Source organism: Plectropomus leopardus, chromosome 8 (genome assembly GCF_026936395.1).
Source record: "Plectropomus leopardus strain MGB_pleo_1.0 chromosome 8, ASM2693639v1, whole genome shotgun sequence".
In the NCBI taxonomy this organism is placed as follows: Eukaryota; Metazoa; Chordata; class Actinopteri; order Perciformes; family Serranidae; genus Plectropomus; species Plectropomus leopardus.
In genome coordinates this window covers 27725136-27869314 of record NC_142183.1, presented here as the reverse complement: position 1 = coordinate 27869314, position 144179 = coordinate 27725136, and the positions used below count along the sequence as shown (strand labels likewise).

Here is a 144179-nt window from a genome sequence, read left to right as displayed (position 1 = left end):
TCCTATCCGAGCACCAGTCCATTAACAACCAATTAACTTCCTATTAATATTTTACCAGACAGGGCCTCTCTTCCTGACGTGTTTTAAGGAGCTTTTCCCAGGAGTGTTTGAACATGAGCAGCTTTTAGCGCAGCATAAAGAGGCCTGTGTAATGGGCTGAAGGAGAAGGAAAGGCAACCTGATAGCACTGAGAGCAGAGGAGGGGAGAGAGAACGTAGAGGAGACAGACTTCTGCAGCTGGCCTGGCTGCCCGGAGCCGGGACCCGAGCACACACACACATAGGGTTAGAAAATCCATGATTTTATGGCGGCGACACAAGATCAGACATGAGTAATGACCTTGCGCCATGCGTTTGTGTAATTGTGTTTTGATAGCCAAAGATGAGTTTGCTTAAGCAGTTTTGCCCTGGGGACTTCACTTCCCTGCAACTTGGGAGTTAAAGTAAGTCTTAAAACAGGAATATCCACCTTGCTCCTGATGTGCCCTGAGCTAGTTTTGTGCTGTGTAAGGCTGATTTTTTTTTGGGTGGACATTTAAAACTAGTTCAGGGAAACTCCCCGCTTTGAGACAAAAAGAAAGAAAGCATGATAGAGAGAAGGGGAGGCAGAAAAAGGAGGGAGAGTGAGGCCATTATGACTACAGCCTGAGGCTACTCCCAAAGGATAAGGCATTTGTCTTCACTTGAAAGTATGATTTATTTTTCCACCAGTCAGAAGGGTTATGTTTGTCACCGCACACTGAAAGGACTTTTGGAAATAGCAGCAGAAGCAGAAATGGAAAAAGAATGTCCACTTCTAATGCACTCTCCATGGTTTCGGAGACTTCCCTTCTATGGTTACCGTGTTTGAGATCACTTTCAGTCTTCATTAACTTTAGTTAATCATACTGAACCTTGCGTCTAATTTATCAGCAGCAGTGTGTGCGTGTGTGTCTGTGTGTGTGTGTGTGTGTTGATGATTAAGAAAAAGAGGGGAATGTGGGAAGGGGGGGAAAGATGTGGTTGTATCAGGTTCCCTCCACTGGGTGTAGATGTGGTCTTAGATTTCTCTCTGGGCTGCTGATTAACCATGTGTGTGTGTGTGTGTGTGTGTGTGTGTGTGTGTGTGTGTGTGTGTGTGTGTGTGTGTGTGTGTGTGTGTGTGTGTGTGTGTGTGTGTGTGTGTGTGTGTGTGAGAGAGAGAGCTGGGAGTGCACTGAGGAGGAGAGGAACTTCAGCTTTAATTTCCCCCAGCTCCAGATATTACACCCCCGCGCTCTCTGTTTTTATTGGAACAGAGACCAAAAAACACCAAGTGTTTATGATGCATTAAAACATGGTGGGGGGGAACTCGAGTGTGGAATTGTAAATCTATACATTTGGCTCTGTCTCTCCAAAGCTGAATTAATTTTTTTATAGAGGATTTGGTGTGTTTTACGAAGACAGATGATTGTAACGCGCCATGAAATCATGTTTATCATCTTGATGTGGAGGACAGAGAAAATTCTCGCCGGCGAGGGGAAAGAGAGGGAAATGGAGGCAGGACTTTTTGCAAAAAAAAAAAAAAGGGTGCACATGGGAGATGGGAGGAGTCATTTTGGGCTGAAGCACAGAAGGAAGGAATTATTCTGCATTACCCTAATGACCATTTGAACAAACGGATGGGTGAGGAGACCACATTACATTCTATTAACTCTGCTTTTGTTGTCAGTGAACTGTTAATGATGTACAAAGGGAGCTCTGCAGCGCTCTCCTGGACAATACATGCTCTGTGCTTCTAATTATTCTCAGGAAAGTGCCGACAGCCTTTATACCTGGAGACACATTAGCTGGCTCTAATTAGAGTAAATATTCTTCTGGTATAACACTGGTATTGCCTCACCAATCCAACAGCGATTAGTGTTTTTCTTGCGGGGCTGCTTATGCATTCCTCGGCCCTTCTCTGTCTCTCATTCTCCTTCTGTTTTTCTGCCTTGATCATTGCCTTTGCCTCTTCCTCACTCCTCTTCTCTGCACTCAATTAACTTTCCCTCCTTCTTTCCTCTTGTCTTTTTTTCAGCTGCAGTGTAACACCGCTAGCTGTGACAGAATCACAGTCTGCCCATGCTCCAGCCATCTCCCAGGTTCATTATATCAGTACACAGTGTCCATGCCCTCCGCCCCACGCAGCCCCTCTCAGCCCCTCGTAGCTCCGCCGTCCCAGCCAAACGCAATGTGACAGCGCCGCCACAGCCCTCATTTACGGCCATCACAGGGCAGATTTCCCCTTCCAAGGCTCCCCGTCTGCAGCCTGATAGATGGCACCCGTGCTTTTTTCCTTGCACGTGCATGTGAGTGTGTTGTTATTTAGTGTGCATTCACATCTCCCCATTCATCTGCGTCTTTGTGTCGGAGCAGGCCAAAGTTGCAACATTTACCCTGTCAGTACTGATCCCTCAAACAATGCATTATGACATTACTGACTTTGTTTCCACTCTCTCACACGCTGTCTTTTATATTTAATGCACTCTGCATACTCTGATTTTCTTCTTCCAGAGTGCTGCTTGGTTTTTTAAGTGCACAGTTTGTGTAAAGGCCTTTCCATTTCTGTGCCGCGCTTATTGGAGCACCCTTGGGGGGGCCAGGCACATCTTCAGTTTCGGGGAAAAAAATGCTGCAGCACACTTCAGCAGCACACTTTCTGATATCTTGTCTCTCCTCTCCTTTCCTCTAAATATTATACTTGTAGTTGTAGCCTCAGGCATCGGCTCTGTGTCATACTGGGGAAGGTCAAAACAGACATACACGCATACACCACACACACATCCATAGATTTCAAATATCTCTATCAGGCCTCAGAGGATCAGATTGTTTTACGGGAAATCATGTCATGGGTCAAATGATTGAATTATTAATGGAAGTGCGGTGCAATAACAATCGGCCCTTGTCTATTGTGATTCCAACGTGCTATTCACAGGCCCTTCTCCTCCTAACTTGATACTACCATGTTACGATCCAAATCCAATAATGCAGACTCTGCAAAAGAATGCCCCCTCCCCACCTCCTCTTCTATTGTTTCATCAGTCGAAAAGCGTCTTTAGTCTGTAGCCTTCACAGTGGAGAGTATTACCGAGTCTGTAGAACCATATCGACTGCTGTGCCACATTTCCAAGGACAAGGCAATACATTTTCATCAAAACAGTCATGGTAAAGTAACTCACAATCATAGGACTCTTTCACAACACACTGGTCTATGAAAGATGTGTGTTTCTGTGCATATATGTGTGTCTGCTGCACTATAAGTGTGTGTGGAATCTGGCATTCCTGACAAAACTCTAATCTTTGCTCCCTTTCTTGCCGCCAAATATGGATTTTTGTTTCCGAGCGCAACTGGAAATCAACCGAGCAAATCTAAAGCGCATTCACAATTCACGTTATGGAAATGAAAGCAGACAATTCCGTATTCCTGCATTTGCATATGTAAAGAGCCACACTCAGAGAGGTACAAGTATTTTAACCTTATTTAACACACGAGGGATTCAATTCAATGTAATGTGTTGCCTTATGATGTTTTGAAAGAGAGACCAGAGGCAGCTCTTCTACACTCCCCGGGGCCTTTTATTTCTCACAAAGCCGGTATGGAAATATTATTGTTAAAAAAACCCCGGTGATGGATTCTTGACCTGAGGACTTCTCGGCCTGTTTTGAGAATGACCGTAGAGCAACACAGGGGAACGACACGTAAGGTCACCCTTTTAGCATTTATTACAGGCCAGTGCCAGAAAACACAAATTTTTTTAGACATCCTAAACATAGAGTGCTGGACACATGGGCTGACAACTTCACTTAGGAGAAGGAAATCAAACAGGCTTGTTAATGCAGCTGCTGAAAACAGTCCCATTAGGAGCAGTCACTCCTATTCTTTGTTTTTCTATCATTTGTACTTGCCTTTTTCATCGTCCCTCCCTGTTGGGCATGACTAGGGGGAAAAATAGAAAATAAAAAAGAAATGTTCCCCTTAAACATTTAATGAAGACATTTCTCCTCCACTTAAAGCTCGGAACGGATATCATAGAAAGTTAAAAAAAAGGTAATTTTTTTAGGTTTCATATTTCTGAATGAAGGCGCTGCCATGTCTAGCTCCATCAAGCTTGTTTGCGTCATTATGCATTCTCATTACAGCTTAACAGAAGTTTCCCATCTGGAGAAGCAAAGTCGCTCTTAACGGTCCATTCCCCCCCTCTTCTCCTCCTCTTCTCCCATTTCAAAACCCGTAGTCGTTCTCTGAGGCCTAAGTGAGCTTGAAGACAAAAAGCACAGTGTAGTATCTTTTTTTTTTTTTTGTAATTTGCTTTTTCCCTCATTATGTTCCCCACTTTATGGGGGACAGAAAACAAAAGACGACATATGTAATTACTGCATGACTAAAGCGTAAACATACCTTATAGGATGGGGCTACGCTCTCGGCAGCGGGCTAATTGTAACTTTCCCCTTCTCCTTCAGTGAGTTATACGATAGCTCACAGTCAGACACGTGAACATGCATATGCGCTTACATGCAAGCGCACATCCCACACAGATGCACACATGCTGTGTGTGCAATGCGGCCACTTCAGTTTCACTTTCTCTCTCTCTCAAAAACAGCATGTTTCTCCATGCTTTTTATGGTCTTTATTGCTTTATAGAGTGTGATGCTTGCAGTGATATTGCTGCTATTCTCTTAAGCACATGACAGTCATATAGTTATATTCTCTGTACTTTGTTCAGGTAAAAAAAGACACTGAGGCTAGTCTTTTTTTAATACCAAACAGCACTTTAGATTGCAGCAGGGTGTGTGTGTTAACACTACTGTATAGAACTCGCCAGCCACAGCCTTAAAGTCTCCTCCGGCACTTAAAACCACAACACTACAACCATGAATGGCATCCCGGCCTTGGTCTACACACACATCATTCCACACATTACTCCCCTTAGCTCTCCTTTTGATGTGTCAGAGAGAGAACTAGCCACTGTTCCACTGTTTTTTATTGCTCACACAGCAATGTGTGAGTATATATATGAGTGTGTGCGCGAGTGAGAGAGTGTTTGCTCTTCAAAGGCAGCAAAGGGGGTGCGCTACTTAAGGCCTATTAAACCTGGAGCTCTGTTCATTGTGGCCGGGAGAGAGAGCGCTGCGTGCTGAGGCAGACAAAACGGCGAAGGCATACCTTTGAACTGGAATCATGTGGGAGCTCACATTTTCACAAGTGCTGCAGAACTGAAAACAATGTTTTGGCGAGTCCCCTGATATGTGTTTTTTTTTCTGCTAAGGGCCAGCTAACAGAGAATCTGTTAGGGCTTTGCCCTGACGGTGTGATATTACAAGCCCACAGTACATAATCCAACATACTGTGAGTTATTAAAATATGACCATAGCAGCTCCCCGGGGCTATATAACTCACACATACACTGTCTCTCACGCACACACACTTTGATGCACATTCCTGTGGCACACACTGCATGCACACTGTCCATACCTCTCTCTCATTCTCACCCCCTTTCCAATACGCCTAGACATGAACACGCAGTTTTTATTTAAAGCTGCGCACCAGCTCTTATTCCACAGTAGAGGAGGTAAACTTCACCCACAAATCAATACTTTAATGGAGTTTCAAACCTTCATTACACACCTCACACTGCAGCCGGTTGCACTGCAAGGTGAAGGAAAGCATGTCTCGGGAAAAAGACTACCAGTGTATATGTTACTCTATATCATCCAGCAGATAAGCGCGGCAGACAGAGTTCTCTGAGGAAGCAGGCAGGAAGCGAGGGAGACACACAGAACCTGATCAATGCCACAGACTGCAGTTTATGTACAGGGATTTCTGGAAACAGAAAGGAATTATCATAACCTGCAGGGTGGTTTGTGCAAAGCAGAGTACGCCTGGATTGATTTCCAAAAAACTTGTTCCAAATAAAAAAGAAGCAAGCTGAGTGCAAGTCCTGTGGTAATGATAGATATGCCAGTATTGGATTCATTTATAGAGTGGGAGTGGAACACTATTGTTAGATCATAATTCAAACAACCTGCTTCTTTCAACTATGGTAGATGAGACTCCCAGGAGGATGCTGCTATAGTCATCTGCATTACGTGTGTGTCCGTATGCACGCACACACACATGTTCTGTAGATTCAGGCAGACTCGCACAGTTTTGGTGTTTGTGTAGTCCCCAGAGCGCAGAGCAGGACAGGAGATTTATGTTCTCTGTCGTCCAGACACGGTTATCCCAGCTAGCTCGCCGCTCATTAGGGCTCCTACATGGTCATACGTGTGACTCTAACAAGCTGTACAGAGCCCCCCTCTGAAGCCTGATAGATTCTCGGGGTGGACTGAGTCCCCCTCCTCTGCAAGAACCCGAAGGAGACGTCACAATGCATGAAGCATTGCGGAAACAACTTATCTCCATTGAGGCAGGAAGACGACTATGAAGTTGTTCAGTCATCTATCATGGTTAGCTGCATTTATTAGGCCTCGCTTTAATGGTCTTCTCCCAGACATGAAGATGCACTGGAATTGAAATGTTTGGTCTTGCGCCTTGTTTGTGCAGAGCTGAGGCACTGTTATCAGCACTGTGATGGCAACCGAAGCGGGAGAGCACGTTTGCTAATCTCTATAGTTACCTGATATGAAATGAGTGTCATTCTCATTCTCTGTTGGTTACAGAGACTGGAGCAAACATGAAGGCCAAATGAACAAACAGATGAGTTGTTTGTGAGCTGCTCTGCTTACAGGGTTTATCAGTTATGCTCCTAATCCGCTTGATAATGCATCCAGAGTCTATTTTGCAACTCGTGTCTGACTGATCATGATGTGTGCACGTGTGTGTTGTTTACAGCTGAGCTACCGACTCGCAGCTCCGTGCTTGTCATGGAAATTGACAGCGATGGTAAAAAAGGAGCTTTGTTAGACTACAATTTCTTGTGAAAGCTCAGGCAATAAATGGTAATATCACTGCCAATGAAGCTCATTTCATCTGAGTCTGCACCTTGGGATTTAATCAAAAATCCTGTAGCTGTTCACTTACAGCCGGAGCGATCGGACTCTCTACTACTGAGGAATACATTATAATGATTTCTGTAATGGAGACATATTGCACAGACTAAGCGTCAAGGCTCTGATCAGACAAATAACTGACCTAAGCACGGCTAATGATCTCCCACTGGCCTTGTTCGATTATTTTTATGGCGACAAAGTTACGCACAGGTGAAGGTTGCAATGAAGTAGCCTAACGGTGGGTGAAGAGAGACGGGAGACAAGTGTTATTTACAACCCAGATAAGCCCACGTTGGAGAGCCAGATAGATGCGCCTACATGCTCCATACTGCCCATATTTCAAGCATCGCTATCGAGAAGTGGCAAATAAAATGTCTGCAGTCAAATTTTACAGACCAGTAAAGTGTAACTTAATAAAGGCAGTGAAATGCCTGCTGTATTGACTGCTTGTGCAACAACATAGTGATTCCAGAATGATGGAGGATGCCATTAACGGCATCATTAATGAGCCAACTCAATGCCTTTGTGATCAAATGGTTTCTGCCCAGCTGTCTAACTTATTCTAACAAACGGTGGGAAGTGAAAACAGTGGTGATAGCACAGGCACAGCCAGCAGCACGCTCCTCCCTGAGCCTCTCTTGATTAATCACACTACAATTTTTGCGCGTTAGGTCATTCACCTCGGCAGCTTTGGCAACGGCAAGGAGTTTGACGGTTCTTGGAAAGTGCCATTTTATCATCGCACCAAGTACAGGCATTTTAAATGTAGGACAGGTCAATTCATTCAATCTAAAGCTGTTTGAGTTGGCATGCTGTATAGGTTTTTAAAAAGATATTTGGGGCGATCTGGAGAGGGTTTCACTTTTCTAACACAACATCCAAAGTAAACCATTTCCTTTCCAATGATACATAACCAGGCAGAGACAGAGAGTGGTGCCATTGTAAATTAATCAGCCTTGTGGAGGAGAAACAGGAAAAGGCATTCCTCAAATTAGACAAACCCCAGCCCCAGCTTGATGCGGGCAAGCCCTGGCTGTGATATGGCCAGCTTCCACGCTTCATACAGAGCCAAGGCAAATTTAGAGCTGATAAAGTTGGCCAGGTCCGTTACAGTTCACCTCCATGTTATCAGTGCTCTGGCCAATTATCTTTCCAGCCTCCACTTGTGCATTGTCGATCACTGCAATGCACAGATGAGAGGGGATGAGAGCCGATGAGTGGAATCACAAAGCACTGTTCATTTGGGGGACTAACAGCAGAGTCAAGCTGTGTCTTTGGGTTTTTATCCAGACACATTTCCACTGCTGAGTTGCTGTCAGATTTGTGCCTTTTCCTCTGATCCGCGAACACAGTGAAGGGAGACTGTGGTGTAGTCAGTCCCCAAATCCAAGCTGCTCTGTCTGGGGGACACCAGACCAGCCTGGCCCCCTTCATGGAGACAGTGCTGGGTTTAATTATCCCCAGCTGTGCTTCATCTCCCTCCCCAGCTGGGCTCTGTGTCCCAGTGTCCTCTGCGAGTACGCCGCATTCACACTGAAGTCAAGGTGAGACACACAGACGAGTGTGCACACTGACTGACTGTGCAGCCACACATAGAGGATGTGCATGTGTAGAATGCAGGCAATGGACACAATAATATGAACACCTGTAAGACACATCAGTTTAACTGAATCACCCTGGAGAAAATAAATCAACTGAGACTGTGTCCAAAATAGTTTACTTATTCACTACTCCCTCCTCAATTTTTTCAGGCTATTCTGCACAACGTGCTATGACTTTTTTTTTAAATTGATTTTGGACACCATACTTTACTAATGATTTTTTAATTTGCTATTTTTTATGCATATTCCTGGCATTTTTTCATGCTATTTTGGACAACATGTTATACTACGACCTTTTTCCTTTTTGGACAACATTCTTTACCATTACTTAATTATGCTATTTTGGACAACATACACAACTACACTCAACTACGATAATCTTGTTGACACACAATATGCTCTTATGATATGTTTTTTATGATAACCTGTACTCAGACTTTTCAACTTTTTTTTGATACACTGTGCTATTTACTATGTACTTTTTAAATTATATATTTTTAAAGGATACTAAGTTATCATGTTTTAAACATGTTTTTTTTTTAACTCAGTAGATTACTCTGACTTTTAAAATGGTAGTTTTTGATGTAACATACTATGAATTTTTTGTGCTTTTTGGACAACATACAATACTAAGCCTTTTTATTGCTATTTTGACAACATACTATGCTACGATTCTTTTCTATAGCTTTTTTGGTAGAAAAACTATACTAAGACCTTTAAAATGCTATTTTGAGCTGCATGCTATACTATGATTTTTTTTAATGACATTTTGAATAACATCCTTCACTATGATCGTTTTATGCTATTTTAGATGACATGCTGACTTTTTTGGTTGCTATCGTGAACAGCATAATATACTATGACTTTTATGATACTTTGGATGACATGCTATACTATGGCTTTCTTACGCTGTTTATAAAGAGAATATAACGTGCTATACTTATGTAATTTGTAATGATTTTTGGACGACATATTATATATTAACTATTTATTGATTACTTTATTGATACTACAAACTATACTAAGATGTTTTTTTAAACCATTTTTAGACAACATACTATACTATGATTTTTTTAATGATTTTTGGACAACATACTGTACTATGACATTTTGTGTGATTTTCGGTTGACATACTATACTATGACGTTTATGTAATTTCTGGACGACATACTATACTATGACCCTTTTTTAAATGATTTTAGGACTGCATACTAAACTGAAATTTTTTCAATGTTTTTTTGGAGGATGTACTATACTATGGTTTTTTTTAATGATTTTTAGACAACATACTATACTATGACGTTTATATAATTTTTGGACGACATACTATACTATGACAATGTTTTAATGATTTTTGGACTACATGCTATATTCTGATGGTTTTATTTAATGATTTTTGGATGACATACTATACAATGACGTTTTTTATGATTTTTGGATGACATATTATAATAAGACGTTTTTAGGATTTTTGGAAGATGTGTTATACTATGATGTTTCTCATGATTTTGGAGGACATACCAGCTATGAAATTTTTCTGATTTTTGGATGACAAACTATAGTATGATGTTTATGATTTTTGGACAATAAACTATACTTTGTCGTTTTTTATGATTTCCAGTCGACATACTATACTATAAGTTTTTATTTTGGTTTTTGGACCACATACTTTACTATGTTTTTTTTTTTAGTGATTTTTGGATGACATACTATACTATGAATTTTCTTTAATGATTTTTGGACTACATACACATACTATACATACTATACTATGACATTTTTTAAATGATTTTTACACATACTTTACTATGATGTCTTGATCATTTTTGAACATCATATGTTAATATGATATTTTGATTGTCTTTTGAATGACAAACTGTACTATGATGTTTTTGTCATATTTTGAACAACATAGTATACAATGATGTTTTGATAACTTCTTCACAGGAATAATTTACTATGACGTTTTGATCATTTTTGACAGACATACTAGACTATGATGCTTTTATTGTTTTTTGAACACTATACTAATGTATAAGGTTTTTTTAACAACATACTATACTGTGTCAAAAAATGGCTGAGAACGAAATATAGCATGTTGTGATATGTCATATTATACCAATGTCCAAAATATGTCAGAAAACAACATAGTTTAGTCAAAAAATGTCAAATTTTCATGTCAAAAATGTGGCTGAAAATGACATATTGCCTGAGGAGACACGTAATAGTATAGTATGTCAAAAAAAAAACTATGCTATGATGTTTTGATCATTATTTTTAACAACATACCATACTATGATGCTTTGGTCATTTTTTGAATGACATACTACAGTATGATGTTTTTATCATTTTATGGATGACATACTATCCTATGACGTTTTTTTTCCCTGGTAAGGTCTATTCAGGGGTACTCGAGAGGAGGGTCTGCCGGATAGTCGAACCTCGGATTCAGGAGGAACAATGCGGTTTTCTTCCTGGTCGTGGAACTGTGGACCAGCTCTGGACTCTTGGCAGGATCCTTGAGGGTGCATGGGAGTTTGCCAAACCAGTCCACATGTGCTTTGTGTACTTGGAGAAGGCATTCGACCGTGTCCCTCGGGGAGACCTGTGGGGGGAGTATGGGGTATTCGACCCCCTGATACGGGCTGTCCGTTCCCTGTACAACTGCTGCTGGAGCTTGGTCCGCATTGCCAGCAGTAAGTTGGACTTGTTTCCAGTGAGGGTTGGACTTCGCCAGGGCTGCCCTTTGTCACTGATTCTATTCATAACTTTTACGGACAGAATTTCTAGGCGCAGCCAGGGCGTTAAGGGGGTCCGGTTTGGTAACCTCAATATTGGGTCGTTCCTTTTTGCAGATGATATGGTCCTGTTGGCTTCATCAGGCCGTGACCTTCAGCTCCCAGTGGATCAGTTCGCAGCTGAGTGTGAAATGGCTGGGGTGAGAATCAGCACCTCCAAATCCGAGGCCATGCTTCTCAGCCGGAAAAAAAGGGTGTAGTGCCCTCTCCAGAATGGGCAGGGGATCCTGCCCCAAGTGGAGGAGTTTAAGTACTCGGGTCTTGTTTACAAGTAAGGGAAGGCTAGAGTGGAAGATGGACAGGCGGATTGGTGCAGCGCCCACAGTAATGCGGACTCTGCACCTATCTGTCGTGGTGAAGAGGGAGCTGAGCCGAAAGGCAAAGCTCTTGAATTACTGGTCGATCTTTGTTCCTACCTTCATCTATGGTCACAGGCTTTGGGTAGTGACGTAAAGAACAAGATCGCGGGTACAAACGGCTGAAATTAGCTTCCTCCGTAGGGTGGCTGGGCTCTCCCTTAGAGTTAGGGTGAGAAGCTCTGTCATCCGGGAGGCCGCTGCCGCTTTTCCTCCGTGTTGAGAAAAGCCAGATGAGTTGGCTTGGGCATCTAATTAGGATGTCTCCAGGACGCCTTCCTGGTGAGGTGTTGAGGGCACGTCCCACCGGTAGGAGACCCCGGGGAAGACTCATGACACGCTGGAGAGACTATGTCTCTCAGCTGGTCAGTGAACGCCTCGGGATCCCCTGGGAAGAGCTGAACGAAGTGGAAGGGGAGAGGGAAGTCTGGGCTTCCCTGCTTAGGCTGCTGCCCCAGCAGCAATATGACGTGTCCCAAAAAAAAAGATAAAAGCACCTCAAAACAGCATGAAATAGCGTGGCAAGAAGCACCATAGCATATAATATTGCAAAAATTGCCAAAAACGCCATTACATAGCATGATGAAGAAAAGGTTGAAAAGGCAAGGCAATAGTTTGGCTAAAAATGTAAAAATATGACATATCCCCAAAACAAATGGAAACACCTCAAAAAAGCATAAAATAGCATGCCAAGACACTAACCATAGCATAGAATGTTGCAAAAACAGCGAAAGCATCGTCATGATGCATGTTGAAAATATGACCGACAAGGCAAGGCTATAGTATGGCTAAAAATATGACATGTCCCAAAAACAGCTGAAAACACCTCAAAACAGCATGCAATAGCTTGCAGAAACATGCCATGGCATAGAATGTTGCCAAACCGGCCAAAAACTCCATAATAATGAATGTTGAAAAAATGGCCGATGGGCAAGACTATAGTATGGCTAAAAATATCAACATACGACATGTCCCAAAAACAGCTGAAAACACCTCAAAACAGCACAAAACAGTATACCAAGAAAAACCATGGCATAGAATTTCACAAAACCGTCCCAAAACACCATTTCATAGGATGTTTAAAAAATGACCAAAAAGACAAGGCTATAGTATGGCTTCAAATGACAAAATATGACATGTCCCAAAAACAGCTGAAAACACATCAAAACAGAAAAAACTATCGTGCCAAGACACGCAATAGCATAGAATGTTGCAAAAACGTCCAAAAACACCATAATAATGCATGTTGGAAAAAATGGCCGAAAAGGCAAGTCTATACATAAGTCATAAGTGGAAAAATCTCAAAATATGGCATGTCCCAAAACCAGCTGAAAACACTTTAAAACAGCATAAAAAAGTGTGCCGAGACACGCAATAGCATGGAATGTTGCAAAAACGGCAAAAAAGACCATGATAATGAATGTTGACGTAATGATCGAAAAGGCAAGACTATAGTATGGCTAAAAATATCAACATACGACATGTCCCAAAAACAGCTGAAAACACCTCAAAACAGCATAAAACAGCGTGCCGAAACATGCCATTGCATAGAATGTTGCAAAATCGGCAAGAAACACCATAATAATGCATGTTGAAAAAATGGCAGAAAAGGTAAGGCTATAGTAAGGCTAAAAATGTCAAAATATAACATGTCCCAAAAACAGCTGAAAACACCTCAAAACAGCATATAATAGCGTGCTAAGACATGCAATAGCATAGAATGTTGCAAAAACGTCCAAAAATACCATAATATTGCATGTTGAAAAAATGGACGAAAAGGCAAGGCTATAGTTTGGTTAAATATGTCAAAATATGTCATGTCCCAAAAACAGCTGAAAACACCTCAAAACAGCATAAAATAGCGTGTACAAACACGCCATATCATAGAATATTGCAAAAACTGCAAGAAACACCATAATAATGCATGTTGAAAAAATGGCAAAAAAGGCAAGGCTATAGTAAGGCTAAAAATGTCAAAATATAACATGTCCCAAAAACAGCTGAAAACACCTCAAAACAGAATAAAATAGCGTGTACAAACACGCCATAGCATAGAATGTTGTAAAAACGTCCAAAAACACCATAATAATGCATGTTGAAAAAATGGACGAAAAGGCAAGGCTATAGTAAGGCTAAAAATGTCAAAATATGTCATGTCCCAAAAACAGCTGAAAACACCTCAAAACAGCATAAAATAGCATGTACAAACACGCCATATCATAGAATGTTGCAAAAACTGCAAGAAACACCATAATAATGCATGTTGAAAAAATGGCAGAAAAGGCAAGGCTATAGTAAGGCTAAAAATGTCAAAATATGCTGTGTCCCAAAAACAGCTGAAAACACCTCAAAACAGCATAAAACAGCATGCAGAAGAATGCCATAACACAGAATGTTGCAAAACGTCCAAAATACCACAATAATGCATGTTGAAAAAATGGCCGAAAAGGCAAGGCTATAGTAAGGCTCAAAATTTCAATATGCCGTGTCCCAAAAACAGCTGCAAACGCCTCAAAACAGCATAAAACAGCGTGCAGAAGAATGCCATAACACAGAATGTTGCAAAAACTGCAAGAAACACCATAATAATGCATGTTGAAAAAAATGGCTGAAAAGGCAAGGCTATAGTATGGCTCAAAATGTCAAAATATGGCATGTCCCAAAAACAGCTGCAAACGCCTCAAAACAGCATAAAACAGCGTGCAGAAGCATGCCATAACACAGAATGCTGCAAAACTGCAAGAAACACCATAATAATGCATGTTGAAAAAAATGGCTGAAAAGGCAAGGCTATAGTAAGGCTAAAAATGTCAAAATATGCCGTGTCCCAAAAACAGCTGAAAACACCTCAAAACAGCATATAATAGCGTGCTAATACATGCAATAGCATAGAATGTTGCAAAAACGTCCAAAAACACCATAATATTGCATGTTGAAAAAATGGACGAAAAGGCAAGGCTATAGTATGGCTCAAAATGTCAAAATATGGCATGTCCCAAAAACAGCTGAAAACACCTCAAAACAGCATATAATAGCGTGCTAAGACATGCAAGAGCATAAAATGTTGCAAAACTGCAAAAAACACCATAATAATCCATGTTGAAAAAATGGATGAAAAGGCAAGGCTATAGTATGGCTAAAAATGTCAAAATATAACATGTCCCAAAAACAGCTGAAAATAGCATAAAATAGCATGTACAAACACGCCATATCATAGAATGTTGCAAAAACTGCAAGAAACACCATAATAATACATGTTGAAAAAATGGCAGAAAAGGCAAGGCTATAGTAAGGCTCAAAATGTCAAAATATGCTGTGTCCCAAAAATAGCTGCAAACGCCTCAAAACAGCATAAAACAGCGTGCAGAAGCATGCCATAACACAGAATGTTGCAAAAACGTCCAAAAATACCACAATAATGCATGTTGAAAAAATGGCCGAAAAGGCAAGGCTATAGTAAGGCTCAAAATTTCAATATGCCGTGTCCCAAAAACAGCTGCAAACGCCTCAAAACAGCATAAAACAGCGTGCAGAAGAATGCCATAACACAGAATGTTGCAAAAACTGCAAGAAACACCATAATAATGCATGTTGAAAAAAATGGCTGAAAAGGCAAGGCTATAGTATGGCTCAAAATGTCAAAATATGGCATGTCCCAAAACAGCTGAAAACACCTCAAAACAGCATAAAACAGCGTGCTAATACATGCCATAACACAGAATGCTGCAAAACTGCAAGAAACACCATAATAATGCATGTTGAAAAAAATGGCTGAAAAGGCAAGGCTATAGTAAGGCTAAAAATGTCAAAATATGCCGTGTCCCAAAAACAGCTGAATACACCTCAAAACAGCATATAATAGCGTGCTAATACATGCCATAGCATAGAATGTTGCAAAAACGTCCAAAAACACCATAATATTACATGTTGAAAAAATGGACGAAAAGGAAAGGCTATAGTATGGCTCAAAATGTCAAAATATGGCATGTCCCAAAAACAGCTGAAAACACCTCAAAACAGCATATAATAGCGTGCTAAGACATGCAAGAGCATAAAATGTTGCAAAAACTGCAAAAACACCATAATATTGCATGTTGAAAAAATGGACGAAAAGGCAAGGCTATAGTATGGCTAAAAATGTCAAAATATAACATGTCCCAAAAACAGCTGAAAACACCTCAAAACAGCATAAAATAGCATGTACAAACACGCCATATCATAGAATGTTGCAAAAACTGCAAGAAACACCATAATAATACATGTTGAAAAAATGGCAGAAAAGGCAAGGCTATAGTAAGGCTCAAAATGTCAAAATATGCTGTGTCCCAAAAATAGCTGCAAACGCCTCAAAACAGCATAAAACAGCGTGCAGAAGCATGCCATAACACAGAATGTTGCAAAAACGTCCAAAAATACCACAATAATGCATGTTGAAAAAATGGCCGAAAAGGCAAGGCTATAGTAAGGCTCAAAATTTCAATATGCCGTGTCCCAAAAACAGCTGCAAACGCCTCAAAACAGCATAAAACAGCGTGCAGAAGAATGCCATAACACAGAATGTTGCAAAAACTGCAAGAAACACCATAATAATGCATGTTGAAAAAATGGCTGAAAAGGCAAGGCTATAGTATGGCTAAAAATGTCAAAATATAACATGTCCCAAAAACGGCTGAAAACAGCTGAAAACACCATAAAACAGCGTGCAGAAGCATGCCATAACACAGGATGTTGCAAATACTGCAAGAAACACCATAATAATGCATGTTGAAAAAATGGCCGAAAAGGCAAGGCTATAGTAAGGCTAAAAATGTCAAAATATAACATGTCCCAAAAACAGCTGAAAACACCTCAAAACAGCATATAATAGCGTGCTAATACATGCAATAGCATAGAATGTTGCAAAAACGTCCAAAAACACCATAATATTACATGTTGAAAAAATGGACGAAAAGGAAAGGCTATAGTATGGCTCAAAATGTCAAAATATGGCATGTCCCAAAAACAGCTGAAAACACCTCAAAACAGCATATAATAGCGTGCTAAGACATGCAAGAGCATAAAATGTTGCAAAAACTGCAAAAAACACCATAATAATGCATGTTGAAAAAATGGATGAAAAGGCAAGGCTATAGTATGGCTAAAAATGTCAAAATATAACATGTCCCAAAAACAGCTGAAAATAGCATAAAATAGCATGTACAAACACGCCATATCATAGAATGTTGCAAAAACTGCAAGAAACACCATAATAATGCATGTTGAAAAATGGCAGAAAAGGCAAGGCTATAGTAAGGCTCAAAATGTCAAAATATGCTGTGTCCCAAAAATAGCTGCAAACGCCTCAAAACAGCATAAAACAGCGTGCAGAAACATGCCATAACACAGAATGTTGCAAAACGTCCAAAAATACCATAATAATGCATGTTGAAAAAAAGGCCGAAAAGGCAAGGCTATAGTAAGGCTAAAAATGTCAAAATATAACATGTCCCAAAAACAGCTGAAAACACCTAAAAACAGAATAAAATAGCGTGTAGAAGAATGCCATAACACAGAATGTTGCAAAAACTTCAAGAAACACCATAATAATTCATGTTGAAAAAAATGGCTGAAAAGGCAAGGCTATAGTATGGCTCAAAATGTCAAAATATGGCATGTCCCAAAAACAGCTGCAAACGCCTCAAAACAGCATAAAACAGCGTGCAGAAGCATGCCATAACACAGAATGCTGCAAAACTACAAGAAACACCATAATAATGCATGTTGAAAAAAATGGCTGAAAAGGCAAGGCTATAGTAAGGCTAAAAATGTCAAAATATGCCGTGTCCCAAAAACAGCTGAATACACCTCAAAACAGCATATAATAGCGTGCTAATACATGCCATAGCATAGAATGTTGCAAAACGTCCAAAAACACCATAATATTGCATGTTGAAAAAATGGACGAAAAGGCAAGGCTATAGTATGGCTCAAAATGTCAAAATATGGCATGTCCCAAAAACAGCTGAAAACACCTCAAAACAGCATATAATAGCGTGCTAAGACATGCAAGAGCATAAAATGTTGCAAAAACTGCAAAAAACGCCATAATAATGCATGTTGAAAAAATGGCCGAAAAGGCAAGGCTATAGTAAGGCTCAAAATGTCAAAATATAACATGTCCCAAAAACAGCTGAAAACACCTCAAAAAAGCATAAAATAGCATGTACAAACACGCCATAGCATAGAATGTTGCAAAAACTGCAAGAAACACCATAATAATGCATGTTGAAAAAATGGACGAAAAGGCAAGGCTATAGTATGGCTAAAAATGTCAAAATATAACATGTCCCAAAAACAGCTGCAAATGCCTCAAAACAGCATAAAACAGCGTGCAGAAGCATGCCATAACACAGAATATTGCAAAACCTGCAAGAAACACCATAATAATGCATGTTGAAAAAATGGCAGAAAAGGCAAGGCTATAGTAAGGCTAAAAATGTCAAAATATAACATGTCCCAAAAACAGCTGAAAACACCTCAAAACAGAATAAAATAGCGTGCTAAGACATGCAATAGCATAGAATGTTGCAAAACTGCAAAAACACCATAATATTGCATGTTGAAAAAATGACGGAAAAGGCAAGGTTATAGTAAGGCTAAAAATGTCATAATATGGCATGTCCCCAAAACAGCTTAAATCACCTTAAAAGAGCATAAAATAGCGTACCAAGACATGCTATTGCATGCAATGTTGCAAAAACGTCCAAAAACACCATAATATTGCATGTTGAAAAAATGGACGAAAAGGCAAGGCTATAGTAAGGCTAAAAATGTCAAAATATAACATGTCCCAAAAACAGCTGAAAACACCTCAAAACAGAATAAAATAGCGTGCTAAGACATGCAATAGCATAGAATGTTGCAAAAACGTCCAAAAACACCATAATATTGCATGTTGAAAAAATGGACGAAAAGGCAAGGCTATAGTTTGGTTAAATATGTCAAAATATGTCATGTCCCAAAAACAGCTGAAAACACCTCAAAACAGCATAAAATAGCGTGTACAAACACGCCATATCATAGAATATTGCAAAAACTGCAAGAAACACCATAATAATGCATGTTGAAAAAATGGCAAAAAAGGCAAGGCTATAGTAAGGCTAAAAATGTCAAAATATAACATGTCCCAAAAACAGCTGAAAACAGCATAAAATAGCATGTACAAACACGACATATCACAGAATGTTGCAAAAACTGCAAAAAAACACCATAATAATGCATGTTGAAAAAAAGGACGAAAAAACAAGGCTATAGTATGGCTAAAAATGTCAAAATATAACATGTCCCAAAAACAGCTGAAAACACCTCAAAACAGAATAAAATAGCATGTACAAACACGCCATATCATAGAATGTTGCAAAAACTGCAAGAAACACCATAATAATGCATGTTGAAAAAATGGCCGAAAAGGCAAGGCTATAGTAAGGCTAAAAATGTCAAAATATAACATGTCCCAAAAACAGCTGAAAACACCTCAAAACAGCATAAAACAGAATGCAGAAACATGCCATAGCATAGAATGTTGCAAAAACGTCCAAAAATACCATAATAATGCATGTTGAAAAAATGGCAGAAAAGGCAAGGCTAAAGATGTCAAAATATGCTGTGTCCCAAAAACAGCTGAAAACACATCAAAACAGCATATACTAGCGTGCTAAGACATGCCATAACACAGAATGTTGCAAATACTGCAAGAAACACCATAATAATGCATGTTGAAAAAATGGCCGAAAAGGCAAGGCTATAGTATGGCTAAAAATGTCAAAATATGCCGTGTCCCAAAAACAGCTGAAAACACCTCAAAACAGCATAAAATAGCATGTACAAACACGCCATATCATAGAATGTTGCAAAAACTGCAAGAAACACCATAATAATGCATGTTAAAAAAATGGCCGAAAAGGCAAGGCTATAGTAAGGCTCAAAATGTCAAAATATGCCATGTCCCAAAAACAGCTGAAAACACCTCAAAACAGCATAAAACAGAATGCAGAAACATGCCATAGCATAGAATGTTGCAAAATCGGCAAGAAACACCATAATAATGCATGTTGAAAAAATGGCAGAAAAGGTAAGGCTATAGTAAGGCTAAAAATGTCAAAATATAACATGTCCCAAAAACAGCTGAAAACACCTCAAAACAGCATATAATAGCGTGCTAAGACATGCAAGAGCATAAAATGTTGCAAAAACTGCAAAAAACACCATAATAATGCATGTTGAAAAAATGGACGAAAAGGCAAGGCTATAGTATGGCTAAAAATGTCAAAATATAACATGTCCCAAAAACAGCTGAAAACAGCATAAAATAGCATGTACAAACACGCCATATCATAGAATGTTGCAAAAACTGCAAGAAACACCATAATAATGCATGTTGAAAAAAAGGACGAAAAAACAAGGCTATAGTAAGACTCAAAATTTCAAATTATGGCATGTCCCAAAAACAGCTGCAAATGCCTCAAAACAGCATAAAACAGCGTGCAGAAGCATGCCATAACACAGAATATTGCAAAACCTGCAAGAAACACCATAATAATGCATGTTGAAAAAATGGCAGAAAAGGCAAGGCTATAGTAAGGCTAAAAATGTCAAAATATGCCGTGTCCCAAAAACAGCTGAAAACACCTCAAAACAGCATATAATAGCGTGCTAAGACATGCAATAGCATAGAATGTTGCAAAAACGTCCAAAAACACCATAATATTGCATGTTGAAAAAATGGACGAAAAGGCAAGGCTATAGTATGGCTCAAAATGTCAAAATATGGCATGTCCCAAAAACAGCTGCAAACGCCTCAAAACAGCATAAAACAGCGTGCAGAAACATGCCATTGCATAGAATGTTGCAAAATCGGCAAGAAACACCATAATAATGCATGTTGAAAAAATGGCAGAAAAGGTAAGGCTATAGTAAGGCTAAAAATGTCAAAATATAACATGTCCCAAAAACAGCTGAAAACACCTCAAAACAGCATATAATAGCGTGCTAAGACATGCAATAGCATAGAATGTTGCAAAAACGTCCAAAACCACCATAATTTTGCATGTTGAAAAAATGGACGAAATGGCAAGGCTATAGTTTGGTTAAATATGTCAAAATATGTCATGTCCCAAAAACAGCTGAAAACACCTCAAAACAGCATAAAATAGCGTGTACAAACACGCCATATCATAGAATATTGCAAAAACTGCAAGAAACACCATAATAATGCATGTTGAAAAAATGGCCGAAAAGGCAAGGCTATAGTAAGGCTAAAAATGTCAAAATATAACATGTCCCAAAAACAGCTGAAAACACCTCAAAACAGAATAAAATAGCGTGTACAAACACGCCATATCATAGAATGTTGCAAAAACTGCAAAAAAACACCATAATAATGCATGTTGAAAAAAAGGACGAAAAAACAAGGCTATAGTATGGCTCAAAATGTCAAAATATGGCATGTCCCAAAAACAGCTGCAAACGCCTCAAAACAGCATAAAATAGCATGTACAAACACGCCATATCATAGAATGTTGCAAAAACTGCAAGAAACACCATAATAATGCATGTTGAAAAAAATGGCCGAAAAGGCAAGGCTATAGTAAGGCTCAAAATGTCAAAATATGGCATGTCCCAAAAACAGCTGCAAACACCTCAAAACAGCATAAAACAGAATGCAGAAACATGCCATAGCATAGAATGTTGCAAAAACGTCCAAAAATACCATAATAATGCATGTTGAAAAAATGGCAGAAAAGGCAAGGCTAAAGATGTCAAAATATGCTGTGTCCCAAAAACAGCTGAAAACACATCAAAACAGCATATACTAGCGTGCTAAGACATGCCATAACACAGAATGTTGCAAATACTGCAAGAAACACCATAATAATGCATGTTGAAAAAATGGACGAAAAGGCAAGGCTATAGTAAGGCTAAAAATGTCAAAATATGCTGTGTCCCAAAAACAGCTGAAAACACCTCAAAACAGCATAAAACAGAGTGCAGAAACATGCAATAGCATAGAATGTTGCAAAAAACGTCCAAAAATACCATAATAATGCATGTTGAAAAAATGGCCGAAAAGGCAAGGCTATAGTATGGCTAAAAATGTCAAAATATGCCGTGTCCCAAAAACAGCTGAAAACACCTCAAAACAGCATAAAATAGCATGTACAAACACGCCATATCATAGAATGTTGCAAAAACTGCAAGAAACACCATAATAATGCACGTTGAAAAAATGGCAAAAAAGGCAAGGCTATAGCATGGCTCAAAATGTCAAAACATGGCATGTCCCAAAAACAACTCCAAACACCTCAAAACAGCATAAAACAGAGTGCAGAAACATGCCATAGCATAGAATGTTGTAAAAACGTCCAAAAATACCATAATAATGCATGTTGAAAAAATGGCCGAAAAGGCAAGGCTATAGTAAGGCTAAAAATGTCAAAATATGCCGTGTCCCAAAAACAGCTGAAAACACCTCAAAACAGCATATAATAGCGTGCTAAGACATGCAATAGCATAGAATGTTGCAAAAACGTCCAAAAACACCACAATAATGCATGTTGCAAAAATGGACGAAAAGGCAAGGCTATAGTATGACTAAAAATGTTGTGATGTCCCCTGCCGTTTCTTAGTCCTGCCTGCAGGGTCTTCTAGTGTTTATCTATTATGAGTGGTTAATCAGTGCTTTCTTGGAGCACCTTGTCCCAGTACTCTAGTATAAAAGACGAGTTAACAATTGTCTCTCTCTCTTCTCCAGCAGGCACCCCTCCCTGGTGATGTGGCCCTTCTGTTGCTTTTTGGTTTCATTCATATAATTTATGCACCATACAACACCCTACACATCACATTCCCTCTCACACAACACATCTGACATTCCTGATATACTGATAATCACATCCCATTCAATCTGTTTTCAATAATGCTGTATTTAAACGTAATTTGTTAAATAAATTGCTTGGATTATTAAGTTGTTGTTTTGGTGCGTCTTTCTGATTTGTCATGGCCCAAGAGCCGGGTTATGACAATGTCATAATATGACATGTCCCATAAACAGCTGAAAACACCTCAAACCAGCATAAAATAGCATGCCAAGACACATTGTTCAACACACAGTTACAACACACACGCCATATCATAGAATGTTGCAAAAACTGCAAGAAACACCATAATAATGCATGTTGAAAAAATGGCCGAAAAGGCAAGGCTATAGTAAGGCTAAAAATGTCAAAATATGCCGTGTCCCAAAAACAGCTGAAAACACCTCAAAACAGCATATAATAGCGTGCTAAGACATGCAATAGCATAGAATGTTGCAAAACTGCAAGAAACACCATAATATTGCATGTTGAAAAAATGGACGAAAAGGCAAGGCTATAGTATGGCTCAAAATGTAAAATATAACATGTCCCAAAAACAGCTGAAAACACCTCAAAACAGAATAAAATAAGCGTACAAACACGCCATAGCATAGAATGTTGTAAAAACGTCCAAAAACACCATAATAATGCATGTTGAAAAAATGGACGAAAAGGCAAGGCTATAGTAAGGCTAAAAATGTCAAAATATGTCATGTCCCAAAAACAGCTGAAAACACCTCAAAACAGCATAAAATAGCATGTAAAAACACGCCATATCATAGAATGTTGCAAAAACTGCAAGAAACACCATAATAATACATGTTGAAAAAATGGCAGAAAAGGCAAGGCTATAGTAAGGCTCAAAATGTCAAAATATGCTGTGTCCCAAAAATAGCTGCAAACGCCTCAAAACAGCATAAAACAGCGTGCAGAAGCATGCCATAACACAGAATGTTGCAAAAACGTCCAAAAATACCACAATAATGCATGTTGAAAAAATGGCCGAAAAGGCAAGGCTATAGTATGGCTCAAAATGTCAAAATATGGCATGTCCCAAAAACAGCTGAAAACACCTCAAAACAGCATAAAACAGCGTGCACAAGCATGCCATAACAAAGAATGTTGCAAAAACTGCAAGAAACACCATAATAATGCATGTTGAAAAAATGGCCGAAAAGGCAAGGCTATAGTAAGGCTGAAAATGTCAAAATATGCCGTGTCCCAAAAACAGCTGAAAACACCTCAAAACAGCACATAATAGCGTGCTAAGATATGCAATAGCATAGAATGTTGCAAAAACATCCAAAAATACCTTAATAATGCATGTTGAAAAAATGGCCGAAAAGGCAAGGCTATAGTAAGGCTAAAAATGTCAAAATATGGCATGTCCCAAAAACAGCTGAAAACACCTCAAAACAGCATAAAACAGCGTGTACAAACACGCCATAGCATAGAATGTTGCAAAACGGCAAGAAACACCATAATAATGCATGTTGAAAAAATGGCAGAAAAGGCAAGGCTATAGTAAGGCTGAAAATGTCAAAAAATGCCGTGTCCCAAAAACAGCTGAAAACACCTCAAAACAGCACATAATAGCGTGCTAAGACATGCAATAGCATAGAATGTTGCAAAAACATCCAAAATACCTTAATAATGCATGTTGAAAAAATGGCGAAAAGGCAAGGCTATAGTAAGGCTCAAAATGTCAAAATATAACATGTCCCAAAAACAGCTGTAAACACCTCAAAACAGCATAAAACAGCGTGTACAAACACGCCATAGCATAGAATGTTGCAAAAACTGCAAGAAACACCATAATAATGCATGTTGAAAAAATGGCAGAAAAGGCAAGGCTATAGTAAGGCTCAAAATGTCAAAATATGGCATGTCCCAAAAACAGCTGCAAACGCCTCAAAACAGCATAAAACAGCGTGCAGAAGCATGCCATAACACAGAATGTTGCAAAAACTGCAAGAAACACCATAATAATGCATGTTGAAAAAATTGACGAAAAAGGCAAGGCTATAGTAAGGCTGAAAATGTCAAAATATGCCGTGTCCCAAAAACAGCTGAAACACCTCAAAACAGCATATAATAGCGTGCTAAGACATGCAATAGCATATAATGTTGCAAAAACTGCAAGAAACACCATAATAATGCATGTTGAAAAAATGGCCGAAAAGGCAAGGCTATAGTAAGGCTAAAAATGTCAAAATATAACATGTCCCAAAAACAGCTGAAAACACCTCAAAACAGCATAAAACAGCGTGTACAAACACGCCATAGCATAGAATGTTTCAAATACTGCAAGAAACACCATAATAATGCATGTTGAAAAAATGGCAGAAAAGGCAAGGCTATAGTAAGGCTGAAAATGTCAAAATATGCCGTGTCCCAAAAACAGCTGAAAACACCTCAAAACAGCACATAATAGCGTGCTAAGACATGCAATAGCATAGAATGTTGCAAAAACATCCAAAAATACCTTAATAATGCATGTTGAAAAAATGGCCGAAAAGGCAAGGCTATAGTAAGGCTAAAAATGTCAAAATATAACATGTCCCAAAAACAGCTGAAAACACCTCAAAACAGAATAAAATAGCGTGTACAAACACGCCATAGCATAGAATGTTGTAAAAACTGCAAGAAACACCATAATAATGCATGTTGAAAAAATGGCAGAAAAGGCAAGGCTATAGTATGGCTCAAAATGTCAAAATATGGCATGTCCCAAAAACAGCTGCAAACGCCTCAAAACAGCATAAAACAGCGTGCAGAAGCATGCCATAACACAGGATGTTGCAAATACTGCAAGAAACACCATAATAATGCATGTTGAAAAAATGGCCGAAAAGGCAAGGCTATAGTAAGGCTCAAAATGTCAAAATATGCTGTGTCCCAAAAACAGCTGAAAACACCTCAAAACAGCACATAATAGCGTGCTAAGATATGCAATAGCATAGAATGTTGCAAAAACATCCAAAAATACCTTAATAATGCATGTTGAAAAAATGGCCGAAAAGGCAAGGCTATAGTAAGGCTAAAAATGTCAAAATATGGCATGTCCCAAAAACAGCTGCAAACGCCTCAAAACAGCATAAAACAGCGTGCAGAAGCATGCCATAACACAGAATGTTGCAAAAACTGCAAGAAACACCATAATAATGCATGTTGAAAAAATGGCCGAAAAGGCAAGGCTATAGTAAGGCTAAAAATGTCAAAATAAAACATGTCCCAAAAACAGCTGAAAACACCTCAAAACAGCACATAATAGCGTGCTAAGATATGCAATAGCATAGAATGTTGCAAAAACATCCAAAAATACCTTAATAATGCATGTTGAAAAAATGGCCGAAAAGGCAAGGCTATAGTAAGGCTAAAAATGTCAAAATATGGCATGTCCCAAAAACAGCTGAAAACACCTCAAAACAGCATAAAACAGCGTGTACAAACACGCCATAGCATAGAATGTTGCAAAAACTGCAAGAAACACCATAATAATGCATGTTGAAAAAATGGCAGAAAAGGCAAGGCTATAGTAAGGCTGAAAATGTCAAAAAATGCCGTGTCCCAAAAACAGCTGAAAACACCTCAAAACAGCACATAATAGCGTGCTAAGACATGCAATAGCATAGAATGTTGCAAAAACATCCAAAAATACCTTAATAATGCATGTTGAAAAAATGGCCGAAAAGGCAAGGCTATAGTAAGGCTAAAAATGTCAAAATATAACATGTCCCAAAAACAGCTGAAAACACCTCAAAACAGCATAAAACAGCGTGTACAAACACGCCATAGCATAGAATGTTTCAAAAACTGCAAGAAACACCATAATAATGCATATTGAAAATTGGCCGAAAAGGCAAGGCTATAGTAAGGCTAAAAATGTCAAAATATGCCGTGTCCCAAAAACAGCTGCAAACGCCTCAAAACAGCATAAAACAGCGTGCAGAAGCATGCCATAACACAGAATGTTGCAAAAACTGCAAGAAACACCATAATAATGCATGTTGAAAAAATTGACGAAAAGGCAAGGCTATAGTAAGGCTGAAAATGTCAAAATATGCCGTGTCCCAAAAACAGCTGAAACACCTCAAAACAGCATATAATAGCGTGCTAAGACATGCAATAGCATATAATGTTGCAAAAACTGCAAGAAACACCATAATAATGCATGTTGAAAAAATGGACGAAAAGGCAAGGCTATAGTAAGGCTAAAAATGTCAAAATATAACATGTACCAAAAACAGCTGAAAACACCTCAAAACAGCATAAAACAGTGTGTACAAACACGCCATAGCATAGAATGTTGCAAATACTGCAAGAAACACCATAATAATGCATGTTGAAAAAATGGCAGAAAAGGCAAGGCTATAGTAAGGCTGAAAATGTCAAAATATGCCGTGTCCCAAAAACAGCTGAAAACACCTCAAAACAGCACATAATAGCGTGCTAAGACATGCAATAGCATAGAATGTTGCAAAAACATCCAAAAATACCTTAATAATGCATGTTGAAAAAATGGCCGAAAAGGCAAGGCTATAGTAAGGCTAAAAATGTCAAAATATAACATGTCCCAAAAACAGCTGAAAACACCTCAAAACAGCATAAAACAGCGTGTACAAACACGCCATAGCATAGAATGTTGCAAAAACTGCAAGAAACACCATAATAATGCATGTTGAAAAAATGGCAGAAAAGGCAAGGCTATAGTATGGCTCAAAATGTCAAAATATGGCATGTCCCAAAAACAGCTGCAAACGCCTCAAAACAGCATAAAACAGCGTGCAGAAGCATGCCATAACACAGAATGTTTCAAAAACTGCAAGAAACACCATAATAATGCATATTGAAAATTGGCCGAAAAGGCAAGGCTATAGTAAGGCTAAAAATGTCAAAATATGCTGTGTCCCAAAAACAGCTGAAAACACCTCAAAACAGCACATAATAGCGTGCTAAGATATGCAATAGCATAGAATGTTGCAAAAACATCCAAAAATACCTTAATAATGCATGTTGAAAAAATGGCCGAAAAGGCAAGGCTATAGTAAGGCTCAAAATGTCAAAATATGCTGTGTCCCAAAAACAGCTGAAAACACCTCAAAACAGCATAAAACAGAGTGCAGAAACATGCAATAGCATAGAATGTTGCAAAAACGTCCAAAAATACCATAATATTGCATGTTGAAAAAATGGACGAAAAGGCAAGGCTATAGTATGGCTAAAAATGTCAAAATATAACATGTCCCAAAAGCAGCTGAAAACACCTCAAAACAGCATAAAATAGCATGTACAAACACGCCATATCATAGAATGTTGCAAAAACTGCAAGAAACACCATAATAATGCATGTTGAAAAAATGGCCGAAAAGGCAAGGCTATAGTAAGGCTAAAAATGTCAAAATATGCCATGTCCCAAAAACAGCTGAAAACACCTCAAAACAGCATAAAACAGAGTGCAGAAACATGCAATAGCATAGAATGTTGCAAAAACGTCCAAAAATACCATAATAATGCATGTTGAAAAAATGGCCGAAAAGGCAAGGCTATAGTATGGCTAAAAATGTCAAAATATGCCGTGTCCCAAAAACAGCTGAAAACACCTCAAAACAGCATAAAATAGCATGTACAAACACGCCATATCATAGAATGTTGCAAAAACTGCAAGAAACACCATAATAATGCATGTTAAAAAAATGGCCGAAAAGGCAAGGCTATAGTAAGGCTCAAAATGTCAAAATATGCCATGTCCCAAAAACAGCTGAAAACACCTCAAAACAGCATAAAACAGAATGCAGAAACATGCCATAGCATAGAATGTTGCAAAAACGTCCAAAAATACCATAATAATGCATGTTGAAAAAATGGCAGAAAAGGCAAGGCTATAGTAAGGCTAAAGATGTCAAAATATGCTGTGTCCCAAAAACAGCTGAAAACACATCAAAACAGCATATACTAGCGTGCTAAGACATGCAATGGCATAGAATGTTGCAAAAACGTCCAAAAACACCACAATAATGCATGTTGCAAAAATGGAAGAAAAGACAAGGCTATAGTATGACTAAAAATGTTGTGATGTCCCCTGCCGTTTCTTAGTCCTGCCTGCAGGGTCTTCTAGTGTTTATCTATTATGAGTGGTTAATCAGTGCTTTCTTGGAGCACCTTGTCCAAGTACTCTAGTATATAAGACGAGTTAACAATTGTCTCTCTCTCTTCTCCAGCAGGCACCCCTCCCTGGTGATGTGGCCCTTCTGTTGCTTTTTGGTTTCATTCATATAATTTATGCACCATACAACCCCCTAAACATCACATTCCCTCTCACACAACACATCTGACATTCCTGATATACTGATAATCACATCCCATTCAATCTGTTTTCAATAATGCTGTATTTAAACGTAATTTGTGAAATAAATTGCTTGGATTATTAAGTTGTTGTTTTGGTGCGTCTTTCTGATTTGTCATGGCCCAAGAACCGGGTTATGACAATGTCATAATATGACATGTCCCATAAACAGCTGAAAACACCTCAAACCAGCATAAAATAGCATGCCAAGACACATTGTTCAACACACAGTTACAACACAAACGCCATATCATAGAATGTTGCAAAAACTGCAAGAAACACCATAATATTGCATGTTGAAAAAATGGCCGAAAAGGCAAGGCTATAGTAAGGCTAAAAATGTCAAAATATGCCGTGTCCCAAAAACAGTTGAAAACACCTCAAAACAGCATATAATAGCGTGCTAAGACATGCAATAGCATAGAATGTTGCAAAAACTGCAAAAAAAACACCAAAATAATGCATGTTGAAAAAATGGACGAAAAGGCAAGGCTATAGTAAGGCTCAAAATGTAAAAATATAACATGTCCCAAAAACAGCTGAAAACACCTCAAAACAGAATAAAATAGCGTGTACAAACACGCCATAGCATAGAATGTTGTAAAAACGTCCAAAAACACCATAATAATGCATGTTGAAAAAATGGACGAAAAGGCAAGGCTATAGTAAGGCTAAAAATGTCAAAATATAACATGTCCCAAAAACAGCTGAAAACACCTCAAAACAGCATAAAATAGCATGTAAAAACACGCCATATCATAGAATGTTGCAAAAACTGCAAGAAACACCATAATAATACATGTTGAAAAAATGGCAGAAAAGGCAAGGCTATAGTAAGGCTCAAAATGTCAAAATATGCTGTGTCCCAAAAATAGCTGCAAACGCCTCAAAACAGCATAAAACAGCGTGCAGAAGCATGCCATAACACAGAATGTTGCAAAAACGTCCAAAAATACCATAATATTGCATGTTGAAAAAATGGACGAAAAGGCAAGGCTATAGTATGGCTCAAAATGTCAAAATATGGCATGTCCCAAAAACAGCTGCAAACGCCTCAAAACAGCATAAAACAGCGTGCAGAAGCATGCCATAACACAGAATGTTGCAAAAACTGCAAGAAACACCATAATAATGCATGTTGAAAAAATGGCCGAAAAGGCAAGGCTATAGTAAGGCTGAAAATGTCAAAATATGCCGTGTCCCAAAAACAGCTGAAAACACCTCAAAACAGCACATAATAGCGTGCTAAGATATGCAATAGCATAGAATGTTGCAAAAACATCCAAAAATACCTTAATAATGCATGTTGAAAAAATGGACGAAAAGGCAAGGCTATAGTAAGGCTAAAAATGTCAAAATATGGCATGTCCCAAAAACAGCTGAAAACACCTCAAAACAGCATAAAACAGCGTGTACAAACACGCCATAGCATAGAATGTTGCAAAAACTGCAAGAAACACCATAATAATGCATGTTGAAAAAATGGCAGAAAAGGCAAGGCTATAGTAAGGCTGAAAATGTCAAAAAATGCCGTGTCCCAAAAACAGCTGAAAACACCTCAAAACAGCACATAATAGCGTGCTAAGACATGCAATAGCATAGAATGTTGCAAAAACATCCAAAAATACCTTAATAATGCATGTTGAAAAAATGGCCGAAAAGGCAAGGCTATAGTAAGGCTAAAAATGTCAAAATATAACATGTCCCAAAAACAGCTGAAAACACCTCAAAACAGAATAAAATAGCGTGTACAAACACGCCATAGCATAGAATGTTGCAAAAACTGCAAGAAACACCATAATAATGCATGTTGAAAAAATGGCAGAAAAGGCAAGGCTATAGTAAGGCTCAAAATGTCAAAATATGGCATGTCCCAAAAACAGCTGCAAACGCCTCAAAACAGCATAAAACAGCGTGCAGAAGCATGCCATAACACAGAATGTTGCAAATACTGCAAGAAACACCATAATAATGCATGTTGAAAAAATGGCAGAAAAGGCAAGGCTATAGTATGGCTCAAAATGTCAAAATATGGCATGTCCCAAAAACAGCTGCAAACGCCTCAAAACAGCATAAAACAGCGTGCAGAAGAATGCCATAACACAGAATGTTGCAAATACTGCAAGAAACACCATAATAATGCATGTTGAAAAAATTGACGAAAAGGCAAGGCTATAGTAAGGCTGAAAATGTCAAAATATGCCGTGTCCCAAAAACAGCTGAAACACCTCAAAACAGCATATAATAGCGTGCTAAGACATGCAATAGCATATAATGTTGCAAAAACTGCAAGAAACACCATAATAATGCATGTTGAAAAAATGGCCGAAAAGGCAAGGCTATAGTAAGGCTAAAAATGTCAAAATATAACATGTCCCAAAAACAGCTGAAAACACCTCAAAACAGCATAAAATAGCATGTACAAACACGCCATAGCATAGAATGTTGCAAATACTGCAAGAAACACCATAATAATGCATGTTGAAAAAATGGCAGAAAAGGCAAGGCTATAGTAAGGCTGAAAATGTCAAAATATGCCGTGTCCCAAAAACAGCTGAAAACACCTCAAAACAGCACATAATAGCGTGCTAAGACATGCAATAGCATAGAATGTTGCAAAAACATCCAAAAATACCTTAATAATGCATGTTGAAAAAATGGCCGAAAAGGCAAGGCTATAGTAAGGCTAAAAATGTCAAAATATAACATGTCCCAAAAACAGCTGAAAACACCTCAAAACAGAATAAAATAGCATGTACAAACACGCCATATAGCATAGAATGTTGCAAAACTGCAAGAAACACCATAATATTGCATGTTGAAAAAATGGACGAAAAGGCAAGGCTATAGTATGGCTCAAAATGTCAAAATATGGCATGTCCCAAAAACAGCTGCAAACGCCTCAAAACAGCATAAAACAGCGTGCAGAAGCATGCCATAACACAGAATGTTGCAAATACTGCAAGAAACACCATAATAATGCATGTTGAAAAAATGGCAAAAAAGGCAAGGCTATAGCATGGCTCAAAATGTCAAAACATGGCATGTCCCAAAAACAACTCCAAACACCTCAAAACAGCATAAAATAGCGTGCTAAGATATGCAATAGCATAGAATGTTGCAAAAACATCCAAAAATACCTTAATAATGCATGTTGAAAAAATGGCCGAAAAGGCAAGGCTATAGTAAGGCTAAAAATGTCAAAATATAACATGTCCCAAAAACAGCTGAAAACACCTCAAAACAGCATAAAACAGCGTGTACAAACACGCCATAGCATAGAATGTTGCAAAAACTGCAAGAAACACCATAATAATGCATGTTGAAAAAATGGCCGAAAAGGCAAGGCTATAGTAAGGCTCAAAATGTCAAAATATGGCATGTCCCAAAAACAGCTGCAAACGCCTCAAAACAGCATAAAACAGCGCGCAGAAGCATGCCATAACACAGAATGTTGCAAATACTGCAAGAAACACCATAATAATGCATGTTGAAAAAATGGCAGAAAAGGCAAGGCTATAGTATGGCTCAAAATGTCAAAATATGGCATGTCCCAAAAACAGCTGCAAACGCCTCAAAACAGCATAAAACAGCGTGCAGAAGCATGCCATAACACAGGATGTTGCAAATACTGCAAGAAACACCATAATAATGCATGTTGAAAAAATGGACGAAAAGGCAAGGCTATAGTAAGGCTAAAAATGTCAAAATATAACATGTCCCAAAAACAGCTGAAAACACCTCAAAACAGCATATAATAGCGTGCTAAGACATGCAATAGCATAGAATGTTGCAAAAACTGCAAGAAACACCATAATAATGCATGTTGAAAAAATGGCCGAAAAGGCAAGGCAATAGTAAGGCTAAAAATGTCAAAATATGCTGTGTCCCAAAAACAGCTGAAAACACCTCAAAACAGCATATAATAGCATGCTAAGACATGCAATAGCATAGAATGTTGCAAAAACTGCAAGAAACACCATAATAATGCATGTTGAAAAAATGGCCGAAAAGGCAAGGCTATAGTAAGGCTCAAAATGTCAAAATATGGCATGTCCCAAAAACAGCTGCAAACGCCTCAAAACAGCATAAAACAGCGTGCAGAAGCATGCCATAACACAGAATGTTGTAAAAACTGCAAGAAACACCATAATAATGCATGTTGAAAAAATGGACGAAAAGGCAAGGCTATAGTATGGCTCAAAATGTCAAAATATAACATGTCCCAAAAACAGCTGAAAACACCTCAAAACAGCATAAAATAGCGTGTACAAACACGCCATAGCATAGAATGTTGCAAAAACTGCAAGAAACACCATAATAATGCATGTTGAAAAAATGGCCGAAAAGGCAAGGCTATAGTAAGGCTAAAAATGTCAAAATATGCCGTGTCCCAAAAACAGCTGAAAACACCTCAAAACAGCATATAATAGCGTGCTAAGACATGCAATAGCATAGAATGTTGCAAAAACGTCCAAAAATACCATAATAATGCATGTTGAAAAAATGGCCGAAAAGGCAAGGCTATAGTAAGGCTAAAAATGTCAAAATATAACATGTCCCAAAAACAGCTGAAAACACCTCAAAACAGCATAAAACAGCGTGTACAAACACGCCATAGCATAGAATGTTGCAAAAACTGCAAGAAACACCATAATAATGCATGTTGAAAAAATGGCAGAAAAGGCAAGGCTATAGTAAGGCTCAAAATGTCAAAATATGGCATGTCCCAAAAACAGCTGCAAACGCCTCAAAACAGCATAAAACAGTGTGCAGAAGCATGCCATAACACAGAATGTTGCAAATACTGCAAGAAACACCATAATAATGCATGTTGAAAAAATGGCAGAAAAGGCAAGGCTATAGTATGGCTCAAAATGTCAAAATATGGCATGTCCCAAAAACAGCTGCAAACGCCTCAAAACAGCATAAAACAGTGTGCAGAAGCATGCCATAACACAGAATGTTGCAAAAACTGCAAGAAACACCATAATAATGCATGTTGAAAAAATTGACGAAAAGGCAAGGCTATAGTAAGGCTGAAAATGTCAAAATATGCCGTGTCCCAAAAACAGCTGAAACACCTCAAAACAGCATATAATAGCGTGCTAAGACATGCAATAGCATATAATGTTGCAAAAACTGCAAGAAACACCATAATAATGCATGTTGAAAAAATGGGCGAAAAGGCAAGGCAATAGTAAGGCTAAAAATGTCAAAATATGCTGTGTCCCAAAAACAGCTGAAAACACCTCAAAACAGCATATAATAGCATGCTAAGACATGCAATAGCATAGAATGTTGCAAAAACTGCAAGAAACACTATAATATTGCATGTTGAAAAAAATGGCAGAAAAGGCAAGTCTATAGTATGGCTCAAAATGTCAAAATATGGCATGTCCCAAAAACAGCTGCAAACGCCTCAAAACAGCATATAATAGCGTGCTAAGACATGCAATAGCATATAATGTTGCAAAAACTGCAAGAAACACCATAATAATGCATGTTGAAAAAATGGGCGAAAAGGCAAGGCAATAGTAAGGCTCAAAATGTCAAAATATAACATGTCTCAAAACAGCTGAAAAGACCTCAAAACAGCATATAATATCGTGCTAAGACATGCAATAGCATAGAATGTTGCAAAAATGTCCAAAAACACCATAATATTGCATGTTGAAAAAATGGACGAAAAGGCAAGTCTATAGTATGGCTCAAAATGTCAAAATATGGCATGTCCCAAAAACAGCTGCAAACGCCTCAAAACAGCATATAATAGCGTGTACAAACACGCCATAGAATAGAATGTTGCAAAAACTGCAAGAAACACCATAATAATGCATGTTGAAAAAATGGCCGAAAAGGCAAGGCTATAGTAAGAATAAAAATGTCAAAATATGCCGTGTCCCAAAACCAGCTGAAAACACCTCAAAAGAGCATATAATAGCGTGCTAAGACATGCAATAGCATAGAATGTTACAAAAACGTCCAAAAATACCATAATATTGCATGTTGAAAAAATGGACGAAACGGCAAGGCAATAGTATGGCTCAAAATGTCAAAATATGGCATGTCCCAAAAACAGCTGCAAACGCCTCAAAACAGCATAAAACAGCGTGCAGAAGCATGCCATAACACAGAATGTTGCAAATACTGCAAGAAACACCATAATAATGCATGTTGAAAAAATGGCTGAAAAGGCAAGGCTATAGTAAGGCTAAAAATGTCAAAATATAACATGTTCCAAAAACAGCTGAAAACACCTCAAAACAGCATATAATAGCGTGTACAAACACACCATATCATAGAATGTTGCAAAAACTGCAAGAAACACCATAATAATGCATGTTGAAAAAATGGACGAAAAGGCAAGGCTATAGTAAGGCTAAAAATGTCAAAATATGCCGTGTCCCAAAAACAGCTGAAAACACCTCAAAACAGCATATAATAGCATGCTAAGACATGCCATAAAAACAGAATGATGCAAAAACTGCAAGAAACACCATAATAATGCATGTTGAAAAAATGGCCGAAAAGGCAAGGTTATAGTAAGGCTCAAAATGTCAAAATATAACATGTCCCAAAAACAGCTGTAAACACCTCAAAACAGCATAAAATAGCATGCCAAGACACATTGTTCAACACACAGTTACAACACACACGCCATAGCATAGAATGTTGCAAAAACTGCAAGAAACACCATAATAATGCATGTTGAAAAAATGGCAGAAAAGGCAAGGCTATAGTAAGGCTAAAAATGTCAAAATATGCCGTGTCCCAAAAACAGCTGAAAACACCTCAAAACAGCATATAATAGCGTGCTAAGACATGCAATAGCATAGAATCTTGCAAAAATGGCAAGAAACACCATAATAATGCATGTTGAAAAAATGACCGAAAAGCCAAGGCTATAGTATGGCTAGAATTGTCAAAATATGGCATGTCCCAAAAACAGTGCAAACGCCTCAAAACAGCATAAAACAGCGTGCAGAAGCATGCCATAACACAGAATGTTGCAAAAACTGCAAGAAACACCATAATAATGCATGTTGAAAAAATGGCTGAAAAGGCAAGGCTATAGTAAAGCTAAAAATGTCAAAATTTAACATGTCCCAAAAACAGCTGAAAACACCTCAAAACAGCATAAAACAGAGTGCAGAAACATGCCATAGCATAGAATCTTGCAAAAATGGCCAAAAACACCATAATAATGCATGTTGAAACAATGGCGAAAAAGGCAAGACTAAAAATGTCAAAATATGACATGTCCCAAAAACAGCTGAAAACACCTCAAAACAGCTTAAAATAGCGTACCAAGACACGCAATAGCATAGAACGTTGCAAAAACGTCCAAAAATACCATAATAAAACATGTTGAAAAAATGGACGAAAAAGGCAAGGCTAAAAATGTCAAAATATAGCATGTCCCAAAAACAGCTGCAAACACCTCAAAACAGCATATAATAGCATGTACAAACACGCCATAGCCTAGAATGTTGCAAAAACTGCAAGAAACACCATAATAATGCACGTTGAACAAATGGCCGAAAAGGCAAGGCTATAGTAAGGCTAAAAATGACAAAATATTACATGTCCCAAAAACAGCTGAAAACACGTCAAAACAGCTTAAAATAGTGTACCAAGACACGCAATAGCATAGAATGTTGCAAAAACGTCCAAAAACACCATAATAAAACATGTTGAAAAAATGGCAAAAAAGGCAAGGCTAAAAATGTCAAAATATGGCATGTCCCAAAAACAACTCCAAACACCTCAAAACAGCATAAAACAGCATGCAGAAGCACATGCCATAGCATAGAATGTTGCAAAAACGTCCAAAAATACCATAATAATGTTGAAAAAACGGCAGAAAAGGCAAGGCTATAGTAAGGCTAAAAATGTCAAAATATGCCATGTCCCAAAAAGAGCTTAAAACAATTCAAAACAGCATAACCTGGCGTGTACAAACACGCCATGGCATAGAATCTTGCAAAAATGGCCAAAAACACCAGAATAATGCATGTTGAAAAAATGGCAGATGGTCAAGGCTATAGTATGGCTAAAAATATCAACATACGACATGTCCCAAAAAACAGCTGAAAACACCTCAAAACAGCATAAAATAGCATGTACAAACACGCCATATCATAGAATGTTGCAAAAACTGCAAGAAACACCATAATATTGCATGTTGAAAAAATGGCAGAAAAGGCAAGGCTCAAAATGTCAAATTGTGGCATGTCCCAAAAACAACTCCAAACACCTCAAAACAGCATGAAACAGTGTGCAGAAACATGCCATAGCATAGAATCTTGCAAAAATGGCCAAAAACACCATAATAATGCATGTTGAAAAAATGACCGAAAAGCCAAGGCTATAGTATGGCTAGAATTGTCAAAATATGACATGTCCCAAAAAAGCTTAAAACACCTCCAAACAGCATAAAATAGCGTGTAAAAACATGCCGTAGCATATAATGTTGCAAAGACTTCTCAAAACACCTTAATAGTGCATGTTGAAATAATGACCAAAAAGCTAAGGCTATAGTATGGCTAAAAATGTCAAAATATGACATGTTCCACAGACAGCTGCAAACACCTCAAAACAGCATAAACAGCGTGCAGAAACATGTCATAGCATAGAATGTTGCAAATACGGCAAGAAACACAATAATTCATGTTGAAAAAATGACCGAAAAGCCAAGGCTAAAAATGTCAAAATATGACATGTCCCAACAACAGCTGAAAACTTCTCAAAACAGCATAAAATAGCATGCCAAGATACACCATAACATAGAATGTTGCAAAAACTTCCAAAAACACCATAATAATGCATGTTGAAAAAATGACCGAAAAGGCAAGGCTATAGTATGGCTAAAAATGTCAACATTTGGCATGTCCCAAAAACAGCTGAAAACACCTCAAAACAGCATAAAACAGCATGCTGAAATATGACATAGCACAGAATGTAGCAAAAACGGCCAAAAACACCATAATAATGCATGTTGAAAAAATGGCCGAAAAGGCAAGGTTATAGTATGACTAAAAATGTCAAAATATAACATGTCCAAGTTGCGGTGTTGAAAACACTTGAAAACACCTCATAACAGCATAAAATAGCATGGCAAGAGTGTTGAAAAAACCACCCAAAAATGCCATACTGCAAATGTCAAAATATGATATGATATAGAAAAAAAACAGCTGAAAATTGGTGAAATAAAATAGCGTGCTGAGACATGCCATGGCATAGAATGTTGTAAAAACTGCCAAAAACACCATAATATTTTAATATTTAAAGTGCCAGGCAAAAATAACACCCCAAATGACTCACTATAGTATGGCGAGAAATGTCAAAATATGACATGACAAAAAAATAGCTGAAAACAGCATAAAATAGCATGTCGAGACACATCATAGTATAGAATATTGAAAAAAAATGTCCAAAAACATCATAATATAGCATATCAAATAATCAACTGAAAACACCATACTATAGTATAAACATCACACGTCCATAAACATCATGTAGGTGTTGTTTTCTACACCCTTAATGTGACCAGTGCTGGTAATGAAGAGTTGCAGGGCATTTGTCTTAAAATACATTAAACCACAGGAAACACCACAGGATGACAGGTTTTGATCAGAGAGGAAATAAACTAATTAACAAGCTACAGATTAATATAATACATAGAATATAAAAAAAACTATACTATGACAAGGATCTTTTTAGACGACATACTATAGTTTGAGGTTTTGATCATTTTTTGCACGACATACTATAGTGTGACTATATGATCATTTTTTGAACGTGTTAACTACAGTATGATGCTTTGATCACATTTTGAATGTCAGAACTATAGTACAATGATTCATTTTTTGAACAACATACTGTAGTACGATGTAGTACCATGACATTTTTTATGATTTTTGGGCAACGTACTATACTATGACCTCTTTTATAATTTTTGCACTACAGACTATTCTATGATGTTTATCATGAGTTTTCGACAACATACTATACTATGACTTTTTTATGATTTTTGGACGAAAAACTACCATCAGGTTTTTTTTTATGATTTTTTGGATAACATCCTTTAAAATGACATTTTTTATGATTTTTGGATGACATACAATAGTATGATGTTTTTTATGATTTTTGACGAAAAACTATACCACTATTTTTTAAATGATTTTTGGGTAAAATACTATACTATAACGTTTTTCATGATTTTTTGACAACATACTATACTATGACCTTTTTTATTATTTTTGGATGTGACATACTATATCATAACGTTTTTTTTTAACGATTTTTGTACAACATACTATACTATATAATAACATCTTTTATGTTCTTCTAAACTATTATGTTTTTTATGATTTTTGGACGACATACCTTTGACCTTTTTTATGATTTTTGCACATCAAAATGCAGAATAAACAAAAAGGGAGCCAGAAGTACAATCTAAAAGCGAGCATTAATGCTGAAGATTATCCACCCACACAAAAAAAACAGGTGAACAAAAATACAAAATATAAATAAAACATGAACAAAAACTGAACTAAAACAAACTGGGTGACAACACAGGGAAACACGGACGATCAAGGAAAAGACAAAGGGAAACACAGGTATGTATATATAGAGAAACTAATCAAGACAATGACACACAGCTGGGTAGGTGGACATAGGAGCAGGAGGGAAACACAGGTATTGGTTGAGTAAAGAAGTGTGACTGGGAACACTTTTTTTCATTTTATTTATTTATCAAGTGACAGTGTGAAATGACATTAATCATTTATACATAGAAAAATGAGAAGATGGTTACACCAGATTTAGAGAGTTCCTAATTTCCATCTGTAGTCCCACACAAAACAGACACAAGACCCACAACAAAACATCAAGACATCAAGGACAACACAACTGACAATACAGGGCACATAAACTACACTATAAAATTCAATCAACACTATAAAACAGTAGATATATCCAACACAATGCAAAGTGTAAAAGTCATCTAAAATATACAATAAATACATTTTTAAATTGATCAGTTACAGGTGCTAAGGAATCGATAAATAAGAAAACTATAGTTAACAATATATTACATTAGTTACAATCGGGAATACGCAATGATTATTTCATGAAATGACCATGATAAAGTAGCACACTTTATAATTAAAGGGACAAAAATATAATAGTTAAATCATAAGGTGGATATGTCGGAAGGCAGCATTATAAAGTGACAGAGGTGCATTAGTCACATTATGAAGAGAACATTGTATTTAGCAGCATCATAAAGTGACCTGAATAGTGTTATAGCATTGTAGAGTACCAAAGATACAATAGCTACACTGTAAAGTGACCAGAATACTTGAATATTATCAAGTGACCAGGGCACAATACAGATAAACACATCAAAGTTGGCCAAGAAACGAGTGCAGGTTCCCTACTTTAGAAACTAGACACACACTGCACAGGTAAAAGATGCTATATAAAACATATTGCAGCTAAGGAATGGATGGAGTTAAGTTTACCCGTAATTCCTATTCATGGTCAGCGCTGGCAAGACTGATTGCTCAAAATCCAATTTTTTACATTGAGGGAAAAGCTGTGATGATTTGTGATACTCTTTAGGTTATGGTGGAGGTTATTCCATTCTTTAATGGCCTTATATGAAAAGACTGACTGAGAAAAGGCAGAGTTTCATATTGGTACGCTTCAGTTACCTCTAGAGATGGACTGTAAGGCTCTGACCTGTGATTCTGACTGAAGCTGTATAAAGGGCTTTAATGGGGGGGGGGGTCAGCATTACTGATAATGTTATGTACTAACCGGATATCAGGGAACACAATGAAGTTATCAAAGCTAAGCAATTTGCATTTCACTAGTAGACTTATGTTTCACCAGTGCTGATATTTTCATGGTTTCTTATCAAAGACTTTTAGAGTCATACTATACTATGACGTTTTTTACGATTTTTGGACGACATACTATACTATGTTGGTTTTTTTTTTAATCATTTTTGGACTACATACTATACAATGATGTTTTCAATGATGTTTCATTTTTCATTTTTGGATGACATTATTGTTGTTTCTATTATTGCTGTGCCTCTCTTCCCCTCTCTCCCCCTCTCTCTTTCGCTTTCCTTTTTTGCCATGATTGTATTTCATTTGCTATTCACGACATCTATTGCTTGTCTGTCCGTCCTGGAAGAGGGATCCCTCATTATCCTCTACCGCTCTTCCTGAGGTTTCTTCCTTTTTTTTCCCCCGTTACAGGGGTTCTTTTTCGGGAGTTTTTCCTTGGGTGATGTGAGGGTCTAAGGGCAGAGGGATGTCGTACACTGTAAAGCCCTCTGAGGCAAACCATGTTTTGTGATAATGGGCTCTATAAATAAAACTGACTTGACTTGACTTGACTTGACTTGACTTGACTTGACATACATTACTATGACATTTTTTTATGATTTTTGGATGACATACTATAGAATTACAATTTTTATGATTTCTGGACAACATACTATATTAAGATGTTTTCTATGATTTTTGGATACTATAAAATTCCATTCCATAAAAGTCAATTAGGTACAGGCTGTGAAACAAGAAGCAGCTTCTCAGCACTTATACCTGCCAGGGAGCTCCTCTTGTCCTCATAATTGTTGTTGCGGCTATTGTGCTAAAAACACTCAGTGGGGACAGAGGAGGGTGGAGGAGTCTTCTGTTTGAGTTATAGTGGAACTATAGAGTGGAACATTCCCCAAAATGTCAGGAAGCACCACAGCTACAGAACAGTCCCTAAGTAGACCTACCAGCTTTGTTGTGATCTATGCATATTTACATGTTGTTCTGCTTGTTGGGAGTTGGAAGGAATCAAACATTAGATATCAGTTAATTATTTCAACATAACCGAGCTGGAAACTCACTACACCTGAAATCAGATCGCAAGCAATGTGTCCTGTCATCCGTCTGTCACCTTCACACATATGCCTGGCACAGGAGGACAGAGAGGGGAGAGATGGTGGCCTGTCGACTGCATATAGCGATGTTCCACAGTTACTGAGTGTGGCAAGCATGGGAATAAATAACTTGTTCTCTGATTAACTAAATAAGTCGCTAAATGTGTCTCTTGTTGCTTTTTAAATATAACACCGCTGAGAGGGTCCGAAAAGCCGCTAAATAGCGATAAAGTCGGCACGTTAGTTGTCCTCTCCTCCTGTCACCCTGCAACCTTAGATTGTCTTGTTCGTTTGCAAAATGATCAGACCATTGTTTATTAACTTAACATTTATATTTGGCTTACCGTGAAAACTATCATGACTGACTGCTCCACCGTAAGAGTGCTGAAAATAGTGTAAACAATGGAGTCGGAGCACACTCTGCTGGACTAAGTATATAATGAAACCATTTCTAAACCACCCAAGCATCGTTTTCTACGTTATATGGTCTATAAAAAAACAGATTTCTTATCGGCACATATCCATAAAATAAAAGTCAATACCAATATGCTCTGATATGCTCCAATATGTCTGTGAAAGGCTAATATCGGCCGATAATATTGGTAAACTGATATATCAGTTGGGCTCTAACATATATACACACACACACACATTTTAATTGAACAGTTAGCATATAGCACTGTACCATGTAACATTCACGCACAATCATAATTAATCTCCACTTACTCTGCCCCGCTGTTCAGTCTTTCCCTCAGCGTGATGGAGAGATGACACCCAACATGTTTTGCAATCTACAAAAATTGTCAGAAATACAAATTCATCAACTTCATTTAATCTGCTGGCGCTCCTTACTATTTTTGCTTCAAATAGTATTTACAGGTACATTTTCTCCTTTATTGACAAAGTTACACACCTCCATGGTCCCACATTTTGCAATTGTTTTGCTTTTTTTTTTCTCACTTCTGTGTGTCTAGTCTCGTGGGGACCCTGCATTCTCGCAGGTCTACCTCTGCGCTGCTCTTTAAGTGACAGTATAACCTCAGCAGGAAGAAGCAGCTCTTGCATTAATAATGCCTTAAGTCCATCATATAGGTTTATCAAAACCATATGCAAACAATGTTTAGTTCACCTGGCTACATTCTCCCCTGCCACAAGTCAACATCCTCTGTGATTTCCTGTTTATCTACTAACCCTTTAAAGGTGCGATGTAGGACCGTTCCTGCTCACATCTGGGAGATCCCATCTGGGCTAAGTGACACAGCATTGCATGCTGATGTAGGTAGGTGAAATGGGTTCTTGTGTTTCCCTGCTGTCTCTCTCTGACTTTTGCTTGGGGAGGAAGTATGTGTGCCTGCCTTGACATTTCCCTTCTTTCTCTGCCTCGGGGCAGTGGGTACAGGGTACAGTTCCTCCTCCGGTAATCTGATACTCTCTAATGAGGAATGAGGGTAGGGCAATAGGTCTGCCCCCAGGTCACTATCACTTGTGTCACTTATCTCTCACTCAGGTACCTGACTTTCTCCACCAATGCAAACTCAGGATCCACCTCTGTCTCTGACTCCAAATCAAACATACCTTTGCTGATGGGTGGGCATGGACAGTGGCGTCCCCTTGGCACTGGCGCAGGCGCCACACATGGCCTGATATTGTACCTATGCACCCTCTTTGCCAACCATTGTTCCAGGGGCTCCACTGTGTACATGGTCCCTTGAATATCAACAACCTTGTACACAGTAGGTGCCCATGCATCATGAATCGTGTTCCTGGGCAGCCGATAACAGAGGTACACCATCTGTCCCACTTCAACAGGCGGACAGTATACCCTCTCCTTTTGCTGTGCGACTCTTTCTGCAGCCTTTCATTCAGCACACTCCCTTGCTCTAGCATGAGCATCTTGCAGGCTCCCTTGGTGTGCGACCAACCAGTCAGGCTTATCATCCTTCGCTTGCTCCAGGCCTAACAGACCATCAACTGGGATGTGTGGTTGGACCCTGATTAGCAGATAGTAGGGTCGACATTGTGGTTGAGTGTGATGTGACATTATATGCATAATCGAGTTCTGTCCAGGCCAACTCCGCTTCTTTTCAGGGAGAAGCATGCACAGAAGGTCTTGTAGGGTTCTGCTGAACCTTTCACAGTGTGGATTCCCTTGGGGGTGGTGGGGCGCTGTTCTAGTCTTCTTTACTCGTTGAACTTGCATAACTCTACAATAACTGCACTTCCAAAATTTCTGCCTTGGTCTGAGTGCAGGCGCTCTGGTACTCCATACCTTAGAAACCACTCTCTGAGGAGAATTTTTGCTGTAGTATCCACCCTCTGGTCTTGTGTGGCAACAGCTTGACGCAACTTTGTGATAACTTTTGTTATCACAAGCACATTCTAATGCCCATCGGTGGCACATTTGAGTGTGGTGTAGTCCACCGCAACCACCTTGAGCGGGCAAGTAGCCAAGAATGGGGTTTGGGGTGCCTGTATCTTTGGCTGTGGTGTTTTTGTCAAAACACACCTCTGACATTTTTTTACCCACTGTTCAACATCTTAATGCGCATCACCCCAGAGGCATCTCTGTCTCAACAGTCTGAGTGTACACTCGATACTCTGATGCCCTATCTGATCATGTACACATTGAACAACTTGCTCCTCAAGGTAGCCAGGCAACAGCAGTTGGTAGTATTCTCCAAGATGAACATCTTCGATTGCTCTGTACAAAACACCATCTTTTCTCTGAGTCAGGGCACGGAGCGCACTGGTTTGGATAGGCCTGCTCTCTTGTGATGGGTCAGTTTTCTCTGCCATCTCCAGAACTCTGCCAGCACTCCAAGTGTTGGATCTGATGTTTGAAAGTTTTGGAGTTCTGCTTTGGAATATCCTGGCAATGGGGGGTATTTTTATGAACCCCCTCACTGCCCATCATCTCACTTGCCTCAGATGCCTGTAACTGCCTAACCCTGCAGGGCTCAACCTCTGCAGCTACTAAATCTGGGCTTAAAACTGTCCCTGTCTTCAGTGAGTTGTATATGGCTACACAACCATCATATTCTGCATCTTCGCTGTCTGGTTCTGGCTCGTCAGCTGGTGGTCGCCGAGAGAGCGCATCAGCTGCATTATTACATCAGTCAGGGTGGTACTTCACATGAAAGTTGAATACAGCCAGCTGAGCGACCCATCACTGTTGACTAGACCCGAAACTGGCAGTGGAGAGATGGCACAGGGGTTGTTATGTGTGATAATGGTGAACTTGGACCCCAGAAGATAACTCCTAAACCTTTCTGTAACCGCCCACTTTAGTGCTAATAGGTAAAGCTTCATGTTGCTGTACGTTTTATCATTCTTCTCAGCCCTGTTGAGCCTCCGACTTGCACAGACTATCCACTTTCTTCCCACCCACCTGCTCCTGATACTAGCCTAGATTGCTAACATCTGTCTCAAGAATGAAAGGTAGGGTTAATACTGCATAGCCTAGTGTGGGAGCACTGGTTAGCCTCTCTTTTAATAGTTCAAAGGCCCGTTTACACCCTGGTGTCCAGGATGACCTAAAAGAGCTGATAGGCCCTCATCTGACTACTTGTGAAGGGATCCTGCAATCTGGGAAAAACCCTCAACGAACCTCCTATAGGAGCTGCAAAATCCCCAAAAAGACCTGCGCTCCTATACAGTGCTTGGAAAGGGCCACTGTTTCACTGCTCTTACCTTGTCAGGATCCGTACCTATGCCTTGGGTGGAGACTTGATGACCAAAGAACTTGACCTCAGGTGGGAGAAGATGACACTTCTACATTTTGAACTTTAACCCTGTCTCTCTCAACCTCTTCAGTACTGTCTCCAGCCGCACCAAGTGGCCGTGGAATGTTGGCGAGAAGACAAGCAAATTGTCCAAATATATATACACACAATTAAAACACCAAGTCACTCATTGTAGCTTGTATGAGGTGCTGGAATGTGGTGGGCATGTTACACAATCCAAACAGCATCCTCAGACACTCATACAAGCCAAATGGTGTGGTGAATGCTGTTTCGTGCCTGTCTCTCTCATGTACTGCAACTTCGGTTTCCGAAGGTATCCGCTTGCAAGGTCGATCGTGGAGAAGAACTTGGCGCCACTCAGCGCAACCAGACTTTCATCTATGCATGGGAGTGGAAACGTATCCCGCCTGGTCTTCAAGTTGAGCCTCCTGTAGTCAACGCAATCAGACTTGCGGACCAGGACAACTGGTGAAGTCAGAACTTTAACTCTCCTGGATCACTTCTTTTCTCAGCAGCTCAGAAATCGGCTCCCGAACCTCCTGATACTGATTAGGTGGCATGCAGCTGTAAGGTTGGGAGACGGGTGTCTCATCCACCACAGGGATTTCATGTTTCACCTGATCAGTAAACCCAAGCTCCTCGTCATGCATTTAATACCATCCAAACTTGAACTGTCGATTTGAATCATGCAGTGGGTTCTGCAAGTTGTGAAAATTTCTTGTATGCTTGTGATTTCCTTTTTTCTTTATTTTTTATCATAGTTTTATAGTTATTCTTATTTATTTATTTGTTTACATATGTAAAGCTTGCACTTTAATGTTTTTTTGATGGGGATTGCATCCAATTTCATTTTACATGTACAATGACAATAAAGATATTATATTCTATGCACTGCAAAGACATCTGCATACTTCTTACGGAGTGGCCCTAGCTCTGCATGCTGCTCTGGTGTGCCACCAAGCAGTGAAAGAATGAAGTCGACTTGTTCCTCTCCATGTACGCCCCTCGCTCTTACTACCCGTTCCAACTCTTCTATACTCATCTACGGTGTTAGCATCTTTCCCAGTTTCACCACAAAAAGGTACAATGTGTTTTTCTCTTGGAATGAAAAATGGACCTTGTTTGAACATCACCTAGATTAGCAATACTAGACATTACTGCATCATGTTTTCTGCTCAGTTCCAAAATCTGTGACTGCATTTGTGCCAATGGGTTACCTCCATCATCAGATAGAGAAGCTGCATCATCCTCATGGTTGAGTACTGCCATGGGAGCAGCTGCCCCCTGGTCCTCTTCTGGCATATCCGAGTCTCTGTTTCAGTGTCTTTTTCACAGTAGAATAACACAGTCACCTCCAGTTGCTATGCTTGTCACAGGGAGGCTTTCCCCTTCTCCAGCAGTCCCCAGTGATGATGCAGACATCTCTCGCCTCCAAGAATGCCATCCACAGGTCACACGCCACTCCAGGAACGCCACACCCCAACCGTCACCCTTTCTAGCTCCAAGACTGGACCACTTCTTGCCACTACTGTTGTCCATATATACTCACTCTCCCTATTAAGACTACAATCACAAAACTTAAAGGGAAATGACCTCTGACACCAAATTGTGTGGCCTGGTCATAGAATGACAAGACCGGACACAGACTAGAATTTTACGTGGGTCTTTATTCCCCGAGTGAACTGATAAAAAAAAAAAATGTATAAGAACAGCATTAATACTTTAAGTTGAGAACTGCAGACAATCCCAGTGGAATTGTGCAAGATGCTGTACTTTTCCTTCTAGTTTCAAAATAACTACTCAACAACAGTGCATTAACACCTCTCTCTGACAAAAATACACCTTTAAAATGACTTTAGAGCTCACTTTCTAAATAGATGAGACTTTCAAACTATCCAAAAATAAACAAAATGGACTAAGTAGTCCACGGACTAAATTCTATAGACAAACGTGCCAAAGATAACAGTAGTGGCTTGCTCCTAAGCAAAGGAAACAACAACACAGTACAAATCAGTAAATGTCTTAACCCACGAAACATACATTTAAGAACAAAATAATGCAGACTCTAAACTCCAAACAATTTTACATGAGTCAAAAAATGAAGGCGCCAAATTATATACCCACTTTACACCCCAGTGTGCACCCTGCGCGCAAAGACACACACACTTGGAACCCAACACGGCATATCTCCCTTTCAATTGAACAGTTAGCATATAGCACTGTACCCTCTAACTTTCACGCGCAATCATAATTAACCCCCACTTACCCTGCCCCTCTGCTCAGTCTTTCCCTCAGCGTGGTGGAGCGAGGACACCCAACACTTTTTTGCAATCTACAAAAATCGTCAGAAATACAAACTGATCATTCATCAGCATGGCTCAGCAAACTTCAACTTCATTTGATCTGCTGGCGCTTCTTACTACTTTTGCATTACGTTAGTGTTTACAGGTATACTTTCTCCTTTATTGACAAAGATACACACCTCCGTGGTCCGACGTTTCGTAGTTCTTTTGGGTTTTTTTTTACTTCCGTGTGTCTACAGTCTCGTGGGGACCCTGGGGACCCTGCGTTCTCGCGGGTCTACCTCTGCGATTCTCTTAAAGTGACAGCGCTACCTCAGCAGGAAGAAGCAGCTCTTGTATTATTAATGCCATAAGTCACTATATTACAACCATGCCATAAGTCCATCATATAGGTTTTTTGAAGACCACATACAAATAATCTTTAGTTCACCTGGTTGTTATTATATCTATCTATCTATCTATACATATATATATATATCTATATATATATATATATATATATATATATATATATATATATATATATATATATATATATATATATATATATATGTGTGTGTGTGTGTGTGTGTGTGTCTGTGTGTCTGTGTGTGTGTGTATCTCTGGGAGTGCTGCAAAGGCTTTGAAACTCATCTAGATCTTCATGTTTGGGAAACAAATTTATATAATTGGACAATTAACTGAATAAACACAAAAAAATAAGACAAAATAATTCAATGTAGACATCACTTTTGGTGTCAAAATTTTCCTTTGGTGACCTCTGACTCTTGACTCCAGCACATCCTGGATGTGGTCCTGCTTATAAGACATGATAAAATATACTGCATATGTTGTTTAATTGTTTAAGCTGTCATGCTTAATGTCAGTATACATTATGTATATAGACACACATATGCATAACACACACATACTCTGGCTTAAAACAGATGTGACTGTTGAGATAACCGAGCACCACCGCCCCATACTGCTTTCTGAACGAGACAAATGCTTATGAAAGCCATCCCTGCGTGAAGCTTTTGCATGACCACTGCTGTGGCAGTTTTGATTGAATCCCAATCTGACTGGCTTTGACTTGGTCCATCTGTGCGACTGTCCTTGGCCTCGGTTTAGGGTCTGGGGGTAGAGGGGGCCGTGGAGCTATCACACTGAGAAGGCTGTTAGGGTCATTACAACCCTCTGCTTCGATATTTCCACTTTTTTGATGGGAGCCAAATGTTGTGCTGGAATCCCTGTGTCTGTCTGTCTTTGTTCCCGTCTCTCACCATCCTGTCCAGGCCTATGCCAGCACAGCTGTGAGCGGCAGCGTGTAATAAAAGTCTAATGCGAGCAGCTGCTGGGGGTTTAAACTGTAATGAGATGGTGTGTGAGATTACCACACTTCGCTAGTCGCTGAGAGAAAGCTTGGCACCCCGACAACACTGCCCCCCCTCCCCAACGGTACAATTACACTTTAGATATGGCTAATAGAATATCCACACAACGCCTGTAAGCAAGAAGCATAATGAGCTTTAGCTTAGCCTCTTCCTTCTCTTTTCCCCTGTCTCTCCATCTCTCTCTCTCTCACATGCCCACAGCTGCACGGAGTGTCCACCCTAAGGAGTTGCTGTAAACTGCAAGGAGCTGATGTAGGAAACAGAGACAGTGTTTCTGAAATCAAAGGCACGCCTAGTCAGAAGATTCCCACAGAGGGGGACAGCGTTCTTTTTTGTTTTGTTTTTTTTCTTTCAGAGCCTGATCGCTGGAAACACAGCTTGCCTGCTTACATCAACCCAACAAATAATTCAGGCCTTGAGTCATGAATAGTTGAAAGCCCTGTGTCAACTTCATTAGTCATCATGGGGGAGTGTGTGGTACAGGATGTATGCAGACCCACATGGTGCCCATACATTCAGTAGCAGGGTTACAATGGAAAGGACGCTTACTATGCAGTTGCTTTAGGCCTGCTGTGGAGCTTTTGTCATGCACCACTTTATCATGCAAAATCTTTTTTCTCTTCTTCCTTATTGTCTTGCTTTTTTTAGGATCTAGTTTTTTTGCCCCCAGGCCGAGTCATTTGATATTGAGGATCTGCCAATACCAAGTCCCAATACAATACTTGTATTTACCTGGATAATACAGCTGCACAATGCACACCTTGGGCACTTTTATTAAAATCAATCCAGTGTTAATGCTTGATAGTTTAATAGCTCTGTAATGCAACACAAGACAAAATTCCTGCATCCAAACATTTCCTAGGGGTTTCTTTTGTTTTTACAAAATAAAGTAAAGAAACCAAAAATATTTTCATATGGCTCTTTTTGACGCAGCTTTTTTCTTTTTCATTTTTTAAAAATAAAATAACCAAGTAGAAAACAAAATATCTTTAGAAATTGCTCTCAAATTCACTTAGTGCAGCATTTTAAAAAATAAAATAACCAAGTAAATACACAAAATGGCCGTTTCTACATACCAAAGTTTCTAGGCCTCTTAGTCCACGATGCACGTTGAAGAAATTGTTCTCAAATTGTTCTCAAATTCACTCAACGAAATAACAAAGTAAACAAGGTAAAATGTGTCTTCAAAAACTGGTCTCAAGTCCACCTAGTGTAGCATTGTAATAAAAGTATACAACACGATAAGTAATACAATCACAGTTCTACTTCAAAGTAGTGTTACAACTGAACATTAATATTCCCAGTCACGATAAATAAAAATTGGAAATGAAAATTTTGAGTGAACTAGTTTCTCTTAAAGTGGTGTAGCAGCTTAAGTTGAGCATGAAAAAAAAACAGTTTCTACTTATTGGAGTCACAGCATTACAATAAAACTTGACTATCTGCTGCAAATCATGCTCTCCATTGGCAACGCCTGTGTGACGGCAGATGTAAACAAAGGATTGAGCAGGCAGCGTGCTCAAAATAACCGATCATGATAAATTAAAATATGCATTGATTAGGCCTGATATCGATCCTCCCGTGCCAATCAGGACATCCCTACTAACTTTCCATTATCATCTGTTTCTGTGTATGAGTTTCATTAGTACCCCCCTTCTCCTCTCTCTTTCTGACTCATGCTATTATTGGAGCTCTATTCCAGGTGTGATAGGATGGATGTAGGAACATAAAAGTCCTTGTTATGATTCCCTCACCTCCTCCGAGGTGCTCTGTAATGAAAGTTCAGGGTCTTCGAGGTGCAAAGCGTCTGTACCTGTCACAGCAGTGTTGCGATAATAGGCCCAAAGGTGCCACTGCCTCATCACGGCGAAGGAGAAATTCTTCTGAATGCGTGTGGCTCTTCATTACCTCATGCAGAAGGCTAAACTCTAGATCCACAGCTCTGTGGAGCTGGATATTGTGAATGTGACCCCAGGGAGCAGAGCAGTGGAATTTCAACACACCACCCAGGTCAGTATTATTCCACACCTGAATGCAGAGCCTTCCAGACAATTAGTGGAGAATTATAGAAAGGCGAGGCGTCGGGTAATTTACAGAGTCCGTCTCGCCTCAGCCCTAGCCTTGGCCTTGCCAGCCAGTAGGGATATTTCACATTCTCACAGTGGGGGGGAGGGTTGTGATGCTGCTGGCAGGGGAGAAAGAAAATGGATGCTCTCAGAGAACTTAAACTCAATTTCTTCAGGTATTTAGGAGATGTCGAGTGTGGCAGCTCAAGCCATTCAATTTATAAACGTTATTACTAAGTGTCTGCATGTCAGGCGGATGTCTGCTTCTTTCGCCGTGCGGTGGTATTTGCAGTACGTCTGTGTTTCAGAGCAGGTACAGGCGTGAGATTTTATGTTCAGCAAATGGCCTGTCACTGTTGCACGGTGTAACCGCTTTATCAACCCACTGCAGACAAGCCTCGTTTCCATTATGAATGCAAAGGATGATCAAGTCATTAAAGTAATATTTGAGTCTGGACTGTGGCTAGGCGGCCTTATCAGTGTACTCCACCATCCCTTTCATTAGCCCACCTCATCTTGTTATCGTCATCTGCAGCAGATATAGTCTGCTGGAGATAACAGTTGTCATTTAACTACACCACAGCCCTTGATTAAAGTGCTCCATTAAGTGACACTCTGTTGTTATTCCGCCACAGATCCATCTCTTCATCTCCACTGAAGTTTGGGTGATTACGAGATGACATGAAAGTAATGGAAAGTTGGGCAGAATTTGCGATCGGCAGACACGAGCTGATAACATCAAATTACAAAACACCTAAACAAATGATTCCGTTAATGCATCAGTCAGCTTGCTTCTGTTCTCCTTGTCATCTGCTTGTCATGCGATGCCACAGCGCTGCAGCTTGCCGCTCAGTGTGGAATGCTTATTGCCACATGAGATCTTCGTAGTATCCCAGCTCTCTCCCTCTGAAACGTGTGTTCCAGCTGTTACCACTCTATGGAGTTGTGAGGTTATAATGAGCATGGAAGCAGCTGCTTCCTCCTACAGTAGAGGCCCCAGCCTCTCTAATCCTGATCATTAAGAAAGGGAAGGGTGTGGGGAGCTGGAGTGCAGAGACTTGTGGGCCTCAGCACCCCAGGACACGCTGCAGAGACTTGGGTTACCCGACCGTTTTATTAGTTGGACCAGCAGGTATAGAACCTTATTGATCTGCCTGAAGTGGTAAAAAGGGATTAACTTATGCAAGACAGCTGGGGCAAAGACTACAAAGAAGTGCAGTGGCTCCATTTTTTCATTCGTCATTGTCCAGACCCGGTCTGAGTTTGGACATTCAGCAAAAATTTGCCGCTGCCATTATAGCGTGAACTCGCTTAGCTAAGGTAAAGACACAGTAGCCTGATATTTCTGTATTCTCGCAGCCTTAACGTCACCGTGCATAAACTCAATCTAACATAGAAAATATCAGATTATGAAATATTTATGTTCTGACCTTTCTCAGTAATGATTTCATGATTTAATTTTCTCCAGCTTTACCTTAAAGTGCTGAGAGAATACAAAACAGACCCGAGCAGCAGGCACGGGGGGAAAGAGATGATCTATAGAGACGATGACATTTGCATTCAGCTTGTAAATATCAACAACACTCAGGCAGATTATTCATAGGGTCCAGGCTTGCCTGTACTGTCTCTTAATAAGCCCTCAGACATTGGCAGAGACACATCTCTGTGTCTTTCAATTTCACTCTTTAATACTTTGAGCCGAAACAGTTGAGTGAGTGAAGTTTAAAATGGACTGATATCCTGTACAAAGAGTTGTAACTCACAGACCATGAACGCAGCACCATTTAGACGAAATATATGCAAGCACATACCATGGAATGTACCAGTGTAAAGTTAATAGTGTTACATTTAGAATAACAAGCCCACTCAACCTTGACACGGTTTAGCCGACGTGGAACTGCACCCAGAGCTGTGACTCTAACAAGACTATGTCTTTGGAGCAATTTTATGTAGATTAGTAATATGCTAATTTGAAGCATGACCTCGCTGTTTGCCAGAGAAAATCTGTCTCCTTTTTGATCTGCATATTAATGCCCAAAGAATAGATGGAAGTTGAGACATGAAAAGGTTTAATAAAATCAGCAGGTAAAAGGCAGCCTCATAATTAATCCGGCAAAGAGGAAGGCTTCCGCAGACAATGGCCACACCTCATATTCATAATTGGGCCCTTTATTGATATTCCACAGCGTTTTCAGTGCATCTCCTGAAACAGTGATTAATCTCTCACAGTAAGAAAAAAATGAAATGGTAAGACGTGCTTAACTTCCTCTGGCACAACTGGTTTAGCCAATCCAAGCCTGGAATTATCTCAGCCAGACCACTATCATACTTCAGTGATAAATGCGTAAAATTACTAACCAAACTCATTTCTCAACAAGAAACACAAATGTAGGGGCGGTTCAGGGGACAGGCCGTGGCTTTCTGTGTGATGGTCTGTCATTGCGTTTGCTCTACCTAACCTCTCCTGACACCTGGAGTCAGGGACCCCCCTCTAAATGTGTAATATTCAATCTTCCTGACAGCTCTGCTAATGACCAGGAGGAACCAAAACAGAGGTAATAGGTGAGCCTCAAAATTGCTTTCAAATTATCCCTGATAATGATTCCCTTCCAAGTAATAAAGCCAGTGGTGTGTGTGTGCTTTTGTGTGTGTGTGAGTGGCAGTGTGTTTACGTCGGGTGAATGTAGAATGGCAGGGCTAATTATCAGCACTATTAAAGGTAAGTACATCCAGCTGCATCCCGGACAAGTCCTAATGAAGGACAGCAGACAGGCTTGACTCTTTCATCTGTCATCTGTTGTTGGTCAATATTCCACACCTCTGGACTGCTGCTCAACTTCTGCTCCGACTCAGCTTTGAGGTGAAAGTGAAACATCTCATACTATTTCTCATGCGGCGAGAGTAAATCCACCAACTCACCAACTATACCCACATTTCCTTCCGTGGGAACAGGATTACATGAATCTACATGATAAACTTTCACTCTGCAGAAAGGTTCAGTCTAAAAAAAGTTCCAGTATTTCAGGAAGATTAAATCTTTAATTTTTTTCTTACCCAAGATGAATAATCTTGTCAAGCACCATTTGCATTGAATTATTAACATAACACAACTGGTCTTAATTTGTCTTAGGATGATATTCAATCTATTTTTCAGCTAGAGCTGTCAAGACACGAGTATAAAAAAGTTTACTGCACGGTTGTCACACTCTCATCCCAAACATCTGTTACTGTGAGAGAAAGCTTTGCATCACTTGGCCCATTTAATCCACTTTTTTTTCTGTGATGTGTATTCATATATATCATACTCTCAGGCAGTCTCATGCTGGAATATGTTTCATTTTTTGATACTTAATGGAAATTATATTAAAATAGGATGTTTTATGTTGGGACAAATGGGTAAAGTACAATGTCTCAGCATAATGATATTAAAGACAGTGTTCCAAGTACTTTTTACAGTGTATGTATTGTTGTGTATATGTATATCAGGCTGTTGTCTTTCACAGTTTGTACTAGGGGAGGGATAATGTCAGATTTTCACCACATAATTATCACGGACAAGGGTTCATGATAACAAATACCATCACTGTCTATAGAAAAAAAAAGTCAAACGAATCTATATCTTTGTTTATTGTGAATTTTCTTTCTTTTTTTTTGTTGAATGAAATACACTCAAAATCCGAGTGTAGGGAGGTGGAGATAGAGTCTGTAACCATAACTGTAAAAAAAAGTGTACAAAACAAGCAATCACACTTAATAGATGGTGAAAAGGCAACCAGATGGCCTTGAGGGAGGGAGACAAAGTGAGAATGGATAGAAACAGGAATGAATTAAGAGGTGCCTGATTATTTACTCAATATTATCATTTGTGTAGTAACAGTCTATCAATATATTATTTTTTAATATGGTTATCATCAATACCAGAATATTACAACACCCATAGTTCATACTTATCCCTGCAACAAGTAATGCACAATAATTTGTAAAGCATATACCCCAAGTAATTGTGAGCCAGGAGACTGTGATCATGTGAGCTACACAAGGCAGGCTGTCCAATTTCATATGACGGGAGCAAAGGAGGAAGTCAGGTGACATAGTACAAAGAGCAAGTGTCTGTAGGGAGGTGATTGTTACAAAAAGGACTTTGACCCGGGAGATCTGTTTACGTATGTCCCATGTGAAACCAAAAGTCAACGTTCATCAAGTTACATAAATATGTCACTTTACATCATCACGTCAGGTCACCTCATCAAATTAAATATGCAACATGTAACGTTAAGTATGTAATGAGACAATGCCAACCATGATTCTTTTCCTAAACATGGCCTAACTTGTGAGGGTGCTATTTTTGTAAGATTTCATATGAACTTTTGTATGAGGATACAGCATACATTGTCATACCTCACAGTAGTAACCCAAATATTGATAAATATTTGAAGAGTTTTAAGATTTACTCATTTTTAGCTTTATTAATTCACCTGTTTAGCCTGTGCTTTTTTGCTTACTTCTGCTGTTAATGTTTGGTTCATAGTATGGCATGTCAAAAAAATCATAGGATAGCTTTAAAAAAACAAACCTAAAAAAACTTTTTAAAAAGCCATAGTTGTCAAGCTAACAGGGAATAGACCCACATGTATGCTTCTGAGGTAGTTCAGGTAATAGATAATCAAGATCTTAAGTACCAGAATACAGGTCTGTTACATGAGTTTTCAGTCAACAAAGCAGACAAAAAGGAAATTGGGGTAGGTTGAGGCAGGGTCATAAAATAGTGCATAACAAACATACACATGAAAACTAACTAGGAAATAGAGCTGGAACGTTTGATATGCAAGACAGAGGCAAACTGGCACAAAGGAAAGGAAACACAGCTTATACAAGGGCAGAGGAGGATAACATGACAAAGGTTTGGCATTCAGACGCAGGTGAAACACTTTGGGGGAAGGGCAGGTAATCACACAGGAGGGAAACTTGACAGGACATGAGGATCTGAAATGATAAGAGACAAAGATTTTCAAAATAAATAAAACAGAAAATTAACAAAATTAAGAAATAAACAAAAACATGATCTGACAGAAGCATGACAATAGTATAGTATGTTGAAAAAAAAGTCATACAATGGCATGTCAAAAAAGTGTCAGTAAGTCACAGTATAATATTTCATTAAAAACGTCATAGTAAAGTATGTTGACAAAACTATTGAAAAAAGTCATGGTATAGTTTGTCTGAAAAAAATATAGTACAGTTTATCACAGAAAAAAAGTGATCAGATTGCATGTTGAGAAAACTCTACAAAAAAATCATAGTATATCTTGTCAGAAAGAAAACTATGAAAAGTCATAGTATGTCCAAAAAGTCAGAGTATTTTATGTGAAGAAAGTTATTGTAAAGCTTATGAACATTTTTTTCAAAAAGTCTAGTATAGCATGTTGAAAATACACATGCACACACAAAAAGAGATTTATTATGTTTATCTTATATCTAAATTATAAATCAGATGTCCAATCAATGTCAATTTTTCCCCATGGTATCAAAAATGGTACTGAATATTATTTTTTGAGGTACTGTATCTAATAAAATCCAGTATTGTAACAACATTACTTCATAATGTTTTATTAAGTCTGTTTTTGTAGGGTTTTTTTATTCAGTATGGTTGTGGAGAATTATGCTCATTGTATTCTTGTATTGACTTTGCAACAAGTTCTTTGACCTAAATGACCAAACAGGTCATGATGTGTGATTTGTGATCTCTTGCCCCATTGATATTGCTTGTCAGTGCTTTTCAAAACCATTACTTCACTTACTCAAAACCACTTTCAAAGGGGCCATTATAAAAGAGTGCTGTCTAATTTGTCCCCTCTGTGGTAAAGATTTCGTAGGTTTTAGGCACCAAAACATTTGGCTATGTTTGAAAGATAGTGTTCATTGTTAAAGGACACCTAACACTGGCTGCTGGTAGGAGACAGAAAATGGACAACGCCAAGTAAGATTTTGTGGCGTTACGCTATATCTGCCTTTGCTTCCAGGAGAGAATGTTTGTTATATCCATGCACAGGGATGCCTGTCAGGAAAATGGAGATAATAATCTCTTGTTTGTTTGTTTTAACATTGCAGTGAATAATCAGTGTGATAGTTTTCTAACTTTTTGCATAACAAATGAGGAGTGACTCCTAATGGCATGGTGCCATATCAAAGATAAGAGTCTGGGAAAACAAGTCAGAAACTGTTAGTGTTTGACAATCTCTACTTCTTATATTCATAGCTTTATGGGTCACTCTTTATTTAATATTGCAAGCAGCTGCAAGAAACTATTGATCCCCGTCATTTTTTATGACCCATTACAAATTGTTTTGTTTGATACCAGCATTTCTGTAGATTAGGCACTACTTAGCTTGCTTGTAGAAGGAGATTTTGTACAGGAAGTCAATGTTTAACACATAACATAAAAGTACCGCTGCAGAAAGGCTGCAGATCCTTTCCCTAGATCTTTTTATAAGAATATGTTTAATGCCAAACACTGCAGAAATCGGCTAATTTAATAGAGGCCACACTCCTGGATTACAGTTCAGCACTTCAGTGCACTGCGCTGTATGCCAACATGCCATATATCAGTCTCTATTTCTCCTCTAATGCATGTAACACAGCAATTTGTACATTTCTAATCAGTGCTGCTTAAATACATCACTGTCACCGCTCAGCACACCACCGACTTCTTTCTTCTCTCCAATTACAACCATTGTAAGTGCTCTTAATTTTCCAGAGCTGGTGAATTATGAATGATATAAAATATTTAAAAAGCAGCATAGAGCAACAGCACAGAGAGTTTCATAATCAGGCTAAGTACGTGGTGGTCTGTACTTAACTAAATGAGCCCAGAGCTGTGCACTGCGTAACTATTTGACCTCTATGCGGCACATTCATTTTCCAAACATATGTTGGCTATTTCGGCAGCTCTGGACTGTGAAACTGAGACAGGAGGAGAAGGGGTCTGTCGTGCATGTGAGCATGATCTAACTGGCTGTGAATATGGGGGAACTGGACCAGTGGTTAGCGGTTGGGGGGGGGTCCAGCAAACTCAATGACATGTTTGTGTGATCTGATGCAGATTTTTCTGAGGCACTCTGGAGGAACGGGACAACCCGAGGCCTTCTGGCTACGAACTGCAAATCATTTCCAAACATGCATGAGCACCCATACACACACATAGCCATGGGTAATTATGCCACCAATGGCCACCAGCGTCAACACTCGAAAGGTACAGCTGTTCCAGTGTGTCTGATATTATATGACAAGGTGACTTCGTGTCCTGTAGGCCACCTGAGAGGTAGACCTCCGCAAGGGGACACAGCAATCTATTCTTCTCAGTGCTGAGAGGAACTTACTCAAGCAGAGCAGCAGTTATTTCCCCTCTCTGCTCTGCTCCCAATCCCTCCCCGTTTGCCTTCAAGTCAGCACCAGTTAGTAGTTCCTTCTGTGTGTGTGTGTGTGTGTGTGTGTGTGTGTGTGTGTGTGTGTGTGAGAGAGAGAGAGAGAGAGAGAGAGAGAGAGAGAGAGAGAGTGTCTACGAGACTGTACGCTAGGCTAATTTCCACCACGATGCACTGCAGTGTGCTATGAGCGTTCTCCAGGATATTGATGTGCTGCATATTAGGCAGCAGAGTGAATCAGCTCTGTGTGCTGTAAATATTCTATTGTCACTTTAATGCCTCTGTCAATGGCTTTGTCCAGGGTAATTCAGTCCGTTGGTGTTTCTGTCCCCCGTAGCTTACACCAGCGAAGCGTCTCACACACATCTGCACACACTTCATGCACACACTTCATGCACACACATGCAGATACAGAGTGAGTGAAACAGAGAAAATGAGAGGAGAGGGGCGGAGGAGAGAGAGATAGCGAGGACACACACACACTTTGCCTCGGGTTTTTCTTGCCGTCACAGATGATCAGGCCCAGTTTTGGCTTTAGCTCAGCTCTGACCAACCCCTGGTCCTGGAGCCAAACTGTTAAAAGACATTAAGTCAGCACAGAGACGCGCCACTGCCTCCTCTCTCTGCTAACCACAGGACACTAAAGTGTGCATGTGTGTGTGATGGAAACAGGGTGAGCTCTGCACACATGTGTACCCTAATGAGTCTTTGCATGTCGCGACGCATGTGTAGCCTTCTCCTTGGTGAGGTCAGATAGAGAGAGAGGGCAGAATATTTGGAGCAGCCTTCCGGTCTCTCTGGGCGCACCACATGCCTGTCGCAGCTCAGTGAGCAGACTGTGAAAAGCTTATGTAAATGACGAGCCGCTCAGATGTGAAATCAGCCCTGTATTAAATTGTTTTGTTCCACTTGTCAGAGCTGATTAGTCCGAAAGCTCTCCAAAAGCTGCGCAGGTATTGTGTTGATTGTATTCGTATAGAAAAAAAGATTCCATAGATCACCTCGGGAAAGAGCATCTGTGTAGGTAGCAGGGTGCAATTGCTTTCTGAAGTGTGATCATTAGTCAGTTATCCCATGACAGATTAGTCTGGTGGATTTTTGAAGATGCTGGATGGCCCTTCACAGATGCACACTGATTGCCATCCTCCCCCATATGTATCCAGGAACACTCCACCTGTCTCTTCAAAGGAGGCTGTTCTCGCTCCATTACAAAGACCTGATCACAGGTCCCATTAGTCTAACCTTAGTCCACTTCCTCTGAATGTCATAGACCGGGAACTGCATGCGCCCCCCTGCCTCTCTTGTACATGCACCTCTGGGAAGCAGCACAGGTGGCATCTTCAATTCTGTGACGGGATAGTGGGAGTGAAATTAGAGTGGAGGAGAGACGGGATATGAGAGACAGGGCGAGGGGTGGGGAGGAGGGGGCGAGGAAGCAAGTTCGGGAGATGTGTGGGCAGGGAAAAAGAGATAGAGAGAAAGAGAGAGAGGCAGTGAGGAGATTGCAGCACGACGGCTGGAGGGCTCCCAGCATAAAGCAGGTCTTTGAAAAGGGCAGACAAAGAGAAAAGGTCTCGGCCAAATACCTGAAAGAATGTTGAGAGGAAAGAGGAGCGCGGCCAGAGGGAGATAAGGCAGTTAGCTGCACACTGAGGCAGCTCCTGTGTCATTGGATCAGGTTACTTCTGCTCCCATGTGTGTGTGTTTGCATGCGCTCATCCGTGCGTCCATTTGGGCGCAGAGGTCGATACCGGCCCTGCCGACATTCCGGAGTGGTCTGTCTGCCTTCATGGTCCAGTGAGGTCGCTGACAAAGCTGTGATGGGCAAGGCCGAGTGTGGCGCCTCTCGGACGAGCCCAGGTTGGTGTGACAAGACCGGCACTGCAAACCTCAACCATCAGGGCCTGGACTTCAGGATGAAAGAGTCATAACAAAGTCTCAATATTTCTGTTAGACTCAAGAGATTTCTGGTTCCCATGCGTCGCATTTTTTTTCCAAGCTCCTCTCCTGGGCTTCAAAGCATCTTAAGAGGAGAGCCCGCTTTGAAAGTGATTTTCAAGTCTGGGCTTTATCTGTGTGTGGGAAATCACCCTCTAGCTATTTTGTAAGCTTAGCTACCTTTGAATAGACTAACAGAGCCTTAGGATAAAGGGATCTACTGAGCTACCGTAGCAACAAACCAAAATGAGGTGCAAACCAGCTTCCCCCTGTGTTGGTGTGGAAACGACAACAACTCTGTCAGGATATTAGAAGTGGATAATATGAGTATCGAAACAAATCTAAGCACTTATTAGTTGTGATTGAGGTCTGATAGCAATTAGTCTCGCTCGGGCGCACAGACTAACTCCTGTCTAATGATGTCATTGACCTTGTCACCCCGCAGAGGTCAAAGTGTCCATGTTAAACCATGCGTAATGGTTCCATGTTTAGACTACAAGGGCCTGTCCGGCTAAATGGTGATGGATCGCTTCTTTTTGCCGCTGCCGGTGGTGTGTGTTGCATCAGATGATACGGGTCTCAACATGATACGCAGTTGATTAAATCAATACTCCAAGGAAATGTGTGGTGGGGCTCCATTTCAATCCAATAACACAGGGGCTTAGGGTTGTGCGCGCGTGTGTGTGTGCGCATGTGCCCGCACATGTATGTCTGAGTGTACCCTTGAGGAGCGTTTGCACAGAACACAAAATAAAAGGACAAGGACATTGTGTTTGTTTGCAATATGCTTTTGAAATGAGGTCATCAGCAGTAAATGCACGCCTTTAAAGAGGCATCATGATCATCTGAAAAACATGAATACAGAAATCTTCCCTATCAGTGATGACAGACTAGAAGATCGTGGTCATTTGCTGCCCCAGGTTCCTAAATCACACGGGAGGGATAGAAAATGACAGACAGGCCAGCAGGCTCGTGCAAAAAAACAGGACATTTTTCTATTTTCCTTGCATGTTTATTAGATTTGTTTGTCAGGAAGAGACCAGCTGCTGCTAAGGCAGAACACTGAGTGTGGCTGGTGGAGAGGCAGCGGAGCTGTAGAATAGGAGATATGAGAGAATTTGCAGCCATATGGCCACTGCCTTTCCACGTTATGTCAGGGATTGTTAGCAGGACAGGTGCTGCCCTTAGGCTGTATTCGCATTAACAAATGCATGCACGCTGTTCATCACACCGTTCGCACACAAACACAAACACGGCACTGCTTGGGACAAGGAAAATAATTTGTGCTGTTTTACTGCCTACCTGTTTTCCCTCTTCCTCCCTCTTTCTCTCTGTCTGCCTCACCCCCAGCGGTGACCCGTAGCAACCCCCAGTCTAATGACCGCCACAGTTTGACACTCATTAAAGGTGGTCAATTAACCAGAGGGCCCGGAGTCACTTTCATTAGACGACTTGTAAAGGTCTATTTTAGTCTGGCTTTAAACAAAAGGGGGCCAGGCGGGTAGGGTGCTGGGTACCTGGACCTCGGCTGGTTGTAGTTGTAGACGCAGAAGTGTGTGGGGGGAGGTTTTCTAAACCTGCGAGAGGAAGAAAAAGAACCTCTGGAGAGCCATTTGTTTTGTTTGCTATTTGTTTTGTTGAACTGGATTCTGTTGGTGTTTTATGGAAACAAACTCAAATGGTGAAAAACAGTGAAATTGCTGAACAGAGCACAGAAAATTAGATCTCATGAGAGGCAAGATGAAAAACAGAGCCATCTGCTCTGAGGGCTGGCTCTCTAAAGACGATCTGGTCTCATTTCAATCCTTTGTATCACTCCTTTACAGTAAATCAAGGCAGATTTTTTTTTCCGATGGTTTAAGCTTTTGTGTGTGTGTGTGTGTGTGTGTGTGTGTGTGTGTGTGTGTGTGTGTACTTAATGCTGCATGTGCATGTGTGCAAATATAGTTGCGAGTGCACCAAGGGGGAATGGTTTTCCCATTGTGCATGCTTCCTGCTGTAACATATCTTAAGAGTGTGTGTGTGTATCTGGTTTTAGGCAGAAAGCGTTTCCCGGTCCCAGGCCTCTGGAGTCATCAGCCTGTGAAGGTCAAGTCTGATTCAAAAAGAGACAAGGCAGATTGGCATGGAAATGGAATCTGCTGTCTCTGTGCCAAACGTCCAGACTGACTGACTGCCCTCAGCCTCTCATCACATCCAAGTCTATCCTCTCATCGCACCGTCCACTCCTCCTCCTCTCGCCACCGCCTCTGCATACCAATATCGGAATAACACAGCAGAGGAACAGCACTGAAATGGGCCTGTTTAATAATCACGATGTCAAACAATGTCTGCATGCACGGGAAACATGAATCCAGCTGTTAGTTGCAGCTAGGAACCATCTGCTTAAAGCAGAGCTGTCTCTTCTCATCGCTTTTTTCTTGCATATGGCAGATGTAGCCTCAAGGCGTTTTTAAGCAGTTATTTTATAATGAAACAAGAAATGCACTTATTGAGTTACTTGGTTCATAAGCAACCGCTGCTAAGAGATATTGCTTAAATGTTTATTATATCTTTATGAGAGAAGTCTAGTTAGAGGAGTTGTATGAGGCATAATGTGTGTGTGTGTGTGTGTGTGTGTGTGTGTGTGTGTTCTGCTGTTGTATGTAATGAGCATGCGCTTTTGATATGAATGAGTGCAGTGAGGCGTGAGATGAGTATGTGCCTGCTGGTATGGAACAAGTCCTTGCACTTCTTGTGTGTGTATGATTTTGTGACTGGACCGTGTGTGTGTGTGTGTGTGTGTGTGTGTGTGTGTGTGTGTGTGTGTGTGTGTGTGTGTGCGCATGTGTATGTGTTTGTGTGTGTGAGAGAGAGAGTGAGAGGGAGGGAGTGTTCATTGGGCTGAAATGGGTCCCTGCCCTTCATGAATATTCAGTTACCCCCCGCGTTCCACTGATGTCTCACTGATGTCAGCTTGCGTGTGGGAAAAGTAGTTGCCTCAGTAACAATACTCCCCCAAAGCTATTCTTACTGCTGCTGCAAAAAATTGGGGATGCGTACTGTACTTCATCCCCAAAACGCAAAGCGTGCAGGTCTGGTGCCAGTAATAAAATACAGCTGAGTGCAATCTTCTTGATCTCATGTGGCACTCTTAAAACTAGGGCAGCACTTAGGTCACATGTTTAGGTCAGTCACCCTTCACTGGGGGATTCTCTAATGCATCCTGTCAACCGCTGTGCAGCTACAGCATCACAGGGAACACAAAGGCATGTCTGCGCCCGCTCATGATGCCTCCTGACTGCTCCTCTCAGTTTTAATTTCTCAGCTGGGTATTTGCTGTGAATTTGTCTGTTAAGCTGAAAAGCTCCGATATAAAAGGTCTGTTTTGCTCTCTTCAAGGCGACTGACATTGAAAGATCCTTCACTGCTGCACTGAATGAGAGATATTATTATTCTGACACTGTCATTGTCAGACAGACTTGTACACAGACACACAGGCATACACACACACACACTCAGATACACAGTGGCTATCCGTCAGCTTCCAGCATCTCTGCCCCCACAGATGTTGCCTAGTATTTAGGTCAGTTAGTTTGCAGATGGGTGGTCAGCAACGCTTGTATTAGCTTGGGTTTCCAGGAACTGATACAATAGGCCAGTCAGCTCTCAGCAGCCACCCCAGAGAGGCCCGGAAGTGTAACTCTTTATAATCATAACGGACAGTGTTCGCTTATGGATACCAAACAGCATTAAGGTCCGACTAATGAGTGTAGCTAGATTAAGACTGCTGTGAAAATCCACATACTGATGAAAGCTTCCACTGTAGCCATGGAGATAAGATTTCTCATATGACTACATCCTACTTACTGTATGTTACTACAAGTATTAAGGATATTGTTATGAAGAACTTTTCCCATTAGAAGTTTGTGAATGTTGTGGAGTGTTTTTTAGCACTACTGTACTTTGGCCTATAAATGCAATTTTCACAAATTAGCTATATTATCAATTTTAAAGAGACAATTCATCCTCAAATCAAAAATACATACAGTAGGCTACTGTGCAAAAGTCTTAGGCCACCTTAAACTTTGATATTTTAGCAAGGTTAATCATCATACATATTAAATTCTCAGCAGTTTCTTTACTAAAATACGACCAGAACATACAGGAAATATGTATATAGTATTAAAAATGCAAATATTTCAGTATAAAACAACTTCAACAAGCTAAAGTTGCTAGTATTTAGTGTGACCTCCCTTTCCACTTAGCATGTCTTTAAATTTTTATTGGGCAGACAATGAGATTTACAATACTAATCTTCTGGTGTATTTCCACCAAGTTGCATTCAAGACATGTCCAAAGCTCAATATTGATTGTTTGAGCTACCTTTTGTTATGGATGTACGATTCCATGTGTCACACTAAATATTGATGTCAGTTTGAAGAAGCCATTTTGTTCTAACTTTTTTGGTGTTTAATGCATAGTTCATGTTTTCTGTATTCTCTGTTCGTAAAACCCCCGACTTTCATATGGGATCTCGCTGTTCACTTTCTTTGTGAATATTCCAAACCAGCCAAACCATGATGTTTTTTTCTGAACCAATGTGCTATTGTTGCACAATAAAATAAACATGAATACAAGGTGTTCAACCAAAGTTGTGTATTTTGAAAAAAATCTGTGTGCATCAAACAAGCAGAAACAGTACATTTCCTGTGAAAACAGAAGGGTACTTTGAAAAAAACACATTGCATTAAACAGGTATAAATTGACAAGGTGTCCTGAACTGTGAACTGCAAACACAGGAGAATACATAGTGCATCATATATAAATGTAAGTCCACTGACCAGATGGCATTTGACATTAGTTAGCTTAGTGGTGCTGAGCTAACAATGGATGTATGCTTTCCCTTTGTGCTGTTATACTTTTGGTGGGTGTACTTCTGTAGAAAGAAAATAGTTATTACATGAAACTGCTAACAACAATGTTAAGTATGCATTAAAGTCAATAGTGTCAAGTTTGTATTCAGTGTTCACTGGTATTTGTACATAACTGTCAGGTTTTAATTCAATATCTCAAGTTCAGTATTCTTACGTTTTTGTGCAATATTCTCAGCTTTTCAATAATAATAACTTATTCCAATATTGTTTGTAAAACCTTTTCAAGGTTCCATTCAATATTTTTGTGTTCTCCTAGGTATTCATTTCCTATTCTCAAGTTTCCATTCAATATTCTCAAACCCTCCCTCAATGGCCTCGGGATTGCAATCAGTATTCTAGGGTTCACGTCAATATTTTCAACTTTTCATTCAATTTCCTGAGGTTTTCTTTTAACAATCTCAGATTCTCGTTAAATATTCTCAAGTCTTTATTTAAAAAAAACCATTCAGTGCAGTACTGCCATTGAATATTTCCTGAACAGTAGGCCAGTGACTTAGACAATTCATTAACTGTCACTTTTCACAATTCACTTTAATATACTTTTTGGGCTTGACCACGTTTTCTAGGTTTCTCATCCTGAGTTTCTCGCCCTTCACCCACCTGTCAGTCAACCAAGGCCGGGGCACAAATCCTTCATGTGCAGCTCAAAAACAGGTTTAAAATAACAGTTTTGCAAACATCAACAATGCGTGGAGAAAAGGGAGGCCATTACTGTAAAGTACGAATGTGTGTCTGCATTTGCCGGGGTGACTCTTTTGTAGTGTTAAACATCAAGAGCAGTTTGAGTGAAAGGGGGGAAATGAGAGAGACAGAAGGAACCAAAGCTTCAAGGCATAATACTGTAATTGGAAAATTGTGCAAATGCGTTTTGGAGTCATGTTATATAAATGGCCAGCAGAGATAATGCCTGAGATTCGAGGCATGGCCTAATTGAGAGTAGGAGATGGAGGAGGAGAGGGGTGGTGATGCTGAGGGGGTGAACGTAGCGTGGGTTTTAAATTGGGTGAAGGAAATGTGGATGGAAATGGGATGTTTTCAAAGACGTGGGAGGCAGGGAGAGCGAGCTGTTTCTCTTTAAAGGGGAGGAGGGAAAGAAAGAACGGGGAATAATTCCCACTTTCTTCTTTGGTCTCCACACCTGTGACCCGGCAGCCAGACGCATAAGCTATTTTTCCCATGCGTGTGTGTATGTGCGTTTTTCAAGTGTGTAAGTCTCTCAGGTTCTCTCACTCTCTGTATGATTGATGAGTTTTGGTCAGAGCTGGATCCCTGCCATAGCCCAGGTCTGATCAGGCATGTTCTGGTCATAACAATGCCATCAATATGTGGCTGACGGTTGTGTGTGTAATGAAACATAAAAATGAAGCAGGAGAACCAAGATGTTTTGGTGGAGTTTCCATTTCCTGCCTCTGTGCTGGATTAAAGAGGAACATTGTTTAGATATAGTTCTCCTCATTGACTGGAATTTGAATTACATTAATTAGCCCTTTCATGAGCGATCTGTATGTTACTGTTTGACTAATGAACTCTCCTTTCATGGTTTTTCTTCCCTCGGTTTCTGCTTCTCTGTGCCATCTCAGGTTTCACCCGTAACTCAAAGACTGACCAAAAATCTGCTTGATATTTGATGAGCAGCGTTTGATGAAAGGCATTAGTGGGCCTGCATTATTTATGACTGGCGAGTGATGCATTAACTCATTAAATATGTATATGTACATTACATGAGAAAGAACATGTCCCACAGCATGTCATATTGATTCTGGTGTGAGTTACGAGCCTCCTGCACGATCCATATGAAAAAACATTAGGAGATGGCTCACCAAATCGCTTAAGAGCTGTATCGACGGCCTCCCTCCCTCTGGATGCATTGTCACAGTTGAGAAGTTGCAGAGTTTGAACTTGCTCGCTTCAACAGATCAAGGGTAGCCGTCTGCACATGCAGCAGATTTTGTGTGGGAGCGGAGTGTGTGAAATAACGTGAGGGGAAACTAAGATGCGGTGCCAACTTGCACCGTTAAAGTACCAGCGTTATTGAATTCTTTCCCTCATCTGGTTAGCTATCACTTTACATCTCCCGCTGACAACTTTATTTTCCATCCACGGCTTCTTTACAAACTCTACCAGCCTCATGGCCTCGTCAGAAGTGAAAGTGACTTGCCTCACAGGCAATGATGTAGTAGCAAACAAAATGTTAAGTAAACTATGCTAATGCACAACCGGTTGGTGATCATCTGAGGTAAACAAGCAACAGTGCAATCTAAAATGAATTACTCACCTCAAAAAAGCATTAATCTATGCCTCCTCGCCTTAAAAAACCCTTTGCTCATTTGGTTTACATCAGTTTGATAGTAATTACTAAGGCAGCCACATGCTATGAATTCATATTATGCAATTTTTTGGAGACGAAAGTTCATTTCACACATAAAAATTCAAGTTTGCTCCACTTCTAGGTCTCAGTGCCTCAGAGGTGACTCGATGATAATCTCCAGTGATTTACTTCTTTTCCACATTAAAAACTGTTAGAAAAACCCAACTGGAAAAAAAAGGACAGCTTCGTTGGAAGTTCTTTTTCACAGTTAGTATTCATGGTCATGGATGGAAACGAGTGTAAGTTAAATTGTTCCCAAGCCACCTCAAACTGCTGGCAGCTGTTGCTCTCCCAGGTGACTTGTTTCATTTATAAAGACATGTGAGCCACCATGTTACACAATCAAAACAAAAGAAAAAAAACAATGAGGGAAATTACACATGCTCACATCAAGTGAAAAGTCACAAGGGTGTTTTAGCTGCAGTGTAAAAATGGTGTTTAAATATGCAAATGAAGTGGAATCTGAGCGTGCATATGCTAAAGTACTGACAGTTAAAAAGACAAGCCTTGATAAAAGTTGTATGCAACAAAAGATGATGGAGATGAATTTATTCATAACGTGTCTAGCATTAAAAACACTAACTGTTGAATCCACTGGACAATTGAATATCAAGCTAATATTTAATGTAATAAAGGATGTGGGTGCTTTTTCAGAAGAAATGAAGAGTAAAAATGCTGCAGTGCATGCTGCAACAGTAATATTTCCTTATTTTTGTGATGTTGACTCTGTTGTAGAACAACAGAAGAGCCCTTTGGCAAATGCACGCACACACAAACCAAACGCAGACACACACACACACACACACACACACACACACACACACACACACACACACACACACACACATTCATACACAGTAAAACATGCAGTCACACACAGTAGCGCAATGGGGGGAAGGTTTTAATAAACCCACAGTAACGTGGATCTATGGGGGCGTCTCGGGACCGAGCCAGGAAACCAGATGAACGTACCTGCCCCGGGGCATAGAGAGAAACGAGCGAGGATGGGGGTGTGAGTGAGGGGTGGGTTGAAGGGAGGGGGGCAGTGAAGCCACAGGCACATTATGTCTCTCATTGCCCTGACTTTTTCTCTCTGCTGCCATCAGTCTCTTCACTCGCCCACTCTGTCTCCGCTCACATCATCAGCCACACGAAAGCCATGCCCACAAACAGTGATGTGTTTGTCAGAAGAAAATGCCCAATCACTTTAACAACATTTCATGCCATCTCTGCTTTCACTGAGGACTCTGAGTTTGTTCCTCAGCCAGCTAAACGCAGACTGTAATTTCAGACAAACGCAATGGAAATGCCGACTGCGGCCAATCAGATTTAATCATGTATGAAGAAATGTAATTTTGGAGGACACCAGGGCAGAGCCGGTTGATACGGGTATTAGTTACTATGCAAAAAGGCGTGTCCATACTCCCCGAATATGAATTTATGAAGCCTGCTTGTGATTTCAATCTGACTAATGTATCAGAACAAACCCATCTGTGCAGCACTGACCCCTGAGGTGAGGGTTTGGGGCGGTGGGGTGGGGGGCTTCTGAGAGGGAAGTGCAGCAAGCGTGGGCGGCTGGTTTTATGCTCCCACCATGAACCAAGGTGGTCAGTGAGAAATTGAATCTTTTCCCCACATTTGTAAAGCATGAAGGATACAAAACAAATTAGAAAGAAAGAACATCACCAGAACAACTTCCATGGGAAAAATTTTATTTATCAATATGCGGTAGTTTCCAAACTGGTGGAACGTTATTTCCATTGTAGCTGGTGCCAATAGGTTACGCTGAGAAGCGGCGAAAGAAGTGAATGGCAAAAAAAAAAAAAAATAACAAAACTTGACAGTTATGATTCAAACAAAGGGAAACAAATTCAACAGGTTTTGCTTACACATGCACATTGAAAAATAATACTGTGGCTTTGAACAATAGCAGAAATCAACCTACAGTGAGGCTCATACCATGAGCGACCGACATCCTTGTGCTAAATTAGGAAAGGAGGGAGAGAGCAACTTTAAAACAAAGGACCGCCTGGGAGATAATGAGTGGTGTAAACCGGATGATTTATGGCGAGCGCAGAGCGGTCACACTCTCATACGTGGCCCCCTTTTTCTCCTTCTCCCCCTCCCGCTCTCTCTCTGTCTAGCCCGATAGACTTATTAAAACTGCAAAAAGATTAATCTTTCTGGACCAAAATGTTTTTGTTACATCTAATAATGGAGTGGAAGGTGTAGGTAACTCAAAGGCAGTGGAATTACACAGTCTTCATACGCAGAGTTAAGTGCTGTCTCCAACAGGGAAGGGGGCCTTATCATTCATAGTTTCAATGACCTATCCATTTCAAAGCTCCTCACTGACAAAGCTTCAGTCCTGAACAGTTTCTGAGCAACTAGACTCCTGTTGAATGGCGATGTAAAAACTCTGAACCCCGGTTTTTCTTTTTTCTTTTTTTTTTTAAACACATGTGGTAACAAAGACTTTTTTGACAATACTGGACGCTGCAAAAAAAGAGACAGCTCATGTGTCCGTTGCAATATTCAGTTGAACTCTAAAAGAAAATAAAATAAAAACATATTGCAAACAGAAACAAAAAAAATGCAAGGATTCATACAAAACACACTTTAAAAAGACAGCTATTTACAAACATCCTCCATTACAAAAATCTAATCTTAAATTTTTCTTATGAGCAGTGTTCAGGTGAAATTACATCTTAAATTGGGCTCTATCCATATATTTACATGTCTGTTATCTCCTTTTAAATTTTTTTTCTCCCCCCCCCCAAAAAAAAGGGTTTTTTTTTTGAATAACATTAAGTGGTCACTAGAATGAATAAAAATGAGATATGGTTTGTGGTAATTTGGTAATGACTCCCTTGGCTGGTGTAGGTGAATGGATGCGCACCGATCCGAAACAAAAATATTTGATGTAAATGTGTTTCACAGAGGGCCACTGAGGGCTGCATGCTGAGTTAAAACACAGGACCACAAAAGCACGAGCAGCTGTTTAGGTTGTTAACTCTGAGGTTAACGACACAAAAAAAGCCGCCGGAGTCTTCCCCGAGTCTTCAAGCTGGGCTGCCTTTTAACTCAGCAGTGTATATCCGTGGATGGCAATACTATGTGGCAGCAGATGATAGGTGTCTCTGCCGGTGGATAAACATTCACCAGGCAGCCTGACCGTTTGACTGGAGATAAACCTGGACCCGTCAGTCTCGGTGTGTCTGCGTGTGTGTGTGTGCAACATGTGCGTCAAACGTCAGCTCGTGTCTGCGTGCTGAGGAATAGCTGTCCTTATCTGCTCCCCTCTCCTCTCACACATCATTAACCGGGACTGCGGCGCTCCGTACTTTGGCAGCCACACTGTTTGGAGTTCCAGTCCCAAAACAAGTCTGCTCAGCTGCTAGACCACATTCATACACACACACACACGAAAAAAAAAAAACTGCAAATATAAGCACAAATAAGCACTCACACAGAAGCACCTCCACACAGATTTGAACGCCCACCCCACCAGCAGCACCTAAAAGCGAGCTCCGCTGTGCACACGTGCACACATCCAGCTGCAGTAAATCCTGTCTCGGTGCCGCTGCCCTGGGCTGTGTGATAGCTGAGCTGCAGTGTCCTCGCTGGCTGAACACCTTGACTGAAGAATATTCTGCACAGCATTTTTATTCACAGCACAACTGGTGAGAGGATGGAAAAATGAATGCTAAACTACCCTCAATCACCCCCCTCCACCCTCTCTCTCTCTCTCATCCCCATCCGCACCGCCATCTTCCTCTCAGGTTAAAGCCAAGTCACAGGAACATTTTCTCCTTTATCCGCCACTCTCGCTCTCTCTCCTCCCCGGCTGGTGAGTGTGGGCACGGAGATGGCACATAGATTAGTCACACGCTGGCGACACCACTGACTGTGCACTCCACTGACTCATCCACAGATGGCAGCCAATTGGCACCTCGCAATACTGTATCCCAATGTTCAGCCGTAGCTCGCCTTCCAACTTATATATAGGGCATCCTACCTATGTAGGCCAGCCAATCAGTGCCGACTACACAACCTACGCCCGCCTCGCCCAGGCAGCAGGCACCAAACTAACTGTTTGATGCTTACACCGTAGCACCAGAAGCCAGAACAAACAAATATCAACCTGCCTGCTGTCTTAAAAACCATCTCCCCGAAAGCTCATCAGAGACAATAAAACCTTCAACCGGTGCCAACTGGAGAACGGGAAAGGTTTTGTAAGATCTTGGACTCATCTGTCTGTCAATGCGTCACTGAGTCTGTCTTGTTTTTGAACCTTGCGATACAGTATCTTGCTGTTCTAGCACTAAGCCAATCAAGTCTGCCCAGATACAAGACTGGTCCAGACATGCCCCCCCCCCCACACACACACACACACACACACACACACACAGAACGCACCTTCAAATACACACAAGTAGGTCAAAAATACCAGAGGAATGGTAAAGCTCATATCAGACCAGTGGAGAAGGGGAACACACACTCACACACACCTCGACATCAACAGTCCAGGTCAAAGTCTGGAAAAAAAATGCAATGGATGACATGGTTGACGTGAGAAGATGGGAGTAATAAATGATGATCTATTCAACTCTATACATTGTGCACTTGTAGGAAAAGTCTAACAAAATACAACTGCTTTGTGAACTGAATCAGGGTTCGAGGAAATCCTCCATCAAAAATAGTAAGTAAGGCAAACATCAGAGGTGCGAAGGGAGAGGAACACATTATTTCACACACTGTGTCTGATACCTGAGCTATCTGGAGAGTTTCCTGGCCCAGCACGGAGCCCTGACTAACACACACACACACACACACACACACACACACAAACACACACACACACACACACACACACACACACATACACACACGTTTTATGCTTGCACACAAACTGCAGGCTGAGTGGCGTCCGGGGCCTGTGTCTGCCTGTTCCTGGCTAGTGTGCTGGGATGGTGTGGTTAATTGGGTGTAGCACAGACTGTACTTCAGGGAACTGAGATAAGTTATATCCTGCCCGTTAAAGGGGACAGCGAACCAGGATGCTAGAGTTCCATCTGTTGGTTCGCTCCAGCCCCGCATCCCCTCCTCCCCTCCCCCTCCCCTGTCGGAGCACAGTGGGGAGTTGTAGAAGGTGGGGAGGTGAGGGTAGGAGAAGGAGGAGGAGGGGCGGGTGGGGATTGTCAGACAACCCAAACAAACAGAATAAACCTCTCTCATCAGTCAGCTCGCAACCCCGCTGGTTACTGGTCAGTGCGTTCTCTCTCCAGATTTGTGCAGCAGGTGGTAGAAATAACACGGGCTTGAAGAAGCATCAAGTCCCCAAAATGCAAAGGAAAGTGTTCTTCCCAAGAACATAAATCAAGCGCTCCTCTCTTTCTCTCTCCCAGCTGTGTCGCGGTGGCTGTGTGGAGCGTGTCAGACTTTGTAGTAGATGTTGGCGGGGCTTTGCGGGGGCATCTCCTGGACAATGTAGACGGGGTGGCCATAGTCGCCGCTCACCTTCTCATAGTGAGGGCAGTAGTTGTTCTCTGTCCGCAGCGGAATGATGATGTCACTGGGCTCCGTGCCAGCCGTGCCCCCGGGCATCTTGGGATTGGACAGCGTGCTGAGCGACAGCGCCGAGGGGCGGGGCTGCGAGTGGGCGTTTTTCCTGGCGCGCTTGCGCATCTTGATGAGCAGGATGACAAGGAGGAGGATGAGCAGGAGGAAGATGATGCAGCCAGCCCCGATGGCGGAGAACACGGCCACTTTGGAGCCAAGGATGCCGTCTGAGTTTGCCGTAGAACCTGACTCTTCCTGATTCCTGGTGTCTACAGAGAAATACAAAGAGAGAGGGCTTAGGGACTGTACATAAATATTAAGGTGGGAGGGTGCTGTAGTTTTATTTTTGCTAAAGAGAGGGCAGTCTTAACTTCTTTTTGGTGAGCACTTACATTTCACAAATATAAAATGTGGGGTGAGAAAAAGATATTACATAAGAAAAGAGCTACAATAGGCACATTAAAAAAGATGGCTTTGATGTGAGCCATAAAGGTGCATTTTGCCATATGTAAGGAATATGGGGTTGGGTGAAAATATTGCAGTGCACAAGGCCCTGAGCACAGAGGTGTTATTGGTTCACACATTTGCTGGCTACAATAACAGTTTATTTAGCAGCTATTTTTTCAAAAATAGAGAATAGCTGTGTTTTTTAACCACTTTCTGAAAGGAATACTTCATCCCCAAAAATGACCAGTTATTCACAGAGTGTTACATTGAATTCTTGGAAAAAAACAAAAACTGCTTTTCTCGAATGTCTGCAAGGTGAATTAAGAATCCAAAAACTCAGTCATTTCTTGTTGAATTGGAGTCAAAGGGGTTTGCGCTTCCCAACAGGAACTTCACTAAAAGTAAAACTGGCTCTCTTCAAGCCAGACTCAAAAACAGTAATTTTACCTCTCTGAACACAGGAGCTGCTGGTCTACCACTGCCTTGATCAGCTAGTTTGTTTGTATAACTGGGTTATTTTTCAATCTAAACTAACCCTTTAAAACACCAAAGTCAACTAATAAAACAAACAAACTGCCTGTTTGGGAAGTACTGCGCATATAACTGGATAAAGAGACTTTGCTTTTATTGCAGGAATTGTGTGAGTTTGTTAATGGATGCTTTAATATCGTTTTGCTGTTGTTAAGCCCAGATGCAACAGATTTTGTTAAACACAGACCACTTTTACTTCAGTTCATCAAGATTTTTCTACATTGTTGAATTGTTTGTTCATGGTGAAGGCATGTCAGAAAAACAAAGCTTTTATCACAAATTCAATGTAACCCGGGGTGCATAATTTATATTCAAATGGTCATCTAGGAGGTAAAGTATCCTTTGAGTTAGCCAAAAAATCATGTTTTTGATAAAGTGCAGTATTTTCCTAAAATAGGGGGGAGGATATAAGAATTATCACCCCTCTCCACTCAAATCATTTTCATAGAGTCCCTGAGAGACTTCCGAAAAATCAGAGGAGTAATATAATTTACAGTAAGCCAGCCCTGTCATGTGCGGATCTTGCTGTTCTGTGCCTAAATCAACTGTGATCACATCCCTGTTTGTTGTTTGCCCTAACATGACTAACAGCCCCATTGATGTAATCTTATTGAATTAGCTCATTCAAAATAGACTCCTAATGAAATCCGTAGACATCACTCAACATAACAAAGATTCCTGCTCCGATAAGATCGAGCCTTGGCAACGTGTATGACACGTTGAGGCCACGTTTGTAAGGCAAAGGCCAAGTGAGATATGAAAGAGAGAATGAGGAGGGCATATCTGAACATCTGATTTTATTTTATCCTTTTGTCTAAAGGGGTTCAGGATGGGGGTGGGGGGGCTGTTACTGGATGAGAGAGAGAATGACTGGCTCCTCTAGTGACTGAAATCTGAGAGGAACCAAATCTGTTTTCCATGTATGCATGCAGCTGCTGCCAAAGAGCAGCACTCACCTCCTCCTCCCACCACCGCCGCCACCTCTTTACTGTCCATGCCCCCCCCCCGGCACACAAAAGCCTCATACCTCAGGAGACTGCCATCCCCACTAATGACTGTGTCTCTGCACTTGACTGACCACTCCGCATTTAACCATTTATTGAGGAGCGGATAACTGCGCCTCACGCCTTATCACAGCTAAATGACATCACTGAGAGCTACCGATTCCAGCCTTATCGGTGAAATCAGAGGCGCGAGGAATTTCGTACATTCTGGGCACTGGAGAGAGAGCTGGAGTGAGGCTGTCAGACATTTCATTCCTGAAATATCAGCCCCTCAAACCTCAGTGACACGTCCTTCATTCCACCATCCTCTTCTCCACTTGACATAATCACTGATCTAACAATGGTAGACAGGTAAAAGCCCGGGTATAGGGAAAAGTGACATTAGGAAATCTTTTTATAGAGCAACTAATGTCAAATAAGCAATTATTAAATGAGGGCAGCTTATCACATTGGGACAGGCAGAACAGTCTGTACTTGGAGGAAGTTTGTGGCATACAAAGTTGTGGAGTAAGTCAAAAAGTTGGAAGAAGTGCTCCCATCTGTGGGAAGCAGTTAAGAAAGGTGCTGGTGAAAACAGGAAACAAGGAGGGCCCAGAGCCTCAGAGGAGGCACGAGTGACTTCTTCAATTATCTCTGCTTTTAATCTTCATTTATCTGCAATTCAAATGAGCTTAAAAAAGATATATAATAAAGAGGTGTGTCTTTGAGTCTCCTTGGTACTACACATGCTTTGTGTATAGTATGAATGTGAAAGTGAGTCAGGGTGAGCTATATTTGTTTTGGGTGTGGTTTCTTATTGTTTTATTGCAGGCTGCATTATGGTGAGTATTATTTCATTCTGCATAATATTGGTTTTACATCTTTTTTCGCATGTTGACCCCCAGATATCAAAGGAATGCCTGCGGCATGAAAAAGCCATATGAGAGAATACTTACTTTGGGAGACTCAACTATGATTTTTATTTTCTCTTTTCAGGCTAAATGTGATTAATTATTAGAGGAACCCTCGAGGCTATGAATATTCGGTTTTTTTTACACTTCAAAAACCTTTATTTTACTAAAATATTTGCTCTTTAGAAACTAGAAAGCATTCTGTAAAGAGTCTGGAGCTGCAGTTTATGGGTAAAATGTTGGCCTGTCAATCTGCTCACCAGGGTTTCCTGACGACTCTGGTCCAACCCGACCCTGGTCAGGCGGACTGGGACTGGACTCTGGTATGGCGTTTTCTTCTGGAGCCTCCGGCGCCACGGGGTTCGCTGCGTTTGGGACTGTGGGAAACAAAAAACACACAAAAACTCAGCCTTGGCAAGCTGCATGCGCTGAATTACAATGACTTGTTCCACTGCATCTGCGAGGATTATTTCTTATTATCTTTTGATATATCTTTTATACACAGAGAAGGTTATCTTTGCATGTGTTGAAAGCTTCTCAGAAGTGTAGATGAAAGCACAAAAAGAGGAAGGACAAGTTAGCGAACGTCTGCGAAACACGCCAGTATCCCTGTCCTGTCGTAAAAAATGAGCTCACATCTACATCAGCAGCTCCTTCAGCAAACACTCAGACAGGCATTTCCAACACTGACACATTCATGAGAGCGTACGACACACACACATACATGAGTACACACACATGAGCCCACACCTAAATATACTTACAATACACTTAGGCATGGCAGAATGAGGGTAAAGTAGTTATATATTAACTTTTTATTGTTCTACATTATTCATCACGTTAAAAGGCCATAATATGTCTTATTTATTGCTCTGGCTTTAACTCTGAAGGAGGCACACTTCTGAAGAGTGGAGAATAGGAGGACGGGAATAGAGGGTGGGGAGACATGGAGACGAGGAGAAGAGGAGAGGAGGGGGTTGTATAAGCTCTGAGGGGAACGCAAAGGAAACAGACAGTTTATCTGACTGTCTGTTGTGATTTCAGCTCACGCACTTTGAAGTCTTTGTGCGGTAAACACCGGTGGGTCCGCACCGCGGCTTTTACGAGGGCAGGGCCGGCAGACGGAGGACTGTTCTAAACTATTACCAAAGCTGGTCAGATGGATCATTCCACAGAACGCTATCAGATGCCTCTGCTCTATCAGGCCTTATCTGCATCTGCCCGAAGGCCTGCTCAAGGGGTGTGTGTGAGAAATAGAGAGGAGGGCGTGTGAGGAGGCAATTTACATTTGAGTCCCTCGTGGCAAGTTTGTGTGGCATGTGTGTGGCCGTGTGTGTGAGTGAGAGGGGGCTGACAGTCTAGCAGTCTATTTTCTATTCCCACCTCAGTCTGGCCGAGACTCTGGGAGAGAAATGATTCGGGTGTCTGGAAGATATAAACGATAGAAAAGAGAGGAAAAATAGGAAATGGGGAAAGCAGAGACAAAGAGGAATATAAATTTATAGAAAAATATCCTTTTTCCCCTTTAAAACATAACCTCGCTATTAACAAATAGATCTCCTCTGCTCCTCTATCTTCTCCACGTCCAGACCACTGCATTGCTCCATACTGATTGCAGCAGTGGTGAACCTCGCCGTGAGCTGTTGTGCTCCGTCAATAATTGATGAGAAAAGACAGGAGTGAGAAGTGGGAACATTCACGTATGGCAGGGGATATGAAAGGACACAGTGATCTGATTCACTCGTATAGCCCCAACACTGTGTGTCAGCCACTGAGCATGTGCGGGGAGCGTTCTAATGTTCTGACCCATTTTTTTTCTGTGTGTACTGCTGACATTTCCCTTAGCTATGCAGACAGCAACTACCTCAGAACTGCCAACCCGCCAGAAGGAGGGAGAAGGCGAGGGGGAGGAGGAGGAGGAGGAGGATTGAGAGTGAGGGAGACAATGATCGAGCGACAGAATAGAGAGACAGATATGTTGGGGAGAGATAGAGGGAGAGAGAGGGGGGAGAGATGCGTGCGAGGCGGTGAGTCAACATATTTCTAATGAGCACGGTGACATGATGTGGTGGAGGGAAAAGCGAGCGCGGAACAGCGATGGATGTATAAAATATGGGCTCCCCCTTATTTCCCCTGCAATCAATTTTGCTTCCTTTTCACTTCACATTTTATATAAAGACAAAAGACGGAACACAAGGCGTTTAAAGTACAATCAGATATTGACGTGTCAGGGCGCATAATTTCCCACAAACCCGATGATTCAAGGTGATTACGCACACAGGAGTGTCTCCACAAGAAAAGACAAAGAATGTGCACATATTGCACTCTGGGATGAGTCACCAAAATATAATCCATAGAGCAAAGTGCAAAGTATGAGTGGACATATGGGAAGATGTTGGGGAGTTGGCCACAGGAAGAGTTGGCATTCAGCTGCAGAGGTGGAGGGAAATGTGGCTTAAACACAATAGCATCTGGGGTCAGAGCCAAGCAGAGCCCAGGATTTTTTGTGTTAATTGAAACAACATAGTGTGGCTGCAGAGGGTACAGTCCAGAGCTGCACATAATGATTGTTTCTTTATCTTTAAAATTACGTAGTTTGTCTGAACAGCAGTCCACAAGACAAATATATTTATTTTCCGATAAAGAAAAAAAAAAGAGTAAAGCAGCAAATGTTCACGTTTCAGAAGCTGCAGCCTGCAGATGTTTGGAATTTTTCGCTTCATAAATGACATCAATCGATTATTAAAATTCCTGTCAATGAATTTTCTGTCAACACAAATTCTTTCAGCCGTAGTAGAGTCAGTCAAAAATATCACTTTTCAGCAGCAGCCAATTATATTGTTTGAATTGGTAACTACAGCTGAAATGATTAGTTGGTGCTTTTCAATGTCATATATGATGTTTAACTTAATATCTTTGCACCAATGTGTGGATAACAGCGTGGGAAGCTTTGAAATACTTTACATAAAAATATTAATTTCACACCATAAGAACACCCAATTACAGGTAAAGTTACTTCAATCAAACTGCTACATTATGTAAAACTATGTAAGCATATTTTAGTAGTGCTGGCCCTGATACCAGGGCATAAAAGCTTGAGTGAGAAATTTCTCAAAGCTTCGAGAGAGGAGTAATGAGAGACAAGCACATTAAGTTGGAGTTTTTTGCAATATGAGTTTTCAGTAGATGCACCTAAAGTAATATCACAATTAGCCACATTGTTGGCATGTAGGTTGCAATAACCTTGGCCATTTTTCAAAATCTTACAAGCGAATCACATGCGGTCAAACTGTCCCAGATTAAGTTGTGCTGGTCTGCTGGTGACTGGCATTAGATAAAAGCCAGTCGGAGTCACAGTACTATTGCTAAAGCCCCTTTAACATTCTCGGGTTCAGGTGGGAAGGTCATGCTCTTATTCTTCCTTGGTGTCCTATAATAGGGGGACAGAGTTGTCTTGCCCTTAAGCTGGGAGCAGATCAAATTGACGTCTGTGTACAAGGGACAGGCAGCCACACAGGACCATAGGCTGGACGGGTGGGATGTTTTGATGACACCCCAGCAAATTTAAGTAAGTAGCTAGCAGCAGTTAGCAGCTAACTCAAAACAGAAGAACAGTGGCTGTAAATATCCACTTTGTGTAAAGACAATGAGATTTGGGAGCTTGTTACCCCCGGAACAGAGGATAAGATCGTCCCCCACATAACAGCTGATACTGTTGCGTGAAATGTCACATCCGTCATACCCCTTTTCCTTCGGGGATGCTGGCATGCTGTCTAAAATCACACATGCTGCTGTTTGGTTCTGTATAAAACGACAAAGGCGGTGCAAAAGATAAACTTTATAGTGGCCCTATTGTGCCATCTCTGTTTAAAAGAGCTTAAGTTTAAATGTCCTTGTCTGAGGAGAACACATAATAATCTACACTGATGAATAATGCTGCATTATTATTTCTTAATTTATGGGCAATGTGGGTGGGCAACGGGGGTGGGTGGACAATGGGTAACGCATTAATAGATTAAAAAAAAAAAAAAAAGGATTTCAGTTACCATGACAAAAGATCAAAGATTCAAAGCATTCGGGTCAGCCCTTTACTTTTGATACATAAAGTACATTTTAAAATATGTACTTTATGTGCCAAACGTAAAGTAGGTAAATGCCGCCTGAAAGTGCTGTAGTATTTTAAATCATACCATTGTATTATCATTATTATTATTATTATTAATACATTAAGTAGCATTTAACCTTTGCAGTTTTTCAACAACTTATTTGAAATATTTTACATTCTGTTGAATTGTTTACCTATGACAATGTTACACACCTCATAAGATCATCATATTTTCTCAATATAATCCTCATGTTTAAATAAGTTAATAACTACAGCTGTCTCATGAATGTGTGCAGAAATACTCCAGAAAAAGTACCTCAAAATTATACAGTACTTGGGTAAACAAACATTCATCCACTGATGGATAAAACAAACAATTTAAATATGTCATCTTTGGCTCTAGGGAGTTCCATTTGGGGGGAGTTTCAGTACATTCCAACATGTTATAGACAGCACAGTTCATTGATTAGTCAATAAGATAATTGGTAGTTCAATCAATACTGCAAAGAATGGTTAGCTGCATGGTAAGTTCTCTCTGCTTTCTGGGAAAAAAACAGCCACCTAGAAATTGCACACAGCAGCTAAATCAAAGTTTCTGTGGACGCTCCAATTTTTCACGGCCCTTCCTCTAATAGTTACTGGGTTGGACGGGCACATTATGCATCAAAAATTCCGCTTGCAGAAATAGAATTAAAAGTAGTAGCAGTTGGGCCAGCAGCATCTCTTCTAACAAGGTTTTTAGGGCACATCGATTGTGAGTGACAGCTCGCTTCGGACCGTTTTGGAAAATGAGCGCACGGCTCTGGCGAAGTTGAGGAACAGCCGGCAGCCACAGAAACAGAGTCGAGCTGATTTCCTAGAACTTCTCCTTGAATGAGACATTTCCTCTCAGCTTTCATTAACATGAGTTCAGGGATTTGTTTTCCTCTCAGTTAATAGTTTAGTGTAAAAGTGTGAGTGACCTCCAATTTGTGCAGCCGTGTTGTCATTTGGTTGTGGTGTTGCAATCCCGGGCTGTCGGATGCTCAAATTGACCTACATGGAAAGATAATGCAATGCTTGTCTGTTTTCCGAGATGGTTGTGGGTATTTTTCACTGTATCTGCTGAATTTGTTCCGACTCAGACCTTGCTAGCATCAGCAGCTTGTTAGCTTCTATACTCCCACCGACTGCCAGGATACACTGCTGTCATCCTGCTAGCCAGCATTCAAATATCCTCACACACATTTGCAGACACACACATACACACACACACACACACACACACACACACACACACACACACACACACACACACACACACTGCAGATTTCTCAGCAAGTCTCAGTTTATTTTTGACATGTTGAGAACCAGCTTTAAAGCTGGAATCAGATCATCATGGCGGGCAGATGTTCCTCTCAGATGGCGGTTAGTGTCTGCTTCGGTCAAAACAACCACACTGAGGATGGGGGGAATGTTTACAGAGCAACACATCTGTGTACTGTACCCTGTCAAATTCAGGATATAGACGTCCACATATTGAGTAAAACTGCGTCTAAAAGTGAAACGTATGATGCAAACCAAATGTTGTGTCCAAGGATATCCAAACAAAGCTCGCTTGTTTACTTCCAGCATTTTTAGATGACTTACCCCGACCATGCACTTATGTACCAATTTCAAACACATTTTCATTCTGTGATTACTTTATAAGACTCTGTTTGAAGAACAGCTGAGGAATATCAGAGGCCTTTTTTACATTTTGAAGTGGAATCTGTCTTTATGGTCATTTCTTATTCCAATGTTATTTCTTGGTGATCTCACTATTTGTACAAACTGTTTATGTGTATAAAAAAACATTTATTCAAAACTTGACTAATAGAGGCAATATGGATAAAATCACGTCTATGTTACTTTAAAGCGTGATATTCATATATATTAGAGATTTTATTTTTTGGGGGGGAATTCAGCAAACTGATTAAAGAGTAACCAGATGTTCTTTCCTGGAAGACTTATGCCTGACTAAATACCTTACTAATCAGAGTACTTCATCACATTGAAGCAAAAATCCTGTAAATCCAATACCGCAGTCCATAAAGCAGTCCTCCTTATTGATTTGCAACATGCCTGTGATGGCCTAATACAACCAGACATATTAAAGCAACAGTTACCTCAGTACATGGCGGAAAAGTCTTTTGACGGTACGCAAATCTCTATTGTATTATGATAATCACGATATAACCCAACCTGAAAGTTTAACTACTTAACTGCTGGTTTGGAGGTTATGCGCTGCTGTCAGATGCCTTTAACAAGTATTTAAACCTTTGAACCCTGAAGAATTGGTGCAATTACTTTCAACAACATGGGAAAGGAGGAAATGAGCAACTCGGTCAGAAATGCTCCACAAATTATGAGAAATTAGTGGACAACAAAATTACTTTTTAAAAAGCTGTGGAAAAAAAATATTTATAATTATCATAATTAAATATTTCAAATTATCAAGATTTCGTAAGCACTTTATCCAGGTCACTACCATGTTTTGTTTTTTTTTACTCTTTTTTTCTGTCTTGCTTTTGTAATGCTAATTTTCAGGAAATTGTCTTGCACTTTTCACTTTGTTTTGCTATTTTTTTGGGTCGTTTCTTCTTCCATTGCCTTCTTCCAATGTTTTTGAAAGGAATATACTTTGTGAACCAGTATCCTGACAAACATTCATCATCATCATCATCAAAAAAGGCAAGTAGGTTTAGTCTGTCTCTCAACTTTCTTCAGGGAACTTGATTATTGTGCTCAATCCATCTAAAAAAGGCAGCCACTGTAAAAGTTTAATCTCGCCCAGTGTGGGTTTTAAGTTAATCACGGATCACATTTTAAATTGGCAAGTTAAAATTTTTCGTGTAACAGAATCAAATTTAATCAACGTTTAGAGGAAAAACTAAACTGAGAATTAGAGAGAGGTTTAAATGTAATCTTTCTTCATTTTAAGCTAGTTTTAAATAGAACTAGAATTTAAAATAAAACCACGATATAATCAGGTTTAAACATTATTTTTTGTTGGTGCAATCCAGCCCAAGTGTTTAATAATGTGACAACTATGGTCTGCTCTGTTGTCCTTTTCCCCTCTGCAGATCTGCCCAGGTGTGCTGCGTCACCTGACGAGGTGCACTGCACCTGGAGAGGAGCGAGGCTTCTGGTGACTGCTCGTCTTGCTGCCTCTCTGCCTGGGATTATTGTCTTGTTTGCATGTTTTTGCTAATAAATGTGGAGTGGAGCTATGAAACAGTTTAAATATGGAGCTAAAACAATGTCCAAACATAAACCAGTTTAAAATGTATAAAAACATGATTTTCGCAAGGTACAGGGGGTTAAACAATCACCAGGTGTTTACAGGGGGTTACTGTTTATTTATTTGGTTACTTAATATTTATTTTTTCCTAGTCTATCTTCCTTTTTTATTGTACATAATAATAATAATGTCAAATTGTTTGATTTTGGGTATGTGGGTGTATGCGGATGTGTTTAGTAAATTAAAGTATAGGTTTAAATGAATAAGGAAGCTGGCTATATAAAATTCAATGACTTATGGAGAAGGAGTGGGATTAAATAAGTTTGTACTTCTCACTCCTTTTTTGAATGTGCAAACCAAGTCATCATGTGTTTGCCCATTTCTTTTACTTTATGTTTCTCATTGTCTTTAAATATTACTTTTTTGTCTGTCTGCTTTTCTGAAATAAATTGCAAAATATAACCATCACCAGCAGACTCTGTCCTCTGCTGTTGTCAGAGAGACTTTTTATAAGCACCTCCTTCACCCAGCCAGGTGCAATTCATCTCTTTAGGTGATGCAGCACACCTGAGAGAATCTGCAAAGAGGAAGGGGACAACAGCAAAGAACACGTCCAGCCAGAACAATTAATGTATCAGTGGACGACTCAAACTCAAACTCAAAATGTTGTTCATACAGCTAATGAACAACAGTTTTCCATGATTTGTATATAACATGTCATTATATTTGACATGAATGTGAAACATTGAGTGTTTATCGTATTATTTTTAATTAAGTCCTTTTAAAATACAGTGTTTTTTGTATTAATAATTGCCAAAATACCTCTTCTTTACTTTCTGCAAAAAACTGAGCAACCTCAATGAAGATGTAGGAATGTGTGTATGAGTGTAATCATATATAATTAAATATGATTGCAGCTTTGGAGTCCAGCGGTAATCAATCGTTCATTAGCTATTCAGACACCATTTATGGAACACATCATTAAACACTTTAAATGTCCTTATACCTCCTTACAGCTTGACTACACTGCATTTAACTGTTACAGTAAGTGTTTTTATACTGATTCATTACATTGAAAAGTAACATGTTAAATATTACTTTTTATTTTGTCTCTTGAATAAAGACGCAAAAGATGACGCAATTTTTCTGAATATACCAGATTTAAACAACCAAAATCATTAAAATAATGTGTGGATTTAATATTTTTGTTTAATTGTTGATAATGGTATGTTTGGGTAATATGACTGGATATTTCATCACAATATTAATAACAATATTTTCTATTCAAATATACAGTAGTATCAAATGAAACTGTATGCAACTAGTGTATAAAAAATACTAAAACTGATGTTACATAAAATAAACTGTGTTCTATTGTTGTGCATTACATCAAACAAGTGAAATCTAGTTTTAGTAACGTTTTGGTGGGAAACATTAATGCGGACGCCAGGCTTTTGTAAAATGATAAAACAATATGATCACATCATCAAGATGCGAAACCACTGAAAGTCAGTAATTGGTCATGTTTAATTATTACCCAGCCCTAAGTGATGCTGCAAAAGAAGTCATACCACATAGATATATATAAAGAAAAACATTCACACTTGTGGCCAATGCATTTCATAACACAACTTTACAGTTGTGGAGAGCAGGCCCTGTCGGAGGCCGGTGGCAGACAAAGTCACGCTGGGCACACATAGCGATAAATGAAAATGTCACACCAAAGTGAAACATGGCTTTAAGGCAGCAGCGCTGCATTGTGTTCTACATGTGAGGTGAGCGCACATTTACCTTGCCCGACTTTCATGATGACTTTCATGGCTCGGCTCTTGCACACGCCTCCCTCCCGGTTCTCCAGGCCCTCGACTGTACCGTTGGAGGTTGCTGGAGGTGTGTGAGGAGGTGGAGGGGGGTGCAGAGAGAAGGAGATGAGGAGAGGAGAGGGTGAAGGACAAGAAGAGGGAGGAAATGATGGAGGGTAAAGAGAAAGAAGAAAAGTGGGAGAAAAGGGGAGAGAAGATGACACACTGGTTAATGAGCACGTCCATAACGCACAGAACTAATCAATATTTACGACAAGCACTGATTAGCTGTTCCAGTGATTAGCCGTTCTCACCCTCAATCAACCGCCAGCTCCTCTCAACGGTATCTCTCATTAACACAATAAAGTGAAGTCAAATGAATGGAACAACATTAGAGTCTACTGAGGGAGGGTGGGCGCTGAGGTGGAGAGGAGGAACATGGTCAAACCTGCGTGTGTGTGTATGTGTGTGTTTTCTGTCTGTGCATACTTGAGCAGTGAGACATGCCAGCGAGAGTTCCAGCTGCTTGCCAAGTCCTCCAGCAGCTTACTCCCCCTGAGCCACATGTGTCATTACTTGGTGCTAGTGCTGAGAGCTAAATGCCTCCCTTAATGTTTGTACTTGCGTGTGTGTGTCCATTTATATATTAGAATATGTGTATGTCTGTGTGTGTGTGTCCGCCTCCCTCCATTTGTTTTAAAGTGTGCGTTCTGCTCGGACTTGAGCGAGCAGCTCAGGGTCGGGGGTTGTTTATTCAATGTCACATTCACTTCAGACAGTGTGACACAATTGGCTGTCTATTTTAGGGCGCATGATAATGACCTAGGGAGACAGAGTGTGACTCTGACCTTAACACTGAGTGGCTATAGCACCATAGCACCAGGCAGTTGTGCGTGTGTGTGTGTGTGTGTGTGTGTGTGTGTGTGTGCGTGTGTGTGTGTGTGTGTGTGTGTGTGTGTGTGTGTGTGTGTGTGTGTGTGTGTGGCCGTGCGCTTGTGTGGGCGCGTGCAATGGCAGCTCTAATTTTGGAATTCCCCAAATGATCTCTATCTCCGCTTAGTCTGCTGTTTCAACTTACTCCCTTCCTCTGAAATGCTTTTGTTTCTCTTCCTCGCATTAGCCGTCTTGGTCTCTCTCTTTTTCTGTTTTTTCACTCACATCATTTAGTTTTTTATCTGCACTATCTGACTCTACCCCTCCCCTTCCCTCCCTCTTAACTCAATGACCATCTCCCAGGGTGATTGCTTCAGATGGCACCCTCATTATGATGAGATAGTCTTGGAGAGGGTGCTTATCTAATGATGACACAAAGAGCGGCAGACTCGGCTACAGATGAGGGGTGGGTCCAAACAATGCAAGCATCCAAATACTTACCCGTCCTGGCATGATGCACCAATGTTTCCGCATGCATTTCCTCGCTATGAACTCATGTTGTATCAAGCAGCGTTGAGCTCTGGCGCTGCGGAAAAGCTCATCTGGTTGATTCATGCCTTGTCATTCCTAAGTATTATTAATGTTGACATTTTGTTGCCCTCTGGGATTTCAGCTTTGTGTTCCAGCGAAATTGAAGAAAACTAAATAATGAATTGCACTAATATTATGTTACATTATCAGATCATCGTCTGGCCCTAAATTACAAAGAGAACCACAACATTTTGTTAGTGTGGCCGGAGTACGTGATAATTTGCGAGAATGATTGTGATAACATTGTGACAGGAGCTCTTTGGCAAACTCCCCCAGCTGCAGACTCAACATACGCGACCGAGTAACCCGGACGCTGAAATATATACGAGAGGGAAGCCGAGCGGGGCCGAGTGCAGCGCAGGAACAAAAGATTTTAAATTTACGTGGGACATTAATGTGAATGAACACTCAAGGCTAAGTGAGTCTTATGATTTATGTTAAGTCTATGCAGGGAGCATGTCTCTTCTAAAGGGGAACATTCAAAGACAGTGAGGTGAACAGGACTGTTTCCAGTCTTAAAGGCGCACCGTCTTGCAGCCCCAGACGTCGTTGCCGCGATTTGCTAACCTCATCCTGCCATTTTCCACCCAATTTCTCCTCTTCTTTCAATTTTTAAATTTCCAGGGCAAGGTTATACAAAAATGAGCTCTTTGAAGATCGAGCTCAAAGGCGCCTGAATAATCTGACTAAGAGTGAGCGTCATGCTATGAATTTTATATCCACTCAGGGAGAGCAAATCTTCTCAGTGTTAACTTACTTCTGTCATCTAAATTAACTATTCCTTCAGGCTGGCTGAACAGGCTGCTGCATTACTGATGTGGCATGATGATAAGTCGGCCCTTGGAGGCTTCTGTTTAGGCAAACAACTGAAAAGAGAGACGGACTTATGAAGAGATGATCACTTTATATGTTGTTTGTATTCAGGCCATTTAAAACGCCACATAATTCAAGGCTTTTTTACTGTTCCGATGGAAATTCATAATCCGATTAACCGTGTCCTGTGTTAACCACATTTCCTTATGTGAATCCATCTTTTGAGTACTTTTCAAGATGGAAATCGACTCCAGAAACAACTGTTGAGTCCATTAGAAAATGTGCGGTGAATCTTTAAAGCACCACACACTCCTGTGTTAGTCATTTTGACCCTTATATGATATAACTGTATTTACATTTATCATGTCAAAAACTGCCTTCTCAAACTCCTTAACCCCTCTCCACAACAAGGACACGCTGACAGCTTTTTTTTTTAATCTGAAAGCTTCTCACTCACTCACTCACTCTATCTCCTCTTTCTCTGACTCTATTTTTCCTCCCTCCCTCTCTCTCTCTTTCTCGTTTCATCCCTGCATACTGACGTTAATCCAAATCTGGATTTCCAGATATTAAAAGGCCGACGGTCATGTCGTGTTTTGGAAAGAGGAAACTGGGGAATTGGGTCTTCCTGTGTGTCTCGGCGGAGATAAAAACACAAGGGGATAAAGCAACGACAGGGCGTAGAACAAAGAGACTCCCATTCTGCTGCTAATGATTTAGTGGAACAAACCGGTTCAGCGCTAGGAGTCCAGAATACCGAAAGAACTGGTCATTGCATGAAGGAATGTTGCTTTTTTTAATAAAGCGGTCAGGCTCCAAAGCTGGTTTTTTTGTATGATTTAAGGCCCTCTTTGTGGGTGTGGATCATTGGCCGCAGAGTGACTAGTGGGAGAACAAAAGATCTACAGCTGCTGAAGTCATAAGAGAAACCAGGTGCCAAATGTTGATGTTGGGAAATATCTACAGTGCAAATGTATCAGCCAAGAGAAAGCCTTACAGGGGAAAGAGCTGGCCTGCAACAAAGGCTCCTGTTCCAACACTACACACACACCACTACCGCTAACACATTAACATGCATGTGTGAATGCATATGCGATGCATATACACAAATGCTCACAGATTTCACAAGGACATGAGGGGTAGAGCGGAAGGACTGCTCCCTAAGGTGCTCCCGAGGAGGAGAGTGGGAGATGTGTGAGAGACGCGGCGCTGACTGGCCGAGGCGACACAAGCTAAGGCTAAAGTGCGACGCGGTGGTCTATATTTATTCTCAGGTCTGCTAAATGAGGTCACTCAGGTGGTCCTGCTGAATACATTCCCCCATCTCCATCATGAATCATCTGCTGCTTATTATTCCTGTCCAGCCCGGGGGGGGGGGCTTGCTTTCATACACCGCAATGGGCTGTGTGTATGTGTGTGTGCATGTGCCCCAGTGTCTATGGGAGCGTGTGCAAGCTCTTGCGCCCAACATCTGCCCAAAGCACCGAATGAGGGGATAGATACAGCCCATGTGACAGACAGAGAGCAGGTTGTTTAATGAGAAAGTGGATGAGAGGTGACATTCATTGGCTACCTTTCACACACCACCACCCCACCACCCCCACCCTATTCTCCACTGCATTCAGACTTCCACTTAGACGAGCTGAGCAGGGGCCCAGTAGTCACAGTAACCACCAGTAATAATGTCTACATCCCCCCCCCCCCAAAAAAGAAAAAAAAAACCTAAATACATAAACAGGCAACCGTGATCTGATCACTCACACTTAGCATCAAGAAAAAACAGCAGCACACAGAGCTGTTTCATACATTTGTGGCAAAGCAGGGAGCTAAACACAGCCGTGTCAGGCATGAGTGCCTGTATCAAACAGAGTGTCACAACAGAAATGGCTATTTCTCATACCTGCGATATTCCTATCTCGGTTTTTGTTTACATTAGCACACCCGAGTCGAAGTGGGGAGAAGGAAAGGAGAGCCTATTTGCACAAAATATTTCACTCCTGAGTGAGCACAGAGAGGGTTAGATTAGGTTTATGGGCCTGATTCCAGAGATAACCCTCCCGATCTGGCATGCATGCAAGCACACACGTGCACACACACATCCACCCACACAAACACATACAGAGTGAGGTTGGCAGACTGGAATAATACTGGGGGATCTAGATGTTTGCACTTTGAACCTTTTCTAATCCTGAGTATTAGGCCATGGCTAAAGCCTGATTATGGCAGAATGAAATGGATCTAAATAGATGTCCAAACCCATCAGCCCTCCATTTCTTTGTCCTCGAAATAGAAATGGAAATCAGTAATCAACCTCCAACCTCTCACTCGCCGTCTCTCCCACGTAGCCTCCTGCGCAGGTTTGGCATCGGCAAAGAAAATTCATTCAGACTTTTCACATCATCTCAGATAATTTAGGTGCGCTCAGCTCGGCCAATGGTTTCTTCTCGTGTTTCTTTTCAATAACAAAACCTGGCAGACAATATAAAATAGTCATATCTTTGACATTAGTGCTGCACATTTTTCATGCTGTTTTGCAAATCCAATATTGAATTTAGGTTAGAATAAATGTGGTTTGGAGTAATGCGCATGGACACAGCTGATATTCTCATCTACATGTTCGCTGCTTTCTCTTTTTCCAGTTTCGGTTTTTGCGAAACATCGTCATGTAGCAGCTCTAATATCACCGCGTGCTGCCTGTTCCCAGGAGGCGCTCTGTTGCACGTACAGGAGCAGGTAGCAGCATTACTGTCAAGGTTTAAGGTGGTTAGCGGCCCAGTGCACACAACTGTTGCTCAGCTCACTGCTTCAATATACAGCCAGAGGGGGAGCTCCTCTCCTGCGTCCTGATTAGACTGCTCGCTTATTCACTCACTCACACACACACACACACACACACACACGCGCGCGCACACACACACAAGCAAAGCGCATGCACGGCTACACACATACACAAATGCAACCACACATGAAATGGTTGCTAAAAAATATACAGACATGTAAGCACTTGGTCCCAAAGATGGGAACACACACTGAAGTACACACTGACATGTGCATTCACACACACACACACACACACACACACACACACACACACACACACACACACACACATTGGCTGCCCGTGTAGCCAGAAGATCAGGCAGGACTTAAGAGCTCCTCCGGCACCAAAATTACAGGGTACCTCTAAATCCTTCCAGCAGAGAGCACTATGGGATAGTGTCGGTGGGGGGGTGGGGAGAGGAGTGGTGATGGTGCTGAGGGGTGAGGGAGGGAGGTGAAGTGGAGAGAGGTGTGTGCGTGGGGGTGAGGTGTTTAGAGAGGGGATGGAAAGAGGAGTGTGGGGTGAGGAGGGGCAGGAGAGGAAGCGGGAGATTCCTTTTTTTGAAGACGGGAGACTGTGCGAACCGGGGAGGAGTGAGACTTGATCTGTCTGAAGTGTGCTTGCGTGCAGGAGTGTGTGTGTGTGTGTGTGTGTGTGTGTGTGTGTGTGTGTGTGTGTGTGCGTGTGTGTGTGTGTGTGTGTGTATGTGTGTGTGTGGTGGCGGATGGGGGTGTCTGTGAGTGCGTGCGTGCATGCATATGTTGGTGAGGGAATATGGAAGGAGGTGATGAAGTGAGGAGTTGAGAGGAGGAGGAGGAGGAGAGCTCAGTTTGGAAAGAAGAAGAAGTGGGAGGTGATCCCTTTCTGTGAAGCAGAGGAAGCATACGTGTGTGTTGGATTAGGTGCGTGTGTGTGTGTGTGTGTGTGTGTGTGTGTGTGTGTGTGTCTGTGTCTGTGTCTGCCAGCCTGCTTCTCTCTTACTCAAACTCACCATTTCTCTTACATTCTCTCCTTAGTCTCTGGTTATGTGTGTTTTGGCCTCTGTGTAATGGTGTGCATTTGAGTATGTATGTGTGTGTGCATTTTTGTGTTTTTGAAAGTGTGTGCATGCTTGGACAGATGTGAATTTGTATTTCTGCATGTATGCATACAAATCTTTGGGAGTGTGTGGATTTTCCTTGCTGACTGTGTGTGTGTGTGTGTGTGTGTGTGTGTGTGTGTGTGTGTGTGTGTGTGTGTGTGTGTGAGTGTTTTCGTGTGTGTGTGAGTGTTTTCGTGTGTGGGGTCCCAGGACATCAGTCCCAGATTACAGAGCCAAAGGTCGGGCATTATGGACTTCCATGGCCAGCACCACTGGGCTAGTGCTTCAAGACTACTTATGACAGCTTTTAACCTCTGCAGAGGACCTGTCAGCAGCTCCAAAAGGGTCTCTGTGCGTGTGTATCTGTGAGTGTGTGTCTGTACAAGACTCACAGCCTGCAGACACAGAGAGCTTCTGCATCATTTAGCTGCGGGTGTCTGTGTGTCACCTCTCTGGTGGATCCAGCGGGGCAGAGCTTTTACACTGCTGCACTTTCCACTCTCCATTTCCCAACTCAGCATGCTGCAAAAACCCTGTAACGCCGCACACCCATGTATCCGTGCACACAAAGACAGAGGATGACATTGTCCTGCGCGCGCGAGCATGAGAGAAGCACATAAGGCTCGGGTAAGCACATGCAGAATTTTCACACACTCACACACACACACACACACACACACACACACACACACACACACACAAAAACAAGCAAAGGTACACACACGGTGCAGGCCGTCTGTCGGATCAGTAGGAGATAAAGGACGCAGAATAACAGGAGGACCTTGGGGAGCAGAGCAAGTCATCTGTCTCAAACACGAACAGACTGAGCACACTCCAACATGACAGATGTAGACAGACTCATCTTAGAGTACATCGCATCCTGAACCTCTCTCCTGCCCCTTCTGCCTCCCCTCACAAACACAAAATGAAGGAGGCCTGCTCAAAATGTGCACACACGCTTCTAAGCCGAAAACCCACATAATCTGACAGGTGTGCACCGGGGGGACTTCAGATCATAGAATTTTGAATGCAGTCGATTGGCACAATAAAACAGTGTAACCTGAGGGAGGGGGACTTACAGCTTCTAATACTATAAGCTGTTGCATATAGTATTAAAGTTATGAGAAGCAGCAACAGCAGCCAGAGCATCCAATATTAATTTCATAACCACACTGACTGTAAAATGCGAGCCTACCGCAACGATGCTGTTCCTAATATGGAACATTTTTAGATATTAGCTGTTTCAACTTTACCAGCTATTTCAGCTGTAATGTATTCTGTTGTGTGGAGAAGTTGCCAGTAGCCCACACAACCCTCCCTAATGACAGAGTAGCTAATTGGCTGTAATGGCTCTTTTCACCGATATCATCGAGCTGCAGCCGCAGAAAACCTCAGCAGTTTTACACAAATCATGTGCAGAGTAAAAAACGGGGAAAAACAGCCTGAAGAAGAAGTGGCCTGCAGTTGCTCGTTTTGCTTCAGATGACTAGCAGTTGTATAAATCTAAACGCACAGGAACGGCCATAAAAGGAAAAATAGCATTTCAGGCGGTTGGGACTGTTATTTTTCTTTGTTTGCGGTGGACGTCGCTCCCCATCAATTAGGTGATTATTTTTAAAAACTGGCACAGCCCTTGTGGGCGCACACACATTAACACCCTTGAATACACAAAACTAACAGGTGAGCAAACACGCCCTTAGAGCTACACACAAACACACACACTTGCCTGTGAACATAGCATCTCAGACAGTGCATCATTTCACTAATAGCAGCTGAAATGTTGCGTGTTGTGAGAAATAAGCAGAGGGGAAAGTGGGTCAGGGAGAAAAAAAATGGCATTTCACCTTCCTATTGGTCAGAGCTAAAGGTTACAAGAAATGCAACACATACTGAGGCACACATACACACGCGCTCTCTCTTAAACACACACACTAATGCTCAAAAGCTAAAGGTTAATATTGTTCATGAGGGAGTTGCTGAGTTACTGTTTATCTCGTGCTAAACCAATGTGTGTGTGTGTGTGTGTGCATAAGGCTTGTTTGTGCACTTGTGTGTGTACAATGAGTACACAGAGTTGATTCCCTGTTAAAGACAGAGGGAAGTTCCACATTAGTGTTTCATTAAACCCATCATTCGCCCAGTGTTTCCCTTACCACAGAAATTAGTGGTCCCTCTAACAGCCACCATCCACAGTCAGTCCCCATGACTAGTCTTGTATTCCTTTTCTTAAAGGAACAGTTCACCCAAAAATAAAAATAAAAATTATATATACATACACACACACACATATATATATATATATATATATAATTTATTTTTTTTTCCTGTTATCTGTAGTTTTACTTACTAATCTAGATTGTTTTGTTGGGAGGCGCTAAGTGTCAGTTGTTAACCCTTATTTTGAACATACTGAAACTAGTTAGTGTTTGGCTTGTGGTGCTTACAACCAAATACATTTGCAAAACTAATCAGCAGTGTCTCTTTACAGATGTCATGACCTGGCTACTCATGATAATCAACAGACATTCTTGTGAGCAGTTTTGTGGAGGAGCTGTTTTCTTTCTACAGAACTACCCTCGCCTACCAAATCATTGTGCAGAGGGACGCGTGCATCTACTGCTAACTCACCAGGCACCTCAGCTAGCTACCATTACAGCTCAGCTGAGGAAGACGCCATTAATGCCTACATCTGGTGCTGTCACGAGCACAAGCCTCTCATGCATATGAAGACGCAGGCTACCTTCTACACTGTGATTCGATTGGAGGGTGTAGTTTGGTAGAAAGGAAATATTTCTTACATGAAAATCCTCACAACAGGGTCTGTGGATTATCTTGTGGAAAGAGACATTGCCCCTCAATTTTTCTTTTTTATTTTTTGGCACTCTGAGCACCACAAGGTGATTACCATCTAGTTTCATTATAACTGAGGAAGGTAGACATCTCTATGGCCGAAATCTCCAACACTCAGCAACTCACACCAAAACAATCTAAATTGATAAAGAGCACTACAGGTAAGAGGAAAAATGTGTAGTTTTGATTTTGTGGTGCATTGTTCCTTTAATTTATTCTAAAGACAGCAGCACCACAAGTGTCTGATCCCAGATCATTAGCCACGTTTTGAAACTTCTGTTAAACGGACTGATCACTTCCTGCTGTCTTTCCAAATTAAAAGTCTCGCACCTCAACCATATCCTTTGGTCATGCCTGGGGTTAAAACATTCTGGGAAGTTATACACAAAGAAATGGAGCATATTATTCAATTTTCACTCTCCATTAACCATCATTTATACGAGGGAGGGTGGGGGAGAATGCTGGGAGAAATGGTGGACAAAAAAGACATAGCTGTTGACAATATTAACAGTAACAGCTCTGAAATTAACTCGTAAAAAGAGGCTGCAAAAAAAGTCCATAAATTTCAACACAGAGAAATAATGAGTACACTCAATGTTTCGAATGGATAACATTATCAAATGACCTATGACTAAGCCAGAAAACTCTTGTTTTCGTTTAATAGGTCTTACACATTTGTTAGGGCACTTTACAGTGACCAAAAAGTAAATTTTAACGTTTGCATTTGGCTTGATGATAAGAATAATCTCAATATTATTTGGTTATTGCATCAGTGTGTCCATTAAAATGTCGTTGTATTAATTTTACGGCCTGTGATAAAACCCACCAGATATTTTCTCAAAACACTGAAGAACATCCACATTAGTGGGTGGTATTGGTATTGTCAGGTTACACGTGTGTAATCAGCTGGCAGATGCACACAGAGGGTCTCTCCGTGAGCTTGTTCCTCAGCAGGAGGCTCATTGAAGTTTTCGTCTTGCTTCATTTGCACTGATAATCACATGAGGTGAACCATGGTTCACTCGCTAAATCCCAACAGATGATAAAACTGATCCTCTCCGGCTTTTCTTTGGCCTTTGTGGTCGTCTACAAAGGTAATGTGGGACTCTGGACTCCGGAGAGGAGTCGCCCTCCTCGATCTAAAAGGTTCACAAGCCACAAATCAGCCTGCGCCGCCTGATAAAAGAAGCGCTGGGATGGATCGGAATGCGTCGGGGTGATCGTAGTGGCATGTCAAAGGCCATGAGACTCCAAAAATCTAGACTAGACTAAAGAGCTAATCTGCAAGCAAACTCGCCCCCTGAGGGAAACCAGAGCTGAAGCCCTGAAACAAGTTAACGAACACCGACGGTGGAGGACGAAATATCCTCAGAGAACTCCTCGCTCGTGCTGTTGCATCTTAATAAAAATGTGCTTGCAGGGACCGTGTGTTTCTGTGTGCTCTTATGCAAATGCGTTTAGAAGTCTGAGCGTGCGTACAAGTGTGTGAAGCTCGTCTGTGTGTGTGTGTGTGTGTGTGTGTGTGTGTGTGTGTGTGTGTGTGTGTGTGTGTGTGTGTGGAGCTCCTACACTGTGTCCATTCATCCTTTGTGGAGAGAGAGGAGCCTCATTTCATTGACCTTTTCAATCTGGCCTCCAGAAGAAAGTTATGACAACTGAGCCAGCCTTGTGTTCCTCGGCACAATAACACTCATCAAAGATGGGACACAAACAAACAAACAAACAAACAAACAATAACTCTTACCGCAGGCTCAGGCCCCTTCAGTTGCAAATAGGCGATGCAAAACAAACCAAATGAGGTATTCTAAGTAAGATGGAACGGCACAGCGATGCAATGTGCAAGGAGAGACAAGAGTGCCATGGCTCAGGTGAGAAACTGGCCGCGGGGTAATGTAGCTGCCTGGGTGATGAGCAGGCCAGAGAAACACAAAAAGGGAAAGATTTAGGGCTGCAACTGATGATTTTTTCTATGTCGATTATTTTTTTCGGATTTATGGCTTATTTGTAGCTTTATAGTCCATAACATGCCACAATGAAAAATGGCTATCACAAGCTAATGCTTAATGTCTTGTTTGTCCGACCGACAGTCCAAAAACCAAAGATATTGAATTTACAATCATCCAAAACAGAGAAAAGCAGAAAATCATTACATCTGAGAGACTGGAACGAGTTAATGATTACAGAGATTGCAGAGAGACAGTAAGGACAGTGACATAGAGAGAGGGAGCAACGAGAGAGAGAGAGAGATGTCAGAGACAGAGAGTGTACTTGTTATTTAGGAGAGGCGATGTCAGCCCATCTGTTGTCCACAAAAACAAAATCTGCAAGCGGCAGAACAAAGACGGAGATAGAGAGCGAAAGAGAGAGGACGGTGCACATGTGTGTGTGGGCGTGCATGTGTCCGTGTGACCGAGCACATGTGTTTGTGTGAGTGTATGTGTGAGGCTAAACCCCGGGGGGGAAATCTCCTGTACCTGCGAACACGGAGGCGACTGAGTAAAGCTGAAGGCAGCCAATATGGGACCCGACTCAGAGCAGCCCTAATGCACAAAGACACGCACATACACAGAGATGCCGCCATGCACGAGGTGGCAGAGAGACAGACATATATAATAGATAGAGGGGTCTGATGTAGCTTGATGTGTAAAAGCGCCAGAGCTCCGAGCGCGGCTCCAAACCACAGCGAGGGCTCTTCTAGCTCTGAGGCCGGGCTGCAACACAAGAAGCAGGAAAAGAGGAACGTACTTTTCCTCCCTTCTCCAGTTATTCGCCAAAACCCCAATCAGAGCGAGCACAGCAGACCACAGAGAAAATGCTGCTGATTACATCCTAATACACACAAAGCCAGCAGCTGACGCACATATACAAACACGCACACACACACTGATTACATCCTCTCTGGTGCTCCTCTCTCCTCATCCCCCGGTATCGGTTACACGGTAAAGCCACGCTGATCGAGGATCAGTGTTTTTTGGCGTGGGGCGGTGAAAGAGTCGAGGAGCTTAACCTCTAGTCCGAGAGCGGAGAAGAAACTGGGGCTCCGGACCCCTCTGTGCCCCCAGCACAAATAAACAGCTACAACACAAAAATGTCTGGCAGACTCGAAACAATTTCCTGAAGGATCTGTCACTGTGCAGGAGAGATGGGGAGAGGAAGGAGAGGAGGGGGGGGTAAGATCTAAAGAGGAGAGAAAATAGGTGGAATGGCAAGGCGGAGGGAGAGACAGATTAAGTTGCAGGGGTAAAACGGGAGAGAGGAACGGAAAGAGAAGAAGAAATTGAACCTGCGGCTTTGGAACGGGAGGTAAAATTGTTCCTACGAAATCATCAAGTCGCTGTGAGGCGGCAGACGCAAACACAACACGTATTTATTTGAAGACATGAAGCTTTTCTTTTCCAGCATCTCATCCATCCATCCATCCACTATGGCACCACGCACAAACTCTGACAACGCTTCACACCCATGGGACTGCTGCCTGAAAATATCTTTATGCTCAGCTAAGCTACGATTCTCTTGAATGTGCATTAACAAATGCACAATGCATACAGCAGCTCCTATTACGCAAGCAAATCTTTGCAGAGAGAAGGAGGATGGACGTGTGAGAGCGCATTGTGTTTTTTGTGAGAGCATCTATTTGCATGCTGGTGCGAGCTTATGAGTATATATATATATTTGAATTTGCTTATGTGGCTTTGTGCTTATTTATGCCTGTGTGTTTGTGCACGCGCACACACACACACACACACGCCTCTTGTGTGTTTGTCTGCTGCCGTTACTGTGTTTGTGTGCCTGTGGTCGTGCTGGAATGGAACATGGACATTTTGCCACCGAGCTGAATTCACAGAAACGGGCTTGGTCCTGGCCTGCAGAGCAGTATTTAGACTCTGTATTTATGCGTTGGACAACCACAGCAATCTCTATCACCGCCTTGTGATTCATGTTTGTTTGCTTTGCTCGGCGCTGATCCGATTCCATCAAGAAGCTCCTTTTCTCTCTCTCTTGTCCACCCCCCGCCCCCTTTCCCAAAAAACATGCTTTCCGCAGAAAGTGTTCACGCCATCCCCGGTCAGAGTTTCATCAGCCGCCCCTCATCGTAGCTGACCAAGCATGCAGTGGTTTCCATAGCAAGGATGCGACATTAAAACTAACAACCTCTATAATTATACATCCATATTTCTCCGATGAGTTTGTGTAAACAAGGCCGGGCTCCAGCTCGGGGAGGCGGACTTCTTGGCAGGCCCTGGCTGAGGGTGCCACTGAATGGCTGTCGGAAAACAAAGCCATTTCAGAGTGTGCCTTGGAAAAGAGAAACCACTGTTCTGGGGATGGTGGAGAGGGAGAGCGAGCTCCATCTGAAAGACAAGAGAGCTGTGATTTGAGCTTAGCTATTGGCCAGAGAAGAAAGACACTGAGAATATGTGTTGTTGGCAAGGCAGAGGGCAAACAACCTCAGACATCTCCGATGGAAAGGGAAATATGCATTTCCAGAGTGTTTTAGATTATGGCCTGCCATTGTTTTATCCCGCGCTTATGTTTTTTTAAAACAAGCGATGCACCATTGTCCGATACAATTTGCCTCACGGACAATGATGCTCATGTTCTCGTGTCCTACATTTACTTTTACTAATCACCGTCGAGTCCAAACATGCATCTTTCCAGCAGTCTTAAGATGTCTCCTCTCCTTTTGCCTGAAGCTATTTTAGGGTTGCAAAAAACCACAGAGATGGTTTCTGCATAGCAGACGGAATTAAAGAAAACAAGGAAGCTACTTTCAACGACTGAAAAGCGCTCACAGAGAAAAGAGTCAATCGGCAAATGAGTTTGTGTTAGTTGAGAGGATGAGAAAAAAAACGAAAAAAAAAAGTGTTGTTGTTTCGCAGAGTTAGCTCTGTGGTCTCTTGTGGTCTGCGCGTTGAGAGGAGATCTAAGCTATCAGTTAACAAAAATGACTTGAACACAGACTTCCCAAAGCACCTACACACACAAACGTTAGAGTGGAATAATGGAAAGAGAAAAGGATAGAGTGAGGTATGACAAAGTGGGAGAGAGAGAGAGAGATGGAGAACTTGCACGCAGGATAAAATATTCTAATAAGATAAGCATGGAGCACAGCCGAGGAGGGATGAGTGTCTGCATTTGAAGATGCACGGAGCGGACTAATTGAGATGAATACATGAATATATCAGCTTCATCTAGCAGCGACGGGTTCAGGCGTAACCAATGGTTACCATTCACTTGTACAGCCACGTGAGCAGCCCTCCCTCGAAAGGAAAGTGCTCGTGCCCCCCCCCAACCCACCCTGCACCTCCCAACAACCCCCCCTCCTCTTCTCTCTAAACAAACTCCTCTGTAATAAACGAAAGGCAATAACCAGCGACAATAACGCTGTGCCTGCTAACCCTCTCTGAATGAAATATCCAAAGGAGAAGTAGCAGAGGCAGCCTGGATAGATTTGCAAAGCAAGCAGAAAGTCATATATTACACTGGCACTCTAATAAACACTGGGCTGTATTCACTCACATAGGTAAAGGGGGGGGGGGGGGTTAAATCTCCTTATCCCAGGCCATGCTGCTTCACCGGTGCTAACCTGACCTGTTAGCAGGGTTTAGTTTGAAAATGAAATCCGTTAAGGCTTACCCGTTAGCTGCTTAAAACTCTAACATTGATGACAGTCCCTCCAAGTCAACCCACCTCTCCGATTCTTAAAGCATTCAGTTTCTAATTAAAAAACATGACACATACTGCAGCAAAACGATTGGGAACACAGCATAGATGAGATTTTTAACAGTATCCTCCAGAATCAAGAGATTTAAAAGGATAAAACTGATTCTTTGCAACCCCCTTTTTAAGCTTTAATGGTTCTTTTTCCCATCATTGCATTTCAAACAAGTCTGATGGAAATGTTTGCCAACAATCATCCAGGTTCTGGAGGTGATTTTTCGGCTAAATATGCGATAAAACAGTACGCCCTTTTGTTCTGAGTCCACAGCCAGTGCAAAAGGAAAGCCCTGCACTGTGTCTCTTGCTTGTAATTAAAATATTTCAGTGGGATTTTACTGTGGGAGGTTACCAGATGTTAACAGTTATCGCTCCTCGGCAAAAAATTCATTTAATTGCGCGTTGGAAATGTGAGATATTTGCATCTCCATAATCTGACAATCAAAATGTCTTTGTCTTTTTCAAACGCCGACAAATGCAACTGCCATTTTTTTTAGCGGCTGTGATTTGATTATGGTAATTTTATGTTAACTCTAAAAGATGACATTTAACACTTTTTTTCTAATCAGATTATTGTTATTGCACGGCAACAAATCGAGCTGTAAGCCTGCCAGTGTTTATATTTATTTGACTGTGTGCAAGGCTTCATTTGTGTACACGTTTTTGTGTGTGTGTGTCTGCGCTCTCTTGCATTATGACTGCAAGTACCTGCGTGGGAGCGCGCATGTGCACATATGTTGCAGTGTTTACATCCCCGCAAATCTTGTGATCTGCCACAGCCAGGGCTGGGGATTTCAACCTTGACCTTTAACTCCCTCAAGGGCAAGTGAGAGGACATGAAGCAGCAGAACATAGTGCATGCACAGTGCCCAAAGGAGGAGAATTCCTTAGGGAAGGTGTATTTGGATGCATGGGTTCATAATGTGTGGGTTGCATAGTAAAAAATAACAGCAATGCAGAAAAGAGCCCACGCAAAAACATTGTGAATGTTAGTGGTATGCAACATGCCTCCTGACCTTAATCCTGTCAGGTGTGAGCACCACAGACAGATCATCCCACAAGCGTCAAATGCAGGTTGTCAGATATATTCTAAGGTACTGTTTTTCCAAGATTGGCTCAGCAATAATGTTTAAACAAGCCTGGAAATAATTACAGCTTTTCCATTACCAATTTATTCTCAAATAATAAAGTGCTTATCAGTCAGCTTTGTGTTTCCAGACTTAGAAAAATGGAGGATTTCCTGCAAAGTCAAAGAAACGAAGCGCCAACAATGAAAACAACTTTGCTGTTTGCAGCGAGTCGGCATTATTTATTTCACCGAAGCAATCTTCTGGAGGTGAGATAGCATGTGCTCCACTGCGGCAGTATTCTGGTGGGGAAGTCGGTGTGTGTCAGAGTCCACGATGGTACACTGAGATGTAGAGTGACAGCTGTCAGGAGGGATCAGGCTTACCCTGCCCGCTGCACTGGAAATCAAGGCAGAAGAGGAGTGCACGACGACAGGCTGCCTCTGTTTACTGCCTCATGGCCTTACCCTTATATAGAACAGAGACTCACCGGCCCGTCTAACCACTGAAAACATATCACCGAGCAGTCATGGTACATTATTTCAATGAGGAGGGAATGGGAGAGAAAATGGAGGGACTTTTTTTTTGGGCTCCACTGAGGGAAGTATAAAGATTGTCTGTATATATATGTGTGTGTATACTTGTCCCTTCTCTCTCTTTCCTGCTCTGTTGCTCATTTTCCTCCATTATATTTCCTTTCGCCTTAAAAGCCTCCTGTCTAAAATCACTTCTCTCCCGACTCTACCCCCTAAACACAGGACGGCCATTTTACTCACAAACAGCTCATTCCATATCCTGTGTTTAGACAACGCAGTGAAATACAACCAGTTTGCTCGCCCATACACAAGGGGGGGGGCGGGAAGGTGCATGCATGTGTGTACATAGGGGGGCGGGGGTGCTGATGGACAGCACAGGCTGGTGCTGGTCTGGGGTTTAGATCAGCACAGGGTTATCATTACTGATTCCCCGCTGTGTTTCCGTGACCCCATGTCCATGAGGTGTGACCTTTAACCCCCTTGCGACTCCTGTCAGAGCTGAGCTTGGATAGACGGGACAGAATGGACGGGATCCCCTGCGGAGAAACCGAGGCACACACAAATATATACACACACACACCATTTGTTGCTTACTTTACCCCACACCTTTTGTTGCTTTTTCAACCCCGTGGAAGGAGTATAAGTAGAGGTGGGGGTGGGGCGGGTCGAGAAAAGACAAACAGAGTCAGAGTGGAGACCAGAGGTGGACGTGAAAAAGACAGTTGGAAGATTCAGAGGAATGTCCACTCCCTGCATCTTCTTCTCGTCTCAAACGGAGTCTGCCACGTTTGACTGTTAATCACGCCAGATAAGCCGGGTCTTTAAAGGCCGAGCAGATTTACGCCGCTCTGCTGGCCGGCTGGACCACATTGCCTGCAGAGACGGTGGGATAACGCACTCTTCTGCACTCTTAAAAATAAAGGTTCCAAAATGGATCAATGGTGCATCCTGAAGAGCTAAGATCCTACCCAGAACTATTTACTACTTATGAACCCTTTTTGTAGAAAGAGTTATTCGTGGGTTCCATTAAGAGATCCATTAAGAACTAACCATGGTTAGTGGGAGGCAGATTTGTGCCTCCCACTAATTTAGTCAATTACTACTTTTAAAGCCCAGGTTGAAATATAAAAAGGGTTCTCAGTAGTATAGATCAACCCTTGGAATATAAAAGGGTTCTCGCTCCCCAGGTGGGTTCTTCTTTGCACCCATAGAAAGTGGAAAGGTTCTAGGAGAAAACCCAAGAGAGTGGTCTTGGTGGAACCATTAAACCATAGAAGGGTTCTCTGTAAAACCTCTTAAAGGGAGGTCTGCGTGGAACCTTTTTACAAATGGTTTTAGGTATTACCTTTTATGTTGGGCTCTAGGTCGACTGGTCGGAAAAGGTTCCACTTGGAAGAGTAATAAAAGTTTCTACAAGGAACCAAAAAGGATTCTCTTAAGGAAATAAGCCGAAGAACCCCATATGGTTCTAATTAGCACCTTTATTTCTAAGAGTGTATAAGCATGTGTGGGATAAGCTGGCCTAAAGGGGCTTCAACACACTAACGCAGCAATGTACAAGAGAATCAGGTAAAGTGTGTGTTCACGGCAGGTGCCCGCTGTCCCTCTTTTGCTCACCACACACACACATATATTACACACATGTGGCAACTACGCACGGCCATTGTCTCAATGATAGATGAAGTGTGTCGTGGCATATGCACAGGCTACAGAGGCATAAATAAAGCGAGCTCTTCGTGTTGCAAAGGACAACAACATTAACATAATGCCAAGACAAATACAACACCCGATTACTGCTGACGCGAGAACGTTACAGTGTATGAGCCTAATGATGATCCACCATCAGGCAGGATCGTGCACGGGCCAGCCTCCCTTGTGAAGGATTTAAAACTGGCTGTAGTTATGAGTTCACAGTCTGAAACGCTACAGAGTGTTAAGTATTCTCAACACTTGCATAATACACACATCAGCAAGGCTGGTGTTATACAACTGAGACACAAGAGAGCGTTGTACAAAAGCAAATTCGTCCTAAAGTAAAGTTAATGTTTTCTCTTTGATGTCAGATCCTACTGTACTCAAGATGCATGCCCACGCACATGTCACTAATAGAGTTAGTTAAAATATTTATGATGTAATCAGGAGACAATATGTGGAGCAGCCCCGCTAACAGCCGGCTAGGAAAAACTTTGAGCAGACGCCGAAAGTGCCCAAGGTGTTTTCTAAAGACATGTGGGTGTAATAAAGCTCAAAGAAATATTTCTTAAAGTCCACATGATACGTTGCCACAGGAGCGGCCCCCAAAAATTGTCGCTTGATAAGATCACAAGCTTCATGCTCGCCCGCATTCTGGCTTTGAGGGAGATTTCGCAAATATGGATTGAACTGCTCCAGATCAAAGGGAAAACATATGTGAGATTTATTATAGCATGGGTTTTTCCTTTAGAGGGAGACTGTATAAAGAAGCCATTTTTTAAGGGTAAAACAAAGTATCTTTTTTATTTTCTTAACATGGGAGAAATTTAACTTAATATTATATGAAGAATTTTTAGAGATGTAAAGTTAAATCATCCAAGAAAGCTTACTCAGGGAAAAGCAATGTGAGTAGCTTTATGGGTTTTTAAAATACTAGAAAGGTTAATTGTGTCATAGTAGATGTAAAAGCATTGTATAAAGTATTATACTTCATAAGAGTAGATGAGCGGTGGATCAGTTATGTCTTAGCCTGCAAATCATCTGATGACTTCTCACTGTGCTGTTCTTTGGCATAAGCTGCTTACTGCATGTTAGTTTAGACACTGAATCTCTTATGTCACAATCTTTTCTGATCATTTCATTGATTCAGGGAGGAATCAATTACAGATGTTGCAAAACCCCCAGCTGACAGTATCGTCAACCTCAACACATGTTATGATTTTAGAGAACTGTTCAAGTCATTCCAGGAAAAGTAGGAAATAACTAACTGAATTAGATAAGGCCTAAGTAATGTCTAGAATAACTCTGTCTTTTGCATTATGAGCTGAACTACAGTATGGTAGCTTCTGCAGCTACTGAGTGAACAAAATGGTGAAACAGTGTGCCGTCTGATGCCTCATACCTCTCAAATGAACTGCAGCTTTGTACCTGCCCACTTACGCGTTATTAAGTTCTTATTGTCAACAAATCCCATTAAAATACCAGAACTAACTGAATTCCCCATACTGTCTACTATAGCAGCCCCAAGCCCAATTTCATACCTGCTTAAGAAGTAAATCTTTAAAAGCGGGTTACACAATATACTATATTGCTTCATTTAAAAAGACTAGTTTAAATCCTAGTATTGCTTGGCCATCTTTTCTAATCCAGGACGAGGCTGTTAAGCAGGGAGTGAAGGCTCTGTGAATACAGCCTGTGTTCAGGTCCTCACTGTGCCCCGTGAGATTTAAAAAACATTCCTCTAAACTTGAAAAAATACAATTGCGTTTAGTTATCTTTTCAGAAATTAATGAAATGCTGAGATAGGCCTACTGCTCATTTTATTTCATTTTATTTATTTTAGTTTTTTACACTTATTAAAATCAAGAAGGCCTCACAACCCCCATACTGGGTTCCCAGGTTGGGAACCAGAGGTGTATGAAATGCATTGTTGCAGTCCAGATGCAATTCATGTAGCTTAAATAAATGTTTAGGTGAAAAACAGTACACTTTACATTAGACACCATCACACAGCGGAGGAGAGCTGCTTTCTCTGGAGCTGTACATCTATGATCATTTAACACATCTTTCCTCTGCAGCTCTGGTCAGACTCAGAGATGAATGTTCCTGTGTGACCAGCGGAGGCTGTGCTGCCGTCGGCCACTATCAGAGCCAAGCTCCGCTGATACTGATAGTCTGCGAACCGCACTATCCCTGCTGATTACCAAACAAAGAATTTTGTTATTGTGGCGCCACCTGGTCCAACACTGTAACACAAACATGAAATATTCACTCTAGTTTCAATCAGTGTCTTATTTTCTTCTTCTTTTTATAATGGTGACGCCATCCGTTCTGACTAACATGTATTAGTCAATAACGTCGAAATAAATGTAAGGCTCATGTCATATGGACAAACTGGTAAGGTGATGCTCTCTCTCCTCCACCCAAAACTAACATAACGGCCTCGGATGACTAGTCAGCTGTCTATCTTGCTGTTTCCACCATGTTAGACTGGTGACAGAGAATGAGGAACAACATTAGTAATACAGGACAATAAGTGTATGTCGGCCTGTCCACGGTGTCCACAGCTATTTATTTTGAAAAAACAACAGCCACTCACACTATTACACACTCACACTCACTCAGTCAGTCATTTACTTACTCACAGACAGTTTTGCGTTGATAGGGCTGGCCTCGCATGCTGTGGTCCAGCCAAAAAAAGACATTAATTTCCCAAAAAAGCTTTTGAAGCTTTTAGGTGTATTGAAAAATGTTGTTGCAGACAAGTGATCATATGAGAGAGTCATTGCGCCAAACACCACTCTATAGCCTCCTTGTGATAGTGAGCTCAAGACATGAACGTGAACATTAACTTTTCACTCTTAGCGATAGCATTTATGCTTCAAAAAATGCTAAAAGTGGTGTTCAATTGCGAAGATTATCTTGTTGAAAAAAAACTTTTGCTTGCCACAGATCGTGTTTTATATGTGACAATGCAAAATTAAATGGAAAAATCCCATTGGCTTTTTGTCAAGGGATCCAGGGCGCAAAATACCACACTGACTTACAAAAATACACTGCTCCTGCAGCACTCTTCAAGGCTCTGTGGCCCTGAGGTATCAGCTATCTATCTCTCTCTCTGGCTTCTGTATTAGTGATGTGTTTTATGATAAAATAAGTGTTTTTCATCTTTTTATGGTATTTGCTGACAAACAGAAAATATAGAATATCGAGATTTTTCCTGTATGGTAAAATAAAACATGGGTTTTTACTACGTAACAATATATTGACATGTAATCAATGGCACCTCGTTACACCATAAACTGGGGTTGTGTTGATCATATTGTTTAATATATTATGAATGCATCATTTCACAGTAGTGGCCTATTGTTGATAATAGATTTTAAATAATAACAATATTTAGAGAAGCCATGTCCTTGGCTGACCTCTCAGAGCATGTTGGTGTGACATCACTCAGCTAGAATTTTAGAATCGTGATGGAACAGTCAGAAGAACTCTTGACCTGCCTTCACTCTGAACTCTGTTCATTTGTGCCAGAAAGATCGACCATGTTCGACCACTCTCGAGACTATCGTTGAGTTTACACTTGTTGAATTTGCATCGTCACTTTGCTTGTTTTATTGTTCTGTCTTGTGATACAGAAACAATATCATAATGGAGTTTCTTGAAGGAGGAATCTACCGACCCATAAGGGTATGTGAGAAAGTTTTTGTCTTTACTGGAAAATCTGACAACTTGAAAGTATTCATCTTAATTTATAATTACTTTATATTTAAGTGTTAACTTTACTTGAAATTTAGCTGCATTTACTTAATTTTGTAAAGTTGTTGCAACTTAAAATTAAATTACCTTATCCTAAGTGTTATCAACTTCAGTAAACCAAGTTAGTCTGACTCAAATTGATCATGACAAAGAGGATTTTGCTAATAATGAAGTTAAGAGATTTGCAAGTTCTGTTTTCTGAACATGTTTAAGAAAATACAAATATGACTTATTAGTTTGCAAGCAGCATACAGTAAATTTGGTTTACTGAAGTTGTTAAGACTTGGAAAGATTGATTTTTTAAACTTGTCATTTTTAAGTTGCAACAACCTCCAAAAATTACATAAACATAACAATATTAAACAAATCAAACATTTTTTAGGACCAATAGTTATATTTTATATATTATATTATAGTTATATTTACTTATGTTTTTCAAGGCTATCAGTTTTTTTAGTAAAAATCAATTTGACAGGTACTACAGTGAGTTAGATTTTATTTGTTTTCAGATCTATTAAAAAAAGTGCATTAAATCTAAAATTAGCATGTCTTGTTTTCTTCAAAGGTGTTGTTTGACACACCCATTTACGATCGGGCTCTGCAGATTTGCTGGACTATTACCAGTTATAAGTCACAGGTAAGAGTTTCTATCCTTGCAAGCAGACGCTAACATAAAATATTACATTCATCCTGTTAAACTTTGTCTTTCTATATTAAAAGACGACTTCTTTCTTATGTTTCATAGATTGCACTGATGAGAGAACTCCTGAGGCTTCAGCAGAAAAACCAGATCCCATCTCAGGTGACTGCTGAAGACCTGATCAGCATGATTTTGGAAGAAAGCAGAAATACTGTGAGAGAACGGTAAGTACTCAGACACATGAAGACACTCCGTCACTACTCCTGAAACTCTCCACATATATTAAAGCTACTCTAATGATGCATACAGCGTAGTTAAAATAGAACTTCTGTTTTGCTTCTTATTAAAGCCTTTGGGAGTTTGAACTGGAGGATTTTGATGAGGATGTCAAACCTCTGCTGACACTGGTAAGACAACAGCACTGACAAGACTTACAGCAGTTTGTAGTATATTATTATTTTATCCTCTAAATTTGTCAAAACTGCACCTTATATCTGTTTTCTTGTTTCAGATGTGGGCAGTAAATGTCAGCAATAAAATGCGGGACATTGAGTTTGAAGCCCGGATGCTCCTCAACTCCCCAGAGGCCGTACCTCCTGCTTTTCGGTATGTTATATTTGACATGTATTATCATCAGTTTAACTGCAGTGGTTATTGTATTTCTGTGATTTTCTGAGGTGTTTTAAATATCAATTTTAATGAATGTTACCTACAGAAATCCAGAATTCTTCCGCTTGGCCAAAAAGTACGCCAGGATCCTGAGACAGAAGCAGAGGCAGCCTACCAGCTCCAAACTGCTCAGCCCTACAGAGGTGGTGCTCGAGGTCATACCCCGAGTCCTGCAGGGCTTCTGGGTGCTTCCATCTTGCATACTTTTGAACATGCCCTCCAAGAGACTGAGCAAGATTTCTGTTGGGGTAACAAAGGCGGTTTTGGACCGAGTCTCTAGCGCTCTCACCCATGTGGACCATCAGGTCCCCTTCTCCCGCTCCATCAGGGATGAGATGGTCCAGTCTATCCAGACCGTGATCCGGGAAATGTTCCCACGTGATGTTCTGGTGAACAGGATCAACAGCTTCGCTCCAGTGCTGCTGAGTGACATTGCTGAAGTTGCAGCGGGACAGATTAGTGAGCTGTTTCAGCCTCAGAGACCCAAAGTGCCATCTCATCTGACCCCCACTGCTGAACCTGCTGCCACCGCTCCAGTCCAGGATGAGTCAAACCTGGCTGTAACTGAGAAGGAGCCGCCAACTGCCAGTCCAGAGACTAACTCTGCTGTGGTTTCAACCCCTCCAGCTTCTCCAACACCCCCTGTTGAACCTCCATCTATAACTGATGTCGAGGACAGGGAGGCTGTTGATGTCGAAGCCAGCCCGGAGAATGAAGAACCCACCAGAGACCCACGCTCTGCTGCTGTTCCAGCTTCTCAGACACCCCCTGCTGAACCTCCATCAACTACTGATGTCGAGGACAGGGAGGATGTCGGTGACAAACCCTGCCTTGAGAAAGACGAACCCACCAGAGACCCACACTCTGCTGTGGTTCCACCTACAGTGACACTCCCTGCTGAACCTCCATCGATACCTGATGTTGAGGCCAGGGAGGATGTCCATGACAAATACTGCCTGGACAATGACCAAGAACCCACCAGAGACCAAAACTCTGCTGTGGTTCCACCATCAACACCCCCTGCTGATCCTCCATCCCCGACAGATGTAGAGGCCAGGGAGGATGAAGACGACAAACACGGCTTTGACACTGAACCCACCAGAGACCAAAACTCTGCTGTGGTTCCACCATCAACACCCCCTGCTGATCCTCCATCTAATACTGATGTTGAGGTCAGGGAGGATGAAGACGACAAACCCAGCTTTGACAATGATCCGGATCCCACCAGAGTGGTGCCATCTCCTCCGTCACCCCCTACTGAACCTCCGTTTGTGACTGACTTTGAGGCCAGGGAGGATGAAGATGATGAATGCTGCCTGGAGACAGAGCCAGAGCTCAGCAGAGAACCAGCCTCGGTTGAGCCTCCTGCTCCCCCGTCTCCACTGACCCCTCCTGATGAAGCTGCGATTATTACTGCGGTGCAGGACGGCTTCACCACCAGTCTGGCTGAAACAGAGCAGCCAACCTCCAGTCCAGAGACAAGCTCTCCTGAGGTTTCATCTCCACCAGCTCCTATTGAACCTCCCATCACTGATGTCCAGGACAGCGAGGACACTAATGAAAGGCCAAGCCTGGAAGACGGCCAAGAAGTGACCAGACAACCAGTCTCTGCTCTGCCAGTGTCACCGGGTCCTCTGACCCCTCCTCTGGAGCCTGTGGTCACTGTAGTGTACCCAGAGGACAGACAGAAGAGAGCGCAGGGCTTCTTCCGCACTCTTTTCCAGTCTGTGTGCTGCTGCTTCGGAGTCACCGACTCAGAGGCCGAGTCACTGTTTTATTAATATATACGTATATATACGTATATAAAATACAATAAAAAGTTCATTGCATTTCAAAAATTAAATAATTGTGGTCATGTTTCAAATTGTTTAAATCCTCTACTGTTTAAAGGTTTGAACGATGTTATAAGTTTTGGAGTATTTTATTTGATTCACAATTTAATGCTCAAGTGTAAATGAAACATTGTATGTTATAGTCTCAGTTTTTTTTTGTTGTCACTGTTTCTCTTTAACACCATCTATTTAGTGTAAATCCACAAATACTGGTACATTATATCATTTCAATTGCAAAACTATGACTCAGTCCTTTCCCATAACACTACCCATAATAAGTTAGCAAAAATAAATGATCCAAGAACAGACTGTTTAAAAAGTGTGAAAAGGTAAATGTGCTACATATTTTTGTAAGAGGATATATTCAGAGGCTCTGCTTCAGGAAATAATACCAAAAAGCAAAAATGCTTAATTGCAAGTACAGATGCTACATTCAAACTGTCATTGAAGTATTACCAACAAAACACGCTTATTAAAGTAAATGCACTCATAATCCAAAGTTTCAAAATCTAACACCTTATTCAACAGGTTTGCAATTCACAATCTGTTCTTATAATACTACCACAGTGCTTCTATTTTTTTGTAAGAGGATGTATTTAAAGGCCTTGCTTTAGGGAATAATACCAAAAAGGAAAAATACTCAAATATATATATTTTTTTTGTTGAAGTATTGCCAACAAAACGCACCTACATAGGTAAACATACTCATTATCCTGAACAAGCTTTTTCAAAATCTTACATCATATTTTACCGGTCTGCAATTTACCTGTAATTTCCCAGATAGATTTTTCTTAAAATAACTATAATTTGGTACTATTTACAGGGAAAAGAGGAATTTCTCTGAAAGAAAAGCTACGTTTTAAACCAAAATATTCACTCACTGTTGATACATCATCGGAAACTGAAGTTTCCATAAATGCTGAACTGTTTCATTGCCTGTAGACTAATTTCACATTAATGCATATCCAGGTGACCTTGCTGTGCACCGACTACAAGACTCTCTAAATTATGCTAGCAATTAATTAGAATTAATTAAATGGAGGCGTACCCGCTGAACACTGCCTCTGTTTTCCAAGTCGGTTCTTTTCAGGGAATTATAGGAAATTATTCTGAAATTAAAGTCTTGTAAAACAAAAGGTTACATAATGTCATCACACAGAATCATCCTGTTTGTGGAGGTATAAATAAAAACTGAAAAAAATTGCATTTAAGCAAAGTAGTATTTCAGAGAATGTCAGTCAAGATTTTCAGTTTGTATCCTGATCTGACGGACAACTCTTCCTCCCTAAACACCAACTACCTCTGTGCCATAAGCGAGGCACGTCACCTCCAGGCGTTGCTATGGAGATGCTGAAGCAGCCATTAAAACACAGTTTTAGCAGGAAACTCCCAGGTGCGACTGTGTGTAACTGAGTGTGAAGCAGATTATTACTCTTCCCTTCTCTGCTTAAATGAAGGTTAAAAAGCTAAACATCAATGATAAATCATCTTTGAAGACAAACTCACAGGTGATGTAGTAGTTGACGTTCCTCTTGAACTCCAGGCCCATGTAGTTTGGGCTGAACTCCTGGAACTTGATGGTGAATTTGATGTCCTTCTCGGGCTTGTTGCAGTTGACCAGGACGTTTGGATCGAGGACCGTACTGCAGCTCTCCGCCTGCTCCCTCTTCACCAAGTACAGCTTGTAGAACTCATAGTCTCTGCCTTGGTCCGCTCTGGGACAGATGATGTCCAGTTTGTCCCCGATGTCTGGATAGATCACCAGGCCTTTTCCAGCCACAAACCTGAGACAAAAAAAGGAAGACAAACTGTTACTAACACATAATAAAGAAAGTCTGGAAAAGCAGCCACATATTTCAACAACAGTTTATACAGTCTTAATACTTTGAGCTATAGGAGTTATGAGTTTATATCTGTCTGGCACGGGCTTTTAGGCAGAGCGCAGTTAATTCACCTCCACAAAAACGCAACATGTAGCAGCTTGACATTGTTCAGCGTCAGTCGACGGAGCGTTTCACACAAATCCTCTGAAGTTTCCTCTCGTACTTGGATCCGAATCAAAGCATACCAAAAGTTTGCAAGGAGGGAAACAAGATGGCCAGACACAAAATGGCTGCCGCAGGAACGGCTACAGATAGGATTACATCCAAAGAATGCCACTGATTCTTTTTTCATTTTTCTGGACTTCCATATAAGACCAGTGATTCCACATAATATCTAGGCTGCATCTGCTACTGAAGTCCGAGTTTCTGGAGGAAAACAGCTCGCGGGGGTCAGCCGTAAGGTTAAGGCTTCCTGGTTCATCTTCCCTCTGCCATGATCATCTACTGGAGGATTAAGATAATCCATCTGGCCTTACTGTACCTCTCCACCTCGCTCTCTGCTGCCAACTCAATCAGATCAGCTCTTGTTCTCTTTTATTCACTAAAGGTGGAGAACAGGAGGAGACCAAGTGTGTGTGTGTGTGTGCGCGTGTGTGTGTGTGTGTGCGCGTGTGTGTGTGTGTGTGTGAAGAGAGGGGGCGGACGGGGCACACTGAGTCCCCTCAGTGTGTTTGGGCAGTGGTGTGTGTGTTCTCTGCATGTGTGTGTGCGAGTCGGTCAGCAAAATGGGCTGAGGTTGCGGTCTGATGGGGGGGCAGACGGGCTGAATCATTGTTCTGGACTTGTTTGAGGCTTAAAATGTCAACATGGTTCAGCTCTGCTGTCCCAGTTAGCCAAGCATTAACCCAGACAGCCGGACTGACCACGGGTGTGTTTATGTATGTGTGTGTGTGTGTGAGTGTGTGTGTTGTGGTCGCAGACAGCGAGCACAGCAGCGGGGCTATCTGCTAGATCTGCCCATGCCAGCGGATTTAAGCAGGATTTAGCAGCGCGCAATGCATTTGTTGTTCTTCCTGATCCCTCACGTTTTAACAAGACATCAGGGGCTGGGCCTCCCTCTGTCTCTCTCTGGCTCTCCCTTCTTTTTTCTCTCTGAGTGTAATCTCACCTTATCTACAGCCCCTCATTTCATCATCACACACATCATTTCACCACTAAATAACTGACTCTTCAGACAGGCCCCGGGAAGGGAGGACTGCAATGCCTCCTGAAAGAGACTGATAGAGGAGTAAGTATACGGCGGGGGCTTATGATCACCGGCCCTCCTCCTCTGATGTTAAACACTGGCAAATGGCCAGCCATTGTAAGAAACGATCATTTAAAAAGTCCCATTTTTCTGAAGAAATACCCACCATGAAAATGAACATGATTGGATTAAGGCCTTTTCAACACGCATGGCCATTCTTCTTGGACAGGCGCATTACCAAATAAATGACTTCATTCATAAAAGAGATAAACGCAACATGAAAATCTCAAAAACGGTCAAAATCCTGTCCGTCAACCCCCACTTTTTTTTGTATGATGTCATGAAAGCATGCATGGATTGGACCTCACGTACGAGGCTTGGGAGCGGGTGAGACGTTATTTCCACGCTATTGTCTGATGCTCGTGGGGGTGAGGGGAGAGGAGGGGTTGCACTAATTCAAGAGCCGATAAGAGAGAGAACGCTGGGTATGCTTTGTCCTACCTCTCCTCACAATTTGCTGGTTTTCAGCACCACATATGCTTGTGTGTGTGTGTGTGGGTGTGTGTGTGTGTGTGTGTGTGTGTGTGTGTGTGTGTAAGCGTACATATGTTTTCATGCGCAAGAGCATGTGTGTGTGTGTGTGTGTGTGTGTGTGTGTGCCATGCCTGCGTACACGTGCGTGTGTCTATGAAGACACGGACACAATCAGCCTCTAATTGGATCTACAAGATGCATCAGTGAGGCATAAACAAGTTTCCATGGCAACATTAGGCTTTGTCGCTGACCACCCCCCCTCTCCTCCCCACCTACCCAATCTCAGCCCCCCCTATTTCTGCTCCCCAATCTCATTCCCTCTCGCTTTATCCTTCCCTCTCATTCACCTCCTCAACATTTCCCTCATTCTGTTTTTCTCTCATCCCCCTCTCCATCATCCTCCCCCTCTCTCGCCACACTCACAAAAACACCTACAGAAAAACAAGCAAGGAACCAGAGGGAAAAAAAGAAACACCAGGCAAACATCACAATTAGACCTTGATTTGTTTCACTCAACAAGTAGGTGTTTTTCTATTTTCTGGTGCTTTGCAGGGAACTTTTTTTCCTCCTCCAATTTTAAAAGAGTTAAAATTGCCTAAAAGCGCGCCTCTGAAATAAAACAATGAGCCTCACACCCGAGTACTCACTTTTACAAGCCATTTATTCCATTATCAAAGCAAGCCGCAACAATTTAGATGAATAATTAAGATTTCCAAAATCTTAATATCTTAATATCCCTGAAGGATTTAATCACAAGCTGGCCCCTGTCATTGATTCAATTTTCCGAGCAGGCCTCCGAGTTGGCGGTTAGATAGCTATCCTAAGTGAATTCTCCGCTTCTGTTTCCCAGCCTTTGTTAACTGTCTGCTATAATGAGGCTCTGGCTGCTGTGGAGGTCTGGAAGCGCCATCGCAGATGGGAAAGAAGCAACATAAAAGAAATAGGGCAGCAATTAGTGTTTAGCCCAGTTTAAAAGCCCTCCACTTGGCAAGCTGCAGCCCAGCTCCAGTCCAGGATGTGAAACTAAACTGGTGGGCTGGGACTTTGTCTCCCGTTTGTCTCTCTGTTGGCTTAATCAGCGCCACTCCGGTGCTACACACAGCCACGCAATGGAGAGGAGGAGACGAGTGACTGAAGATTATTGTACTTTTGAGGAGGTCGAAAGGGAAAGAAGGGGGGAAAAGGGAGGTTGAATTGCATCTTTCATTCATGTTGTCTGGAGACTTTTTAAAACCTGTTGATGAAAGAGATTTGAGTGCACAGAGGAAGCGCCGCGCAGATACAAACGATGTTTCTGGGAAATGACCCTGAACGCGAGAGAACCTTTATTCCCCTCATGTCAAACGAGGTGGATCTGCCTGAACCAAACACAATAAAGAGAATCATTTTCAAAACAACCAAATGAGGTTGGTTTTGTTTCATCTGGATGGCTCCACGGCGTGCTCAATCCTGTAAAGAGCTTATACAAACAGGCCTACGCTACAGCACAGCGGAGAGAGAACAGAAAACAACTGAGCGGAGGGAAAGAGAGGAGAGAGGAGAACCCCCTCCTCTCTCTTTTTACATTCCACTGGTGAATATGAGCACATGATCTCACATATGCTTCACCAACCCCCCCCACTCGCCACCTCCCCATACACATACACACACACGGATGTGAGAGCACACAAAAGCACTGTGGGGTGCATCCTGGACCTTCCCAGCCCAACTTCCCAGCCACCCCTATTCAAGCGCCCTGCCCTCACCGACTTTCATATAAAACGCCGCCTACACTAAGGCCCACTCAAAGCCCCTTACGGAGCCTCAAACCAGCCCTTCCCCCCCGTCTTCTCCGCCCCCGTCCAGTCAGCTCAGGCCTCTGCCCTGAGCATAGCACTGGCAGGCAGCCTCGGCCCGCTGAATGAAAGGACCCGAGACACAGGAACTGTGAGAGAAAGAGGCAGAAACGGCTCATATCAACAGAATGGTGTCAAATTGATTTGTTCCTCCTGAGCAGCAGCATGAGCACGCCATACATATCAATTAAAAACAGTCATCCTATACTACATATACAGGGGTGATCCATCTCCGCCTGGGGAACATGCCTGGATGCAGGTACTGCCACTGTCTCGTGTCTGCACTCTAAAATCTGACAAATTGATGGTACTTTAAAAAAGTCAGGGAAACTGATTGCCTTGAAAAATGTAAGTTAATACAACTATTAATCTTAATTTATGTATATTTTATACCTAATTGTTAAGTGTACTTAATTTAGTTATATTTACTTAATTTTGCAAAGATTTTGCAACTTAAAAATGACAAGTTTCATTAAATCAATCTTTCTAGGTTTTAGCAACCTCAGTAAACCGAGTTTACTGTGCTATATATCTGCGTTCTGCTGATTGCAAAATAATCAGTCATATTTGTATTTTCTTAAACATGTTTAGAAAACTACTTGCAGATCTCCTAACTTCGTGATTTGGCAAAATCGTCTTTGTCATGATAAGTCAGACTAACTTGGTTTACTTTTGTTTAAAACTTAGAGAGAACAAGGTTATTTAAGTTGTCATTTTTAAGCTGCAACAACTTCACAAAATGCTAAATTTCAAGTACACCTTACACTTAGATATAAAGTAAACATAAATCAAAGATTTATAGTTAAATTTACTTTCCTTTATCTAGGAAATCGTTTTTTAAAAGTATTTTAAGATCAACTTGTCAAATTTTCCAGTGCAACATTCAGTCTCTTTCCCTCTGGCCTTTAAAAAAACACATAAGTGCATCATGTAAAAACAAACACACACACTCCACACACAATCATCACCACAACAGGTACTCTATTCCCTTTGCTATCAGCGTGGTAATTATCACGCCAGGAAAAGTGTTCCCTCACCAATTATCATTTCTCTCTTACATTTTTCACAAAAATCAGTGTGGCTGCTTCCCCTCCCATTATCACAGATGACACTTTCCACGCGGCAGCCATATTTACAGCCGTTTCAATCAGTGCTCCATAAGCTCGCAGTTCCGACAGATTTTACGGCTCCTCGGGAAACATTACAGTAATTCACCCACATGACAGGGTCACACTTAAGTCCGTAAAGAACACAAAGCTGCGTTATGCAGAGTATTGTAGCTGAGCTCTTGTGTAAAACATATAGCGGTGGGGATTTAAAGCTGATTCATCGCCTGAGGCGCTCTACGTTTTGTGCAATCGCGGGATATAAACGCATCCCGTTCTCATTCAAGTCAATCAATATTAAATAATTGTCTGCAAACGGGGACTGTTTCAGCCTTAAACCGCTTTCAGATCCATCAAGATAGAGCCGCAAGCTGACTGGGCCTCACAATGGAAACATTCAAACGGCAGCCTCAGAGATGGCTTCGCTCTTGATGTGTGGTTAAGATCTGCTGAGCGCTGTTGACACAGTGTGATCATTTCATACTCGGGAGAAAGGCACGTATCATCAAACTGTCAGTGTGTTTGCATGGCTCTGGAGAAATTCGCCACATCTGTGATGCCGTCACGTGAGCCGTCGGCTGTACGGCAAACAGATCTGAAATCGGTTTTGATCGTCTCCCTCTTGCATTCGAGGCGGACGCCATGGGAAGGTGAGCTGGTCATAGGTCTGTGCCCACGGCTCAACCCGAGCGCTTGTATACATAGCTGGCTTCTGTCAGGCTGTCGCAGGGGCAGATGTTCTTAGGGAGGCCTGTCTATAAACACACACACATAAACACACGCCCCGCAGTGTACACACACCGGTTTCCTCACATGTCAAACACGGTAAACAAGTCGCCTCAATGCCGGTGCGGGCCACACACACATAGAGCCACACGCACAAACACAAGGATCCTGAAATTAAGCAAAACAAGGCCCATCTGGCTCCAGGATTGTTTAGCAAAGCAGGAAGGATTTGACCCGTATTATAGAAAAGCAGGACAAACTCGCCAACGGGTAGTGGTATTGGATAAACTATAAACTCTTTCCAAGTCGCATTTAAACTCCAGTGGGCCAGACTTGGCAGCGGTGACTTGCTGAAAAGCAGAAAGCTTATTTTCCCTCTGTGCTGTCCCCATTAGAGGGACATAAATGAAGATGTCAGCGACAAAAAAAGAGAGACAGAATATCCTGAATTCCACCCTGCAGAGAACTGCTTTTGTACGTGTGAACACAGACACCCTCTCTCTCTCACAGACAAACACACACTAGCTTCAGTTAGCTCAGTCAACAGGCTGGCATGCAGAGCAAATCAGATTCAGCGTGACTCATAACAGTTGCACACAGGCGAGTTGCAACACACACAGACGCACGCTCGGACGAGCACACACCTCTCATGTTCACCAAACAAGCTCAGTATGCTTGCCCTCGATCACTGTCACATGAGGGGGCTAGCATCACACCATCGGCGGCCGTAATGAGCTAACAAGATGACGCCCAGATGGCCTTGCCACGAGGAGCACAGAAGTGGACGTTGTTACTAGACAAACAGGCTGAAGAGGACTGTCGAGCGAGAGGAGTGTCAGAAGTCATTAGGGAGGAGAAAGAGCATAATCTGTTTCTTCTTATGGCCTCTGTGGTTTCCGTCAACGCCGAGCCCATCCCTCTGTAAGAGCAGGGGAGTTAAGCGAGCATGGGTGTATGCGGTTGTGATTGAACGTCATCCACGGTATCACTGACAGCGAGAGAAGGCCCAGACTGTTGCTCTCTGCCTCTCCACTTATTCATCCCGGATCCCAGGGACTGAGCTCTTCCAGCTGGAGGGCTGAAGGGTGAGGAGGAGAGAAAAAAGAGAAGAGACGAGGAAGATTTGGCTCGACTAGACGAGAGAGCTTGGGTCAGTTTCAGCCCGAGTTTAGCCCTTATTCTCGGGGGTGCTCTGCGACCCCAAACACGCACAACCCTCTCGCCTCCTTGCCTAGTTCCTTCTCTGGCCGGGACACAACACATGCACACACACACACACACACACACACACACACAGCCAGCTGCCTCCCATCACTGAGGAGCAGCCACAGATGGGCTCTGCATGCTCCGTAAAGATCTCTCCACAGGCCCAGTCTACAGTCGCTGCCAAACCCGCCTGGCCCGAAACCCACTGCATGCGTGCTTGTGTGACTGTGTGTGTGTATATACGTGTGTCCATACATGCCTGAGTGGGTGTGTGTTGGTGTGCCAGACACCCTGAAAGTGCCAGAGATGGTGTGTGTGTGTGTGTGTGTATAGTGGTGTTGGGGGGCTGGGGGGCTGGACAGTCGTACAGAGAGGAATCCCCCAGGACTACGAGCTGCAGAGCAGAGAGTCAAGAGCTGGACCAGGATGCAAGGTTGTAATCAGTGGCGAGCAGAGCAGGAGGGGGAGAAGGCAGGAGAACCTCCCAGACGAACAATAGCATCTCTCACACTCACCCGATTGTGTTTTGCTCCCACTTGGGGGAAGCGAAGAAGAAACTAGAATCCTAACCATTATCAAACCCACGCAGCTTGCCCGGGCTGTTACCCAGCAGCCATTTTCTGCTCTGTATCTCCAACCTCATCGATAAGCCCTCAGAAAGCATTTCTCAGGAAAAAAAACAAAAAAACAGCCGTTTAATGTTGCTGCTTAATCAGCACATCACATGTTCTAACAAACACACACACATGCGCACACACACACACACACACAGCTACAGAATATACACTAGTTATTTTAAATTCTGTTTGACTTCGATAGAGCCAGTCATGGTTAAATTCAATTTTCAACAATTGCCCTCCTATCTCAGCATGGTTAAAAATTACTCGAGGGACCACAGTTTTAGACTGAATAATGAAGCAAAGTGAAAAGCTCATTGAGGATGAGAGACAGGCTACGGTTTGTAGTTAAAGTTGGCTAATTTTTTTAAACTCGTGCTTGGAATGAGTCAGCTCTCAGACGCACCGGTCTGGGAGTGGGAGGAGGAGGAGGAGGAGGAGGAGGAGGCTGAGTCGCCGTGCTCAGCAGTATTTTGGCACAGACACATCTGGGAATCAAATCAGCGAGTGATCAGCCACAAGACATCTCCCAAACAAACCTGACACCCATTACTAATGAGGTTTTTCTACTTCGACATTTTGGGAAATGCACTTATTCGCTTTCTCGCCTAGAGTGAGATGAGAAGATTGATACTGCTGTCATATCTGCTCGGTAAATATGAAGCTGGAGCGAGCAGCCGGTTAGCTTAGCTTAAAGACTGAAAAAAAAAAAAAGAAAAACAAGGGGAAAGAGCTCGCCAGGCTCTGCCAGAAGGTAACAAAATCTGAGCAGCACCACCCAGTAACCCTGCTATGTGTCATGTTTACACTCTGGTTTTTGTACAGATTAAACAAACAGGGTATAATGTGTTAATTAGTGGGCTTTAGAGGCTGGTAGGTAGAATATGTTACCTTTAAACAGCCAGGCTACCTTTGCGCCTATTTCTACTCTTTAAAGGAATTACAAATCATCGTTTGTATATCAATTACTCGCCCTGTGTTTTGTTGAATGTGTGAAGAAAACTTCCATTTTCTTGCGTCTTTAAGGTGAACAAAGAATCCAAAAACAGAGAAAATTCCCGATGAATTGAAGCAAAAGTTGTCCAAATTTAACAACAGAAAAACTCTATGAAAACATCCATTAACAAACTCTCACACAACTCATGCAGTATAATCTAAGCCTTGTTTATCCAAGCGTATGCTCAGTACCTCCCTAAAAGATAACCTTATCCAACAAGTAACTGAACTGAAAGTGAAATGTATCTATGCTCTCTCAGTTAGTTAGGTAGTTTGTATAACTGTGTTACTTCGGTGTTTTAAAGAGTTAGTTTGGATTCACCAAACTCACATAATGACACAAACTAACTAACTGATGTAGGCAACGGTAGACCAGCAGCTTCTGTGTTCAGAGAGGCAAAATTAGTGTTTTCGTTAGTGGAATTTGAAAAGAGCATATATAAGTTTTAATTTCTGTTGTCAGTTTCAGTTCAGATCTCAGTTTTTGGATTCTTCGTTCACCATGGAGGTATTCAAGAAAAACAAAGTTTTCTTCACAAATTCAGTGTGATATGAGCACTGCAAAAATGGCCTGTCAAATTTAAGGCCAAACACCCTAGGTTTAAGCATACTTGCACTTAAAAGAAGCAAATTTGGCTGCCAGTGCAGTAAGCAAATTTTGCTTGTTAAGATGTCTTAAAACCAGTAAAACTGTGTGACTCTCATTATAGCCCATAAAATCTTGAAATAAGATCAAAAGCACTAATTTCAAGCAATTTATTTAAGCCTAGTTGGACATACTAGTGCTTAAAATAAGGTTTCTATAGACCTGAAGTGGATGTTTCCAGACTTGTCTCCTGTATCTAGTTAAAAATAACTCAGAAAAAGACAAAGATGCTTAACAAGACCAGGCAAGCGATATTTACTTGAATTAAGTCAAATGATCTTTCCTAGTCAGCACTAGATAATCCATTTATACTTAAAACAAGACTAACTAGATTTTTTAATCTAAATATAAGATTATTACACTTGGTTAGATCGGCAGTTTTTGCAGTGAGGTGAGGAACTGACTTACAAATGTTCGTTTGGGGGGACGAAGTATTCCTTTAAGCCAGGCAAAGTTAATTGACTGCTGCTGTTATTTCATATTAAGCAACATGAGAGCAGTATCTCGTCTAACTCCCAGCGAGAAAGCAAAAGTGTATTTCCCAAAATATTGAATTAGTCCTTAATAGAAATAAGATGATATTTATGCTTGAAAGGATATTTATGTTTTTCCTTCCCCCACCCATCGACAGCAGAGGTACAGAAAAAGTTGGGGTTTTGTCTCTTTCAGAGTACAGAAAATACTGCTTCCAGTTTAAAATTTATAGCAACACTTTATGATCAAAGGGGAGCTGAATCGATATTTTACGAGTCGGTATGTTGTTAACAGGTGTTAATATGACACAGCTACAGAGAGTCTGGGATACTGGAGAGAAACCAAAGCCTTCCTGGAAGAACAAAGAGAAGACATGGCGCACAGAAAGCAAATCAATCAATCTCTGCCAGAACACGTCTGGCTTTGACAGCACGGTTCTGAACCCAGGAGTAAAAGATAGCACGCAGCAAAGTTCAAAATACTTCCATTGTTCATCTGTCAGTGTGAGAGACAATTGCAACAGAGAGGGAGGGAAAATACTAACACAATATTTATCTTGCGTCCCCCCCTTCCCTCCTGACTCACTCTTTTTTAATGTATTCCTGCTATTGTGAGGAGTGCTGGGAGATGGATGGGTAGAGGAGTCCGGTAGGTGATATGTGTCTGCTACAAGCACAGTGCAGTCACTCACACATTTCCCCTGTCTCCAATCTCGAGTTACGGCAATAATTCAGGCACCAACAAACAGGGCCCAGGTTTTTTTTTTTCGTGGCATTTCAATTGTCGGTGGCTGGTGGTTTTTCTTCTGCATTGTTCTTGAAACTGCTTCCCTGGGAAACTGGGAAAGTCAAACAGCTGACGAGATGTCACCTCATGAACTCTCTCCTCAGTTTCACACACTCACAAACAGCCACGTCGGCGATCTGACACACACTCTCCCTCTCAAGCATTCTCTTTTTTCTTCTCTCACACACACACACACACACACAATTCTAAGGATCTCTCATCAACTGCTTGTCAAGCTCAACGGCACACAGCGCTGTCTAAACAGGCCGCAGAGCTGCAGCTTCTCACATGCATCTGACTGTTGCCTTTCAGGGCTGGTGACATTTGATCGTATCACTTCAGACATGTGAGTCTTGCGATGGCTCCTGGCCTTCCCTTCGTTCACAAGTCACGGCGAAAAACTTGCAGTAAATCTGAGGGATTTCCGTCGAGCGCGAAGACATTCCTTTTAACTTTTTTCATTTAGCCTACAGCGGCAAGAGCTTGGGAGAACGTGTGTGGTGCAATAAATTTCAGCTTTAACAGTCATTTCCCTGTAGCAATACCTGCTCACTGTGCATGTCCGTACCTGGGCCTCACACATGCCTGTTGTGACTGGTCACGCGGTGCTATAAGGGGAGCGTGTATGACCTGAGGAATTATCCTGTGTTCCAACAGGGACATATGCATGCATGAGCGCACACACATTCTTGCATGTGCATGTACGTTGCACATTCTTGAAAAGCCAACAGTAGCGAAACAAGAGAGGATAGGCCTCTCTGTGTGCGACTGACAGAGTGAATTACACGGTGAGCTAAAACACTGGCTTCCTGTCTCACACAACAGCACTGGATGGCTTTCAGATGGATTTCGTCGAATCTTGTGCAAACAGTGAGTCAATAATGGGGTAATGGCCAATCGTTGCTAGGAAGAACAATTCACGAGTGATTTGCGGCGAAAATGTGTGTTTAGGGCACTTTGCACCACAGTCTGTCGCCCAGCCATAACAAGGGCGTGCTGCCAATAGGTTCCGTTTGCAACGGCCTGACAGCAGGTATTTAAATATTTCTGAGCTCTTACTGTGTGACTACCCCATCGCAGGCGTCTGAGAGAAAAAAAAAATCACTGATGAAAAGCTGATAATTCTGTCTCTAACGATTCGGGAAGCCATGAAATCAATGACAAATTTGTGTTCTGAGCAAACGTACAAGACATTTTAATCCTTCAGCACTTTGCCTCAGATATTTATGTCTGTCGCCCGCGCTTTCATTATCATAAAGCGTGTTTAATATTTCTCAGCTGTGTGAGAGGACCGCCACACTACAGATGATTGAGTGCACTGGATTTAGTGGCTCTTTCTGTCTCCCCTTGTCTTCCTCCAGCTGTGTCCACGTACTTCAGGACCTATACACACGACAGAGAGAGAGAGGGCAACAGGGAGAAGCAGAGAGGGAGTGTTGTTGGAGGGGGGCGAAGCACTGTGCAAGCACCGAGGACATGGTGCCAACCAGAGAGGCCCACCGTGCCTCAGTCCCATCTCTCCAGCTGAGGGCTTTGATTCGCCTGATTGTCTCCAATATTGAGACACACAATAAACACAACACTTGGCGGCCATTTGCAATTCTAATCAGTCCCTCTCAACTGGCCTGGACAACCCAGCTACAGCCCTCTGGGATATCACTCATCTGACTGCAAAATAATGACACAATCATCGCCATGGCTACGCTCCTGCTGTATCCCATGAGCAGGAGCACAGTGAGGATATTAATACACAGGAGTGCTTCGAGGACTAAATGAATTAGCCAGGAGATTAGCTGGATACCAGGTTAATGAATGTGCCACGCATGCAACTTCTCTTGTCTAGCATTTGGGGGAGTGTTCGCACCTCCCATCACCAAAAATAACTAGCAAGTAGACAAGCCAGCAGGTCCACACCTGCTTCTGCAGGGCAAGCCACAACAGGATTTCAATAAACCATCTTTTTTAAACGTGGGGTTCTGCCAGTGTAAACTTTGGCTGATTGTTTCTTGATAAGGCAGCAAGTTGCAGATTCCCACTATCTGATTTTCACTCACTGTAAAGTGACGATAAAGCTGCGTGCAGGCCGTGATATTATCGTTATCAGCCGTAAGCATGTTGGACCATGTAAAAAAGTTTGTTTTCCGGCATTAACAATCACAAATCAATATAATTTAGGACATGTAAGATAAGCTAAGAAATAAAGCTTTAACACACTGTCCCCAAATCATACATCTGTGAATAATAAAAGCCCATCTGTTGGCTGTTCCGGTGCTGTTTTCATTGACTTGACAACATGATGGTAATAGATGCTTGCAGATAAATGAGAGCAAAGTGACATGCAATCATCCACGTTTTAGTGGCCTTGATGTATTTGCTTTAACAGTCTCCCGGAAGATGAGAAACTCACATTTATTTCAGAAAAATAACAGGCACATCTTATGAAACTTGCTATTTGACTTGCAAATCATTTAGATGATTCATAACTGTGCTCGTCTGCTTTCCCGAGCGAGCACGAGATCACGCCTGTTCGTCCAAGTGTGTGTGTGTGTGTGTGTGTGTGTGTGTGTGTGTGTGTGTGTGTGTGTGTGTGTTGGCACTTTGCAAAGAGGCATGTGAATGACAGCCTGTCAGTGAAAGAGATGTCATTATCTGGCTGATGTCTGTGTGAGTTGTGACCAGGGGCAGGGTCACATTGCTAGCGGGGGGGAGCTGACACTCTGCGGACAGGAAACATTACTTTCTGATTTCCCACTAGAGGGGAAACACTCTTGTCACAATCTGCAATGCCACTGTTTGACCTTCTTTGGAGGTTACCGCAATATGCGCGACATAACAGTGTATCTGAGTGCAGCACACTCATGACAATAGCGGGAAGATACTTATCTCTGAAGCGTTTTTCGCAGGAGCTTTTTTTTTTTAAAAGAACAAAACATAGTGGGGATTTTTTCCTTCTTTGTTCGAAAAGCCTTGGAGAGAGGAGTTTGAGCAAACCTTTCCCCTCCCTGTCCTTAGCCTTTGACTTTTTCTGTGTAACAACAATGCAGGGGGTTTTAGTTCAGTGTCCTGCAGTCGATCTGTTAGGGCGCTGATAAGAGAAGCTGATGGATAGGTTTAATCAGCTGAGCCCAGGGATCAAGACCACGAGACAGATCAATCAAATGCTGTGTGGTTTATAAAAGAAACAGCTTTTATCAGTGTCACAGGGGGCTCTCCCTGTACTTTTTATTCCACTGAGGCAAGAAACACACATTAGCACAGAAAAATTAGGGACTGTACTTTATTTACAGGGTAGAGAGGTGACTGGGATGTGACTTCATTTTTCTTTTTTATATTTTGACCCTCCCCGGGGTTACAGATATTTTCTCTTCAGCCTCCCTGAGTGACTAGGGGAAAATGCCTGACCCTCCCTAAACCATAAATAACCATATTTCACAGTTTCTGACTATGATAAATGGAGTAATTTTTGACATTTTAAAGGAAAACATGCTTATCAAACCCACTTGTGAGTTTTGAGGGTGTTTAACCCTTTGAAAACCTGGATCAACATCACTTTTCTTGTACTGCATTCAGATGCCTTTCATAAGTATTAAGTAAAGCAATATGGGTAAATATATTTATAGTATATGGATATATAAAGTAAATACAAATAAACCTTTGAACCCTGATCAATTTGGCAAGAAATGTCCAAAAAATTGCAAGAAATTAGTAGATTTAGATTCTTTTTTAAATGACTGAAGGATATATTTTTTTAATTTATAATTATCATTAATATATTTTTAAAATGATTCTACATATTATCTTTTTCTTTGTTTTTAAACATATTTTTAAGTCATTTCCTTCCTTTTTTACTTTCCCATTTTTTGTTTGGGGGTTTTAATGCTTTTTGCTAATTATTAAGTAATTATCACATATTTTTTAGTAATTTCTTGCTAATTTCTGGGCCATTTCTTATTAAGTTGCTCATTGCCTTTTTTCCATGTTTCTGAAAGAGATGAAGCCAATTACTCCAGGTTTCAAAGGTTTAAAATAAATTCAAAAATGACCATTTAAAGTTTCATGTCCCTTCCCTAAGCAGAATCCAAAAACATAACTCCCTTTCCGGGGCTTGAAAAGTTGAAGTGACTCCCTCATTTTGCACCACACCCTCCCCTCTCATAAATAATGAACAGTTCCTTAACATAAAAAATTAAGAATGTATCTTGGGTACATGTGTTGAAAGCTGCACTTACAAATGTGACCAAAAAATAATAAGCCAAAAGAAGTGGAGGGAAAAAAAGCACCGTAGATGAAAAAGCAACATCTGTAATCACTATACAGAGACTATTAAACGCCTAACTCTCCGACAAAGCATAAAGCTAAATGTCCCTGGTCTCTAACGTAGTAAACACCTCCCGACATAAACTGAAATAAAACTCCAACTAAACCCCTTCTGAAACATAAAAACTTAACTGAAACCGCACTGAAATCAAAAAAAGAACACAACAAAAAGACGGGGAAAAAAACAAAAAGACTAAAACTATCGACACCAAACAAACAATAGATCTCAATATAAGAGAGCGCCGGGCTGTGTTCTAACTAGGACACGGTGGGTTTTTTTAATACACAGCTGCCTTCTGAGCCTTAAAAGCAGCTTCTTATCAGAGAATTTGAGTGACAAGTCTATTCTCTGCTTACAATCTCAGCTCATGATTGTAAAAGACAGCTACACATGTCCCATCCAATCCAAGACAAATTAGTTGCTCTTTCTTTCCTCCCTTGGATGGGAGATCTTATCCAGGCGGACATGCTTAAGTTGTCAGTGGGTTTCTAAAACCCATATTGAACAGCATATTGACTGATGCAATCGCGGAGACACACATCATTAGGCTCATTAACAGTGAATGTAAAAGGGGAGGACGGCCTAACTGGTGTAGCGGGAGTCTGTGTCTCCTCTGATAACACTCGCTTTTAACAAGCAGAGCTCGGGCAAGATGCAGGCTGTCGGTATTAAAATGAAATGTGTGTGTGTGTGTGTGATATGCGTGCTAATAAATAGCTTGTTTGACATGATGCTATTCTCATTCGCACAGTTTGCTCTGTGATAACCGGGCGGATTGTGGCCTCGTAAAGACGCTCCATGTGTTGTTTTAGGAAGCCATTACAAACTGGGCCGTCTCCATTACAAGGGCTATCTGATCATTATTACCGCCATCTGTAAAGCACACTCAAACCTTAGTCTGCCAGCCGCAGCTGCACACACACACACTAACTTCCGCTGTGATATATATGTGTGTATCCAAACGTGACACAGCGGCTGTTCCCTCGTCACATTGGGTCAACACGTTTTTTGCTCCAACCTACTTAGCTGAGCTCCACAATCCCGTTGAAACGGCCAACTCGCAAGTCTCTTTTGCGAGGCCGAACCCCAACACCCGTGCAATGCAATCGCAATCTTTCCAGCCAGAACTGCCCGCACCCTTCAAAGGCTCATCACAGGACGCACATCTAATGCAGAGAGAAGGCCGGTTAAAGCCTCAGCCGGGCTCACTGCTTTGAAGCGACTGCTCCAGCCCCTCCAATAGGAGCCAAATCATTTCCCTTCCCTCTACCATTCCATTGTGCGAGAGGTGCACCAGGCGGCTCTATTTGGTGGCCGCATGTGGGGCGCCTTCAAGGATCACGCCACTCCATTCCAGAGAGCAGGGCCACTACAGGAAATGAGACTCTCCCGGATGCACAGGGGCTTCTCGATAAATATATTCATGCATTCATGTATATTTCAAATAAGAGTTTGACTCAGCCCGCATAATGCACATGCAAGGTTCCCCGACTTTCAGATTCTTGACATGCACGAGGTGCTACAATCAGAAGTGTATAAATAAATCAGAAAATGCAGCAAACAGAGCTACTAAAAGCAGCAACACAAGGCCTGGGCCCCGGCGCTGCAGAAAGGACTTGCGGAGGTTTGTCTGCAAAGAAAAGCTTTCATCTCGCAGACAGGAGAGGAGAAGAGAGGAGTGATGTGGCGGAGGTTCGCGCTGTCATGTTTCACAGTGGGGGGACTTGAGAGACAGATGAGGAGGATAGCTAAAAGTAGACAAAGTTTTCAGTTGCGGGGGGGAAAAAATGGGAGATGAGAGTGCGGAGAGAGCGCCGCACATTAAGATTAGCAAGTTAAAATCACAGCGTGAAATATTATATTATGGAGCCTTAAGAGGACAGGCTACCACGGTTACTCATTAAATCGAGTCAACGCAACGCCTTCGGTCTTACTCTCCGCATAGTTCATAAAGCGAGCGGGGAGAGGTTTAGGATATTGTGTTTGCTTTAGCAGACCTTCGCTCCGATTTCCAATATCGGGGAGATGAGAGGCTTCCACGGCCAAGCACATCATGGGGGAGAATAAACACACATCTGATGGGAAACATGTGTGTGGGAGATGAAACGGCCTCCCTCATATGAATGAGGATGAAATATAGACCTGTGTCCTGCTGCGCTCCAATCAGGGCCGTAAGAAGTCGGCGTGGAGGGGAAACGGCAGACCCCCGACAGACTCTCTCACTCATCACACACACACACACACACACACACACACACAGACAGACAAGCTGCCAATATGGCCATTCTGTAGCAGATTCATGTGGAGGCCAGAGTCTGACAGTGACATCTCCATTCACTCTCAAATTCTTTTTCTCCTCCCAACATGCATGGACACACACACTCACACAGAGCCAGAGGCCATGGGAGGAGGAGCAGCGGCGGGGCATAAAAAAGCCTTTCTCCCTGCCGTGGGTCTCTGTGGGGTTTAGCATGGCATTATGGGAAGATTAGACTTTAGAGTGCTCTACTATCTGATGTCATTGTTGGTTTTATGTTGTCTGGTCGGCTTGTGGAACTCGGACCTGATGGCAGGCACATTTCCCCTCCAAACAAAATGCTCGGCTTGTGATTGATTGCAGGTTCCTATTGTATCTGTCTGGTATGGCTCTATTGGAAGAAGAATTAGTGAGACAAAAAGTCATGGAAAACGCTCCACATCTGACTCCATCAATCAAGTCAGCAATCAAAATAATTCAATTAAGAGACTTAAATCCCGCTGGCTTACGAGTCCCTGCTCCAATAGCCCAGAGACAAACTCAATTTACTGACAATCCATACATGATAGCATTAACTCCACTTTAAGGCTCAAATCTTTTTCCATTACTTACATTTTCTAAATATCAAGGGAAATGCAAAGGAAATAGCTGAGTTATACTGTTTACTTAGGGAGAGAACTACTCGGAAAAAAATTAAATAAACAAGAGCAACTCTGAATACATAATAAAATTGCAGACAGGCCATCCAGACAACTAAACTAATTTGCAAGTTGTTTAGAAGGACCCATTTGCAAAACACAGAAACTTTAGAAATGTTTTTTTATAGATCTGGTAAATGGCTGTGTAGAGATGCAGAGACTGGGAGAGGGAGGTTTGCTGAATATGTGTGTAATTGTCTTTTTCCCCCCGTTTCCGAGGTGTGAAAGGGAATGCAGGGTTGCACTGGGGTGTCCCAGGGAGAGGCGATTGAAGCGTCAGTCACAGCTGCCACACAGAGCCCCGGCGCGCAGCAAATCCCAGGCCCGGCCCTCGTGGGCGGAGGGGCCGGGGCCGGGCCTGGGAGCAGCGGGAGTCCCACAGGCCTTTTCTTCCAACTCCTCTCACCAGCACAAGGGGGACCGGGATCACGCTGGGAGTTTGCTTAGAAAAGGCTGAGCCAAGACTTGGCAGAATGGGTTAACGGAGGCATGCACGCACACTCACTCACACACACTAAAACGAACGCTTTTTGGGCTGTCTGTCTTGCCTTTGGGCATGGTGGGAAAAAAGATGAAGTAGGGGGAAAAAAAATCTGAGATAAATCAAACTTCCAGTTAACATCTGAAAATTCGGGACATACATTTAGACACAAACACACACACACACACACACACACACACACACACACACACACACACACACACACACACACACACACACACACATAAAGTAAGAATGGGACTTCTCAAACAAGATTACTGGAGAAATGAGTGGTTTTTGCTTGATGCCTGGGGAGCCTAATAGTGGTAAAGTCCCGAGGATTATACACTGTGCCATTTCCATGCTCGCCCTAATAGTCTCCATGTCCTGCCTCTGTATGCCATAGATGGATTATGATGCTTTATAATTAACGTGGGGGAGGGGGGAGATGTTTCAGACCGCCCATCTGCCACACTGACACACTTACGGGGGGTATCCCTTGGGAAAAAAGGGGCCGCTACTACACTATTCCATTACTTTATCATTCTATCATTCTATTATCCTACCACTCCATTCAATTACACTGTCACTCCATTAGTGTACTCATAACAGGGAACAAAGCGCTCTATGATGATCATTAATGATATGTTCAGAGCTGGTTGGGTATGGTCATGCTTCATCCAGTCTCTACTTGTAAAATAGTAACTGTTACAAAAGTAAAGCTCACTTTAGTTCCACTCAAGGAGCCACGGGCAAGTGGTTAAACCATTCCCATGAGAAATTTATATTATATTATATTATATTATATTATATTATATTATATTATATTATATTATATTATATTATATTATATTATATTATATTATATTAATCTTGAGTGACATTAAATTCATTTTGGAACAGAAAATAATATTTTGTGGAATATAAAAGCTCATTTTTGACAATGGGAAGTTTGACAAGTCTGACAAAAGGTCCACTTTTTTTTTTCTGCAGAACTTTCAACTTCATTTCATGGTCTTCCTCAGGAGATGGACAATGCTTCATGACAAGACCAAAGGAAGTTGATAAAATTACTATTAAAGCTGGTCAACCATGAGTAAGGATTTGCGTTGTTCTGGAGTTTTTTTTTTGTTTTTTTTTTTTGGTCCACTATACTTTGTGTAATTTTTTAAATGTGGTTGAAAGCTTCAGAAAAAGCTAGTAAAATTACTAGTGGAGCTAGTAAGTCAACCTTTGATTAGTTTTCTTATTTGTTTTGGGGTCTACTATACATTTTTAATTTTGTACTTACAGTTGAAAACTGTACTGAAACTAGTACATGAGACAATTGGAGATTTTCCGTTTGGTTTTACTATACTCTATACTTTTTGTAATTTTGTAGATGTGTTGAAAGTTGGAAAAACTAGGAAATTGTAGTAAAACAAAATCCTAGTAAAAATACTAGTAAAGGTAGTAAGTGATCTTGTGTTAAAATTGCTTTTCTATTACAGTTTTTTTTAATGACTAGAAAAGCTAGTAAGAGGTCCTTGAGTTGACATTATTTTGTCCAATATACGTTTTAGTATTGTATCGCTGCTGCTGAAAGCTCCAGCTAGTAAGTGGACTCTACATTTTGATTTTTGGTCTAATATTCTCTTAATATTCTCCTAAAGCTAGTACCTGTACAGTGAGCTGAGATCATTTCTCTCTCTCTCTCTCTTTTTTTTTGTATTATCAGTAGATGTAATAAAATTACTGGGAAAGCTATTAAGTAAACCATGAGTTAGTTTTGTGTTTCGTTTTGGGGTCTTTTATATATTTTATAATTTGAATTGGAAGGCTATTACCAAAACTAGTAAGTGGTAAGTAGGTCTTTTTTTTGTCAAATAAAGTTTTTGTAGTTTTGTAGATGCTGTTACAAGCTCTAGAGAGTGCTAGTAAAAATACTAGAAAAGTTAGTAAGTAAACCATAAGTTGTTTTTTTTTTTGTCTAATAACCTTTGTGTAGGTTGAAAGCATTAGAAAAAAGATGAAAATGAACTAAGCTTGTAAATGGCCTATCAGTTACGTTTGATATGCAATTAAAAGCTCCAGCAAAAGTTAATTACATTACAAGAAAAGCTAGTAAATTAACTTTGAGTTAGTTTTTTGTTTTGGTTGTAGGGTCTTCTATATTGTTGTAATTTTATACATAGAGTTGAAATCTACTCATAAAACTAGCAAGTAAGTTAATGTAGTAAGATTTTTTGTATAATACACTTTTTGTATGTTTAAAGCTCCAGAAAAGGCTAGTAAGAATATTTTGAAAGATAGTAAGTGGACCTTGAGTTAGGATTTTTTTGTCCAATAGTCTTTCTGTAGGTTGAAAGTACCAGAAAAAAAGCTCGAAAAGTTGCACCCAAAGCTTATAAGTGGACTGTTAATTTTTTAGATGGCACTGAAAGCTCCAGAAAAAAAGTTCATTACAAATTACAAACAAAGCTAGTTGTTAAACCTTGAGTTTGATTTTTGTTATGTTTTCAAGTTAGGATTATTTATGTCTCGTACATTTTTAAAATTAGATGTGACTGAAAGCATTGAATTAATATTCATAAAATTACTAGTAAAAATATTATTAAAGGTAGTAAGTAGACTGAGTATTTGTGGTTGTTTTTTTGTCGTTCTGCACTAAAGAAGTTAAGAAGAAGTTTTCTACACTTTCATAATTTAATGACTTAAATCTTTCATCTATGACATTTCTTACTTATTAATAAGCATGCACTCCTGGTCCCATCCCACCACAGTGCTTGTTGGGATCCCTCAGCCCCTTCCCCAAAGTCCTGGCACAGTAAATTCAAACCTCTCCACAAAACGTCTTTGGAGTGCCACAAACTGGGGGAAACAGATCCCTCGCCGCCTGTATGCCGGTGACAACTCATGACGTCTTAAAGAACTTGTAGTGCAGCTGGCTGTTAAGGTTGCCTGCCCGCTGTTTGGGCCTGGCGTCTGACGAGGTCTGCCTCCACAGCACAGAGGGGTTCTCTGAGAAAGAGTTAAGTCTATGAGGTCAGTCCAGAGGAGGAGGTTACGAGTTCCCGAGTCGGAGCCGCAGGGGTAATGGTTTTAGAGATGGCTGTCACACAGATCCGTTCCACTGTCCAACACCGCCGCTGATCTCCACCAATCCAAGTCCGCTTGCTTTTCAATCGCTCAACTTTCTCTCCCTGTCCCCCTTTCTTCTTTTCTCCCTCTCTTTCCCCCTCGCACTGACACATGGAAGTAATCTGGGAGCTATACGCTGGACTGAAAGGATGTGCGGTTGAGCCCAGGGCTGCATTTCAACGCTCTACATTAGCTTCCTTTCCTCTCCTGTTTAATCCCCTTATTTTCAACTGCTCTTATGTAAAAGAACTAAGATGGCAAACAAAAGGCAGACTTTTCCCCGCTTTTGCCCAACTTTTTTTTTCCCCTCCCCGCTTCCTGTAACTCTGCATCCCTACATTTTCACTCGATTCAGCCAAAGCGCAGGCGAGGCGACGACGAGAAGAAATCTTTAGGAAAGCTTTCCAGCGCCTGTGCCTCTGCTTGGCAGAGCTGGAGCTGATGGGAACTTCCCGGTCGCTGCCAGCCAGGCCTCCGTCTAATGAAGCCGGGTCGCTAACAGCCTGTAAGGCAGCCACTGTTCAGCCACTCCACACTCGTCCACCGCTCGGCCCTCAACACTTTCACAGGGGCACACTGGCACGCTTCTAACACTTCCTTAATGCTCCTCTGTGGCTGGACAAAGAACAATGGCTCACCGACATGCACTCTCAAGCACTCATTCACTTCCATAGGCTTATACTTGTCCCTTTCATATGAGATTTAGTGTCCCTTAATTGTAGCATGGACACACAAAATGAGTAAAAATAAACAAAACTTGAATTGATTTATAATTTTTTGTGAAAAATAATTGCACGTCAAATTACTGCACCAGATAAATCACATTTGCAACACTTTGTGTTTGTTTTGGCTCACTTCAATCAGCGTGGTTTTATTACCAAAACAATTATGTCGAGTCGCACAACGTTTCAACAAGTCTGTTAATAGTTTTCTGTGACTCACGGCAGACAACTAAAACCCATGTCTGTCACGCCTATGTGAGAAAAAGAGGTTCTCAGGATTAATTGTCTGCTCTGGGGCTGTAACTAACAATTATTTTTATTATCAATTTACTTGTGTGCTACTTTATTGGTAAACTGATTTGCATTTAAGTCTATAAAATCATGAAAAACACCCATGAGAATTTCTTGGAGCCAAAAAATTGCTTGTTTTGTACAAAAAAGAATCCAAAACACAATTGTTAATTTATATATATATATATATATATATATATATATATATACATACATATATATATATATATACATACATATATAATAGGGGTGGGTTAGGGTTAGGCAATATATAGGGCTACTACGGGATGATATAAACTTGCCAGTTGTCAGAAGATTTTCCATCTTTTTATTGTGGTATATATACCTGGTTGCATTAAGTTGTATTAACTGGATTGTTGCATCAAAGTGACAAAGTATCTCAATCTGTCAGTTTTTTTAATTCCCTGGATAAACTTAAAAACCCTCAGACATTCCTGTCTGGTGTGTTAAGCCAAAAACAGTTTCTCAACTATTTAGAAGTTTCTAGAAATTACAATATATAACAAATGATATTATTAAAGTATGCAGTAATAAGAGATTTTATCAATATTGCCTTCCCCTGATGGATTATTTTTGTTTTTGATCAGCTAACTGATTGATTGTATAATCTTTTCATCTCTTACTTCTTCCAACTGACTCATTGCCTTCAGCTGTTGCCCCAGTTGAGAATCAGTCTCTGTAATATATCTTGAAAGAAAACCAACTGTAACTTTGGGTCATGAGGACTTCTTTGGATCACGTACGTCCAAAAAAAAAAAAAAAGGGTTGCAAATGCTCCAAAAGCCGGGGAATGAAACCGGGGTTCATGTGCACGACTGCTCGAAAATAAAGAAATGAACGCATCAATAACACACAAAAAGCAGAATGATCAGTTTTCAGTGATGTGGCAGCCAAACCACCAGTGGATAAAGTGAGTCCATCTGGAGCGAAACCATGATGGAAAAACTGCTTTTTTTCCCCCCTGAAATAACCTAAAGCTCCTGCAACCCCTTTTTCTGAACCCAGGTGCCTCATATAGATAACCAAATGAAGAATCTGTCGTTACACACCGCTGAAACAACAGACATGTCGACACAGAAGTGCACGCACATAAAAGCAAACGCAGCTGTCCTCAGAGAGAGACACAGGGTGCCTTTACAGCACCGTGGGCCAGTTGCTTTCCAGAAGTATTTCTTATTGGTCAGCCCCTCTCTCTTTCTCTGTGAGTGGGGCTCAGGCTCTGAATCCTCTCTGTGTGTAATGAGATCTTTATCAGAGGGAAACACGATCAGAGTCGAAAGGGGGAGAAAGGGGGGGACTCGGGGAAAAGCAGGGAGCGAGAAGGTATATCGCGAGGGGTAAAGGGGGCAAGCAGCAGGGCGCGGGGCAGGGGAGAAACAAAAACAGGCCTCTGACCCTCTCAGCAGTGACCCACACTGCAGCGAGCGGCAAAGGGGAGCGTTTGCCGAACTCTCGGCGAGGAAGCATGTTTCGGTTCTTTCTCCAAAGTTTCACCCGAGTCTTGCTCAACAGGTTGCGGCAGTTTCAGGATTTTGCAGTTGCAGTTTGTTTTTGTAAGCTCCCACTGAAATCCTCGTTAGATTTAAATGTCAGCACGGGAAAGCGATTCTGAACGCCACTTTGCAGGAGTCAAAGTGTCAACTCTGTGAGAACAAACCCCTTAAAAAATGTACTGTGATAACATCTGGTTCCAAAAACAAAGATAAGACGGTCATTTGTTTTTTCCTAATTAGCTCATAGGGAAAAAAACGATTTTACCCCAATTATCTTATCGGATAAAGCTAATTATGAAAACACAACTTGACCTTTAATCAGGCCTTCTGTGCACCTATTCTACTAATAGCAGCCACATAATATTATGGAACTACTGTGGAAATGTATTTAACAGTGAGGAGAAAAGTAACGCCCGCACACTTTCTCCTTTATTGGAGTTTAACCGTCTTTCCTTCATTGGAATTTGATCTTGTTTTTTTGGTGTTTTTTTGTGTCCTTTTTGTATGTATCGAAGATTAGTTTGTTTTCCCTTAACCTTAATTTAATACAATTTTAAACGTGATGTAGACTGATCATGAATTTTAATATAAATTATTTTTTATATAAAGTTGCAGTTCTGATATATAAAATCTTAATATAAAGTTTTGATTAATCGAGATAATTTTGATGTTTTGGCCGCACTGTTTTTCTTTCCCTTTGTACTTCTTCTCTGTATTTCCGAAATAATTTATTGAATTGTTGATTGTCAATTGTTTTACCACCCCGAGCGGTTCAGATGGTTAACCACGCCTGCCACTGTAGAGCTTGTCAACCTATTAGTGTGCTTTATGTATAAATATAAGTGTGGTTTCATGTTTTTCAAACATTTTGACCTGACAGAGATCCAAGTAGGATCGAAGCGTTGTCTTCAGTAAACTTGTGTGGTGTGGAGTGAGTGTGCAGGCATTACTTTTTCCTCATGTACTGTTTTTTGATAGCTTTGCACTTACGTGATGTGAATTTAACTACCTCCTATTTCCTTCTTTAATGGTAAAATTGCCACCTCATCATTTTTAAGTCTTTTTGTTCCTCTTAAAAGTTGTTTTTTCTCTTTTGGAAAAAAATTAAACACGTTTGCTAAATATCACAGGGGTAATCAAACCGAGTTTAATCATCAAGCTCCCTCAACCTTTAAACCATACGAGCAAGAGACCAAACCAGTCAACTGTTAAACTGTGAGCCAGGCAGCTGAGGTCGACGGACAGCAAAATAAGATGAGTAAGCAAAGACCCACAGCAACACAAGGCTTTAGCTGACTTTTATCAACACAAACGCCTCTCTGCCTGTTATGCCATTTTGTGCACTTTTGTGGGCTTCAGACCCGACACGGGGGCCAAAAAATGTCTGCAAACTGTTTCCAAGCCTCGCCAAAAAAAGCGAGGGGTTCAAAATTAGTGCAAGCAGACTCCTGGCCGGCCTGTGGCTGTTTCCTCGCTGTGTGTTTTCAAAGGTGTGCAAATGTGTGTGTGTGTTTTCTCTCTCTCTCTCCCATCATTTTTGTTTGTCTCCTGAGCTGCTGCAAACAGGGCTGTGGTAGCTACAGGTCATGAGGTAAATATTAGCTAAGGAGGGTTAGAGGACGTGCAGAAACCACTCATAGCAACCCTGTCAGATTATCATTAAATAGGCATCGCTGCAGAATTCCTGAGCACAGTGTGTGTGTGTGTGTGTGTGTGTGTGTGTGTGTGTGTGTGTGTGTGTAGCATGCCTGTACATTGCTGTGCTAGCTTCAGCCAAACCGACGGGACGTGATCAGTCATAACAAAGTGACATTTTCGGGCGTAATCCCACTCAGCTAAATGAGAACTAATCCGATTTGCTCTGATCAAATGTTAGATGCTTCTTTACCGGCCGAGGACGTTGACACATCCGGCCTGCTTCTTCCACCCCCTTTTACCCCCCCTCACCATTTCACTCATCCGGCTTCAAATTAAATATCAAAAATACATCCTGCAGCAAAAATCACCGATGTTTCGCCTCCTTCCTCCTTCCAGACGGCGCTACAGCGATGATGTATGTTGCCTGTTCAAGCATGCTGCGAGGAAATCAATTAAGCAAACCCCAGTTATTGATAATGCGGGAGCGGGGAGTGATGGCATCCTCACATGGAAATCCATAACAGCAGGGCCGCTCTGAGTGAGCCTGCACACAAATAAAGTAAAAACACACACACACACACCGTATAGTGGCCCAAACCTGCTGGTTTCCTATACTTTGTGTCATAACTCATGGCCTGTAGGGAGGCACTGGTATTGTTATATTCTGTGTGTACGTGGTACAGTGTGCAAGCAGAGGGCCAGATTAATTTATTAGCCGAGGCAGCAGTGCTCCCCAAAGTGGGAACAGGAAGTAAGACATCGTAAATCTAGATAAGTCACCAGATAGTGTACTGTACATTTCTATAGGCCTCTCTCTCTCTCTTTCCCTTTGTATTATCACTATGGAGTAATATAGGCCAAGACAGCGAGATGGAGTTTAAAACAACAAACAGTGAAGACTGATGCTGATTGCCGCACAAGTATTCCTTTTTTTATTGCCTATCAGACACTGCTGCTGACAGATACGTTTCAGAAGAAAAACAGGTTTGTCTTTTGTTATTGCAAAGCCTGCACACAGCAAGATAATTGTCTATTGTTTTCTAAGCGCAGAGCAGCAGGATAATTAGGTTGAGGGAACACTTTGCAGAGTGCATTATTGTTCCACTGTGAACTTTATGAAATATTCGGCCGGCGTGAGGGATTTTACAAGGAGCCGGGCGGAGTGAACAGATGGAGAAATGATCTTCCAATCCCTAAACCAGCGTGGTAACCTTCTAAGACATTCCCTGCAGGTGACATCATCAATCAATAAATGTCTCGTTTTTTCTCGTGTGTCTACCCCATGACTGACACGAGGTGTGTGGAGTTTTTTTGTGCAATATGTGTGTGTGTGTACGTGTGTGTGTCTGATGACGCTCATTGTTCCACTACCTCTGCAGCTATAGAGTCAAATAAAAGCTGATGGGCCGTAGTCTCACCATTAGGACCAGGCCACACACACTCACATACCCACACACACACACATATCCACACACACTCCAGTGAACATGGCAGCAATATTCATACCCACTGACTGCACAACGAGCTCCTATGACATCTGACATTTAGGGGATAAATCATGGATTCACTTGAATGAGTAAGTTCTAGTTATAAGCTGGTCTAGCTACTCTCCATTTCCCCCTCGGTGCACTGAGCTCATATGAAGGTCAGATCCATACAGACATACAGAGAGAGATTTTTTTTTTCTTTTTCTCTCCTCCTTTTTAGTTTATTTTCCCCTTATGTATGCTTTCCAACATCATGCAAATGTGGGAGTCAAGTCTAAGTGGGTGATAATTGTTACCAGAGCGTATTTTATTATCAGCAGTCTGGGCTCACTCTGCTTGTTTTGAAGGGAATAATATGAATCTTTAGAAAAATGTCTGGCTTCAGCTCCTTGTTTTTTGTTTCTTTTCTTTTGAGAAACTTGCCCTTGATTTTAGAGAAATTAGGCTGGATGCCTGCCAGGATCATTATGAAAATGTTTAATTTGTTTCAAGCATTTCTTCCTCTGATATGTGAACCCATCTTACCACACATTTGTTTTTTGAAGCAAACTTGGGAGAGTTGGGAGGCAGTGTAGGCCCTCACAAGAAACCCAGGAGAAATCTCTTTACCTGGAAGTACACCTTGACACACTTGGCATGCTTTCCTTGACTTTTATTATCCATTCTCCTCTCAGCTAATTACCTCACTTGCAAGAAATTGCAGGCAGGAAGTAGACAAATCTCACGACTCGGAGATACCTGTCCAAGCAAACTTTGGCCTCACTCTGGTAATAAAAGTGGCATGTAATATTATCATAAATATTACATGCAACCCATCCATTATTGTGTTTTAAGTGAGGCCTACTGTATATTGTATACGCCTGCACCTACTGTGTTTCTTTGGTGTTGGGAAATCCCCCACTGAGAAATAAATCAACAAAACACTGCGCGGCGCAGGAATGACAATTAAAACACATTATGTTCTTTCTCCGATAATTGCCACATTTTAACAGAACATTTAACCCAGCGTGCACACAACTTTTCCAGTCATGTCAGCCCTCCATTACGCACACACACAGCGAGTTTGGCATGCTTGTGCAGAAAAAAAATGAAATCGGAGACTTACTTGGGATTTTGCGAGCTCCAAATTATAGTCTCCAGCGATTTCGCCGATGGTAGCGCCGACCTGCACATTAAAATAAAGATCCAGAGATAATACTTCCAACAAGCGAGTCCCGCCATGCTGATGAATGTAGAAGACAGTGAGCCGAGAACTCAGAGCGTCGGACGGTGCGCCTGGCAGCCTTTATGTGCGGTTCGCTCGGTGGGAAGGTGAGCAAGAATCAGTCGGGAGCATGTGAGGTCGATATCAGATACATGTCCTTCTGTCCGACCTTTTAAAAATCTGCTCCAGACCCCCGTGTCCTTGACTGAACTGGACTTGAGAAGAGAAAAAAAATGATCAGCAGCCCCGAGTGTCCTGGTTGACCTGTGGCTGAGACAAAAAACAGCTCTCCGCGACCTTCTTACTCTATGGAGACAAGTCAACGATGCGATCCGATGTGCGATGAAACAGATCTAACCACAATGTTTGGCGATGCGGCTGCCGATGAAGCGCTGCGTCTTTGTCAAAGCCCCCCTGATGGTGTCTGTACCTGTCGCTGGATATAGCCTACAGATGACCACATTCATCCATCAGTCACAACTCCGCAGCACGCTGGGAATCTCGAGGTCCACTTCATTCCAGTGTTATCTTTCACTCCTCCTCCCCCCTTTGCTATTCTTCTTCGCAAAAAGGAATTGAGTTTCTATTGTAAATATTCCTCCGGGCTCTCAGCGCCGTTCCGCGTGCGTGTTGCGCTCCAGCAGGGTCGACTCTAGTCCGACTGGGACATGCTGCGTGGCCGGGTGTGTAAATAAACTGTCCCCTCTCTCCTTGTCTGTTGCTGCTCGGACACAAAAAAAAAGTGTCGAGGTGAAGGTTAGATCTGCTCACCTGTGCCTCTAAATCCGCACGCCAACATTTCCATGCCGGTATCTGGGTTTTTTTTCAACCGTGTAAAAACACTCTCTGCGCTCCGATAAGTGCAGCAGCTCGAGCTCAACTGTAACCCGAGCCGGAGAGGAGCGCGGAGGGGGACAGCCCACAGTGCGCGCCGCGGCCAATCACAGCGCTCTGTCCGAACTTGGAAGCAGGAAGCGAAGGCATTTATGGGGACGTGGAGGGGGTGGGAGGTAAGGGAGGGGAGGGAGTCTGTTATTGGGTTGACCCCACATCTCCGTTCCCCCCTCCACCACCACCTCGGCCCGAGCCATCGACCCAAATTGAAATGGACTTTGGAGTTATTCGTCATACTGAAAGCTTTGGTGAGGAAAACGAGCGCGATAGGCTGTTGGAGCGTGCGTAAAAGTGGCTACAGAGGAAAAACTTTGGCCCCTTTAAACCCCTTGACTGACTTGTCCCTGTGGACCCCTGGATTAAACATTATGCCATGACATTCCTATAACATAGGCCTATCAAAATGTCGCCATAGAGAATTATAATTATGTCTGTGGTGGGTGAAGCCTCTCTAGATTTATATATAGCTTCACACTCCAAGAATCTTTAGAATTTACTGTATAGCATTACAGTATCTGTTATTTCTGTCCTTTCTTTTCTCCTCTTTGAAAGGAATGATGATTAATGGTCTCTTTGGATCTCTTTCTAGTTGTCCCCTTTTGGGATAATGAACTGCATGAGAACTTAGTCTCCAGTGTCAATAGACAATAGACGGTCGGTAGCCTATAGTCATTGGGCCATTCATTCATTGAGGAAGAAATGCTTGACACATAATTGATCATGTCCATGTCTGTGCCCCCTTTGTGTGTGAGAGAGAGAGAGAGAAAGAGAGTTTCTCTTAATTTTGGTGCATTTGTTCAATCAATGCCGCCCCCTAATGGTAGTGATGAAACCGATTTATGGTAAGCATGGGGGGGATTTGGTAAGGAAAGGTAAGAGACATTTAACCCTTTGGAACCTGTATGGATATTTGTTTTCTTGTGCTGCTTTCAGACACATTTCACAAGCATTTCAGCCTTTGGAACGTGAGCACTTTGGTTAGATTTCTTTCACATACATAAAGGAAAAAAGGCAATGAGCAACTTGGCATTAAGAAAAAGCCAATATCCTAGGAGGGAAAAAATAGGTTAAAGGTGACAAGAAAATGAGTGCAAGATTAGCTGAAATAAGGAGAGAGATTATTACAAAATTGTCAAACCATCAAGAGAACTATAAAATAAACTAAATTTAAAATAAGGTTACAGGGGGGGAAAAAAATCTTTATTTAAGCACTTTGTTCCGAGATAATTTTCTGTTTTTGTTCTTTTATTTTTTTCAGGGTTCCCACACATTTTCATGAACAAAATTTCAAAACTTTTCCATGACTTAAAAAAAAAACATAATAAATTAAAAAAACATTTCTTGGCCTACTTGTCTGGGTTTTTTCAAACATATCAGATTCAAACATAATTTTAGCTAGCTGTCATACATGGTGTGAGAGAGGGAACGTAGGGTTAAAAGATGAAGTAAAATACGTGATGGTGAACAAAACATTGTCACACATCGACACATATTAGAGCTACGTTACCTCAGCAGCTTCAGACAACAACTTTGCATTTAAGTTACATTATATGGAAGCTTATCTACTGAATAGTACTGCAACAATTTTAGCACACACAAATTCCATTACTTTTCCAAAATATTAAATCATTTTTATTGACCCCATGACTTTCTTAGTCCTGAAAAATGTGATTGTGAAATTTCACGACTTCTTCACATTTTCAGCGACCATGGGAACCCTTTTTTTAAAAAAATAATAATAATAATAATTTATTCATTTGCTAATTTCAGGTAACTTTTTGCTACTTTCTTGCGAATGTTTGTGAATGTTGTGCGAATGTTGTCATTTCTTGTTAAGCTGCTCATTGCCTTCTTTCCATGTCTTTGAGGATAAAGCCAATTTGCTCAGGTTTCAAAGGATTAAAGACATATTTTATGGTTCCTCAAATATTTTTACAACATCCTGTTGTGCTTTGACAGCCCATAAATCTTTTGTGAAACAATGAGTTCAACGTCAGCTTCAAACCCAAACGACTGTGCACTCTAATTATCCCGGAGTATTTATATCTGTGTGTGTTTCGTGTGTGTGTGTGTGTGTTGGAGTGTCATGGCTCCAACTTCTCCCAGAGGTGCTTGGATAAGGGAAAAAGTCTTCAGAGGTCATAAAGTTGTTCGTTATGCTGCATGTACTGCTGGAGTTTTGCCACGGCTGCATCCTCGGGAGCCTGGCTAAAGACTGTCAGAGTGTTGTCATAGAAACGGCAAACACAGGCCAGTTGCCACAGAGCTGGCATGTCCCGTCTGATGACCAGGACGTCTGGGATACCTGATACCTCAGAGTCCAATGAGACGGTCAGGGATAGATACCTGATCTGCTGCGAGCCAATGAGACGCCTCCTGTGTACAACTTTGACGAGTGCCACAGCTGCAGGCCAAAGCTGAGTGACCAATAGGAACACGGCAGTGACGGTGGACATGCCATGCTGTTGTTGTAAGAGTGTGATCAAACCACAGCCTTGAGGCAGCAGAATCGAAAACACATAATTAGCCAAGTACAACACAATACAGACGTTTGCCTTGGGAAGAAATCAGAACTAATCTTTTGTGACAGTACACGTGGCAGAAAAATAACACATCATCATATACAGTACAAGAGGATTACAGAGGATATGTAAAAGATAATGGACTGCCCACATTTTGCTACATAAACATAAAGGCTTTATGTAACATAACACACAGTGCAGGACTCAAAAAGACAAAGGAGTGTATTGAGTGGGCTTTCGTGTTCACACACGGAAGGCAATTTGATTTTTCTCCCTCCCTCAGACAGCCACCTATGAAATAGTGGCGTTTTCAAGGAATGAGGTCATCATGTTAATGTGTATAGGTGGCTGTGATTAGTGCTTCTATAAATAGCCTCAATGTACTTTGATACCACAGGAGCTCATACACAGACGCTCCTCAGACCTTT

At 41.4% G+C, this 144179-nt stretch overlaps 2 protein-coding genes and 1 long non-coding RNA gene across 3 annotated transcripts; 1 reads left to right on the top strand and 2 right to left on the bottom strand.

The window, feature by feature from the left end:
- Positions 1-46550: 46550 nt before the first annotated feature.
- LOC148188960 (uncharacterized) lies at positions 46551-48202 on the bottom strand. The gene is made up of 3 exons (XR_015777142.1): positions 48160-48202; positions 47944-48009; positions 46551-47656 (listed from the first exon to the last, which is right to left on the bottom strand). It is a non-coding gene; the product is annotated as an uncharacterized LOC148188960 (long non-coding RNA).
- Positions 48203-69757: 21555 nt separating this feature from the next.
- On the bottom strand, positions 69758-141246 carry efnb1 (ephrin-B1). Its single transcript, XM_042493378.2, has 5 exons — positions 140237-141246; positions 112117-112394; positions 85655-85747; positions 76757-76873; positions 69758-73893 (listed from the first exon to the last, which is right to left on the bottom strand). Exons 1-5 carry the CDS (start codon positions 140350-140352, stop codon positions 73499-73501), a joined length of 999 nt encoding a protein of 332 aa, XP_042349312.1. The 5' UTR covers positions 140353-141246; the 3' UTR covers positions 69758-73498.
- On the top strand, positions 107362-110577 carry LOC148188959 (uncharacterized). The gene is made up of 6 exons (XM_088081415.1): positions 107362-107400; positions 108035-108106; positions 108215-108333; positions 108459-108516; positions 108621-108715; positions 108825-110577. Exons 1-6 carry the CDS (start codon positions 107362-107364, stop codon positions 110557-110559), a joined length of 2118 nt encoding a protein of 705 aa, XP_087937541.1. The 3' UTR covers positions 110560-110577.
- Positions 141247-144179: the final 2933 nt, after the last annotated feature.

What these genes read in the sequence shown, in the direction of transcription:
- LOC148188959 (XM_088081415.1), top strand. Translation starts at nt 107,362, where the DNA reads ATGGAGTTTCTTGAAGGAGGAATCTACCGACCCATAAGG. An exon ending in GAATCTACCGACCCATAAGG is followed by an intron (nt 107,401 to 108,034) that starts GTATGTGAGAAA and finishes TTTTCTTCAAAG; the next exon opens with GTGTTGTTTGACACACCCAT. An exon ending in AGAAATACTGTGAGAGAACG is followed by an intron (nt 108,334 to 108,458) that starts GTAAGTACTCAG and finishes TTCTTATTAAAG; the next exon opens with CCTTTGGGAGTTTGAACTGG.
- efnb1 (XM_042493378.2), bottom strand. Translation starts at nt 140,352, where the DNA reads ATGGCGGGACTCGCTTGTTGGAAGTATTATCTCTGGATCTTTATTTTA. An exon ending in CGTCAACTACTACATCACCT is followed by an intron (nt 85,748 to 112,116) that starts GTGAGTTTGTCT and finishes ACACACCTCCAG; the next exon opens with CAACCTCCAACGGTACAGTC. An exon ending in CATCATGAAAGTCGGGCAAG is followed by an intron (nt 76,874 to 85,654) that starts GTAAATGTGCGC and finishes TGTTTCCCACAG; the next exon opens with TCCCAAACGCAGCGAACCCC.